Genomic DNA, 144,179 nt, shown 5'->3' with positions numbered 1-144,179 from the left:
CCAGTGGCAGTAACGGGTCGGGTAGTATGCAGCTTACAATCCCTTCATCTTTCATGTCTTGTGAGGAATTCATTCTGCAAATAGTGTTCGTAACACGAGCAAACATATAAGACCAGCATGCCATCACCAGATGCCGAATATTAAATATGCGGAACTGTCATCGACAAATAGCGCTTTTCGGCGATCACCCTCTGCACAGAAATTTCTAGCGTAGTACGTCAGTTATAACGTAGTGGCCTACCGCAGAGAAAGTTAATTTTAAAATTGAGCTTTTGTAAAATGCACCAAAAAATGTTCTAGACGCTGAAACCACTTTGAGATTATCGAACTGACTCCCTCCTCCAAATTTTCAGAAAGTGTGGCTAACAGAGGCGTTTTATCGCTACGTGACTTTCGGCAGGTATCGTTATAACACCCATGTCGAGTTGTGCTAAATCGTTTAAGACGTCCAACTTAATGTTACTTTATTTAATATAGCAATAATACGACCCGTTACTGAGACAGTGCCTGAATTCCGAAAAAGAGCATTTTCTGCAACGCCACCTGATGCTAACAGCTGAAAATAAATTAAATACATGGACTCATGATTACTTTGCCTCGAAATTTGTACGTGTATGATGACCGAAATAAAATTGACCAGAAAAACGTTTTCGGTGGTTCGTGACATGAATCCCGAAAGTCGTCCATCCTCGGTAGCTGAGTGGTCAGCGCGACAGAATGTCAATCCTATGGGCCTGGGTTCGATTCCCGGCTGGGTCGGAGATTTTCTCCGCTCAGGGACTTGGTGAGGTGTTGTTCTAATTATCATCATTTCATCCCCATCGACGCGCGTCACCGAAGTGGCTTCAAATCAAAAGACTTGCACCCGGCGAATGGTGTACCCGACGGGAGGCCCTAGTCACACAACATTTACATTTATCCCAAAAGTCAAAAGGTCATTAGGATATCACCTAAAATGAAGATATTACTCAAGTGAAAAATGGTCTACGGAAAAATCCGACCATGTTGAAAAGCATGAAACAACCTCTGGGACACAATCTGCGTCTGTATGCACACAGATTTTATGCTGTTCAGGGGTTAAAGCTTCGGACAATCCTGTTTATGTCGTTCTTTTCTAAAGGAAGCAGTATCATGAGACGTGGACCGCCAGTGTTTCATTTATTCAGGTGTGGCCTCGTTCATCCGTCCGGGTGTACAGACTGCGTGCCATTGTGCATCAGATCAGAAAATCATTACAACTAAGGGGACCAACAGTTGTATAATATCAAAACCGGTGTTTGGTGCAAAATTTCTGGGACATTTATTTTGGCCACCCTGCGTTCGCTTACTGATACGCTCAACCAGTCAGGCCAAATATGAAATATAAGTAGTCTGGTTTGGGAAGCTATTATCACTACTCTCTCTCTCTCTCTCTCTCTCTCTCTCTCTCTCTCTCTCTCATATAGGTAAATTATTACGTCACTATTGTCATTGTTCGCTTACGGATCTGTCGTTTGTCTCTCTATGGCTATGTACCCTCAGTAAGAGACGTAAATAATCAGCACTGACTTAAACCTGTATATAATACATAAAATCATACGAGCCACTTTTTTACAATTAGACGAAAGGGGACGTTAAAAGAACGACGAAGAATACGTTAGCCAGACATGCTGCTGCTGCTTCCTTTCGTGAATCTCATTTCCACGATCAACTTTTAACACCATCTTCGGAAGTTAACAGTTCTTTATATGCCTTTAAGAGCCAAAGAAACAATAAATTACAAATTAAATGGCTTCTGAAGACATAAAACAGTCGTAATCTGCAGTACTTTCTGTTTTTAGGATATTGCTCGTTGTTGAGTCACCAAGATGTTTTCTTCTATTACTTCCATCAAACTTACATAATGTAACTTACACCCTAATGAAGTCGATAAAAACATGCGCAAACAGAATTATCGTGCCAAGAAACGAGTGTGACACTACAGTGAGATTTTACGTTCAGCATAAAACTTTGTGGCCGGAAGTTCCTGGACTGTAGATCCAGATCTTTCAGGCCATTCCAGTGGTTGGCTACTGGAAGAGACACATCGAAGACGATTGTGGATGCCACTGAGACGGAAATACGATGAGACGGATATTGAGTTTGCTATGACGAGGTACGGAACGAAAATCTTATTCGAGGACAGCGAGATGGAAATAATAAGGAACTATCTATTTCCAGCAACGGAGAAGCAATTCCTTGTCTCCCCGTCGTCCTACGTGGACGCTATCTTCTCAAGAGTAAATTCTTACGATGCTGGTTCCATTCAACTTTCCGGAACTATGTCAGTAGCACTGGAGCTTACGTCTCTCACATCGCTGTCACCGTTTTTTCCTCTCTCACGCTTTTCTAGCTACGTTAGAGCTTTGATATACTTCAGTCGAAACAACCGAAATGGTTTCAAAATTTGAGGCTGATGTAGGAAAACATGGGTATGAATAGTATAACGATTACAAATATGCGCAGTTCGGAAATGAAAGTGAAACAGCTAAACAAGTTCTAAAAGTAGGTAAAATACGTATTGTTGATTGAAGAAGAGTTCTTCCAGTTTAATCTCTCACTGCATTCGAAAGATTAAGATGGCAGTTTTAGCGGCATTTCATTAGTCCTGTCTGGAAAAGATGTCCGTCTAATCATATATAGTCGCTCATAACATGATTCTGTGAGGGTCTTTCGACTACCGTGTCATCAAAAGACAACAAAAACAAAAAAGTATTGTTTAGTGTGACCATCACAATTCGGCCTGCTACGATCACTAAGAAGATTTTTACCTGATGCCTTATTATTCAAAAAGTTGTGTCCTGATTATGGACAGAATAAAAGAGCGGTTTCCTTGTCTCCGTAGTATCAGTAGTTGAAAATAATCAGACCTCCCATTCTAAGCGAGAGTACACACCTGAGTGCTTTTGTGCTGTACCCTTCCAAACACCAGAGGTGTGCCACAGAATTAATCGCCCCCGATGTCTTGTTTTATTTATTTTTGACGACTTCCCCTCTTGAAGGGCTAGAGTTTTGACTATACGCGTTGGGAGCGTCTCGGTGCGCTAAGGGTTCACTGTTGTATTTCATCTTAGAATGCTGTTTTAATGCAGCGAAACCGGTTGCGACAATTAAGAAATCACTAATGAGAGCTACACTAAGTGACCAAAAGTATCCAGACACCTCCAAAAACACACGTTTTTCATATTAGATGCATTGAGCTGTCACCTACTGCCAGGTACTCCATATCAGCGACCTCAGTAATCATTTTATATCGTGAGAGGGCAGAATGGGGCGCTCCGCGGAACACACGGACTTCGAAAGTGGTCACGTGATTTCCACACTCCTAAACATCCCTAGCTCCACTGTTTCCGATGTGATAGTGAAATGGAAACGTGAAGGGTCACGTACAGTACAAAAGCGTACAGGCCGACCTCGTCTGTTGACTGACAGAGTCCGCCGACAGTTGAAGAGGGTCGTAAGGTGTATACAGACCATAACACAGGAATTCCAAACTGCACGAGTATCCACTCCAAGTATTATGACAGACGGGAGGTGAGAAAATTTCGATTTCATGCTCGAGCGGCTGCTCATCAGCCACACATGAAGCCCGTAAATGCCAAACGACAGCTCGCTTGGTGTAAGGAGCGAAAACATTGGACGATTGAACAGTGGAAAAACGTGGTGTGGAGTGACAAATCACGGTACACAATGTGGCGATCCGATGGCAGGGTGTGGGTACGGCGAATACCCTGTGAACGTCATCTGCCATAGTGTGTAGTGCCAAAATTCGGAGGCGGTGGTGTTATGGTGTGGTCATGTTTTTCATGGAGGGGGCTTGCACTCCTTGTTGCTTTCTGTGGCACAATCACAGCACAGGCCTACATTGATGTTTTAAGCACCTTCTTATTTCCCACTGTTGAACAGCAATTCCGGGATGGCGACTGCATCTTTCAACACGATCGAGCACCTATGGCGGAGTGGTTACACGACAATAACATCCCTGTAATTCACTGACCTGCACAGAATCCTGGCTTGAGTCCTATACAACACCTTTGGGATGTTTTGGAACGCCGACTTCGTGGCAGGCCTCATCGACCGACACCGATACCTCTCCTCAGTGCAGCGTGAACAATGGGCTACCAATCCCCAAGAAACCTTCCAGCACCTGATTGAACGTATGTCTGCCAGAGTGGAAGCTGTCATCAAGGTTAAGAGTGGGCCAGCACCATATCGAATTCCAGCATTACCTATGGAGAGCGACGCGAACGTATGAGTGATAATTTAACGGCTTTGGCTGCCCACATTACGATGTTCAGTGTGATTCTAAGCAACGTTATCGAAAGATTTGCCTTTGCGATGTCCGTGTTCATTTTAAAGAAATCATACCGGCATTTGTTGTATTTGATTTACTCAGGAGGGCGCCACAAATTCCCCCCTGTCCTCCAGAATTAGGCTTTCCCCAATTTCTCTAAATAGATTAAGGGGTGCGTCAGTGTAGTTCCTTTGAAAGGAAGCAGTTGTATTATGGTCAGAGTTCACGCTCCACCTAAAGTGATATCTTTGTCAACGGGGCATTACATTCTAATCCTCTTCCTACTTCTACTCATGCTGTTTCTAAGGGACCATCAGAAACATTTTCGTTACGGGCTAGTCAGCAGTTCGGAAAGCACTATTGGGACCAATGTATGTGTATTTTACAGTTTGTCTGATAACAGCAGAGACTTCCACTCTGTAACTTGTGTTTACTTTCTAATATAGGTTGGCACTCACGTTAAGATTTCAGGCCACTGGAGGAACATTTCAGTGGATGGTCTTTGAAACAAGAATTGCAGCAGATAAACAATTTATAGTAAATATCATCGAATTTTAAAATAATACTTCTGTTAAATATATTAATAAGAGAGGACGAGAATCTTTTAGGAAACAAATCGTGAAAAAAATGTTTTTGGGGAAGAAGTGGACGCGAACCTGCTACCTCAGGCTTCACGGCTCACGCCTCATGACGCTATCAGCTGCACTGCAGTTTCAACAGCGCTGCACAGTCGCCGTGAATGACATACAGTCCCAAAGATTCTATCTACACATATAGTTAGTTAACATTTAATATGCAAGTTGTACCAAAAATACGCATTTTTGATAGATCAGCATTGTGCCGCAGCACTGAAACGGTATACATTCGTCGCACATAAGTTATAACACTAAAAGCATTAACTACAGAGAGCCATTACCTAACGATACGTAGTTTCCCTTCATTTTATTACAGCAAAACCTGTCCAAAACGACGCGTTATCGAGACATCCTTAATTTTCCTTAATTTTCTGATGCTTTGAAACAGCTTATATTCGTACCATGTACTTACGAGAAAGAAAACCCACCCGATACTATGTTTACCACCATACAATATGGCGGCTGCTATGTTCTGCTTGTCACGTAAACATCTAACATGCCAGATCCTTTTTGGAAATTTGTGAGCCGGCCGCTGTGACCGAGCGATTCTAAGCGCTTCAGTCCGGAACCGCGGTGCAGCTACGGCCGCAGGTTCGAATCCTGCCTCGGGCATTGATGTGTGTGATATCCTTAGGTTAGTTAGGTTTAAGTAGTTCTAAGTTCTAGGGGACTTATGACCTCAGATGTTAAGTCTCATAGTGCTCAGAGCCATTTGAACCATCTTGAAATTTGTGGTAAGGTCTTATGCGACCAATCTTCTGAGGTCATCGGTCCCTAAGTTTACCCACTACTTAATCTAACTTCGTACGGGGAGGACAACACACACCCATGCCCGAGGGATGACTCGAACATCCGACGGGGGGAGCCGCCCGGACTGTAGTGGAACGCGTAAATTCCACCATGTGACATTTCCAACTCCTCGCCCACGTGCGTTTTCACATCCAGTGAGTGTAGGGCCTTAAAAAGTTTCCAAAAAGTTTCAATGTCCTAAGTTGGTTGGTTGGTTGATTTGGGGGATGGGACCAAATAGAGAGGTCATCGGTCCCATCGGGTTAGGGAAGGATGGGAAAGCAAGTCGGCCGTGCCCTTTCAAACGAACCATCCCAGCTTTTCCCTGAGTCGATTTAGGAAAATTACGGAAAACCTAATAAGGATGGCTGGACACAGGTTTGAACCATCGTCCTCCCGAATGCGAGTCCAGTGTGCTAACCACTGCACCTCCTCGCTAGGTGGCCTAACATGATTTTATTTTCGTGGGAGTCCTATCAATTAGCGAATGTTTAATTATAACCACCCTGTATTCCAAACGCCAGCCCAACCGAGACAGCAGCAGAAATGTTGCTACTGTCTCATGTCAGTTCTGATGAATTCTTTAGCCACCTAATCAACGTGGACGAGTGAAGAGTGTGTCAAATGGCTCTGAGCACTTTCGGACTTAATATCTGAGGTCATCAGTCCCCTCGAACTTAGAACAACTTAATCCTAACTAACCTAAGGACATCACACACGTCCATGCCCGAGGCAGGATTCGAACCTGCGACCTTAGCGGTCTCACGGTTCCAGATTGAAGCGCCTAGAACCACTCGGGCACACCGGTCAGCGACGTGTGTGTCACTATCACTGAGGAACAAGGCAAACAGTGGGAACATGAAGTTTCACCATGGCCGATGGACGCCAAGGCCCCACCATCATCGGGCATTGATGATGATGAGCTTTTTTTTAGAGTGTCATGAAGCGATGCTAACAGATTATGCTCATAAGAGTCAGACGGTGACATAGCGTACTACCGAAATTTTCTGACGAGTTTTACAGATACTTAAGATGAAGTGTCGTGGGAAGCCGTCCAAGAAGATGTCTCGTGCGATGGGACCCAGTGATTTCTTCTTTCTTTCGATGAAGAAACCATTGCATGCAAAGCATTTACAGAAGAACCTAGACGTGATTTCTGAGGTGAAATATTTCTCACATATACCAGAAATTTTTGACTCTTGTAACCAATGTCCCCGCCAAATCATCTACTGTAAAGGAAAATTTCCCGGTTTTTCTTTTTTGAGGTGTTAATTTTGTGACTGCCTCTTGTTATTCACACTCCTGTAAATGGAAAAAAGAACACATTGACACCGGTTTGTCAGACCCACCATACTTGCTCCGGACACTGCTAGAGGGCTGTACAAGCAATGATCACACGCACGGCACAGCGGACACACCAGGAACCGCGGTGTTGGCTGTCGAATGGCGCTAGCTGCGCAGCATTTGTGCACCGCCGCCGTCAGTGTCAGCCAGTTTGCCGTGGCATACGGAGCTCCATCGCAGTCTTTAACACTGGTAGCATGCCGCGACAGCGTGGACATGAACCGTATGTGCAGTTGACGGACATTGAGCGAGGGCGTATAGTGGGCATGCGGGAGGCCGGGTGGACGTACCGCCGAATTGCTCAACACGTGGGACGTGAGGTCTCCACAGTACATCGATGTTGTCGCCAGTGGTCGGCGGAAGGTGCACGTGCCCGTCGACCTGGGACCGGACCGCAGCGACGCACGGATGCACGCCAAGACCGTAGGATCCTACGCAGTGCCGTAGGGGACCGCACCGCCACTTCCCAGCAAATTAGGGACACTGTTGCTCCTGGGGTATCGGCGAGGACCATTCGCAACCGTCTCCATGAAGCTGGGCTACGGTCCCGCACACCGTTAGGCCGTCTTCCGCTCACCCCCCAACATCGTGCAGCCCGCCTCCAGTGGTGTCGCGACAGGCGTGAATGGAGGGACGAATGGAGACGTGTCGTCTTCAGCGATGAGAGTCGCTTCTGCCTTGGTGCCAATGATGGTCGTATGCGTGTTTGGCGCCGTGCAGGTGAGCGCCACAATCAGGACTGCATACGACCGAGGCACACAGGGCCAACACCCGGCATCATGGTGTGGGGAGCGATCTCCTACACTGGCCGTACACCACTGGTGATCGTCGAGGGGACACTGAATAGTGCACGGTACATCCAAACCGTCATCGAACCCATCGTTCTACCATTGCTAGACCGGCAAGGGAACTTGCTGTTCCAACAGGACAATGCACGTCCGCATGTATCCCGTGCCACCCAACGTGCTCTAGAAGGTGTAAGTCAACTACCCTGGCCAGCAAGATCTCCGGATCTGTCCCCCATTGAGCATGTTTGGGACTGGATGAAGCGTCGTCTCACGCGGTCTGCACGTCCAGCACGAACGCTGGTCCAACTGAGGCGCCAGGTGGAAATGGCATGGCAAGCCGTTCCACAGGACTACATCCAGCATCTCTACGATCGTCTCCATGGGAGAATAGCAGCCTGCATTGCTGCGAAAGGTGGATATACACTGTACTAGTGCCGACATTGTGCATGCTCTGTTGCCTGTGTCTATGTGCCTGTGGTTCTGTCAGTGTGATCATGTGATGTATCTGACCCCAGGAATGTGTCAATAAAGTTTCCCCTTCCTGGGACAATGAATTCACGGTGTTCTTATTTCAATTTCCAGGAGTGTAGGTGTGGACTATAATGCACAGTCAGACAATCAAGAACTGAACGCCAACACGTTTTCCTCCCTGGCAGGAATATCTCTTTTACCAACAGTACTATCATCGATTACACCGGCTCTACAGTAAACCGGCATGAGTAAGTTTTGTCGAGCTCGGCGACTTACTACTGAGCGTGAGTTATGCCGTCTTAAACAGAGAATTCTCGTTGTGCAGTTGCTCCGTGAAGCGGAGAACAAAACTGCTATTAAGGGGAGTTAATAGTATTTAAATTAATTCAATTCAACTAGTAGCGTTAAAAAGAGATAAGATGGCGCTCAGCGGTGAAGATGGACGAGCTTCTAATCCGCGAAGATGCGGCGCCTGGTGGCTACGTTAATGCGAGCTCGCAGCAGCTGTTGCTAATGAGGAACGAATAGTCGGCACACCGAAACTGTTCCCTGTATTCAGGATAGGGACTGTCTCAGCAGCTGTGTGCTGCAGATGCGTTGTAACTGAGAAGTGAATCCACCATCCTCGAAAGCGGATGCGACCAGCTGCTCTAGCTTTTGTAACGCAACAAATCAATTTACAGCTAAAAACCACTTTCGAAGCAAAAATCAGATATGGCAATCGATACTTGGAGCAGGGTTAAACAGGTAGGGTATGTTCCCCCATAACGCCGAAGTGTAATACTTTTATTCAACGTAGCCCTGTAGCCCCGTACTGGGCCAAGTTAGCGCAAATTAGATGTACACTTATTCGATTACTTTTCGGGCGCCCTACTCGGACCTTATCACTTTCTCTGCCGCTATTTCGGCTAAAAGCATTCCAGTTCTTCTCAAGTAAGGTTGTTGTCCGACATCTGAGTATTTTTCTTTTATTTCACTTTGTTGTTCATTTGTTTCCACCCCCACACCCCTCACCCATACATCGGGAGAATTTACAAAACGATAAGCTGTGGTACCCTGTGACGACAATAACAATCGGGAACAACTGTAATCAGTCGACTCAACAATTACCTGGGCGTAAAAATTTGTGAGTTTTTGGCGGTTAATCACGGCTTAGCCCCAGTCGCAGGTAAAGTAGGAAGTAGACTTGGATTCATTCAAAAATGGCTCTACGCACTATGTGACTAAATATCTGAGGTCATCAGTCCCCTAAACTTAGAACTACTTAAACTTAACTGACCTAAGGACATCACACACATCCATGCCCGAGGCAGGATTCGAATCTGCGACCACAGCAGCAGCCCGGTTCCGGACTGAAGCGCCTAGAACCACTCGACCACATGGGCCGACTTGGATTCATTGATAGGATATCCACAAAACGCACTCATATTACAGAAGAGACGGTTTTAAAAAAATCCCGCGTTAGCTAGAATGTTTCTGAAGTTCCTGGGACTCATACCTAATTGGACTAACAGGAGATACTGAACGTGTACAAAGAACACCATGACCCATCACAGATTTAGCTGATTATGTTACAGCCTTTTTACGTATCACTCGCCTAGGGACAAAGGAGGCAATATAAGGCTAATTACAGCACGCACAAAAGTATTAAGGCATTCATTCTTCCTGCTCTCCGTAGCTGTTGTTGTAATCTTGCGGCTGAAGACTGGATTGATGCAGTTCTTCAAGCTAGTACGCACGGTACATATTATTTTTGCAAAAGTACTCCACCTTACCCCACGCTACCTCACTCGGTCAACGAAGTATTTGCTCAAATGGCTCTGAGCACTATGGGACTTAACATCTGAGGTCATCAGTCGCCTAGAACGTAGAACTACTTAACCCTAACTAACCTACGGACATCACACACATCCATGCCCGAGGCAGGATTCGAACCTGCGAGCGCAGCCGTAGCGCGGTTCCAGACTGAAGCGCCTAGAACCGCTCGGCCACATGGCCGGCCAACGAAGTATTAATGCGATGTTTGGTATATAGGATGTTCTGAAATTCCCGCTATAAACTTCTAGGGCTTGTAGAGGGGAGACGTAGATAATATTTTGAATTTGAACCCATGTTCGGAAACGCATCGTTTCCATGCTACAGCTACTTCAAAACATGTCGGTAACATAATCAATCTTACAACTAACTGATCAGGCACCAGCCAGTACATCACTTGTTTTATAGATTCACTCATTAATAGCCAAAGAAACTGCTCATGTACTCGTTGACGGGCCGGCCGGGGTGGCCGAGCGGTTCTAGGAGCTACAGTCTGGAACCGCGCGACCGCTACGGTCGCAGGTTCGAATCCTGCCTCGGGCCTGGATGTGTGTGCTGTCCTTAGGTTACTTAGGTTTAAGTAGTTCTAAGTTCTAGGGGACTGATGACCTTAGAAGTTAAGTCCCATAGTGCTCAGAGCCATTTGAACCATTTTTTACTCGTTGACGGGTTTCCTTGGTTGTGAAGCAATACGGCCTCTTCCAACTCGGGTGTGCGGCATCTCCTTGCAGACCACAGTCACACTTGCCCGAGGTCATCGCGTAATTGTGGCGAAAAGGGTATGGTACAGAGTCAGACGTTGCTGATGACGATCTTGATAAAGGTGACGAGTGCATATTCCATTACCGCGAGTTTCTCCATTCAGAAGGCGTGTTCTCAATCTTATTGCTCTAACACTCACAGACGCGCGAATGAAGCTCGCTCCAGGTGAGAGAAGTACGACAGACGTCTAATGACATCTGCCAGTCAGACGTAACCACTCCCCACCATGACTAACCTGTATCATGCCTATCTATCAGACATGTTTTCAAACGGCTGTAGCACGGAAACGGTACGTTTCCGGACATCTACATCTACATCCCCCCCTCTGTTACATTCGCGAATCGCACGAGGAACAAACGATTGTCTGAACGCCTCAGTACGAGCTCTAGTTTCCCTTATCTTTGAATGGTGATTATTGCGCGAATTGAAAGTTTGTGTTAGTAATATGTGCCCTACATCCTCGCCGAAGACCGGATTTCGGAATTTAGTGAGCAGCCCCTTTCGTTTAGCGCGTCGTCTATCTGCAAGTGTGTCCCATTTCAAACTTTCGTTGAGATTTGTAACGCTGTTGCGATGGCTAAATGTACCAATCACGAATCTTGCCGCTCTTCTTTGGACCTTCTCAATCTCTTGAATCAGGCCCAAATGGTAAGGGTCCCATACAGACGAACAGTACTTTAATACTGGGCGAACTAACGTATTGTAAGCAATTTTCTTTGTTGAAGGACTGCATCGCTTCACGATTCTACCAATAAATCGCAGTGTAGATTTCGCCTTGCCCGTTACTTGTGTAATCCGATCACTCCATTTGAGATCATTTCGAATAGTCACACCCAGATACTTGACGGATGTTACTGCTTCCAAAGACCGGGCATTTATTTTGTACTCGTACATTAATTGGGGATTTTCGCCTTGTTATACGCAGTAGGTTAGACTTACTAATATTGGGAGATAACTGGCAGTCATTACACCACGCATTTATTTTCTGCAAATCCTCATTGATTCGTTCACAACTTCTGTGTGAATCTACTTTCCTGTAAATTACAGCATCATCGGCAAACAGTCTAATGGCGCTGTCAGTACCATTGGTGCCTATTCAAAATATTATTATGTACACACTCCCTTCCACAAGGCTTAGAAGTTTATAATGGGAATTTTCGAAAACACTATTTTTCTTTTGCTTCTTTTTTAAAAATTTCCCTCCTTTGAGGAAATTGCGTTTTTTAGTGGTATATGATAAATCTTAACGTTTTATTTTTAATACGACATCACTCTGATTCACGGAAAAATCAACAGCGTATTCGAATAAAACCTGAATTAAACACTGACATTTTGAATTTTGCTTTACATACTCGTGGCGACGGCCTTGCCGCAGTGGATACACCGGTTCCCATAAGATCACCGAAGCTAGGCATTGTCTGGAGTGGCGGGCACTTGGATGGGTAACCATCCAGGCCGCCATGCAGTGTTGCCATTTTTCGGAGTGCACTCAGCCTCGTAATGCTAAGTGAGGAGCTACTCGACCGAATAGTAACGGCTCCGGTCACAGAAAACCATCATAACAACCGGGAGGGCGGTTTGCAGACAACACGCCTCTCCTATCCACATCCCTAACTGAGGATGACACGGCGGTCGGATGGTCCCGATGGGCCACTTGTGGCCTGAAGACTGAGAGATTTTTTACATACTCGTTATTTTTAAGTAACAAACAGAAGGATAACTGTGCATAACAACTATGTCCCGTAGGTTTCACAACCGTTTTTATACCCTCACTCCGTTTCTAAATGGTTCACTGCTTCTAATTTCTTCGGGAATCTAGTCAGACCCTGATTGCATGCGTAAACAGTGCGATCGATATAAGGTAACACCCGATGGGTATGCAACACGCCTAACGAACAGCTAACGCGGGTAGGATCTCAACTGACGAAGTCTACAGGGGAAACTACCGTGGTCCACGCTTACTTAGCCTACGGTAGTTTACTCCCCTAGTGTAAATCCTTTCTGGACAGGTCATCAAATGGTTCAAATGGCTCTCAGCACTATGGGACATAACATCTGAGGTCATCAGGCCCCTAGACTTAGAACTACTTACACCTAACTAACCTAAGGACAACTCATACATCCATGCCCGAGGAAGGATTCGAACCTGCGACCGTAGCAGCAGCGCGGTTCCAGACTGAAGCGCCTATATCGGCTCGGCCACAGCGGCCGGCGACAAATCATCAGCAATTACTTAAGCCTGCACACACAGTACAGAGCAGTAGATAGGAGGAGTGTGCAGACAACCTGTGTGAGTCGGAGAGCATGGTCTCGTCTCGCAACAGGCGGGCCGCGTCCGGCCACGCCCGTCTCTCCAGTCTCCAGTTCCAGCGCCGCGGCTGCCGGGCCAGCGCTCAGCGGCCAGGCGCATGCATAATTCAGCGCGCGGAAATCAAAGTTGGCGAATGGAAATAACTTGCGATGGAATCGCGTACAAGTTCCCGTGATTTGCGCCGCCACCTCATGCATGTATGTAAATAAAGCGGCCGCCCCGCCGCCATTGTGGCCGCCGGGAGCGCTCATTACCCGGCACCCGACTGCGCCGCTCTTAAGCGGTTCGGCAACCAGTCGGTCTTGAAGCATTACGGTATTACTGGTGTCTACCCTGCCGTTAAGCCGACATCCATCCCCGTGGCGGCTAAAACACGGAACTGAATTGCAAAAATGAAAATTTGAAACGGAATACACGGAAATGAGGTGTTATTCGTTCACTATTTTAAGACGCATTCATAAACTTTCATATAGTTACGCGTCAGCCCCCGGTAGCTGAGTGATTGCCGGCACGGTAGCTCAGCGTGTTCTGTAATAAAGAAACTTAGTGGAAAGATCAAAAAACGAACTTTAATGGATGTCATGTGACGTCCGCAACGACCAAACACAACGAAAAAAAAAAAAGAAAGAAAGAAAAGGGTCAGCGCGACAGAATGTCAGTCCTAAGGGCCCGGGTTCGATTCCCGGCTGGGTCCGAGATTTTCTCCGCTCAGGGACAGGGTGTTGTGTTGTCCTAATCATCATCATTTCATCCCCATTGTCGAATCGAATGACTTCTACCCGGCGGTCTACCAGACGGGAGGCCCTAGTTACACGACATTCATATAGTTACGTCATTTCTTTTATTATTACAGTTTATTAGTATTACAGTTATATGTCTGAAAGAACTAACATCAACGATCGACTTATGCAGGCTTACATTCACAACTAAAGGGAAATTTGTACGATGTTGTGCACCACTTGTTATACACAACGGCAAGGAGAGGTTGGCTACATACTGTCGCAACCTGCGTCGAAGGAAACCTGGACAGGAGCCGAAATGATCTGAAAACATGTTAACGCAGTAAACGCAAGATTTACTTAACTATTATATCTCCATGTGTATGAATACTCATTAAAAACAATGCAGCAAGAAATAGATTACAGCTAATATAATAGCAAAAAGGATGAGGCTCTCTGAACTAAGCATGAACGATGGTGTTGGAGCCGCGACTAGGCTGCGTCAGCATATCGTCACACAGTGAAGTGGCTCTGAACACAAGTGGCTGTGCGGCTGCCGCCGGCCCTCCTAAATCATGGCGGCAGAGGCCGCTTGTGGTACAGAGCCGCTGCAGGCGTGGCTCAGCGGACTCGCACCATTGAATCCACCAGATCCTGTAAGATCGCTATTGGCGTCTGAATCTGCAATTACGTTGCTAACTTTGAGACGCCGGTACAGTGGTGTAAATATGTGATACTACATATCTCGTAGCTGCTTCAGCGCTGCAGTAGTCCAGCAACTGCACTTGAAAATTTGTGACCAGACCAGGACTCGAACCCGGATTCTGCGCTTCTTGCTTTGACTGCCTCGGCCATCCAGACACACTTCCAGTCTGACTGAAATTTTGAAGCGCTGCTAACTACTGATGTTGTGACACCACTCATTTTCCCTTTTATTCACAGCCTCACTGTATTCCTGCAATGAGATGAATGATGGTATGCATCTACTTTGAGAAAGTCATATGCCTATCAAGGCATATCTGTACAATTATGTATGGATGGTATTTGCTTTCAGACTATTTCGATGCAGATGCATGCCGTTCTTCATCCCCTTGCAGGAATTCATTGAGGCTGTGAGCAACAGGAAACATGAGTAGGGTCACAACATGCAAGAGGAGCAGCAGTTGGGAATATGAGTAGTATGGGAAGCATGTCCAGATGGCCGAGGTGGTCAAAGTGACTGTTCGCGAAAAGTGGAGAATCCAGGTTCGAGTCCTGGGCTGGTCACAAATTTTCAAGTGCAACTGTCCAATTGTTTCATCGCCCAAAGTATCTACGTCACTCAAATTTCCCTTCCGTCATCTGTATTTTAGCAGTAAGCTGCTCCATTTAGCTTCTCTAGTGACATGCTATGTTACACGCCGACGTCGATAACACTCCTTACTGTGGTTGTTATAGGGACGTAGTAGTCGATGTGAGTCCTCTTTGGAAAATAAATTTTCTCCGCCAGTATCCCTCACTAATGAGAATGAAACGTGTTGGCGTACGCTCCTAGATCATCATCGGAGTCTGCACTCAAAGTCCAAGGTTAAATTACGAGTACTAGTTACGAAGTTACAATAACAATCTCGAAAAAAGTTAAGCTGGGAGCACGAGATTTCGTGATTGTATTGATCATTCTTATCTGCTGTTGGCTGTGAATTTACTGAAGATAATTTTATACTTCGAAATTTATTATAAAGGCGGTCAATTATTTGTGGTTCAGTTCATAATTATTACCTACTGTTTTGATACTGTTGTGACTTGGCAACACAACCAAGCCACTCTGAGGAGGAAGCCGAAAAGGCACGCGTTTAAGCTCACGCAGGCTGGCGTGAGGTCTGGAACAGTTAAGGGAATTTATAGTAGCAAAGAACGTAAGTAACTACTGGAATGCTTAACTTTAATTCATAACTGGTGAATATCGGTCTGACGGTACATGCATCACAAGATAAATAGCAAATGATAATGGCGCCTTGCTAGGTCGTAGCAAATGACGTAGCTGAAGGCTATGCTAACTATCGTCTCGGCAAATGAGAGCGTAATTTGTCAGTGAACCATCTCTAGCAAAGTCGGCTGTACAACTGGGGCGAGTGCTAGGAAGTCTCTCTAGACCTGCCGTGTGGCGGCGCTCGGTCTGCAATCACTGATAGTAGCGACACGCGGGTCCGACGTATACTAGCGGACCGCGGCCGATTTAAAGGCTACCACCTAGCAAGTGTGGTGTCTGGCGGTGACACCACAGATACTACTGATTTCCTTCGCCTTGACATATGTAAACTGTAATACTGAATGTAAAGCGCATGTCTGAGGATGAAAGAAAAGTTAAGAATATTATGAACTATTTGTGTGCTGCAGTGATTTATTAAGTATGTTTGTGTTGTTCGCACTGCAGTAGTTTCTATGATGACATCAATCAGGACCAAAGAAAGACAAAGCGCCATCCACTGAAACATATCTAAATGTATATCTACTATTTCACCGTATGTTTAAGCAAATGAAGGCACATTACCGTGCACAATGGTACTAAATATTCAAACATTTTTGTGCAGCGCAGAAGCGGACGACATGCTTCCCACTAAAACTTCAATGTAATCAGAAACATTAGACAAAACAGGTTATGGCATTGAAATGAAGCTTTTTTAAGGTAGTTGCGGCTGCATGCGTTATTCACCGATTATCCTTAACGAACGTGGAGTTCATTTCAAACACCTTGGATAAAATAATGAAACCGGGGAACAAATTTCGTCTTACTGAAGGGAGCTGTACAAATTATTCGGAAAGACAAAGATTAGAATATATAGAACAAATAACTGAGGACGTTTCGTGTGAATGCTACTCTGAGAACAGGAGGATGGCAGATGTGAAGAAATCAAGGCAGGCAGCACCAGACCAGTCCAAAGACAAAAATTATCCTTCCCGCTCGCCCCTCTCCCTTCCCAAAAAACTGACAGTGTATCTATAATTTATAAATAAAAGATAATCAACTGCATGTATTTAGTTTTTCAGGTTTATACACTCCTGGAAATGGAAAAAAGAACACATTGACACCGGTGTGTCAGACCCACCATACTTGCTCCGGACACTGCGAGAGGGCTGTACAAGCAATGATCACACGCACGGCACAGCGGACACACCACGAACCGCGGTGTTGGCCGTCGAATGGCGCTAGCTGCGCAGCATTTGTGCACCGCCGCCGTCAGTGTCAGCCAGTTTGCCGTGGCATACGGAGCTCCATCGCAGTCTTTAACACTGGTAGCATGCCGCGACAGCGTGGACGTGAACCGTATGTGCAGTTGACGGACTTTGAGCGAGGGCGTATAGTGGGCCTGCGGGAGGCCGGGTGGACGTACCGCCGAATTGCTCAACACGTGGGGCGAGAGGTCTCCACAGTACATCGATGTTGTCGCCAGTGGTCGGCGGAAGGTGCACGTGCCCGTCGACCTGGGACCGGACCGCAGCGACGCACGGATGCACGCCAAGACCGTAGGATCCTACGCAGTGCCGTAGGGGACCGCACCGCCACTTCCCAGCAAATTAGGGACACTGTTGCTCCTGGGGTATCGGCGAGGACCATTCGCAACCGTCTCTATGAAGCTGGGCTACGGTCCCGCACACCGTTAGGCCGTCTTCCGCTCACGCCCCAACATCGTGCAGCCCACCTCCAGTGGTGTCGCGACAGGCGTGAATGGAGGGACGAATGGAGACGTGTCGTCTTCAGCGATGAGAGTCGCTTCTGCCTTGGTGCCAATGATGGTCGTATGCGTGTTTGGCGCCGTGCAGGTGAGCGCCACAATCAGGACTGCATACGACCGAGGCACACAGGGCCAACACCCGGCATCATGGTGTGGGGAGCGATCTCCTACACTGGCCGTACACCACTGGTGATCGTCGAGGGACACTGAATAGTGCACGGTACATCCAAACCGTCATCGAACCCATCGTTCTACCATTCCTAGACCGGCAAGGGAACTTGCTGTTCCAACAGGACAATGCACGTCCGCATGTATCCCGTGCCACCCAACGTGCTCTAGAAGGTGTAAGTCAACTACCCTGGCCAGCAAGATCTCCGGATCTGTCCCCCATTGAGCATGTTTGGGACTGGATGAAGCGTCGTCTCACGCGGTCTGCACGTCCAGCACGAACGCTGGTCCAACTGAGGCGCCAGGTGGAAATGGCATGGCAAGCCGTTCCACAAGACTACATCCAGCATCTCTACGATCGTCTCCATGGGAGAATAGCAGCCTGCATTGCTGCGAAAGGTGGATATACACTGTACTAGTGCCGACATTGTGCATGCTCTGTTGCCTGTGTCTATGTGCCTGTGGTTCTGTCAGTGTGATCATGTGATGTATCTGACCCCAGGAATGTGTCAATAAAGTTTCCCCTTCCTGGGACAATGAATTCACGGTGTTCTTATTTCAATTTCCAGGAGTGTATTTCAAATATGTGTCTGAGAGCGGGAATTCCATAACTAATTTTTGTTCAAAAAATTCATCTATATTTGTAGCGAATTTCACACCACAGTTTCATCTGAGTCCTCAGGAAACTTACGAATCTGCCTGGGTAAGAAGTGCCTAAAATGTCGCGGCAATGGTTCAGTGTATCAGGCGTAAAACTTAAACCAATATTTTTTACATTAATAACAGAGTAAGTATTTCCTTTGATTTCTTTATAGTCACTCACATTACTTCGCTTCTTAAATTTTTGTTTATCTCACCACTTTTCATTATCAATCTCACCTATAGGGCTGACGGTGTGTCTTAATGTCCTGGTATGGGCCAAGTACGGTAGAAACTGCTTCAACAGTTGCAGAGATATCCTACTGATATGTCACAGTCTTGACCCTCCCCGCCCAATCGTTAAGGGTGTAACGTCTTCAAGACTGACACCAATGGGCCTAGCTATCCCGGAAACTATGGACTTGATACCAATATTGCTAGTTATCGAATATTTTTACATGTGACAGTTTCTTACATCCAACGCCAATCCTGAGACTGGTATGGGAATATTGTCCCTACACTATTTTTATAGAAATAATTACAGATAGAAATAATGAGTTAAGGATATAAAAATTTGCTAGAAATTGCTCCAGACGTTTCCGAGTTATGCTTCTGTGTCACAGTGATAGTATGTGAAATGTCGTTAATTTTGGTTAAAATCCATAGAATGGTTTAAGAGGAGATGTTGGAGTGTACATACATGAGGGCTGGACAAAAATTTTCAAAGACCGTAAGAAATATATGCTCGAACGTAGACGCAGATGCTAGCCAAAGCTTCAGGTTTCGCTATTGTATTTCGCCACGAACGGCACCTGTGAAACGTCCTCAATACGGAGCACAATTTGCAATCGGCTTTGAAGTTCTCTGAGTGACTGTGCTAGTTACAGATGAGACACAAACACACACTGTATGTAAAGTGATGTTGGTAGTGTAGTAGGCTGATTATTCACTGCAGTTCACGGTTCGATGGTTCAAGTCTCGCCTATGTCATTTCTTCGTCGTTCAATTTGAAATACCCACATCTCGCAGTTGTAAAATTCATCATCATTTTTTATGAATAATGCATGTATTCTTGTTTCTAGTTACACACTGCAAGCGAAATTCCTGTTTTCATTTCAAATATAAATTCTTAAGTTCGATATTTTATGAAAGGCTGTTAATAAAGGTTGCTTAAATTACGAAAACATGACAATTCAATTGTTAAGGCAAAAATGAAAAATACTCTTTATTTGGACTATGTCCATTGATTTCTACCACGGATGTAGATAAGTATCGTAGAAATAAGGAAAACAATCATTTCCACAGCATCAGCACACCATACAAATGCTGCATTTTTACACTTGCCACTGTGCCTTTACAATATGAACCCAACAGAACTGATCTGGAGCCAATGTAAGCGATTTTGCGCGAGACATACAAGACTGTTAAGGTGCCAGATGTACTGGAACTAACGCATGCAGCTTTTTCACATGTCAGTGCCTAACGCTGGAGGGATACAGAATGGCACGCCATGGAAGAAGAGGAGAAAATGCGGCGCCTGGGTGGTTTCGTATATTCTGTTGTTGATCGACTCGTTATCAACATAGCGGATGACAGTTCCAGAATTGACATGTATTTCTCGGATTCGCATTAGGAAGGAGCTAAGAGGTTACCTGAGTGCTGACTGAAATTAATACCTTCATTGACTTCAGTATTCAACAGTACGGTAATAATCCTTTGAATCAAAGATAGCTCGTTCAAAAAAATTACCTTGTGTTTAAGTTAGGAATTTTCATTAGTCTTGTTTGTAATTAGAATACTATGTAAGGTGAAAACGAGACCATTTTATGCTTTCTGTCTGGTCAGCTAAGAAGCGCGCAGTAGTGCTGGAGTTTTGCCGAATATTACTTTATTCGTTCCAAAAATTAAATGACATTCGTAGCTATAGTGGTTCTTTGCTCGTCTGTTTTTACGTCTGAACTGCAACTTCTCACACGATTGTTGGACCGCTGGCTACCCAGTGCTGTCAAAGTTTAATGCGCTGGTCTCACGTTACCGCTCAGTCTATGTGGGTGTAACACAGCATAAAACGCATTCTTATAACCATACTTGACTGTAGTGGTCACGTCTTGGCTTCCGCTCCACATTAAACGAAATCCAATGAGATTCAAAATGGTTCAAAATGGCTCTGAGCACTATGCGACTTAACATCTGAGGTCATCAGTACTCTAGAACTTAGAACTACTTAAACCTAACTAACTAAAGGACATCACACACATCCATGCCCGAGACAGAATTCGAACCTGCGACCGTAGCGGTCGCGCGGTTCCAGACTGAAGCGCCTACAACCGCTCGGCCACCCCGGCCGGCTTATTAATAACCATTTGTAAAGATATATCGTTTTCAACAGTATTCACCACCGGAGGCGCTGCAACTCTCTTTGCGCCAGGGGGTAGCAGGAATGATTGAGCGCGTGCGCACTCTATCTAGCGCATGCGCTGTTGTACTTCCGATGCATATAAAGGTGCAGCCATTTGCGAATGGAAGCAGTTATGGGCGAGAGCAGCGTAGGTTTTCTCACCTGATGATGGCGGCCAGGTGGATCGCTGAAATATTGTGCTCAGATGACAGCTTGATCCGGCTGGAAACCCGACAAAAATATGATATACTAATGCGCCGGGAAAGTCTACATAGTCACTATGAGAGTGTAGTGTTTATAGCAGGACTTGTACTTCATCTGCAGTGAGACTAACGTAGACTATTACGGAAGAGCTTGTACCGCAACAACTTGCTTAAAGGTAAGCAGCTTCTTTTTGTTGTGAAGAAAGAACCCTCCTAATACATGTGTGCAATTGTATTGTAGAAAGGGGATACCACCCACCAAACAAATGTTCTCTGCTGCTTCCCCTGACATAAGACTCTACGATGGCAACGACGACACCAACATCTTCATCAGGTGCTGCCTCAGACAGTTTCAGGTAGCACCTGATGGAGATTACAAGTCATGTTCGAGTACAATGACTTTTCTGGAGACTAGAAATCTACTCTGTAGGAATCAGCATGGGTTTCGAAAAAGACGGTCGTGTGAAACCCAGCTCGCGCTATTCGTCCACGAGACTCAGAGGGCCATAGACACGGGTTCCCAGGTAGATGCCGTGTTTCTTGACTTCCGCAAGGCGTTCGATACAGTTCCCCACAGTCGTTTAATGAACAAAGTAAGAGCATATAGACTATCAGACCAATTGTGTGACACTGGACTCGCATTCGGGAGGACGACGGTTCAATCCCGCGTCCGGCCATCCTGATTTAGGTTTTCGGTGATTTCCCTAAATCACTCCAGGCAAATGCCGGGATGGTTCCTCTGAAAAGGCACGGCCGACTTCGTTCCCCATCCTTCCCTAATCCGATGAGACCGATGACCACGCTGTCTGGTCTCCTTCCCCAACCAACCAACCAACCAATTGTGTGATTGGATTGAAGAGTTCCTAGATAACAGAACGCAGCACGTCATTCTCAATGGAGAGAAGTCCTCCGAAGTAAGAGTGATTTCAGGTGTGCCGCAGGGGAGTGTCATAGGACCGTTGCTATTCACAATATACATAAATGACCTTGTGGATGACATCGGAAGTTCACTGAGGCTTTTTGCAGATGATGCTGTGGTATATCGAGAGGTTGTAACAATGGAAAATTGTACTGAAATGCAGGAGGATCTGCAACGCATTGACGCATGGTGGAGGAAATGGCAATTGAATCACAATGTAGACAAGTGGAATGTGCTGCGAACACACAGAAAGAAAGATCCCTTATCATTTAGCTACAAAATAGCAGGTCAGCAACTGGAAGCAGTTAATTCCATAAATTATCTCGGGGTACGCATTAGGAGTGATTTAAAATGGAATGATCATATAAAGTTGATCGTTGGTAAAGCAGATGCCAGACTGAGATTCATTGGAAGAATCCTAAGGAAATGCAATCCGAAAACAAAGGAAGTACGTTACAGTACGCTTGTTCGCCCACTGCTTGAATACTGCCAGCAGTGTGGGATCCGTACCAGATAGGGTTGATAGAAGAAATAGAGAAGTTCCAACGGAGAGCAGCACGCTTCGTTACAGGATCATTTAGTAATCTCAAAAGCGTTACGGAGATGATAGATAAACTCCAGTGGAAGACTCTGCAGGAGAGACGCTCAGTAGCTCGGTACGGGCTTTTGTTAAAGTTTCGAGAACATACCTTCACCGAAGAGTCAAGCAGTATATTCCTCCCTCCTACGTATATCTCGCGAAGAGACCATGAGGATAAAATCAGGGAGATTAGAGCCTACACAGAAGCATACCGACAATCCTTCTTTCCACGAAGAAAACGAGACTGGAATAGAAGGGAGAACCGATAGAGGTACTCAAGGTACCCTCCGCCACACACCGTCAGGTGGCTTGCGGAGTATGGATGTAGATGTAGATGTAGATAGAACATCGTACAAGGACGACGATGGTATCTAGCAGAATACCCCACACCTCCCGATGTCTACAGATTGCCGGGAAAGTCTGAAGACTTACATCTGTTGCGGTAGTTACGTGGAGTTCAAGAGGCTTCATCCGCATAGACGACATAGGTACGATTTAGTTTTGAAACAAAACTTGGCAGCATGCTGTTGTTAAACCAAAAATTTACAGGAGAAAGCACCAGGGAAGAAATTGCTAAGAACTGTAAATTAGGAACGCAGCGATGATAAATGGAAGTTAAGGATGACGTATCAAGAACTCCGAGAATTGACTCCGCAGGACGAACGTGCAAGAACGCGGCCACCGCGGAGTCACGGCGAGAAAAGTTAAACGCAAGACGGATGGGGTCCGGGAGACGCTTTGTCGCTGGCGGAAGAATCGCGGTTCGCTGCCGAGAGGGCCGGCCTCGGAAAAAGAGAGTGGCATAATCCAGTTTTGCAGCGGGCCGCGCCCTGAGGAAGACAAATCCCTGTCCCCCCTGGAGCGAGCGACCGCCCTCGACGATCAATCACGGCTGCACAAACAGGGCGACGCGGTCCGGAGCGTGTCCGAGTGGACGCGCGACAGCCGCCAGCCGCCAGCCAGCCTCTGATAACCGCGCGCTCCTCATGGTGGCTCTCGCTGCAGAAACGACGCCAAGTGCTCCTACCGCTGAGGTAGTCATCGTGTCGCACTTATCTTGAAATTACCACGATGGAGAACCTTCTTCACACTACGCCAGTGTTTTCGCCTAGCAGCGAGTTATACACGATGTAATTTTCTATTTAGTATTTACGAATTCATAAATGTTTCAAGTGCCACACTGGGACAGTGAAAGATAGGTATTTTACGAATCAAATTCCGTCACATTCTGTCTTTCGATTTCTGGGTTTTTGTTCATGAATAGTATTTCAAAGCGAAAGGCAGAGAAGAGAGAGAGAGAGAGAGAGAGAGAGAGAGAGAGAGAGAGAGAGAGAGAGAGCGAACGCGCGTTTGTCCAGGGGGTGCGGGGTGCACACAAATATTGAAAAAACACCACACATTATCATGCCTATACCCTGTTCATCATAAGAATAAACCTGATGTAAACATAACGCCATGTATTCTTCCGCCTTTGCTAAAGTCCCATACTGGTCACAGCCATTAGAACCATTAGATTATTCATAGACGGCCGATTCAGATGCCGTTGTTTCTTCATGTCTGATAAAACAGGATTCCACGTTCTGCTTAGCGAGTACCCATTATCACGATTAACGATATTATCCGCTAGTCTGATTTCAACAGATTCTTTTAAAACACAATCGCAGTACCGAGAAGCATTTGCAACTACTTGCGTCTCATTGTACACTCCTGGAAATTGAAATAAGAACACCGTGAATTCATTGTCCCAGGAAGGGGAAACTTTATTGACACATTCCTGGGGTCAGATACATCACATGATCACACTGACAGAACCACAGGCACATAGACACAGGCAACAGAGCATGCACAATGTCGGCACTAGTACAGTGTATATCCACCTTTCGCAGCAATGCAGGCTGCTATTCTCCCATGGAGACGATCGTAGAGATGCTGGATGTAGTCGTGTGGAACGGCTTGCCATGCCATTTCCACCTGGCGCCTCAGTTGGACCGGCGTTCGTGCTGGACGTGCAGACCGCGTGAGACGACGCTTCATCCAGTCCCAAACATGCTCAATGGGGGACAGATCCGGAGATCTTGCTGGCCAGGGTAGTTGACTTACACCTTCTAGAGCACGTTGGGTGGCACGGGATACATGCGGACGTGCATTGTCCTGTTGGAACAGCAAGTTCCCTTGCCGGTCTAGGAATGGTAGAACGATGGGTTCGATGACGGTTTGGATGTACCGTGCACTATTCAGTGTCCCCTCGACGATCACCAGTGGTGTACGGCCAGTGTAGGAGATCGCTCCCCACACCATGATGCCGGGTGTTGGCCCTGTGTGCCTCGGTCGTATGCAGTCCTGATTGTGGCGCTCACCTGCACGGCGCCAAACACGCATACGACCATCATTGGCACCAAGGCAGGAGCGACTCTCATCGCTGAAGACGACACGTCTCCATTCGTCCCTCCATTCACGCCTGTCGCGACACCACTGGAGGCGGGCTGCACGATGTTGGGGCGTGAGCGGAAGACGGCCTAACGGTGTGCGGGACCGTAGCCCAGCTTCATGGAGACGGTTGCGAATGGTCCTCGCCGATAGCCCAAGAGCAACAGTGTCCCTAATTTGCTGGGAAGTGGCGGTGCGGTCCCCTACGGCACTGCGTAGGATCCTACGGTCTTGGCGTGCATCCGTGCGTCGCTGCGGTCCGGTCCCAGGTCGACGGGCACGTGCACCTTCCGCCGACCACTGGCGACAGCATCGATGTACTGTGGAGACCTCACGCCCCACGTGTTGAGCAATTCGGCGGTACGTCCACCCGGCCTCCCGCATGCCCACTATACGCCCTCGCTCAAAGTCCGTCAACTGCACATACGGTTCACGTACACGCTGTCGCGGCATGCTACCAGTGTTAAAGACTGCGATGGAGCTCCGTATGCCACGGCAAACTGGCTGACACTGACGGCGGCGGTGCACAAATGCTGCGCAGCTAGCGCCATTCGACGGCCAACACCGCGGTTCCTGGTGTGTCCGCTGTGCCGTGCGTGTGATCAGTGCTTGTACAGCCCTCTCGCAGTGTCTGGAGCAAGTATGTTGGGTCTCACACACCGGTGTCAATGTGTTCTTTTTTCCATTTCCAGGAGTGTACATTCCTTATTAGTTGCCACTTCTGTAGCCACGAAGCCTTCGTCAGCTAAACAACGCGTCTTCGTTTACGACATCTTTGTTGCAACCGGACATTCCGTAGTGCAGACGACCGAGCGAGGTGGCGCAGTGGTTAGACACTGGACTGGCATTCGGGAGGACGACGGTTCAATCCCGCGTCCGGCCATCCTGATTTAGGTTTTCCGTGATTTCCCTAAAACACTCCAGGCAAATGCCGGGATGGTTCCTCTGAAAGGGCACGGCCGACTTGCTTCCCCATCCTCCCCTAATCCGATGAGACCGATGACCACGCTGTCTGGTCTCCTTCCCCAAACAACCAACCAACCAACCGTAGTGCAGACGCAGCGCAGATTTCGCAATCACTTCAGTGTTGGTCGACACACTGGTGTTCCATCTTGCCCAACAGTAATAACATGGATCAACAACTACAGAACGAGAAGAACGGTGAGACCTGGAACAGGTTTGGTACGAGATCGGACAGTTACAACGGCAGAAAACATCGAGAAAGTTCTACAATCTGTGGAGGCCAGCTCTTGTCGTTTAACGGGACGACATGCTCGCACTTTGGGCATTTCAGATAGGTTAATTCGCCACATTTTGCACTTTTACCTCCACATTCGTTATTTTAAAAGCATGGTAGTTCAACAACTGATGAAAAATTACTATGTACGGAGGCATATGTTTGCAGAAAGGATGCTGGAAAACTTGAAAAAAGACAGTATTCTGATAATGAGTGGTGTCGCTCATTTTCACTTATCGGGTGCTGTGAACAAACAAAATCGTCTCTACTGGTCGGAAAATAATCTACGGGAACTCCAGGAGAGACCTCTACATGGTGAGAAAGTAATCGTGTGGTGCGGCTTAGACCGATTTGACAGCATTAGAACCTTCTACTTTTTATTCGACAAAACGGACGCACTATGACCGCCAACTCACAGCGTTACCTCACGATGTTACGAGAAATTTTTATGCCAGAAAAGAGAAGGTATCAGATTGAACTCTATAATGTTTGGTGTCAACAGGTTGGGGGTACTTCAAAATGGTTCAAATGGCTCTGAGCACTATGGGACTTAACATCTACGGTCATCAGTCCCATAGAACTTAGAACTACTTAAACCTAACTAACCTAAGGACAGCACACAACACCCAGTCATCACGAGGCAGAGAAAATCCCTGACCCGCCGGGAATCGAACCCGAGAACCCGGGCGTGGGAAGCGAGAACGCTACCGCACGACACGAGCTGCGGACTGGGGGCACTTCCCATACCTCAACACCACCCATGGGTTTTCTACGGGAACATTTTCCAGGTCGACTCATTTCTTAGCGTGGGGATGTAGAGTGGCCTGCTCGATCTCCAAATCTTCCTCCGTGCGATATTTGTTACGGAGATACCTGAAATGTTAGGTTTAAACTGAAAAATCACATACTTTTGAAGCTCTTGAGAAATTCCCCTAGCTACGTTCGAAATGTGTACGGGCAATTTTTCCTCTCCCTGCAATAATGCCACTTGGATGATGTCATTTTTCGCACCTGGACTGCAACGCATCGTATTTGTAATCTCTGATAAATATAAAAACTGAAAGTTACTAAAACTTAAATATGTTAGAATGTTAGGAAAATATAAAACCTTCCTGCTGGGCACTGTATTTACTTCGCGAAGGGACCTACTGGATAGACAGGAAAAGAAACAAATGTAGTATCTCCAATTAAGATATTAGATATTAAAAAACGAAGTCTCTTGTGTACTTGGAACGAAAATTTATAGTGTGTATCGGTAGTTTTAACTTACCTGAGGTAAGAAACGGACTTTTTATGTAAGAACGTTCGAAAAGGTTAGTATTTCCTTAGGAAGCTATGGACAATCATAAGTATTATTAGAAGACACAGAAAAAGAGAACTACATCAGGAAACACACTGAAACAGGGGACAGTTATCACTGTTGTGAACATAAAGATGGGCAGGGGAGGTAAACAGACGAGAAGGTGGCAGGTGGACCGAATAAGATCTTTGCTGCATTGTGGATGACGAAATTTGTAAACATGCAGGAGCAGCATGGTATTAAATAACTGCAGACAAGAGCGTATCAAGTTGTAAGCTATGGAGGGGACGGCGGTGGGAGGGGGGGGGGGGGCGATCTCATGTTCATTTCACGGCGAATATTTCTCGACAAAATGTTGTTTTGTGTTGGGTTGGCACAAGAGCCAACACCGAGTTACTAGAGGAGGCCGAAATGCACGTGTTTTAGCTCACGCAGGCTGGCGTGAGGAGGGAAGAACTATACTGACGTGAAGTCTGGAACATGACAAGGAATTGGAATTCAGAAAGCGGACGTCATTAATTGATACTTAACTTTAATCCATTAATGATGAACGTCGCTCTTGACGGTACATGATTCACAATATTAATGTCAATAGTAACTGAATATGGCGCCTTGCTAGATCGTAGCAAATGACGTAGCTGAAGGCTATGATATACTGTCGTCTCAGCTAATGAGAACGTATGTAGTCACTGAACCATCGCTACCAAAGTCGGCTGTACAATTGGGGCGAGTGCTACGGAGTCTCTCTAGACTAGACCTGCCGTGTGGCGGCGCTCGGTCTGCAATCACTGATAGTGGCGACAAGCGGGTCCGACGTATACTAATGGACCGCGGCCGATTTAAAGGCTACCACCTAGCAAGTGTAGTGTCTGGCGGTGACACCACTTGCTATGGTCAGTATCCATTACATGTTCTGGTTTTGTTCAAACCGAAACTGAATTTATACGTCTGTGTGTTGGGCGGGGCAGGATTCTAGTACTGTCGGCAAAGATTCTTTTAGAGGGGGAGGAGCAGCTGCCCTTCCACACCTCTAGCTTGGTACGCCATTGGCATTGTCAGCTGTGGACTTTAACTGATATTCGCTCTTCCCTATATATCCAGGCAACACAGAAGAAGGAAACTCGCTTCTCTGCCTGTATTTCTCACCTGAGATGATGTCGAAGCTCTGAATCGCACTTACTTTGCAGTGTCTGGCGACCGTCTCACCACTCACCTGTAACAAAATAAACAACTGATGTAGCAAATGTAGAGGAAGATTCAGAAATATGAGAAGTTCTAATTTTACTTCATATTACTAACGTAAGAAGAACAAAAATAGCGCAAAAAATTGTGTCATGGCAGGGAAACAGGTTCCTACAAAGATCTTTTCTTCTTTCACATTCAGCATGAGTTGTGATATACTGCATGATACATAAGTATTTCTCGAATATCAAAATAATTTGTTTATTCACTGGGGCATAGTTTCAAGAACCGTCGTCTGTGGTGGACGTAAATGAGTATTTAGTGCAGTTAATAATTCCTTTGTGTATTTATCCCTATTGATTCCTCATTAGGCCCAAACGCAGCACAATGTCATTTTATTCAGACACAGTTGACCATTGTCTCTTCACGTAGATAATATTTCATTATTTAATCAAATGGTACTGTTAATAACAATACACTGGTAGAAATGGTAGCTCATTACTCAGTCACATTCCGTCTAATTCACATCGTGTCCTCACAAAATAGAAGAGAATTAATGCATTGTTCTATTTATCGATGCATAGTCCGTAATTTATTCTGACAATATAGCATTCACTATTACCGATATTCTTCACAATTCAGTCCTGTGTTTCCTTTTACAAGCCAGGCTGCATCCAAAGTCAGAAACAAACAAATAATGCACTTCCATTGTTATTTCAACAGTTCTAAAAATTATAACATATCAAATGGAGACGCAATGCAAAATCTGTTGTCTTTAACTTTGTGTTTTCATTTGATTTAATATGTTCTGCTGTTTTCACGGTACCCTTAACTTCATCACGGGTCGTTATTGGTATTTGCTCACAGAATGTGACACTTCCTTCGAGTCTTTTATGAAATGGTTGTAACTCATATTTTAATATTGAGAACGTGAGTTTAGTTGTTTGTTGAACAAACGTGTCACTATTGCTCATTGATAGTAACAGCATTAATAAATTTAGTGCTGAGCTCAAATAATATTTTCAAAACAGGCAAAAAACAGTTCCAAAGTAATCAATAGCGAATAGATCAGAAATTTTATATTGTATAACAAATTCTTAAAATTGTTCACATAACAAATAATAGCTGCTACTTGAAACCTATGCCAATAAAGGGCCTAACAAAACCAACTAAGCGATCTTTGAGATACACGTAATGTGACGAAGCTAATTCGGGCTTCTCTTTAGGCTTCTATAGCTGGCACACTTCTGGTAAGAAATTTTGGCTTACACTCGTGTAGAAGAACATCAGACACGCTCAGTAATAATCTCACCTTCCAACTGAGTGCGCGTCGCATGCAATTCATAGCAGCCATCACAGTCTTCGATGCACTCAACGATAACCTTACGTTTTTGCTCTACGGGGCGCCGCTATCCCGATAAAATGCGAAACATACAAAGAAGGAAAGAAATCACAACACCAAGAAGGAGTTGTGCGACATAAATGAAAGTTGGCAGTCGTGTTTCTACATCTGACACATGATGTCTATTCAAATTTTGCAACAGTCACGTAAGATTGGTACTAGTAGGTTCATTAGGAGGATGCAAATCAGGTTTGCTTTAAATACATGCTGTAACGATCGTGGATGTTAGTTATCTTTCAGGCTGTATGTGGTGAGTTGAAGTTAAGCAAGACTGCCTTTAAGGTGACAAAGATGTCATTATCAACACGTCACGTAGTTTGAGCGAGGTCGTGTAATAGGTCTACAAGAAGCTGTATGTTCCTTCGCGGAACTACAGAGAGACTTCGTAGACATTTAGCAGTAGTGACCACGGGGATGTAAGGTCGCAAGAAGACTGGCCTCCGAATGGCCATGTGCACTACCTGGAGGGAAAACCAACGTAATCGGCATGCGGCTCTGGTGCATCGTGCCACATGTGCAGCATCAATTTGGGCAGCAGGTGGCACCACAGTGGCACAACGAACTGTAATAAATCGGTTGCTCCGAGCTAGATCTCCCTGTGATGGGCATTCCACTGACCCCAAACCACCACAACCACCACCATTTGCGACTTCTGTGGTGTTATGTGAGAGCTCATTGAGGGCAGGGCGGAGGTCTGATTTGTTTTCTGATGAAAGATGGTACTCCATCGGTGCCGCTGATGGCCGGGTGTTGGTTAGAAGGAGGCCTGGGGAGGACCTACAACCAACCTATCCGTATGCTAGACACGCATGACGTACACCTTCAGTTGTGGACTGCGGTGGAATTTTGTATGACCGCACGAGCACTCTCATGGTTATTGAACGCATTCTTAATGCTAATTTGTACGTAATTCTGTTGATTCGACCTGTTGTGTTGCCATTCGTGAACAGCATTTCAGGAAGTGTTTTCCAACAGGATAACAATTGCCCATGTACCGCTTTGTAAGGGAACATGCTCTGCAGCGTATCAACCTGTCACCTTGGACCGCTCGATTACCAGATCTCCACAACCAACATTAATCATCCTGTACTGACCGACCAAATAGAACTCCATCCCACAAACTGACATACAACACAGTGCACAAACGCTTGTATGCTTGCGTTCAATATTCTGGCGGTTGCGCCGGTTATTAATGTACCAGCATTTCAAATTTGCAATGGCTTACGTAATGATTACATTAACCTATGATCTTGCAATATTAATCACTAGCCGGCCGTTGCGGCCGAGCGGTTCTAGGCGCTTCAGTCTGGAACCGGGCTGCTGCTAAGATGGCATGTTCGAATTCTGCCTCGGGTATGGCTGTGTGTGTTGTTCTTAGGTTAGTTAGGTTTAAGTAGTTTTAAGTCTAGGGGACTGATGAACTCATATCCTAAGTCCCATAGTTGTTAGAGCCATTTGAAGCACTTTTTTGTTGCTAGAATGAAATTTTCACTCTACAGCGGAGTGTGCGCTGATATGAAACTTCCTGGCAGATTAAAACTGTGTGCCGGACCGAGACTCGAACTCGGACCTTTGCCTTTCGCGGGCAAGTGCTCTACCATCTGAGCTACCCAAGCACGACTCACGCCCCGTCCTCACAGCCTTACTTCCGCCAGGGTAGCTCAGTTGGTAGAGCACTTGCCCGCGAAAGGCAAAGGTCCCTAGTTCGAGTCTCGGTCCGGCACACAGTTTTAATCTGCCAGGAAGTTTCATTTTTTTTTGTTAATCACTTAAATATGTTATCTAGACAAATAAATTCCACTCTACAGTAATTATTTTTTGGTACCGCGATTTTTTCCTTCTGTCAGTTTGTTTAATCACGATTACTGCCTGTATCGGACTATGCGGACGCAGCGTGCAGTAAGCGAGCACACTGTCGAAAGTTAGTGTGAACTGAGAAGTACAGTTACGTATACATACGATCTGTAATATTGTCAACAATGTCACGCGGCAGGAACACTTGTATATATTGTGCTGCGTCTTTCTCCGGAGAGGAAGCGACGACCGCTACGGCAAAAGTTGTGCGCGCGCAGAAATTGAACTCCAGATACGGGGAACAACGGCGCCGTTGCAACAATAACAACAATAAACGGCCTGCCATGAAATTCCGCGCCGCCACCGCGCTCCGAATTCAATTAGGCGGGAATTATCTTGCACCGCGCCACAAAGGGCAGGTTGGGGCGCACGCGCGCTGCGGCCTGGCTGCCAAGTTTTACCGCCCGGGCGGTGGTTCCGCGGGAGCGAGGCTGCATTGCGCACCTTGTTAGTCTGGCTTTGTTCAATTATCTCTGGAGCTTCCATGCAGAGAGATACTGAGCACGCGACACTCGCTTTGTGCAGGTACACCCCGCTGTCCTAAATAATTCCGCCACAGCAGCAATGTATCAACAAGACTGCTATTCGAAACCTGTAAAAGCTGCGCTGTTTAATTTGGGTTAAGGAAAGAGATCACTCCCTGCGTCAGATACGAGAGTGGACTAGATGCCACTCTCATCACCATTTTCATCTGTCGGTTCAGTTTCCTGGAACAACTTGGAGGGTGGTTCTTCTCAGCAAACGTTTACTTTCCTCACATTCGTTTGCAACTTTTGCTGATATTACACTTCCTCCTTCAAGGGGGGTAGGACGTCAAACGGTGCCACAGGACATTTTATTTTCTACTATTTATACTTTTACAAATAAATTCATAAAACTTTGTCAGCACGACCAGGAAGAATTCAGGATTCACACTCATAGCAGTGGAAGTGCAAAAGCATAACAAAAAAAATTTTTAGATGCGAAATTTCATCATTTTTTCACTTACTGTTGGCTGAATTTGTTGCTATAGGTAGATTTTTCTTCACAAGTAAGAGAGATCCTTTGATGAATCTTGCACAGCACACAAACCATACTTATAGGTGTATGAGACTTCTCCAAATATATTAAAAACCCGGGTAAAAATTGAGATAATTAACTACAAAATTTGATTATTTTCTTAACATAAAGTTTAAAACGTAACAGCTCATTCATTTTTTCATAAATTAAATAGATTCTAGAGTTTCAGACACCTGTAAGTATGGTTTGTATGCTGTGCAAAATTCATCGAACAGTCTCTCTTACTTATGAAGAAAAGTGCACCTATAGCAACAAATGCAGCCAAAATTAAGTGAAAAAATGATGAAATTTCGCATGTAAAAAAATTATTTTGTTATATTTTTGAACTTCCGCTGCTACGAGTATGAACCTGAATCCTTCCTGGTCATGCTGACAAAGTCTTATGAATTTACTTGTAAAAGTATAGACAGTGGAAATTAAAATGTGCTGTGGTACCTTTCCTGCTCCACGTCGGCCCGTTTGACCTCCTACCCCCCTTAACTATAAGATTACACAAAACGTGTCAGTGACCATTTTTGATCCAGCAGATATACGAGGGTTGCCCAGGAAGTAATGCATCGCATTTCTTTTTTTTTTTTTTTTTTGTTCCTCAGCGGAAAACAATCTTACGAATGCGAAACGTTACGTATGTATTATCAGAAGTCTCCTGAGTGAGTGCACCAAGTTTCCGTCACTTCCGACAGATAGCGTAGCTGCAGGACAGTTTCAAAATGGCGTTTGTGGGTCTTGTGCTTTACAAGCAACGTGCCGTTATTGAATTTCTCACTGCTGAGAAAGAAACTTTGGGGGATATTCACAAACGCTTGTGCAAAGTCTACGGAGCATCTGCTGTCAACAGAAGTACAATTATTCGCTGAGCACGGAGGGTGAGGTCATCAGAAGGGAGTTCGGCGAAGCTCCACGATTTGCAGCAGTCAGGGAGACCATCCACTGCTAGCCCTGACCTAGACCCCGCGGACTTCCATTTCTTTGGTCCATGCAAGGATGCCTTCGTGGGAGACATTTTGAAGCACTGGCACCGCCGCCAGGACAAAGATTGGACGGGGCATACACGCACTTGCTTCGTCATTGAGAATGGGATGGAGATTACGTGAAAAAACAGGGTGTGTAGATAAAAAAACCATTATTTTGTGTGTACTTCTTATAATATTCAATAAAAAATTGTTGAAAACATGCAGTGCTTACTTTCTAGACAACCCTCGTATGTTTATTTTATTTTATTTTTATTCCGTTGGATTTTGGTGTACAGATCATGAAATTATTAGGAACTATTTACAATAGAATATTAAGATTCTCGCGAAAAGACCATGAAGGTAAAATATAAGAGATTCGAGTGCATACGGAGGTCTACCAACAATGATTGTTCTTGTGGACCATTAAAAACTGGAACAGGAAAAGGAAGGATTTGGGGGGGGGGGGGAGGGTGCCAGTAACATAAAGCACACTCCGCCACACGATAAGATAAAAAACGTCAGAAGTAACATAACTGTGAACTATGAGGTATCAGAATGAATGTAATAATAGTACAAAACTTCAATATGTTTAACAAATTTAATTGTGGCTATGAAAACTTAAATACTTCGGTAACAGCTCGTTAGTGGGAAACCATCCCAACAGTCGTCTTCAATTATTTGGGAAAATCTGTAAACTATGGACTATGAGGTACCAAAATGAATACAACAACTGCATAAAGCATAATAATTTACTAAATTCAGCAGTTTCATTTTTGGAAATAAGTACTTAATTGACTAAGATCACATAATCCGCATCAGGTTTCCGACTTCCGAACAATGTTATTATGAAATGATTTCTACTGCTTCAGTCATTTTTTACTAATATTTAATTAGTAAGACATGTTTCGGAGCATTCAGTCATCGTCAGGTGCATACCAGTTACATATACACTCCTGGAAATTGAAATAAGAACACCGTGAATTCATTGTCCCAGGAAGGGGAAACTTTATTGACACATTCCTGGGGTCAGATACATCACAAGATCACACTGACTGAACCACAGGCACATAGACACAGGCAACAGAGCATGCACAATGTCGGCACTAGTACAGTGTATATCCACCTTTTGCAGCAATGCAGACTGCTATTCTCCCATGGAGACGATCGTAGAGGTGCTGGATGTAGTCCTGTGGAACGGCTTGCCATGCCATTTCCACCTGGAGCCTCAGTTGGACCAGCGTTCGTGCTGGACGTGCAGACCGCGTGAGACGATGCTTCACCCAGTCCCAAACATGCTCAATGGGAGACAGATCCGGAGATCTTGCTGGCCAGGGTAGTTGACTTACACCTCCTAGAGCACGTTGGGTGGCACGGGATACATGCGGACGTGCATTGTCCTGTTGGAACAGCAAGTTCCCTTGCCGGTCTAGGAATGGTAGAACGATGGGTTCGATGACAGTTTGGATGTACCGTGCACTATTCAGTGTCCCCTCGACGATCACCAGTGGTGTACGGCCAGTGTAGGAGATCGCTCCCCACACCATGATGCCGGGTGTTGGCCCTGTGTGCCTCGGTCGTATGCAGTCCTGATTGTGGTGCTCACCTGCACAGCGCCAAACACGCATACGACCATCATTGGCACCAAGGCAGAAGCGACTCTCATCGCTGAAGACGACACGTCTCCATTCGTCCCTCCATTCACGCCTGTCGCGACACCACTGGAGGCGGGCTGCACGATGTTGGGGTGTGAGCGGAAGACGGCCTAACGGTGTGCGGGACCGTAGCCCAGCTTCATGGAGACGGTTGCGAATGGTCCTCGCCGATACACCAGGAGCAACAGTGTCCCTAATTTGCTGGGAAGTGGCGGTGCGGTCCCCTACGGCACTGCGTAGGATCCTACGGTCTTGGCGTGCATCCGTGCGTCGCTGCGGTCCGGTCCCAGGTCGACTGGCACGTGCACCTTCCGCCGACCACTGGCGACAACATCGATGTACTGTGGAGACCTCACGCCCCACATGTTGAGCAATTCGGCGGTACGTCCACCCGGCCTCCCGCATGCCCACTATACGCCCTCGCTCAAAGTCCGTCAACTGCACATACGGTTCACGTCCACGCTGTTGCGGCATGCTACCAGTGTTAAAGACTGCGATGGAGCTCCGTATGCCACGGCAAACTGGCTGACACTGACGGCAGCGGTGCACAAATGCTGCGCAGCTAGCGCCATTCGACGGCCAACACCGCGGTTCCTGGTGTGTCCGCTGTGCCGTGCGTGTGATCATTGCTTGTACAGCCCTCTCGCAGTGTCCGGAGCAAGTATGGTGGGTCTGACACACCGGTGTCAATGTGTTCTTTTTTCCATTTCCAGGAGTGTACATTAAATTACTCTGAAATGTGACTACTTCCATTTTCAGTGAGGTTATATGTTGAAATACAATTCTTTAGAGAATTGTACATATATTCTAGTGTCTACGTTAAGTGATTTGCGCGTTTAGATCATTTCGTTAGTGTATTTAGTTACATTTTTGTTGGAAATTTAAATTTTCTCATCCACACAGCACAGAGCAGCCATACAACCAACAAATTAAAAATAAAAAATTCAGAACAAAAGTAATAACACCATATATACACATACATTTTAGAGCAGAGTTATCAGTCAGGCAGATATCACATTCACAGAGAGAGAAATGGTTAAATGGCTCTGAGCACTATGAGACTTAACATCTGTGGTCATCAGTCCCGTAGAACTTGGAACTACTTAAACCTAACTAACCTAAGGACATCACACACAGCCATGCACGAGACAGGATTCAAAACTGCACCCGTAGCAACAGCGCGGTTCCAGACTGAAGTACCTAGAAACGCTCAGGCATAGCGGCCGGCTCAGACAGAGAAAACAGGCCACTAACAAAGGTCTTAAATACCATGTACAACCAGATCTCAAACACAAAATTGTAAAAAACATTACCGTTTCAACAAAAAATGACGCAGATATAGCAAAGTTACGCAATAACGAAAAGACAGTTATAGCTGGCAAGGGTATGAAAGCCATAAACAAAGACCTAACAAACAAGAAGCAAGCTATAATGCCCACGAAGACAACAAAGGAACACTCGAAGATCTAAACAAAAGGCGAAGTACCCACGAAGCCATAATCACCAAGGTGGACAAGGGGAACACTTTATGTACAATGAAAGAAGAAGAATAAATAAGAAAAACATTTGTATTATTCAGTGATAACAGAATTACTTAAATATGAAAGGATTCCTTACAAAACTCAGATCACAGCTAAAAAGAGATTCTTGCTAACTTAGTGTGAGAAGAAGTATAGCACAATTATGCATCCTCAAGCTACAAAGCTAAGACTGCAACCAAAAATACACACAGAATATTGCCTGATTCACCTTATCGTCATTTCAAGAAACTGTCCAGGATATAAAATTGCAAACGAGCTTAACAAGATGCTAGCTAAGACTTACACAGATTCCGAATCCTCTTCAGTAAGAAACAATTAACAGCTAATAGAATAAATTAAAAAGATCATCATCCCCCAATCAGCACAACAAATATCGTGTGGCATTACAGACCTATACACAAACATACCCATCCCAGAAACACTCAAAATTATCAGGTCAAACCTCATAAAAATAAAAAAAACTATCACTGCCTGAAATTTTTGAATTTACAGAGGTTTTTAAATTAGTACACATCTGCAAATATTTTTCATTTAATAATAAAAGTTACATGCAGCACAAAGTCTAGTAGCTGGTTCAGGTACAGCAGATGTAATTGCTAATACATAAACTAACATCCCGAGCAAAAAGCTCTTGGAATATAACAGAACTCTATGGTTGAAATTATCTACTATAAACGTTATGCTGATGATGCAGTACATTGCTCCTAAGGATGGTGACACAAATAATATTAACAGTAACCACACAGAAATATAAGACTCATTGTTGAATGTGAAAGCAATGGTACCATCAACTTCCTAGAACAAAACATCAGTAAAGGAAACAATTCACACATCTTCAAAGTCCACAGAAAAACAATAACAACAGACACCACCAAACAGAGATCATTTTGCAACCCCAAGACACACGAACATGCTTCATACAGAGGACTAGTTAATATGACAATGGATAAAAATGTGAGCCTTGATGAATTCAGCAAAATCAAACAAATAGTTGCAGCAAATGGCTATGATTAGTCACTTATTGATAATACCACTCACAAAAGCGAAAAACAATAACGAACGAAACAATCTGCTGCAAGGAAAATACCGAGCTCAGAGGCGTGTTTCTCTGTGTGCAGGCCGTTTGAACCACAAAACGCATTCTAGTCTTGTTTGGGTCACCAGACAATTGTTTTGGATCTGCTATGGACAAGTAATGTATCAAATGTGTGGTTGTATTTCGGCTTGCACCGCACAGCTTGGCATGAAATGGTTTGTAGCATTAACGTGTATTTATGTTCAGAGTTGCGCCCGTTATTCAGTGGTGGAGGATCTTGGTATAAAACCGTGATTTCATCAATCCATTCTAATAACAGGGTTGTTGAATTAATCATATTCTCTTCAGTTAAATGTTTCCTGCATTTTTCTAAGCATATTGAATTTTTTGTTGTGGAGCAATACGATACGTGCTTTAAATATGGACTACTGTATGCATTTTTGTATAAATGATTATATTTTAGTCGAAATAATTACCAGTTGAATTACCAGTCAGTGTTTTATCCATATTCCCTTCTCACTGATAAATTCACATTTAAGGATACCGTTACTTCCGTGGCATTGTGTGCATATTATAATCTGCATTTAACTGCACCATCAGCCAGTAAGTCCTCTCTGCCTTTCAGCAGGAAGCCAGTCAAGGGCAGGCAATACTGGAATCAGCATACATATTTTAAGAACTGTAATTAGCAGAATGATTTTGTCACTGTTTGCATGATTTTAAAGTCAGAAGCTAAGTGACAGTGTGTAGATTCCAAGAGAGTAGGACCTGTATCACGTTATGTTCGACGTGACTGCTATGCCTCTTCAAGGACCATATTTCCAGATAGAAAGTATTAGGTTAATACACTGAGCCACATACGCTCATTTCAAATACGTCGACTATCAGGCGGGTTATCTTCAAGTTTTTGAAATCAGATTATGAACATGTTGGAAGTGAGGGTGATCATGAAATTCGGTACTCACTACCGAATTTCATGATCATGTGCCTGCTAAGCTTTCCGTTCCGGAAAGTAAGCAGTAATCACCCTCCAGTATTTTCCTTCTTTCTGTAATACATTAAGACTAAGTTATAAAGTCATTCTTTGGTTCTACACTTTACAGGAGAAGGACATTTATTTAGGACAGGTTTCTGAAGGCATAACTGCATGTATTCTGATAAGAAGCGTAGATTAGTTAGCTTACACTATTAGGTTCTGTGGAAGTGACTTTCGGAAAATATCATCCACGCAGCTCTGAAAACAGAAAGAGGCAAGTGCAAGAATTATCGCACCATCAGATTAACATCTCATGCATCCAAGATGCTGACAAGAATAATATACAGAAGAATGGGGAAGAAAATCGAGGATCTATTAGATGATGATGATGATGATGATGATGATGATGATGTGTTTGGCTTTAGGAGAGTTAAAGGCGCCAGAGAGGGAGTTTTGGGTTGATAATGGAAGCAAGACTGAAGGAAAGACACGTTCATAGGATTTGTCGGCCTGGAAAAAGCATTTGACAATGTCACAAGATGCAAGATGTTCAAGACTCGGAGAAAAATAGGGATAAGCTAAACGCAAAGGCGGCTAATGTACAGAATATACAAGAACCGAGAGGCAACAATAAGACTGGAAGATCAAGAACGAAGTGCTCGGATTAAAAATGGTGTAAGACAGAAATGTGGACCGTCGCCTCTACTGTCGAATCTGTACATCGAAGAAGCAATAAGGGGAAGAAAAGAAAGGTTCAAGATAGGATTAAAATTCAGGAGGAGGAGGAGGAGACTAGTGTTTAACGTCCCGTCGACAACGAGGTCATTAGAGACGGAGCGCAAGCTCGGGAGAGGGACGGATGGGGAAGGAAATCAGCCGTGCCCTTTCAAAGGAACCATCCCGGCATTTCCCTGAAGCGATTTGGGGAAATCAAGGAAAACCTAAATCAAGACGGCCGGAGACGGGATTGAACCGTCGTCCTCCCGAATGCGAGTCCGGTGTGCTAACCACTGCGCCACCTCGCTCGGTTTAAAATTTAGGATGAAGTGATATCGATGATGAAATTCTCTGATAACATTGCTGTCCTCAGTGAAAGTGAAGAAAAATGACAACAGTTTTTGAATTGAATGAGCAGTCCAATGAGTAGAGAATATCGATTGGGAGTAAATTTAAAAAAGACGAAGAAAATGAGAAGTAGCAGAATAGAAAACAGAGAGAAGCTTAATATCAGAATTTGGGATCACGAAGTAAACGAAGCTGTGGAAGTCTGCCACCTGGGCAAGATGAACAGAGCAAGCAGGACATAAAAAGCAGATTAGCGCTGGGAAAATGGGCTACCCTAATGAAGAGTAGTCAGCTAGTAGCAAACATAGACCTTAATTTGAGGAAGAAATTTCTGACAATCTACTTTTGGAGCACAATATCGTGTAGCAGTGAGACGTGGACTATGGGAAAACCGTAAATGAAAAGAATCGAAGCATCTGAGATGTGGTGTAACAGAAGAAATTTGAAAAAATTGGTGGACTGATAAAGTAAGGAAAGAAGAGTTTCTCCGCAGAATAGGAGAGGAGAGGAGTATATGGAAAACATTGACAAGAAGCAAAGACAGGATAATGGGGCATCTGTTTAAGATATCAGGGAATGACTTCTATGGTACTAGACGGAGCTGCAGAGGGTAAAAACTGTAGAGGACAACAGAGAATGGAATACATCTAACAAATAATTGAGAACATGCGTTGAAAGTCCTACTCTGAGATTAAGAGGTTGATACAGGAGAGGAATTCGTAGCAGGCCAAATCAAAACATTCAGAAAACTGAAAACTGCCGATATACAACACAACATGCAGAACAAAGCCCACGACTATTTCTTACTGTATTCCAGTCATGTCTAAATAAAACTAGTAGAGATTGTGAACTGCCTGAATGCCTTAACGTTTCTTTTATTTGGTGTGCTTGGTGTAAGGGATTTTTTTTTCATCGAGTACACGTTTCGCATTTTTGTGAGGAGTACAGGGAATAAACTAATAAAGGTTGCATTGTTAGTAAAATACGTGTTATTGAAAAATTATCAGATCTGTGCTACAGAAATTGTTATAAAATATGTAATGCTAGAAAATTAAAGTCCCATTTAATGGAAGTCGTCTGTAATGTAACATCATAAAATTGCTTGATTTTCTTTCGTTTGATAGTCACTTGTGTAATAGATACATCTGGAAACATCTGCAGCAGTTTAGTTGACGATATGAACTGCAAGTTGTTCATAAAATTAATAACGTGAGACATTTTTGGTAGGGATTTGGTTTTGCTACGGTTTGAAATTCGCGTGTGTAGGCTTTGGACTTCGCGCTACTGAGCACTACATTCTCTCTTGCCGCCGGCCGCGGTGGTCTCGCAGTTCTAGGCGCGCAGTCCGGAACCGCGCGACTGCTACGGTCGCAGGTTCGAATCCTGCCTCGGGCATGGATGTGTGTGATGTCCTTAGGTTAGTTAGGTTTAAGTAGTTCTAAGTCCTAGGGGACAGATGACCACAGCTGTTAAGTCCCATAGTGCTCAGAGCCATTTGAACCATTTTTTTCTCTCTTGCCACCACTGCTGTCTGTTTATTCGCCGACTCACGCACTGGGCAGGCAGGGCTGTACAAACCGCCGATATACACTGTTTTTCGTGCGAAAAAACTGAGCAAATCCAACATGTTTTTAAAATTCTTACTGTGCACCTTAGCAGCTAAAATTTTGAGGGTGCATTTCTTTATACGTATTGTTGTCATGTCAAAACCTTCAGGATAGGTATAGACATATCGGACCGGACTATTCCCTTGTCAGTTTAGAGATGTGTTGACATACACTAAAGCGCCAAGGAACTGGTATAGGCATGCGTATTCAAATACAGAGACATTTGGACAGGCAGAATACTGCACTGCGGTCGGCAACGCTTAAATAGGGGTCTCGCGGTTCTAGGCGCGCAGTCTGCAACCGCGCGACTGCTACGGTCGCAGGTTCGAATCCTGCCTCGGGCATGGATGTGTGTGATGTCCTTAGGTTAGTTAGGTTTAAGTAGTTCTAAGTTCTAGGGGACTGATGACCACAGCTGTTAAGTCCCATAGTGCTCAGAGCCATTTGAACCATTTGCTTGAATAGGACAACAGGTGTCTGGCGCAGTTGTTAGATCGGTTACTGTTGCTACAATAGCATGTTATCAAGTTTTTAAGTGAGACTGAACGTGGAGTTATGGTCCTCGCACGAGCGAAGGGATCACAGCATCTCCGAGGTAGCGATGAAGTGGGGATTTTCACGTATTATCATTTCATGAGTGTACCTTGAATATGAGGAATCCGGTAAAAGGCCGGCCGGAGTGGCCATGCGGTTCTAGGCGCTACAGTCTGGAACCGAGCGACCGCTACGGTCACAGGTTCGAATCCTGCCTCGGGCATGGATGTGTGTGATGTCCTTAGGTTAGTTCGGTTTAATTAGTTCTGCGTTCTAGGCGACTGATGACCTCAGAAGTTAAGTCGCATAGTGCTCAGAGCCATTTGAATCCGGTAAAACATCCAATCTCCGACATTGCTGCGGTCGGAAAAAGATCTTGCAAGAATGGAACCAACAGCGACTGAAGAGAATTGTTCAACGTGACAGAAGTGCAACCTTTCGGCAGATTGCTGCAGATTTCAGTGCCGGTTCAACAGAAAGTGTCAGCGTTTGAAGCATTCAACGATATATCATCGATATGGGCTTTAGGAACAGAAGGCCCACTCGTGTATCCTTGACGACTACACGACGTCAAGCTTTACACCTCGCCTGGGCCAACACCGACATTGGACTGTTAATGACTGGAAACATGTTGCGTGGTCGGACGAGTCACGTTTCAAATTGTATCGAGGGGATGGACGTGTACGAGTATGGAGACAACCTCATGAATCATTGGGCCCTGCATGTCAGCAGCTGACTGTTCAAAAAATGGTTCTGAGCACTATGCGACTTAACTTCTGAGGTCATCAGTCGCCTAGAACTTAGAACTAATTATACCTAACTAACCTAAGGACATCACACACATCCACGCCCGAGGCAGGATTCCAACCGGCGACCGTAGCGGTCACGCGGTTCCAGACTGAAGCGTCTAAACCGCACGGCCACACCGGCCGACCTGACTGTTCAAGCTGGTGGAGGCTCTGTAATGGTGCGGGGCTTGTGGAGTTGGAGCGATATCGGACCCTTGATACCTCTAGGTACGACTCTGACAGGTGACACGTACGTGGGCATCCAGTCTGATCACGTGAAGCCATTCATGTCCATTGTGCATTCCGACGGACTTGGGCAATTCCAGCAGGACAATGTGACATCCTAGACGCCCAGAATTCCTACAGAGTCGCTCCAGGAATACTCTTCTGAGTTTACAAACTTCAGCTGGCCACCAAACCCCTCAGACACGAACATTATTGAGCATATCTGGGATGCCTTGCAACGTGCTGTTCAGAAGAGATTTCCACCGCCGGCTCGCCGGCCGGAGTAGCCGAGCGGTTGTAGGCGCTTCAGTCTGGAACCGCGCGACCGCTACGATCGCAGGTTCGAATCCTGCCTCGGGCATGGATGTGCGTGATGTCCTTAGGTTAGTTAGGTTTAAGTACTTCTAAGTTCTAAGGGACTGATGACCTCAGATGTTAAGTCCCATAGTGCTCAGAGCCATTTAAACCAGATCTCCACCCCTTTCGTGTTCTTACGGATTTGTGGACAGCCCTGAAGGACTCATGGTGTCGATGCCCTGCAGCACTACTTCAGACATCAGTCCAGTCCATACTACGTCGTGTTGCGGCACTTCTGCGTGTTCGCGAGGGCCCTACACGATATTTGGCGGGTGTATCAGTTTCTTTGGGTCTTCGGTGTATTGTTCCGAAACCTTCAAGAAATACCTGTTTTGCTCTGAGGCCGGCGTCTTATTAAGTTTAAGATTTCCTGATCACCTGCTCCGGGTGTTCTGGTGCGTGATGCGCAGCGCGGACGCACGGTGTGGGCGGACAGCGGCCGCCCCGCGTGCGCAGAGACGCCACCTGGTGGCCCCCGCAGTCGGCCGCCTTATTGGCACTGTTGCTCTTAAAACCCGTTATTAGCAATAAACGCGGGGCAGCGGCGGCCCTAAAAGCCGGCGGACGCGCCGTTAATCGCCTGCCGTAGACGCAAATAATTCACGACGTCCTCGAAGCGGCGCGCTCCCAGCCTCCACAGCCTTGTTAACGCGCCTGCAACTGACGGCTCGGTACGGCCACTACGCGTTCCTCGTCGTACTGAACTCGAGTAGGAAGTTCCTGTTACTGTTCGTAGTGACTGGGATACGACTGCAGGCTAGGGCCGTCGTCTGAAGTGGCGCTCCGCATTTTATGACGGTGTGAAGTAGTGTCCGATAGCACTTTTGAGCAACTACGTACCCCTGGGCAAACGGCACGGCGTTCAACTTGAGAGTGGGTTCTTACATCGCAACTTTCAACATTTTATTTATCTCTTTAACAAAAAAAAAAAATGTCTCCGTCTTCAGGCCGTGAGTGGCCTACCGGGACCATCCGACCTCCGTGTCATCCTCAAATGAGGATGCGGATAGGAGGGGCGTGTGGTCAGCACACCGCTCTCCCAGTCGTTAAGATGGTTTTCTTTGACCGGAGCCGTTACTATTCGGCCGAGTAGCTCCTCAGTTGGCATCACGAGGCTGAGTGCACCCCGAAAAATGGCAACAGCGCATTGCAGCCTGGATGGTCACCCATCCAAGTGCCGACCACGCTCGACAGCTCTTAACTTCGGTGATCTCGCGGGAACCGGTGTATCCACTGCGGCAAGGCCGTTGCCATTTTTCTCTTTTACACTTCAATCATTTTCGCGTGGTACTCTCCGCAATGCAATTAAAAGGTAGCTTTTTTTCGAAATCTCGTAATTGTCTTCCATTGCGACACATAGTTACAAATTTGGCTCGAAGGTGCTTAAGTAAAAGCGTGGCGTCCTGCGACCTCACCCTGGGCTAGGCGAAGCTATAGACAGCAAAGTGTTGACACATGCTTAAAAAGGCCCAAGGTCAGAAGTTCATGTGAGGTGGAAGGCGGGTTAGTGATGCAAAATTAGCACAATTCTTTCCAACACCACCGTGGATGTGTCACACGATTGGAAATCGTCACACCCTCAATTACCCACATTCCACCCCACACCAGCCCCAATACCGACGCGAAAATGCCTCGTCGCATGAAGTTCGCCAATGGAACCATGACTTCCCTTGGGCCGTTGATTCTCACAAATTTTAGTATCGAAAACAAAAGTTCGCATTGCGATGTCCAACGAGACGACAATCTTGACATTCGTTGACGCTACTCTCTCTAGCCCCCTCCACACCCCCCCCCCCCCCGCCCCTTCCCCATTCTCCCCGAGAATTCAGCTCTTTCCATAGGACATGATAACAACCCTTTGGAGCATAGCGCGATTGCATTTTTTGCGTGTACAGTCATGCTCATAAATTAAGGATAATTGCGGGATGTAGTGCCACACAACGTGGCACTACACAAAACTGGCGCTAATAGCATAGGCACATAGGGAACACACACGACACAGATCTGTAAGTAAACGGTATTGGTGATAAGTTGAGAAAACCGTCCCGAAACACATGTGCTACAAAACGCCACTACTTCCTGCGCGTGTACCCCGACATCAAATGGCTGGTTCAAATGTCTCTGAGCACTATGGAACTTAACTTCTGAGGTCATCAGTCCCCCAGTACTTAGAACTACTTAAACCTAACTAACCTAAGGACATCACACACATTCATGCCCGAGGCAGGATTCGAACATGCGACCGTTACAGTCGCGCGGTTTCAGACTGTAGACCCGACATCAATATGGGATATGGTCACCATGCACACGTACACAGGCTACACAACGGGTTGACATACTCTGAATCAGGTGGTCGAGCAGCTGCTGGGTATAGCCTCCCATTCTTGCACCAGTATCTGTCGGAGCTCCTGAAGAGTCTTAGGGGTTTGATGACGTGCAGCGATACGTCGACCGAGAGCATCCCAGATGTGCTCGATGGGGTTTAGGTCTGGAGAACAGGCAGGCCACTCCATTCGCCTGATATCTTCTGTCTCAAGGTACCCCTCCACGATGGCAGCTCGTTGGGGCCGTGCGTTATCATCCATCAGGAGGAAGGTGGGACCCACTGCACCCATGAAAAGGCGAACATACTGGTGCAAAATGATGTCCCGATAGACCTGACCTGTTACAGTTCCTCTGTCAAAGACATGCAGGGGTGTACGTGCACCAATCATAATCCCACCCCACACCATCAAACCACGATCTCCATACAGGTCACTTTCAAGGGCATTAAAATGTTGGTATTTGGTTCCTGGTTCACACCAGTTAAAAAGCCGGCGAGAATCACTGTTCGGACTATACCTGGACTCGTCCGTGAACACAATGTGGGACCACTGTTCCAATGACCATGTACTGTGTTCTTGACACAAGGCTTTTACGGGCTCTTCTGTGACCAGGTGGAATGCACCTTGCAGGTCTCCGGGCGAATAGACCATGCCTGTTCAGCCGTCTGTAGACTGTTCGTCTGAAGACAACTGTTCCAGTGGTTTCAGTAAGGTCCCGATCGAGGCTACCTGCAGTATTCCGTGGCCGTCTGCAGGCACTGATAGTGAGATATCGGTCTTCTTGTGGTATTGTACACTGTGGACGTCCCATACTGTAGCGCCTGGACACGTTTCCTGTCTGCTGGAGTCATTGCCATAATCTTGAGATCACACTTTGTGGCACATGGAGGGTCCGTGCTACGACCTGCTGTGTTTGACCAGCCTCCAGTCGCCCTAGTATTCTACCAATATGTGTTCATTGAGCCATTTTCAACACAGTCGCCATTAGCGCGTCTGAAAACGCCTGCCCACTTACTCGCTGCACCGTACTCTGACATGCACCAACACACCTCTGCGTATGTGGACTGCTGCCAGGGCCACCGTGCAACTACCGCAGGTCAAATGCACCGCATTATAATACCCCGAGGTGATTTAAACCGGCAAACCGCCCATCGGAGCGTTGTTTCACCATGTATCAGAATTATCCTTAATTTATGAGCATGAATGTAGATACCTCTGAGCCGAGTGGCACAATGTCGCTGAACTAGCATCAAGTGACCGCATTCGAAATCTAATTGGTGTCGAAAGGACTGCCTGTCACGCCAGCCCCTGATAATCAGTATTTGGCGGTCTCTGCGCAGGTACGTTTTTCAAGTGCTCAACAAAAATGTGCGGTTAGCACGAAGCGTGTTGCCGAACTGTCGTGTCTAAGATGGACCCTTTGCCGTTTTATTCATGTATGTGTCCCCCCACAGGCCAACCGAAATAGCATAAACACCTTTGCTGCTTCGGACCAGGTTTTGAACAGTCCCTAGTGCTTCCACCCTTCATACCAAAGCAAACAATTGCGGTCCCGCTACACTCCAAAGGAGCGCTATCACGTTAAACAGAGTTGCAGTGCACAGTGTCCATATAGATGAGTTGAAATGTCCCTTGGGTGTCAGTAGTGCCAAAGATTCTCAAGAACGTCCTTCTGTGGCTCGTCGCACTGCGAACTGTCAAATGGTTCAAATGGCTCTGAGCACTATGCGACTTAACTTCTGAGGTCATCAGTCGCCTAGAACTTAGAACTAATTAAACCTAACCAACCTAAGGACATCACACACATCCATGCCCGAGGCAGGATTCGAACCTGTAGCGGTCTCTCCGCTCCAGACTGTAGCGCCTAGAACCGCACGACCACTCCGGCCGGCTGCGAAATGTCGTTTAGAGTACAAAACGTATGGGCCCAAAACGCCAAGGGAAGAGGTGGCTCAATTGACGCTCTTTATTTCACCTCTTGAGGCAGATTCGTGTTAGTACTGAGCGGCGGTGTGTCTGAAATGTTTTCCTCGGCCACGCATAACAAAAAGTGCATGATTCCAATGCTGGGCATTGCGGTTGTGTCCTCCTTTTTTCGTCTGGCCACATGGGCGTGATGCTCTCTACAGATTTTTCGACCACTTCAACTGTCTTCACCCTAGCATTAAATCTACCACAGAGGCCGACGAAAGTGAGGGGAAGCTTCCATTCCTGGACGTTACGCTTTGCAAAAATCAGTTGTTACCTTGGGACATAGTGTTCACAGATAGCCGACGCACACTTATCGGTACCTGTATGGTAAGAGTTGTCACCCACCATACCAACGCAGTGACGTCCTTAGGACCCTGGTACGCAGAGTATATGCCATTTCCGACGCGGACATTTTAACCAAAGAACTTGCACATTTGAAGGCTGTTTTTAAGGAAAATGGATGCTCTGAGAAGCAGATTCGTCGGGCTATGGAGTTTGGGCCATCACCGGTGGTGCATGAAGATAAGCATAGTTCGGTGGCCTTTGTTCCTTATGCTGGGGGCATATCGTTTAAGACTGGGAGAATTTTAAGGAGTTTTAACATTAAAAGTGTATTCCGTCCACCTTCTAAGAATAGGGCATTACTCGGCTCTGCGAAAGATGATTTGGAGCTGTGCACTCCATTAAAAAAATGGACAAATCATACAATGTTTACGTAATCCCAACAACATATTACCTTTTAGTGTGTCCCTCTCGTACTCTGTTACTTCTCCTGGAGTCTCACTTCCCTACATTCGAGTTATGTCCGGTAACTTTGCCACAGAAGATAGATTCATTGAGGCAGTCGCTGTTTTCGTCCGTACGATCCAACTTTTCAACAGCATAATCACATCGTCTGCGGTTATCTTTGTGCTCCATGTGATGGAAAACTGGAGTTTGTATGCACGCAAAGGAGACGTCTGTGTACAATATCGTCCACTATAAAATGGCGACGGCTAGTTTCGTACTAGCCTAACTAATGGATTTACGGCGACTTCTAGCGAATGCTGCCGCGCACACGTTCCACAGGCTCTTCATTCATATGCGTTTCAGGATGTCTTCCAGCATTTTATATCAAACTTCTAGTTGCTCGAAGAGTTCTGTCCAATTGATACGTGTGGGAGTATTCAAGCACCATTCTCAACTTGCACGCCGCTTAACACGTGTTACATATTTTAAGTGCACCTTTCGTTGTGGCGTCCACGTTCTGAACTTCAGGTGTACGTCCGCCTGCCGCACAGTAAATATTTGTGCGCATGCGCCATACGATTCAGCGCTGTTCATGAAATGTTGACGATCACATCTTGGACAGTGTCTCTACTATCGGCTGCGTATTTACCCAACAACATAAAATGTCAAGTGAAATAATAATTACATCAAGACCCTACCTAAGCTGCCGACAGGCGTTGATACACATCAATGTGGACAGTTGAAAATGTGTGCCCCGACCGGGACTCGAACCCGGGATCTCCTGCTTACATTGCAGACGCTCTATCCATCTTTTTTTCTGCATTTTGTTCGTTGTTGTTCGTTGTGTTCGGTCGTTGCGGATGTCACATGACATCCGTTCAAGTTCGTTGTTGATCCTTTCACTCAGTTTTTTATTACAGAGACCAACCAGCTCTCTGACCGAACACGCTGAGCTACGGTGCCGGCAGATTAAAAAGTGGTGACCATCTGAGCCACCGAGGTCTCACAGGATAGTGCGACTGCAGGGATTTATCCCTTGCACACTACCCGTGAGACCCACATTCCCAACATAATGTCCACACACTACATTCGTAAGTGCCCCTGCCCATTACACTCATTACTCGTGACAGACAATCTTACCGAGTCCCATAAGATTTCGGGCAATGCGTGTGAATCCAGCAGAGAAGGAGGAGGTCAATGGCCGGTTATCCTTAACTATATGAAAATGGTATCTGTTCTTTCGGATATGCCCTCTAGTATTATGGGTAACTCTAAAATATTTCTGTTTGCTGATGACACTAGCTTGGTACTAAAGGATGTTGTGTGCAACGCTGACTCGGTTTCAACTAGTGCAGTACATGACCTCAGTTCATGGCTTGTAGAAAATAAACTAACATTAAGTTACAGTAAGATTCAGTTTTTACAGTTTCTAACATACAATTCAACAATACCTGACGTTTTAATCTCCAGAACGGGCATATGATTAGTGAAACTGAACAGTTCAAATTTCTAGGCGTTCAGATAGATAGTAAGCTGTCGTGGAAAGCCCACGTTCAGGATCTTGTTCAAAGACTTAATACAGCCATTTTCACTATTCGAACGGTATCAAAAGTGAGTGAGACATCGACACGCAAATTAGTCTACTTTGCTTATTTTCTTTCACTTATGTCGCATGGGATTATGTAACTCTCCCCATTCTAGAAGGATATTTTTGGCTCAGAAACGGGCGGTTCGGGCAATAAGTGATGTGAGTTTCACGAACCTCTTGTCGACCTCTGTTCACGAGTCTGGGTATTTTCACATTGGTCTCTCAATATGTATATTCCTTGTTATCGTTTCTTGTTACCAATATTAGTTTATTTCCAAGAATAAGCAACTTTCACTCGGTTAATACTCGGCAGAAATCAAACCTCCATTTGGATCGGACTTCCTTAACTCTTGTGCAAAAAGGTGTGCAGGATACTGCTGCATCCATTTTCAATAAGCTGCCACTCGAATTAAAAAATCTTAGCAGTACTCCACGCGCTTTCTAATCGAAACTGAAGAGTTTCCTCACGGGTCACTCCATCTATTCTGTCGAGGAGTTCCTTGAAAAATTAAGCTGATTCTTATTTATTGCTGATAGCGTTTACTTAAACTTATGGACTGACTTCTTTTCAGGTTCATGAACATTTATTTTCATCTTTTATTACTTTTATGTTGTAACTTCATGTACTGACACGTTCCATGACCTTGGAGATTTGTTCCTCAATTTGGTCCTACGAAACTTGACGTGTAAATAAATAAAATAAATAAAACAGATACCATCCTCGTACAAAATATCGAGTTCTTTCGTTATAAGCATTTGTTTGTGTACACCTATAGCCCAGACACCCTGTATTTTAATACGTTGTGACATTGTTTTTATTATTACGCTACACGCATATTACACGAAATCATATCACACGACATACACTCGACACGGCGGCTCGGCCGCCTACGCAGCCACTGGACTGATTCACGCCTGCCTACATCACGGCAGTCCGGCCCAATTTGTCGTCGTTCCGGTGTCATACGTATCGATGGCAATCGACGGACGGCGGCGCGCTGTAAAACACAGTCGTTACAAGGATAAATGCTCCATGTCGCTGATTCATCTCCGTTATTGTATAGCCGCGGCCGTTAGCGTGCGCCCAGCCCGTTACGGCACAAGCTAAAAGCCCTCACCGGCCGTCCGCTGCAGATGTTCCTTTTGTGCGTATGAATATTTATGGTCACGAGTGTCCATTACGGCCATCTCAGCTCCTGGCGGAGCACGCGATTAGCTCGCAGCGCTTTCTTTGGCAGCTCTGGGCGGTAATCCCCGCCCGCGTTCCCTGCCAACGACTGCCGCACAGTGCAGTTCCCACACAGGCCTCTAGACCAAGAGTGCAGCACTTACCACACAAGCACCCTTTGGCAAAACATACGCACAGTGCAGGTCGAGTGAAGAAATGGTCTGACTATTTAGGCTGGACAGCACCACCACTTTTAAAAACATGTTGTTAAAAGTGGTTCAAAATGGTTCAAATGGCTCATGGGACTTAACATCTGAGGTCATCAGTTCCCTAGACTTAGAACTACGTAAACCTAACTAACCTAAGGACATCTCACACATCCATGCCTGAGGCAGGATTCGAACCTGCGACCGTAGCAGCAGCGCGGTTCCGGATGTTAAAAGTGGTGAAAAGATTTATATGTCTACAAATCTAAAATTGAGCACTTGACAAAACACATAAACGTAGTATCTTATAAACCACAAAGTCATTCGAGACGCGTTTCTTGTATTAAATGCTCTTCCTGCCTGAACTGTGCGTCGCCCCTGATGGCGACCACTACACCGATGCACCGAGAACATTACTAATAGAATCCTATGGTTACCAGGTGAGCAAGATGTATAAACAGGCGAAATACCCTCAGACTTCAAGAATAATATAATAATTCCAATCCCAGAGAAAGCAGGTGTTGACAGATGTGAAAATCACCGAACTATCAGTTTAATAAGTCACAGTTGCAAAATACTAACGCGAATTCTTTGCAGACGAATGGAAAAATTGGTAGAAGCCGACCTCGGGGAAGATCAGTTTGGATTCTGTAGAAATATTGGAACACGTGAGGCAATACTGACCTTACGACTTATCTTAGAAAATAGATTAAGGAAAGGCAAACCTACGTTTCTAGCATTTGTAGACTTAGAGAAAGCTTTTGACAATGTTGACTCGAATTCTCTCTTTCAAATTCAGAAGGTGGTATGGGTAAAATACAGACAGTGAAAGGCTATTTACAATTTATACAGAAACCAGATGGCAGTTATAAGAGTCGAGGGACATGAAAGGGAAGCAGAGGTTGGGAAGGGAGTGAGACAGGGTTGTAGCCTCTCCCCGATGTTATTCAATCTGTATATTGAGCGAGCAGTAAAGGAAACAAAAGAAAAATTAGGAGTAGGTACTAAAATCCATGGAGAAGAAATAACAACCTTGAGGTTCGCCGATGACATTGTAATTCTGTCAAAGAAAGCAAAGGACTTGGAAGAGCAGTTGAACGGAAAGGACAGTGTCTTGAAAGGAGGATATAAGATGAACATCAACAAAAGCAAAACGAGGATAATGGAATGTAGTCGAATTAAATTGGGCGATGCTGCGGGAATTAGATTAGGAAATGAAACACTTGAAGTAGTAAAGGAGTTTTGCTATTTGGGAAGCAAAATAACTGATGATGGTCGAAGTAGAGAAGATATAAAATGTAGACTGGCAATCGAAAGTAAAGCGTTTCTGAACAAGAGAAATTTGTTAACATCGAGTATAGATGTAAGTGTCAGGAAGTCGTTTCTGAAAGTATTTGTATGGAGTGTAGCCATGTATAGAAGTGAAACGTGGACGATAAATAGCTTATACAAGAAGAGAATAGAAGCTTTCGAAATGTGGTGCTACAGAAGAATGCTGAAGATTAGATGGGTAGATCACATAACTAATGAGGATATATTGAATAGAATTGGGGAGAAGAGAAATTTGTGGCACAACTTGACTAGAAGAAGGGATCGGTTGGTAGAACATATTCTGAGACATCAAGGGATCACCAATTTAGTATTGGAGGGCAGCGTGGAGGGTAAAAATCGTAGAGGGAGACCAAGAGATGAATACACTAAGCAGATTCAGAAGGATGTAGGTTGCATTAGGTACTGGGAGATGAAGAAGCTTGCACAGGATAGAGTAGCATGGAGAGCTGCATCAAACCAGTCTCAGGACTGAAGACCACAACAACAACAACAACAACAACAACAACAACAATGATTACCAGTGGGCCAAAATTAGAATTAACTTGCACAAATACCTGGATATACGACTTCTCATTTTTTTTTTTTTTTTAAAGAGAGGTGGATCGATGTATGCTTGGTTGAAGGTGAAGCAGATAGAAAACTTTGTTCATATGTAGCATACTTGGAAAATGCAAAGCGGCTGCTTAAGGCGGGACGCACGAGAAAATACACAGGTACACATAAGCAAATGTAATTTCTGCTGTAGGAGAGATAACTGAACCAAATTTGAACATGTTGTCATTGTGTTATTGGCTATAATCTGGACTTTTCTTTCAATTCTTTGTCGAATAATATGATCAGGACGTTTCCGGACACTTTCAGGAGGAGGAGGGGATTATCGTTTAATGTTCCGTCGACAACGAGATCATTAGAGACGGAGAACAAGCTCGGATTAGGGAAGGATACGAAAGGAAATGTACCGTGCCGTTTCAAAGGAACCATCCCGACATTTGCCTGAGGGTTTTCGGGAAATAACAAAAAACCTAAATGAGGATTGCTGGACGCGAGTTTGAATCGTCGTTCTCCGAATGACAGTCCAGTGCGCTAACCACTGCGCCACCTTGCTCGGTGGATACTTTCAGAACACGTACTATCACATGAGCAACATTTTCTCAAATGTTCCTGACTTGTCAGTTTAAAAATTTGATAAGTTATAGTAATTAGATACACAAATCTGTGTTCAGAATTTTAATATCATCTTAGAACACTTCAAAATTTTTTTAAATTTACGTGTATGGTACATAACAATTTTTAAATCGCCAAAATTTAAATAAATTCTGCAGTAATACACTTTGAAAGACTTTGTGTCACAGGGAATTATGTTAATAGTATTTATAAAGTCCGTAACAAATTTCGCCTTTTTACCTTCATGGTTCAACAGAAAATGTTCCTTATACGCTGAAAAATGACAGTTCCAGGAAATGCGAGGAAAACATTTTATTAGCATTTATGCCAGAAACAGGTACCTTAATGCTCGCCATAACCATACATTTGGTATTTTCGGTCTTCATGTAGCTCTTTCCTTCTAGAGTGATCCTTCTGACGTGCCCTATTGGCAATATCCTTCATTGACATCTCAGAATTAGGAATATGCACATCATCAGTCTTCTTCAATAGTTTTTCAGTGAAGCAACTAGCATCAATCATAGTCTTATAAGAGTTCTGATTCTTCCAGTGGTACCATCGCTCAACACGAGTCAAGCATCATATGAAGATATTTTAACAGCAATACATGAGTAAAGTACTGTCTTCAGACATCTCTTCTAAATGAGTATATTAAAGCTTTCGTTCCGGTGTTGCGTTCCACCATTGCGCATTTCTTCAATAACTCGTAATTAATCGCATCGTAAATGGGCTCTCAGACTCGTATAGTCAACATGTGTCTTCTCTGATGGTAGGAAACAATAAAATAAAGCAAACAAAGGCAGAGACGTGAAGAATAGGAGCATAACACTGCTCACTGGCTGAAACAAGATAGCTCTTACATCATTCGTTGCAAGAATTCAACTCTGAAAACTAAAGACAAAACGTGTGAGATGCTACATTTTTGAGCAATTTCACTAATTGTTTACACCGGACTCATGCCTCTTTTGCTTGACGGCGACGCCGAACGAAGCTTTGAACCCTTAACGTGCTGCCACCAGGGCAATGAATATTTAAAGATAGTCTCATTGAAGTCCGATACTACTAAAAAAGAAATTAATACGCGACTGGTGAAGGTTAAGCTATACATCAATTCTTAACGGGGACTGTATCCCCTGCAGGCGATGCTCGGTCGTGCTAAGAGGAGTTTTGCGAAAACTCTCAAATAAACAGAACTACAATAGATTCTCTTGTTTGCGAGAAATTGTGCTCCGACATCAGTCATAATCAAACACAGCGAGTGAACTAGGCGTAACAATTTGAGTATCACGCCAATTTTTGCTGAGTATGATCTGAAAAACAGACGCATTCGTCTGATTAAAGGAAAGGTGGAATATGCTTTTGCTGTAAAATAAAAGTTTTTAAATAAATTAGTCAACGTCATTTCAGTTTGGTACCGAGGGACTTGAGAAAGTAAGTTATACTTGTCGCCCCCCACGCTAAGACCGTTGTGTAAAAATACTGCGCACTGTTAGAAACGAGAAAGACGTTCAAAGTTTCTCGCAGACGCAATTCTGCTGCGAAACGGATAACTAGTGCGTCGCAATGAGCTACAAGTCTCAGCTAATTTCCCAGGACTACTAGTCCATTTAAGTGAAACTAAAAAGGATAATGTAATATTATGTGTGAAAACTACCCGTCAGAACAATCTCCAGGTAGTAGGAGAACTGATTCACAGTATCGCAGATTTTCTGATGATGACGAATTCGATGCAGCGGTCCTCGTTGGTTCCGTGAGCAAGGAGCCCCTAGGAACTGAACGACTGGTAGAAATTTTGCGACCGTTGTTGTCAGAGATGTGATGACTATATTGAAAAACAGTGTTATGCATGTGAGTCATTTTGGAGTGTAGTGTAGCATTCAAAAAACGTTACTTGGCCTGCCATAATAATATGTAACTCACTTCTTTAAGTGCCCTCGTGCATATTCCGGTTACCTATAAGAACTGTGATCGTAATGAAGCATTTCAAATAATATTTTCACTACTTCACCGAAATAAAAACTGTTTATAGGGCTACGAAGTTCCAGTTTTGATGTACATAGGAAATACAAATAAAACATCTTAAAAGTGGAAATTAGTGATTTATTCTTTGGGAGAAATAAGGTTTTATTTTGTGAAGTGATGACGTTCGTTTTCACCGTTGGGGAAAAAGCTCAAAAATGGATTTTTGTAGAACTGGAAAGAATATGATGGGTTACGTTAACTGTTTTGAGGCCGCCGAATTCAATTAGCACTGCAGTACAATGTAAAAAAGCATGTAGCCAGTTTTACAACTACATACAAAAATTTTCAGTTCATAAGAATATCAGAAAGTGTAGTAAATATTTTGGAAAATTGGGGTTGACAAAAATTTCTTACAATTATGTCAAATTAATAAAATCTTATAAATCACCTGAGGGAGCAGTAATGACTTTTAGTCAAATCAGATGGGAGCCAAGTCCATAAAGCTTGGGAACTTGTGTCCTAGATGGAAATTCCAACGAAAACTCTCCGGCGGTCACTGTAATTTGTCATTTTTTACTGATACGTGGTCACATAACATGTATCAAACAATATTGCAACTTATGAAAGGTATTACAAGCGCTGATGACATTTCTGATGCTCCATTTCGCCATCGTTCTACCACTTTTCTTGGTGTTTCTTGCAATCTGTCCTTTCAGTGTAGAGTTGCCCCCTCAAAGCTTCGCAAAATGTTTAGTTTCTTGTCCTTTCATCAATTCATTAGCATTATTTTTAAGACCTTGCTGATATTAGTGGTTGCTGTGTTTTTAGTATAATTTGTCTTTCTTATCCTTACGTTATCATTTGAAAGATGCACACCATATTGACTTTAGTATCAACCACAAAGAGTTAAAATTCGATGGTCACGTTTCCATGGAAAGCCTATGTTGAAGGTACTGTTCGAGCTTCCTCAAAGAATATTTGGGCTTAAATACATATTATAAAGATTCTCAACATGTTGTCCATTATCAATTATGTGACTACATTCATTTCCCTATCGTTGACTCAAACGAGAAGACATTAAGGTGTATTGTGTATTAAACCGGGGACCTAGAAACGACGGAGAGGCTTCACCCCGCCGTGGCTCTCAGTGGTACACAACAGGCCAAGGAAGTCCACCAAAACCCAGGGTTATTGTGTGGTTTGGCCCAGAGTGGACCCCCCCCCTTCCCCCCCCCCCCTCCCGGGAACGTCTCATATCAGACGAGTGTAGCTAATAAGGGGAACCAGCGTGCATTCGCCGAGGTAGATGGAAAACCGCCTTAAAAACCATGCACAGGCTGGCCGGCACACCGGACCTCGATAGTAATCCGGCACGCCTTCCCGCTAGGGAATCAGCGAGTTACACCGCTCGGCTAGCCGGGCAGGATTAGATATTAAGTTTTTTTCCCAGCATGCCAATCATCTTTTCTTTTCATCTTTGTTACACTTTGTTACCTTTTTGGATAACATATTTTTTATTTTTTTGTATTACATGGAGGTGCAGCCGAAAACTTCGTTCCTGCTCCCTCTAACGGCCTGTAAAATATCAGGCAGAAAAGCGGTAGTGCAAAAGCAGAGCTGCGGCATCTTCCTCATACAAGCAGTAGCGACAGGTGGTTGCAGAAAGAGGGAAAAATTCTTTGAAGTCACCACAAGCTGGACACAGTAGCACTGCAGCCATCGCGTTTTCGATTATCCGGGGACAGTGTTTGCAGGGGTGCGGCTCTGCCAAAGGCCCGGACGCCGCGGAGGCGACGGCGGCAGCGGCAGCGGAGGCCCACTCAGCGGTTGCCATGGCGATGAATGAGCCATTGTCGTGCCGGCCGGCTGGCTCGATCTAATTACTTACCGGCGCGTGTAGGTCTCCGGATTACAGCCAGGCGATCCACTGCGCTCTCCTGCGATTTCCGACCGGCTCAGGCTTTGTGTCGGCCAGATTCGTCCCGCCCTCGTATACACACACACACACACACACACACACACACACACACACACACACACACTTTCAACGGGTGCTCTCAGGGTGACGTTGAGCAAAGGTCGAGCCGAAATCCCTTTAGTGTTCCCGCCGCCCTGTTAGAGGAAACCTCCACAAGGCAGCGTCGGAATTTCGGTATAGAAGTGTCACATATTTCCACAGGAGGTAGTATTGGCCAAATCTAGAAGAAAAGTTCCTATAGTGATCTGTCCGGAAACCAGTACCTGATGAGATATTGGAGCACACCATCCTCTCATCCGTTTGTTCCACAAAAGTAGGTACTACAGGCAGCGCTGCATGTGGCTAACAGGCCTCCTTACGCACTCTTCAGCCCTTCTTCGCAGTGGACCACGCAGTCTTTCAACATACCTTGCTTCAATCGGTTTGCGTCTCATGCATTGATCACGAAGTCTCACAAGAACGCCTGCACTTTGTCGAGGGGCCGGCCGGGGTGGCCGAGCGGTTCTAGGCGCTACAGTCTGGAACCGCGCGACCGCGTCTTTGGGTTAGTTATGTTTAATTAGTTCTAAGTTACTTTTGACTGATGACCTTAGAAGTTAAGTCCCATAGTGCTCAGAGCCATTTGAACCATTTGTCAAGGGGCGGGGGCTATACACCAATGCCTTTAAATGTCTTCAGAGCCAGAAATTCTAACGGATACAGGTTCGGTGCACGGGGAGACCACGCTACTGGACTTCCTCCACCACCCCGTTCAGTGACAGCGAGCGAGGTGGCGCAGTGGTTAGCACACTGGACTCGCATTCGGGAGGACGACGGCTCAAACCCGCGTCCAGCCATCCTCATTTAGATTTCCCGTGATTTCCCTAAATCGCTTCAGGCCTATGTGCAGGTGATTTCTTTGAAAGGCCACAGTCGACTTCCTTCCCCATCCTTCCATAATCCTCTGGGACCGATGACCTCGCTGTTTGGTCCCCTCCCCCAAATCAACCAAGCATTCATTGCCCACGAAACATCGTGGAATTGGGGTGCAGACACGTGACGCGTAGAAAATGGTGTGGTGCCCTCCCGCGTATAAGCCACAGTCGTTGTCTATCTGCCAGGGTACCGTTCTCCAATAGCGCTGGCAATTCATGGCGCTGATATTGGTAGTTCATAGCACCTGTTAATCTGTTAGGCAAATTCTATGGACCTATGAATCTGCCATCGACAGTTACTACATATACAGTGATAATGAATCGATCGTGATGCCTCACCATCATTACTCCTCGAGCACTTCATTCTGCCCACACGTGCATGTCGTGGCAGTTTACAATGCCATCTCTTGCGAACCCTACCTCATCTATAAATAAAATGCAGGCTGTGAACTGCGCGTCTTCAAAGGCAAATACCTCAACAGATACTTGTTTCTGAACATATCAGCCACCTGTAATATGTGACACTTCAGAAACGCTCTGTGTTTCATTGACAGACCTGAAGAGTTCTACGGGTGAGAGCTTTATACGATTATGATTTGTGAGACTGCACCGAAAATGCACTATGATTTGTGAAAATTGATGCACGACTGTATACGCCTGTGACCAAATTAAATAAAGACGATCAAGTGGACATAGATTGTAGCACATATGCAGGCATCAATTTTGGCGCACCCTCCATCTACAGCTATTATAACTACATCTATACTCCTCAAGCGACCTTACGGTGTGTGGGGGAGGGTACCTGGTGTACCACTATCACTTCCCTCCTTTCCTGTTCCAGTTCGCGAATGGTTCGCGGGAAGAACGACTGCCGGTAACCCCTCATGTGGGCTCGAATATCCCGATTTTTATCCGCTCTTTATGGAAGATATACATAGGAGGAAGCGTAATATTTGCTGACTCGTCAGGAAACGTACTTTCTCGGAAATTTAATAATAAACTGAGGTAACAAAGATCATGGGATACATCCTAACATGGTGTCGGACCGCCTTTTGCCCGGCGCAGTGCAACACCCTGACGTTGCAAGGGCTCCTCAAAATGGCTCTGAGCACTATGGGACTTAACTTCTGAGATCATCAGTCTCCTAGAACTTAGAACTACTTAAACCTAACTAACCTAAGGACATCACACACATCCATGCCCGAGGCAGGATTTGCAAGGGCTCTACAAGTCGTTAAGTCCCCTGCAGAAATATTCAGCCACGCTGCCTCTGTAGCCCTCCATAACTGCGAAAGTATTGTCGGTGCAGGATTTAATGCATGAACTGACCCCTCATTCACGTCCCATAAATGCTGGACTGGATTCATGTTGGGCGATCTGGGCGGCCAAACCATTTGCTCGAATTGTTCAGAATGTTCTTCAAAAGAATCACGAACATTTGTGGCTTGGTTATATGGCACATTGTTATCCATAAAAATTCCAGCGTTGTTTGGGAACATGAAGTCTATGAATGGCTGCAAATGGTCTCCAAGTAGCTGAAAATAATCGTTTCCAGTCAATGATCGGTTCAGTTGGGCCACATGACCCAGTCCATTCCATGTAAACACAGCCCACACCATTACGGAGCCATCACCATCACCGGCTTGCAAACAGTGCTTTGTTGACAACTTGGTTTCATGGCTTAGTGGGGTCTACACCAAACTCTAACCTTACCATCAGCTCTTACCAACTGAAATCGGGACTCGTCTGACTAGAAGTTTCCCAGTAGTCTCCGGTCCAGCCGATATGGTCACGAGCCCAGGAGAGGCGCTGCAGGCGATGTCGTGCTGCCAGCAAAGGCACTCACCTCGGCCGTCTGCTGCCATAGCCCAATAATGCCAAATTTCGCCGCTCTTACCTAACGCATACGTTCGTCGCATGTCCGACATTAACTTCAGCGATAATTTGACTTAGTGTTGCTTGTCATTTGGCACTGACACCTCTACGCAAACACCACAGGTCCCGGTCGTTAAGTGAAGGCCGCGTGCCGCTGAGTTGTCCGTGGTGAGAGGTAGTGCCTGAAATTTAGTTTTCTCGGCACACTTTGGATCCCGCAATATTGAATTACTTAAGGATTTCCGAAGCAGAATGTCCCATGCGTTCAAAGGTTGTTAATTCCCGTCGTGCGGCCATAATAACGTCGGAAAGCTTTTCACATGAATCACCGGAGTACAAGCGACAGCTTCGCCAATGCACTGACCTTTTACATCTTTAAGCGACACTGCTGCCATCTGTATATGTGCTTATCGCTATCCCATGACTTTTGTCACCTCAGTGTAAACCAAAGCGTGAAGTAGGGCGCCAGCAAGGGCAACACAGATATTGCTCTGACTATGCAATCCTTTCGTAAATAGCTCCGTGACGGGACAATACAGACAAACATAGAATACAAGAATTTGAAAAGTGGTCCTACCGTCGACAGCTGAAGATAGATTAGATCGGATAACCAATGACAGCAAGAATGAAGATTAGGGATTAACGTCCAGTCGACACTGAGAAGGAGATCAATTGTGCCTTTCTCAAAGTTACTATCCCGACTTTTGAATAGAGAGATTTAGGGAACCCACGGAAACCCATAATCTGAGTGTCCGGCCCCTCCCGAATGGGTAACCAGTGAAGAGGTATTCAATTAAATCGGGGAGAAATTAAATTTGTGACGCAACTTGTCTCAAAGAAGGGATCGATTAATAAGGCAGATTCTAAGGCGTCAAATAATAGTTATCTGGGAATGGACGAATGTGTGAGGGATAAAAATTGTATCGGGAGGGCAAGGTTTGAGTTCTCTAGACAGGCGCTTGTGGATGTAGGCTGCAGTAGTTGTGCAAAGATGAACAGACTTGCATAGGATAGACTTGTGCGGGGACTTGCCTTGGACTGAAGACCACAACAACAACAGCAGCAGCAAAGCTACAGCAGTCGTATCTGAGGACCTGGGCGACTGAGCTTACGGTTCACCATCACCAGTCTATTTTCTCCACAATGTTGCAGCGGTTGTGAATTACAATAAAATGCTGGTATGTCATTGTGTTGGGGCCACATCTCTTCACCAATGTTCGGTGGTTCATCATCAGGCGTATTACACAGGAAAAATACATAATAAAAGTCAATATAAGCATGAACTCAACACAAGTGAGCCGATCTTGTTTGTCTTGTAATTTGGAAATGATCTTTTTTCCGAGATATGTACCCCGTAAAGCATTTCTTCCCAGCAGCAGTTTGTACGTCAAAGAAACCAATATTCTCCAAAGCTTAGATTTAAAAAAATTCATTCCTATGTTGTGTGAAATGAGTAGACGCCACTGTGTAATCCCTAGAATCACTTTTCCGGTCTGCCTCTTGGTGTATGATATCATCTACTGCGTGATCATTGACATCCTGAAGAGAGTACAGTTTAATTGCATCTCGGAGAGAAAAATCGTGGCTGCTACTGCCTGACCGTCTAAGGAACACTTACAGCAATTAGTTGCCAAGACGGCACTGCTGCAGGTTACTATGTCACAGAGAACATTACGCTCCACTGCCATAATTAAAACTCGCAGCCGGCCGGGGTGGCCGAGCGGTTCTAGGCGCTACAGTCTGGAACCGCGCGACCGCTACGGTCGCAGGTTCGAATCCTGCCTCGGGCATGGATGTGTGTGATGTCCTTAGGTTAGTTAAATTTAAGTAGTTTTAAGTTCTAGGGGACTGATGTCCTCAGAAGTTAAGTTCCCATAGTGCTCAGAGCCATTTGAGTCATTAAAACTGGTAGTTCACAGTGACTGTTAATTTTCCTTTTAGGAGATACCAGAAACTTTGTTTTGGAAACTACTTAATTTTATTCTACGCGCTCCACGCTATTCTTTTCTGATTACTTTTTTTTTCACAGTCCATCCAGTAATTGTCTTCAGCTGCCGTTAATATAATAGCTTATCAATAATTTTTATGTCTTTATTGTGAATTTGTGCTATTTTCTTTCACAGCAGTAGATTATACACTGTTTTAGTCTTGTTATAAACGACGATTTTTATGAATACGCCAGTGACAGAATGGAAGTTCACCTATTGACTGTACTGAGGCAACCTAAGTCAGCAGGGAACTTAACAATAAAATGTCTGTTATATACCTGAAGCTATTCCTCTAAGGTTTCATGTTGAGTAGTGCTGTCTCTTCCTCATTTCTTATCAGGTTTAGTTCCCACTTCCTACGGATTTGCCGTTATTTATTTTTAACCATTTTGGCAATTAACATAATTCTGGAAAATAGTTATTGTCGTGATAAAAAAGAGGAAAAGAAGCTAATGAGAAAACCAATAAAACGAAACGACATCATCTTCCATCTGCCATTAAAGCCAATAACAGATACGAGTTAAGTATTCTTATCCATAATAGTGGAGAATTCGGTGTGTATCAGCTGTTGTAGTCAAACTCAGTAATATGAATACCGAAAAAATCAGACACTAATATTCCTTTCTAGTTTCTTATCCCTGTGCCCTGCGTACCACACATCCTATCACGCGATTGTATCACACTCGTACACCCACTACTACGGCTACCAATGCCACCTTTCAGACCCTCTCGTTACTCCTACCACCCTACATTCCCCAACCAACAGAAAAAAATTGCCCAGAGGCTGTAACTTTCTTTTTTCGCGCGGGTTTCGCAGTAACACCGTGCCAAGCTGATAAACGTCCGCACATATTTCACGCAAAATATGTTCACGTGTCACCTCGGAGCGAAAAACCCTATAACAAATGTAGTTAAATCTTTGGTGTCAAGTGAAACAGCCGTCATTAATACTGCGTATCCTTCTTCTCTCGCAGATATAGTCTGGAAAAATAGAATAAAGTACCGGCGGAACTGGGTGCTCGCTACGACTGAAAAGCGTCGGTTACGTTAATTAACTACCTCACGGTTATCTACCTTTACATGTTTTCATGTGTGACAGAATGCATGCGTTATATTTTTGATTAGTTATCTTGTGAAAACTATTACGTTAACTATATGAAATATGAACCACATAACAAGCAGATTTTCTTGTCTTAGATTAATATTACTTTATCGTACACCTTAGAAAAACGAAATCGCAGTAATGGAAACCACCTCAGCTGCTATAAGTGTCTTGCATTATTTAAAAAGAGAATCTGTCACTGCCAATCTGCAACATCATTTTCTAGCGCTCCCGTCAGAGTCCACAAACAAAATATGTATCAAATTTTTGCGATGTAACAGACGTTGTTAACACGTGTCTCACACGACATAGTAAATAAAATACGACAAACAGGTCAAAGATGGCTTCCAGTTGAGTCTCGCACATGAATCGTTATTATCTACGCACGATGTCTTACCAACATTATTTTTGATGTTAATTTCAAACTGTTGAATATCATAAATACCACAATAAAAACAACACATATAATATTTATCGAGATGTAGATTATGTAGCATACTTATGATAGATTTATGGCACGTATTTCGTATCGAAAGCAATTATTATCGCTCGTATTACAGAAGAAAGTTTCGACAAAATGGGCAAATATAATGAGTATTGCACTCTGTAGCGAAGTGTGTGACGTTTTGAAACTTCCTAGCTGACTAAAACTGTTTGACGGGCCGGGATTCTGACCCGGAGACTGTCTTTCGGTGCAGTGCTCTTACCAATTCAGCTATCGGGGCACAACCCATGACTCACCTTCACAGGTTTATTTCAGCAGTAGCTCTTCCTTGCCTTCCAAACTTCACAGAAGTTCTCCTGTGAACCACGCTGCACTGGCAGTTCTGGAAGAACGGAGTACTACTCCCACAGGATATGCAGGAGAACGTCAGAGAAGTTTGGAAAATAGGCGAGGTCTACTAGACAAATAAACCTGTGTGATGTTGTGGATTCCACAAATACCTTATAAAACTTAGCTCGCTTTTTCTGATACAGAGGTCGACAGATAAGTGTCCGGTTTGTTTACGTGGTGCTTCAGTTTTGGGACGTACTCGACGCAGATACACTACGTCGCCTTGCGAAATAACAAGCTCACGGGATAATGGAACAGTTTTGAGATTTGTTTCAGGACTTCCAAGCACACAGAATTCAACACGTTGTTCTTAACTGGGAGATGTCATTATTTTTTATATACAGGGTGGTCAGAAACAGCAAATCAGGTCGTCGCGAGCACAAATTTAAGTGGACCTCAGATGCAATTAGTGTCAGTCGTTCTCATGGCGTAGATGACAACGCACGAGGCTGCTCAGACTTTGGCTTCGATTCAGTCCTCACTAGCGTCCCCTATCCAATTTCTGTGTCGTTCTTAGTTCGGTTTAATGAAACAGGACGGAGATCACATTTGGCGACATCATCTCTGGTGGGCGTCTTGAATTTGCGCGTGCAGTGATGTGACAGGCTAACGTCAGTACCTCAACGTATCGAATTTTTTCCTTAACGCTTATTTCTCAGCACAACCTGCCCTCCAACACCCTTACAAGCTTTCCGGCCTGCTCCTGACCACCACGCTTATAGTTTAGGAAAAATAAACCGCTCCGGAAAATACACTTTCTTTCTTCTTTCTTTCGCTTACGCCATAGTCCCGCAGCGATCGCAGGGTCGGCGTGGTTACAACGGATTTGGCAGTGTTAGGGATGACCGGACGCCCTTCCTGCCGCCACCCCATTCTGGGCCAGGACGGAATCAGTGTACCCCAACCGTCTGCGTCAAGTGTAAATCGTGAATTAGTGCGGACGTGTTTCAAACATGTGTGACGCGTGTAACGGAGGCGGAACGTGGGGAACAGCCCGGTATTCACCTAGCGGGATGTGGAAAACCGCCTAAAAACCACATCCAGGCTGGCCAGCACACCGGCCCTCGTCGTTAATTCGCCGGGCGGATTCGATCCGGGGCTGGCGCGCCTACCCGAGTCCAGGAAGCACCGAATTAGCGCGCTCGGCTACCCTGGCGGGTCTACTCCGGAAAATACACTCTAAGGAAGAAAAAAAAAAAAAACGCACCACGACAGAATTATCCGAGTGGGACGAAAACGGTAGATATGATGTACGTGTATATCATTTACAATATTTGTACAAGGAAAAGAGCTTCACAAACTGAGCAAGTCAATAACGCTTTGGTCTACCTCTTGCCCTTATGCAAGCAGCTACTCGGCCTGACATTGGTTGATAGTTGTCTCCTGTCCTCCTGACCGATATCTTGCCAAATTCTGTACAACTGATGCGCTAGATCATCAAAATTCCGAGCTGATTGGATGGCCCTGCCCATAATGTTCCAAACTTCCCAGTTGGGGAGAGATTCGGCGATCTTTCTAGCCAAGGTAGGGTTTGGAAAGCACGGAGACAAGCACTAGAAAATCTCGCCGTGTGCAGACGGGGATTATCTTGTTGAAATGTATCCACTGGAAGCTTGCCATGAAGACTAACAAAACGGGACGTGCTGTAAGGGAGCCGCAGATAACAAACAAAGGGGTGCTGCTACGAAAAATAATGGCACCCTACAGGATCGGACCTGGTTGTCGGTATATGGCTGGGACCGATGACCGTAGCAGTCTGGTCCCTTTAATCCCCACAAACCAACCAACCAACCCAGCGGTATATGGCTGGCGAAAATCAGGTTATTATCTCACCGCTGTCCGAAGCGTCTTCAGACTTGTCTTCCCTGGTTATCGGGGCTCAATTCCAAGCGGGACTTATTAGTGAAGACAATTCTATTCCAGTCAGTCAGGTTCCAGGCCAAAGATGTGTCTGGAGTCGCCCCGTGTCTATCTCCTGTGTAGATTCACTACATATTCCCAGTAAACTATTACGAACCGAGGTCTATCACCTATTTCATCCGCGACTGAAATTATGTGATAATAGCGTTTCATGCACCATGAATATTGTTAAGACTAGGTATTTTCAAGTGCTGATTGATTCCAACTAAGACCTAATGTAATCACAGGATACACATAATATGTGGTGCACACTCACGATAATCTTGTAGGCGTCTGTTTAAGGAATTATGCACCTTGATTATCGCTTCACAGTACATTTATTCCCTCATTAAACTTCTATAAATACTTGACTGCAGTTGAAAAGGAACATTGATGTACTACTCAACCACGATATTGTTGCTGTTGGGCGTTATAGGAAACACGTGGCTGTTGCTGTAAACAAGTATAGTGGTGACAAGAAAGGCATCACACTGCCGATGCCTTCAGGTCTGTTGTGCATATGTTACCAAATGGTTCAAATGGCTCTGAGCGCTATGGGACTTAACATCTGAGGTCATCAGTCCCCTAGAAAAAATGTTCAAATGTGTGTAAAATCTTATGGGACTTAACTGCTAAGGTCATCAGTCCCTAAGCTTACACACTACTTAACCTAAATTATCCTAAGGACAAAACACACACCCATGCCCGAGGAAGGACTCGAACCTCCGCCGCGACCAGCCGCACAGTCCATGACTGCACCGCCATACACCGCTCGGCTAATCCTGCGCGGCTCCCCTAGAACTTTGAAGTACTTGAACCTAAGTAACCTAAGGACATCACACACATCCATGCCCGAGACAGGATTCGAACCTGCGACCGTAACGGTCGCGCCGTTCCAGACAGAAGCGCCTAGAACCGCTCGGCCACAACGCCCAGGGTATATGGTATCAATCACGATTACGCACCGACTCATGATAAACAGAACCAACCGTCCTCACTTCCGGGTGCAATAATATTGTGGTCGACTAAAACACAATTACAATATCAGACGAAAAAATGATATCCATTACTCCACATTAGGATTGTCTTCGGCACTAAAAGGGGTTCGGTAAGCTGTAGCCAAAATTTTTGATCACTTACCCAGTGATATAAAATGTCTCACCGACAGCATAGAAAATACGAAAACAAACCGAAAAAGTTCTTCCTTGGCACCTCCTTCTATTACGTAGAAGAAGTTCTCTTAAAAGCGTAAAAGGTGGTGGGTATGAATTACTGGTTCACCTTTGTAAATTAAAGAAAAAGAAAGTAAACTTGTAAAATGTCAGCATGTAGCCACATTTATAAATTAATTTGTGATGTAAATTATCGTGCAAATGATGCATGGACTAAGATACTAAATAACTAATTCCTTTTTTGTGTTTTTTCTGAACAATACAAGCAAGTTGCCAGTCTTTACGCCACATTGAATACCGTACCTGATTACAGATAATGAAGTTCTTTTCGTCTATCATTCGCGAATGTAACAGACAAAGGGTGATATAAAATGTCTCACCGACAGCATAGAAAATACGAAAACAAACCGAAAAAGTTCTTCCTTGGCACCGCCTTCTATTACGTAGAAGAAGTTCTCTTAAAAGCGTAAAAGGGGTCGTATGGGAATTAGATTCCTACACAACTCTATGGTAAGTACCGCAGCTTCGGTTTAGATTCATGAGCAACATCGACGTTAACATCTTTTTTTTTTGTTCCTGTCTATACCCAGTTTGCGCATAGGTAAATCCAAAACTTCATTTCTCCCTTAAGGAAGTATAAACATTCATTAGGGGCCAGTTTTCCTCGTATTACTTCCTGCAAACTGTGATAAACTGATTTCAGGCGGTCCTGCGTGGCAACCACTGCCATTGCTATCCCCCGGAGTCGTGACAGCACAACACGTACACGACGAAACATCGGCTGCGTAACGCTCGGGGACAACATTTGAACAGCGCGAAGTGCGCCATTATTGCATTCCGCATCCCTAATACAATAAAGAAACTAATAATCGTTTCAGCAGACCATCGGAATTCATGAAGGAGGAGGGAGAGGCCGGGTGTGGGGAAATTGAAGGCAGTGGAAGGGAGGGGAATACACAGCAGTGTTTGCCCCCGATTTAATTAAACTGTTTGGATGACAAAATTATACACAGCGCCAGAATAGAGGGCCTGGGGCGTTCGATTTCGCAGAAATGGACGCAGTTTCATTACTGTTAGCAGTACCAAGTGAAACCGACCACACTCTTGGCAGTTTTTCTCTCACAGCGACTGCAGCTGTAACACAGCCAATTGCACTTACACGGTACAGCTCTCCGTCCAACTGAGAGATTTTCGTGCTGTATTATAATTAGTTAACTAAATACGCACGCAAGTATGATAGTGACAGAAGCTTTTTACAGTCATTGCAGAACGTTGTTCAGTGGAAGTGTCTGTTCAATATATCTAGCAACATGTTTGCAGTGATACCAATGGGCTTCAATCACCAAGTTACAGTCCGCCCCCGGTAGCTGAGTGATAGCCGGCACGGTTGCTCAGCGTGTTCGGTCAGAGTGCTGGTTGGCCTCTGTAATAAAAAAATCTGAGTGGAATGATCAACAAAACGAACTTTAACGGATGCCATGTGACGTTCGCAACGACCAAACACACCGATCAACAACGAACAAAATGGAAAAAAAAGTGGTCACCGCGACAGACTGTAAATCCTAAGGGCCCGGGTTCGATTCCCGGCTGGGTCGGAGATTTTCTCCACTCAGGGATTGGGTAATGTGTTGTCCTAATCATCATCATTTCATCCCCATCGACGCGCAAGTGGCCGAAGTGGCGTCAAATCGAAAGACTTGCACCCGGCGAGCTGTCTACCCGACGGGAGGACCTCGTCACACGACATTTAAAAAAAAAGACACACTACACACTATTTTTGCAGACCAAATAATTTTTATAAAACACTGCATTACACTTTAGAGCGATACAGACACATGAGACTATTTGTCAACATAGTCACAAAATCTCTTTAAACAATGACTAGAACATTCTAGCAGTCATTCAGTTTCTCGACAATAGAGATAAACTCCTAGGTCATGGAGCGATTCGAGAACCGCAGTTTGAAAGTCCTCACTATTGGGAAATCTCTTTCCCCCTATTGTTGGTCTTTCAACTTGCCTATTGCCTGGACAATGTAGCCTGTGGTATATGTCGAGGGCCTTCCTTCCTGGTCAGCATCACATACGTCTGCGCTGCTTTGGTCGGCACCACAGCACTCCCTTGGACTCCACATTCCATTTGCGCCATATGCCGGCAGAATTCCACGGCGCATCTGTATGCAATTTTGATATTTTTCCCGCAAAAATTGTGCTGTCCCACGTACTTCAACTTTGGAGTACACTTGCAGTTGCCGCTGTATTTCAGTCGCACACTGTCAGCCATATGTTACCTGTACCGCTGCGTAACTTCGCCTGCAGCACACCTGGAGTGTGCATTCTTTTTTGACAATGGGAACTCTTGTTGCGCCATGGTCCTAGCGAGTGACGACGTGTATATCTTCTTTTCTGAAGTCACTACATACTTTACGAAAGAAAGCTAGGAGAGTGCTTTCACAAGTCTTCTCAATATTGACGAAATAAAGAAGCGGTTTCCAACCTTTCTTAAACCATGCCGCTGAGTGCAATCAGATATTAGATACTACCCCTGCCTCCCTCTCCCCTCTCCATCCGTTACTCCCCCCGCAACCCCTCCCACACATCATCGCCAACTTTACCACGTAATTAAATCATAGAATGAAAGACTCATATTCTTAAAATGCTACATACAGCTCCTTCTCAGAAAAGAAAGCTAACTATCTATAGTGAGGGTAAACATTTGCTACAAACATGCTTCCCCTGCATTATTGGCTCTGAACACTATGGGACTTAACTTCTGAGCTCATCAGTCCCCTAGAACTTAGAACTACTTAAACCTAACTAACCGAAGTACATCACACACATCCATGCCCGAGGCTGGATTCGAACCTGCGACCGTAGCGGTAGCGTGGTTCCAGACTGTACCGCCTAGAACCGCTCGGCCACCCGGCCGGCGCCCCTACATTATTCTTCTCCATTGCAGTACTTGCTTGACCTGCACACTACAACCCTATTTTCGCCTATTTACGATGGCTGTTCGGAAAGTAAGGTCCGATCGGACGCGAAATGAAAATCACGGTGAAAATCAAAAAATTTTTATTCGCAAAAGTTAGCCAGCTACCTCTCTAAATAGTCGCCGCTCCGTCTTAGACATTTGTCGTGACGTTGTATAAACTTTGCAGAACCCTCGTCACATATAGCAGCCGCCTGTGCTTTCCGCTGATTCTCTACGTTAGTCTGCCTTTCGTTGTATGTGCCAAAATGTTATCTTCGTAGCCAGCGGTTCATGTGAGCACAGGCGAACAACGGAGAGAGTCAATTAAGGGCCGTATTGTGGATGATCAAACACTTCCGATTGAAAATGCTGCAGGAGCGTCTTCATTGCTCCTGCAGAATGCGGCTAAAAAGAAACGCATGACATTTATGTTATGTAGGCTGCATAGCTTCAGGCGAAATCTCTCACCAGATCCAGACGCTGTTGTTTTAGGCATTTCTACGTGATCAATTTACGCTATGAACCGAAAAGAGCGATGTGAAGCGATCGACTGGTACACTAAAGACACCGCCCAAACAAAGTTCTATCGGATTTTCACAGTGGTTTCCATTTCGCGCCTAATTAGACATTACTTTACGAATAGTCCTCATGCAATCAAACAAGTTAAAAAAAATGGCTCTGAGCACTATGGGACTTAACATCTATGGTCATTAGTCCCCTAGAACTTAGAACTACTTAAACCTAACTAACCTAAGGACAGCACACAACACCCAGTCATCACGAGGCAGAGAAAATCCCTGACCGCCGGGAATCGAACCCGGGAACCCGGGCGCGGGAAGCGAGAACGCTACCGCACGACCACGAGCTGCGGACAACAAGTTCAGATATGTGCACTATACCTACTGCTCGTGTATCACATCATTAGTGCGCTCCTTAATTCTGAACTGCCAGAAATTGGACGAATTCAGGCCGTTAATGCATTGTGTCTAACCATGCTAATAATAATAATAATAATAATAATAATAAAACTGTGTACAGCACTATAGCAGGCCTTGTGTAGTTACTACTGTATTGTGCTCTGAATTAATTCATTTGTCTGTTTCGAAGCGACTAACGAAGCAATTTCTGGACTACTGCAGGTACTATCTACAACATGGAGAAGACATTTTCCTGAGATATTTAGCATTTGTTACGTTTGTGTGTCACTTTGATCAACAGGGATGTACAGGGCAAAGCACAGCATACGTGGGTAGTGGGTAGACTATGTGGGGAACTTGTAACCTAGAACGTATTAATGCTACTAATTGAGAAAATGTAATTACTGATAACTTATATAATCATTGTTAGAGTCTTACAAAATTGTGGTAATAGTAATGGTCTTTAGAAAATAATTTAGTTTCGTGACTGAAACAGAATCGAACAGTTTAGTTTTTACCCCTTATACAATTTTATTTTGCCGCTCAGGAGGTAGTTATCCCCATGTTGAGTACCACTGAAATAGAGGGAAATACTGTTAACTCCATCGGCGCCAAACCATATGTTCTACGAACCAGCGTATTTTGCTGATTAAAGAGCGCCGCGCGTGGTTTTCACACCTCTGACTATCGATATACGATGTTTATGCTGTTATTTATTAGTTGCACCGATAATTAACGTGAATGTGCGTCTTGTTTTCGCAGTATTTAATTCGTTACGTGTCACAATTCTCGCCTGTGGATAGAGCACATTATTGGTATTCTGTGTCAGAGAAATGGCACGCCGTGGTTTATCTGGAAAAAAAAATTGCCGATTTTCTGAATTTTGGAGACATTGTCGACGCTCTAGATGGTGAAGATGATATGGACGACACATCTGTCTTTGAAGGCGACTGCATCACGAAGTGTTCAGGCACAGACCTGTGTAATGGTGGCAGTATCTGTATTTTCGTTTGCTCTTTCTAGGAGTATCGAATGCATTTTGGTTACACAGATCATTTTAGAGCAAGGAAATGACGATAACTAATTTAATTACACGTCTTGCCAACAGCTCCAAATAACCAATACGGGCCTGTAGGTTGACTGACACAGAGACATTTCCTGCAATATTTACCACCCACACCCGTTGATGCTATGTTTGTTCTTCAAAATCAAAGAAGGAAAGAAAGATATAAAGTGGAAAAGCATCTCGCAAGGAGACACGTTGTCAGTGCGAACAATGTGTACGGCGTTGTGTATGGAACCCTGTTTTAAAATGTTTCATACGGAAATGCAATATAAATCCATGTAGAAAGTATTATTGTATTTAAATATGATATTCACCTCTGACCATTATGCATTTATGAACTCATTTACTCTACCTATACGAATGTATGATTTTCTAATTTTACGAAAGCGATGTTATGTATAGCAATATAATTCGTTCATGTTTTATCAGACACAATTTTGTTCATAGTCGCATATTAAAGAAGACAAAATGGGCTTAAAGTAATGTTAATTTTGTATTTATATGTCCGATGTTTTGCAAGATATAAATTTTTGAATACAGCTAAAATTTCCTGGATTCTGCGGTCATGGGCAAGTATTGGCCCGGTACTGAGAGTGTTAAACGACTACACTGGTGGTAAGTTTAAATCTTATACCAGGCTTCCTGAATCTTCTAAACCTCAAAATAAGAAGGAGTAAAAAAAAACATTGGTTAACCATCTTCATAGAGACCTTCACTCTAGTGCTAAGTAATACAACAAATGTAAACTCTAGACGGTGAGATCAAACTTGAATATTCCAGTGCTTTACGTCTGCAACATTCTAGCTAACTCTTTCTACCTGTTATGTGCTTGCCCTTATGACCTAGCAAGACCTCTCTACCTTTCTGCTTACACTACAACAATTTGCAAAACTGCTGCACCAGACAATATCTACTGCCTGCTCTTATAAAAACTAATATTCGCTCCCTGCAGTCACGCACAAGAAGTTAAGAGATAGGACAAGGATATGCGAATGACTCAGGCGCCCAATTACCAATAATACAAAGGGCGATCAAAAACCTGTTTACATACCTTCCTGCAGCGTATATGTACCCCAGCACGACTCCGATATGGAAATACAACAACCGACATCCAGACAAGGAGTTAGTGCGGCCTTCGAACAGAAAAATTTTGATCGGACTTTTTATAACGAAAAACAGAATCGGCCACATCCTTTCGAGAGGCTAGTGTCACAGAAACACGCTAGAAACAAGAAAATTTGCAGAAATGATGCGATGTGTGTGAGAAAAGTAAGGAGACTGATTTTTATCTACAAAAGTTTTTTATTTTTGTCAAGTAGTTCAAAATGGTTCAAATGGTTCTGACCACTATGGGACTTAACTTCTGAGGTCATCAGTCGCCTAGAACTTAGAACTACTTAAACCTAACTAACCTAATGACATCACATACATCCATGCCCGAGGCAGGATTCGAACCTAATACCGTAGCGGTCGCGCGGTTCCAGACTGTAGTGCCTAGAACCGCTCGGCCACTTCGGCCGGCCAAAGTAGTTCCATTCGGCAGCTGTACACCATCGGAGTCATTGTTTCCAGTGTTGGTAGCAGAGCTGCTAGACGTCAACTGGTACGGCCTTTCACATGCAGGTCATATTCTTTTGAATGTTCTCCAAAGTTCATAAATTTAGACGTCTATGGAGTGCAACGATCTGGTGCAGTATTTAGGTTACAATCAACAGTCGATAACGCAATAATATTTGTTTATTCACCGGTTTCGGCTTATGTTAAAGCCATCTGCAGAATTTTTGGCCCCCTATAGTTGGTATGGTTGGTGCTGGCGGCTCGTTGGTTGTCTCGTGATACCAGCGTACGATCCTGGTATCAAGAGAAAACCGACGAGCCGCCAGTACCAGCCATAGGGGGCCAAAAGTTCTGAAGACAAGTTTAGCATAAGCCGAAAATGGTAAGAAAACAAATATTATTGCGATCTCGACTGTTGATTGTAACCTAAGTTCTCTAAAGTCTCAAAATGTCGTCCTTTTAAGACATTTTCAAATTCGGGGAAAGAAAAAACTCACAAAGACTCAGATCAGGTGAATAGGGGGGCTGTGGAGCACCAGGAATTCATTTTGAGGTCAAAAATTCCATGATGGAAGTGGCTGTGCGATATGAGGCGTTGTCATGATGCAGCATTCACTTGTCTGCAATGTCCAATCTCATTCTATTCACACCATTCCTGAGCGTTTCAAGGAAATCTTTGTAAAACTCTTAGTTAACAGTTTATCCTGGAGGAACAAACTCTTTATGCATAATACCCCTACTATCAAAAAAGCAAGTCAGGATTATGTGGATCTATGATTTGCTCATTCGAGCTTCTTTCGATCGAGGAGATGTCTCAGTGTGCCTCTCCTCACTTTGCCGCTTTGTCTCAGGATCGTATTCAGAAATCCAGGACGGATCACGTGTGATCACACAACTGAACCATTCGTGAGCACTGGCAATCCTCCCAAGAAAATCAATGCACACGTTTCTTCGCTTGCCCTTCTGCTCAATTGTGCGGTTTTTCGGCACCATTTTGGCACAAACCTTTCGTATGTGCAAAGCTTAGGCCAAAATTTGATGGATGGTGAAAGTATTTGACAGGTGGCTCACCATCCTTGATGGTAAATGTCGGTCTGATCACACAAGAGCACGCATACGTTGGACGTTGTCGTCGGTTTTGAAGTAGAAGGTCTCCCTGAGCGAGGATCATCTTCAACGTGCTATAGACCTTCCAAATATGATTTGTGCCAGCGATAAAAATTTGCCATTGATAAGGAATGTTCCCGAAAGGCCTGTTTTAACTTTTCAAACGTTGCACTCGCGAATTCCCAAAGTTTGACACAAAACTTGATTGCACAACGTTGCTCTGAATTCCGCTGTTCCATTTTCGTAACACAACTTCAATGATGGTGTTCTAAAAAATCACGTGAAGGCTGTTCTAAGTTAAAACTCGACCTGAGCATCTAGAAGGAATGAACACAGCGGTCTACATAAGCAGAACAACACAGATCTCTCGCAGTGCTGTCATTCTCATTACTTTACTGTCAAACCTCGTACATGAGATGGGTCTGATGGATCCCCCTCATCGTCGAGGCTGCTCAAAGCCCCCACCTCCGTATATCCGACACAGGCTCTGGCGTCCACAGAAGCCAAAGAGCAAGCCGACAGGCGCAGCAAGAAGTGATACCTTACAAGCTAAAGATCGCTGAAATGTTGTGTGTAGCTGAGCTTACTATCATCTTATTTACTGACATTTTAGTCACATCAAATACTGTGTCGTCTGCTACCTCAAGACGATTGCTTTAGTTGTGGTCTTCAGTCCAGAGAGTGGTTTGATGCAGCTCTCCATGCTACTCTATCCTGTGCAAGCTTCTTCGTCTGCCAGTACCTACTGCAGACTACATCCTTCTGAATCTGCTTAGTGTATTCATCTCTTGGTCTCCCTCTACGATTTTTACCCTCCACGGTGCCCTCCAATGCCAAATTTGTGATCCCTTGATGCCTGAGAACATGTCCTACCAACCGGTCCCTTCTTCTTGTCAAGTTGTGCCACAAACTCCTCTTCTCCCCAATTCTATGCAATGCCTCCTCATTAGTTATGTGATATACCCATCTAATCTTCAGCATTCTTCTGTAGCACCACATTTCGAAAGCTTCTATTCTCTTCTTGTCCAAACTATTTATCGTCCATGTTTCACTTCCATACATGGCTACACTCCATACAAATACTTTAAGAAACGACTTCCTGACACTTAAATCTATACTCGATGTTAACAAATTTCTCTTGTTCAGAAACGCTTTCCTTTCCATTGCCAGTCTACATTTTATATCCTCTCTACTTCGACCATCATAAGTTATTTTGCTCCCCAAATAGCAAAACTGCTTTACTACTTTAAGTGTCTCATTTCCTAATCTAATTCCCTCAGCATCACCCGATATAATTTCACTACATTCCATTATCATCGTTTTGCTTTTGTTGATGTTCATCTTACATCCTCCTTTCAAGACACTTTCCAATCCGTTCAACTGCTCTTCCAAGTCCCTTGCTGTGTCTGACAGAATTTACAATGTCATCGGCGAATCTCAAAGTTTTTATTTCTTCTCCATGGATTTTAATTCCTACACCGAATTTTTCTTTTGTTTCCTTTACTGCTTGCTCAATATACAGATTGAATAACATCGGGGATAGGCTACAACCCTGTCTCACTCCCTTCCCAACCACTGCTTCCCTTTCATACCCCTCGACTCTTATAACTGCCATCTGGTTTCTGTACAATTTGGAAATAGCCTTTCGCTCCCTGTATTTTACCCCTGCCACATTCAGAATTTGGAAGAGAGTATTCGAGTCAACATTATTGTATTCTTCTTTAAGACTGAGGGTATTTCGCCTGCCTCGTACATCTTGCTCACCAGATTGTAGAGTTTTGTCAGGGCTGGCTCTCCCAAGGCTATCAGTAGTTCTAATGGAATGTTGCCTACTCCCGGGGCCTTGTTCCAACTTAGTTCTTTCATTGCTCTGTCAATCTCTTCACGCAGTATCATATCTCCCATTTCATCTTCATCCTCTTTCATTTGTATAATATTGCCACCTTTCTGTTCAAAAATGGCTCTGAGCACTATGGGACTTAACATCTATGGTCATCAGTCCCCTAGAACTTAGAACTACTTAAACCTAACTAACCTAAGGACAGCACACAACACCCAGCCATCACGAGGCAGAGAAAATCCCTGACCCCGCCGGGAATCGAACCCGGGAACCCGGGCGTGGGAAGCGAGAACGCTACCGCACGACCACGAGATGCGGGCGCCACCTTTCTGCTTTCCCTTCTTTGCTTAGAACTGGGTTTCCATATGAGCTCTAGACATTCCTGCAAGTGGTTCTCTTTTCTAAAGACGATAGTGAACAGAAAGGATTCGATACTGGTATCCCGATATCCGTCGATTGAGCTACTGCACTAATCCTCCTCCATTACCGCGTGTGTAATATGTCGCTAGGCTGGACTATTTAACTTTTCCTCTTAAGAGACAGGTCCGACGCTAGTGAAAACAACACAAAAATTTTTGGGTCATGTAACATCGAAATAGCCTCTGAAGCGATAGAGGAACCGTAAAGCAACGTTCGAAACGAAAGGGGTGAGAGAATTATAGTTAGTCAGATGCTGAGAAGAACCGAGGTGCACCACGTGTGTGGAGGGGTCTTTAAATACTTTCAGAGCTGAGACTGCAGCGGGAGAGTTTGTACGGAGTGTTTAATGCAGCAGCCTGCTCGCCCTGGTCGATACCTTATTCATAAGTGCGGCAGCAGCCGCCGCTACATACGCTTTAATATTTGAAACACGGCACGCTCCGACCGCCACTAGCTGACGTGCGCACAACCAAAATATGACGGCGTCAGCTTCAGAGCCACGGTGTCTGACACAACTCACGTCTGGCAGACTAGTGATGCCTCGTAGCGTGAACATTTCCCCTGTAATTACGTTGTTATAATTGAATGAAACTAGAACGAACTCTATTAAAAAAACTAAAAACCCGCCTCGATTGCGAAAAAAGCACCTAGTGTTAAGTTTTAACCCAGGTTTCGGCGTAGATAACTACACTTTCTTCAGAACAACAATAAAACCCACAAGTGCCTAAGAAGACCTTTGTCAGTGATTAAAAGAACACCATAGCTATACATTTATGAACGAAAAAGAAAAGGGAAACACAAACAGTTGATATGTACAAAGTATAGCTTTTAATCATTCAAATGGCTCTGAGCACTATGGGACTTAACATCTTAGGTCATCAGTCCCCTAGAACTTAGAACTACTTAAACCTAACTAACCTAAGGACATCACATACATCGATGCCCGAGGCAGGATTCGAACCTGCGACCGTAGCAGTCCCGCGGTTCCGGACTGCTACGGTCGCAGGTTCGAATCCTACCTCGGGCATGGATGTGTGTGATGTCCTTAGGTTAGTTAGGTTTAAATAGTTCTAAGTTCTAGGGGACTGATGACCATAGATGTTAAGTCCCATAGTGCTCAGAGCCATTTTTAATCATTGACAAAGGTCTTCTTAAAAAAAAATGGCTCTGAGCACTATGGGACTCAACTGCTGTGGTCATTAGTCCCCTAGAACTTAGAACTACTTAAACCTAACTAACCTAAGGACAGCACACAACACCCAGCCATCACGAGGCAGAGAAAATCCCTGACCCCGCCGGGAATCGAACCCGGGAACCCGGGCGTGGGAAGCGAGAACGCTACCGCACGACCACGAGATGCGGGCTAAGGTCTTATTAGGCACTTGTGGGTTTTATTGTTGTTCTGAAGAAGGTGTAGCTATCTACGCCGACACCTGTGTTAACAATTAACATTAGGTGCTTTTTTCGCAGTCGAGGCGGGTTTATAGTTTTTTAATATATTAACCAACGATTGCTGACGCGCTGCGATGTTGAAGGTTCTTAGAACGAAATCATTGCACGTCGAATCAAATTCTCACGTATGTGACACCATAGGCTTAGCTGCATAATAAAGGGCAGTTATACTTAAACTTCGGCTCCTTGAGAGCCCCCCCCCCCTCCCCCGAAAACGGAATGATCATAGAACAATGGAACTTTGGGGAAATATCTGTAGGTCATGCGGACGGAAAATAACGAATAAACCAGTGAACGAAACAAGTTTTTATCAAAACTAGACGTAATTTCCTTACTGGGATAGCCGCGATCGTTCTTTGAATAAAAATATGACATTTCAGTATTTGATCGCTATTTTTTTTTATTTTCAATAACCGGTTTCAGGCTAGCTGCCCATTTTCGGATCTGGTAGATAAAGTAAAAAATATAATTAACAAGAGATATTAATGTAGTTACTGATGGAACTATCTTAATATACAATAAATTTGTGGAATAAACTGAAATGAAAACATACCATATCTTGCAGTTACAGAGTAACTTGTCAGTACAGAACTATTGGTTCGCTGTCACAACTAAAATAATTTTTAATCTGTTAAAACCTTATATCGCAGTTTGGAGAAACCTGATTTGTAAAAGTAAAAAGTGCCCTCTATCTGTAAGAATTGTGCATATGAACTAAGATGTTATTTCATCACCATACATATTACTTTTTAATAATAAGAAATTTTTAAAGAAATAACATGTACATAATCTTTTTTGAGTGGACCATGAACTGAAATAGTTTACAATAATTTAAAAAAATTTAAAGAAAAATTAAAAATATAATTAAAACATTTGTATAATCTTTCGATAACGTGCGTTTCCTCTTCTTTGTATTAACTGGTGGTGGAGAGGATTTCTCTACGTTAGAACGTACACAGCGCCACGCCAGGTCTTCTTCCGCCGAGCCCAATTCACATCGCCGCCAGTACCGTAGGGTCGTTCCGCTGCAGCTGGTTTATCTAACAGATCTGAAGATGGACAGCTAGCCTGAAACCGGTTATTGAAAATTAAAAAATAGCGATCAAAGACTGAAACGCCATATATTTACTGAAACAAGTTTTATTTTCCACGTGAGAGGGTAACATTTGTTACCTGCGAACCATATTTACGTTCCATGTTGCGAAGCCGGCCGCTGTGGCCGAGCCGTTCTAGGCGCTTCAGTCCGGAACCGCGCTGCTGCTACGGTCACAGGTTCGAATCCTGCCTCGGGCATGGATTTCTGTGATGTCCTTAGGTTAGTTAGGTTTAAGTAGTTCTAAGTCTAGGGGACTGATGAAAAAAAAATGGTTCAAATGGCTCTGAGCACTATGGGACTCAACATCTGAGGTCATAAGCCCCCTAGAACTTAGAACTACTTAAACCTAACTAACCTAAGCACATCACACACATCCATGCCCGAGGCAGGATTCGAACCTGCGACCGTAGCGGTCACGCGGTTCCAGACTGACGCGCCTAGAACCGCACGGCCACACTGGCCGGCCGGGGCTGATGACCTCAAATGTTAAGCCCCATAGTGCTTATAGCCATTTGAACCATTTGAACCATGCTGCGAATGTTGCTCATTGTGACGACCACCTGCATCCACGACAGCCTGGATACGCACGAGAGATTGCTCTACTACTGTTAGAAACAACGGTGGACCATCGAATGTTCAACTGCTGGCGCACATAAGAGTAAGGTATCATCTTGTTGGAGCAGGCTACTGCATTAAACACTCCATAAAAAACTCGTGCACCGCTTAGAGATCGCCTATTGCGTCCAGAATTTACAGCCATGGCAGCACTAAATTCTTCAACAATTTGTGGCGCAATTGGCCGTAAGCCTCTCACAGGGGCAATTCCTAAATCGCTAGTTAGTTCGAACTTGTGAATCATGTTCTTCAAACCCGATGCAGAAAAGAGGACCTGTCCGTATTCCTTTACCGTACCAATAATCGCGAAGAGCGGCAGCACAGTTGCTGTTGTTTTAATAAAACAGATTTTAGATAAAGCCCTGCTCACCTTGGTAACACCCACGTAGAGTGACTGTATGCTGATTCTTGTGTTTCAAATGGTTAAAATGGCTCTATGGGCCTTAAAATCTGAGGTCATCAGTCCCCTAGAACTTAGAACTACTTAAACCTAACTAATCTAAGGACATCACACACATCCATGCCCGAGGCAGGATTCGAACCTGCGACCGTAGCGGTCTCTCGGTTCCAGACTGTAGCGCCCAGAACCGCTCGGCCACAGCGGCCGGCCGCTTGTGTTTCATCCCTACGCTGGCGTATCAGTACCGCCGTCGGACGGCAACTCATGGCAGTATAATAACAGCGCACATTCTGAAAATCATTCCTATAAATGTCGGTACCCATGCGGTAAATAATTTTCCGTCTACACTGATGATCACAACGTTATGTCCACCTACGTAATAGCTTGTTTGTCCATCTTTGGAACGAAATACATGACTGATTCAGCATATCAGGGATCTGACAGCTCGTTGATAGGTATGTGTCATTAGATGTCTAGACACAGGTCATGTAACTTGTGTAAATAACGGGCCGGTGATTTGCGTACATCTACATCTACATTTACACTCCGCAAGCCACCGAGCGGTGTGTGGCGGAGGGTACTTTACGTGGCACTGTCATTACGTCCCTTTCCTGTTCCAGTCGCGTATGGTTCGGGGGAAGAACGACTGCGCTAATTTTACATTCGTAATCTCCTCGGGAGGTATAAGTAGCAGCAAGCAACATATTCGATACCTCATCCAGAAACGCACACTCTCGAAAACTGGATAGCAAGCTACACTGCGATGCAGAGCGCCTCTCTTGCAGAGTCTGCCACTTGAGTTTGCTAAACATCTCCGTAACGCTATCACGCTTACCAAATAACCATGTGATGAAACGCGGCGCTCTTCTTTGGATCTTCTCTATCTCCTCTGTCAACCCGACCTGATATGGATCCCACACTGATGAGCAATACTCAAGTATGGGTCGAACGAGTGTTTTGCAAGCCGCCTCCTTTGTTGATGGCGACTCAAATGGGTTTCATAGGATTTACATCAGGCGAATTTGGTTGCCGAGACATCCCCGCAAGTTCACTATATGCTCCTCAAGCCACTGTAGCACGGTTCTGGCTCCGAGACACGGACAATTATAGATGAATCGCCGTCGGGGAAGACCTCAAGCATGCAAAGATGCAGGTAGTTCGCAGCTGACAGCGTGTCTTCGATTACTGCCGCAGGTTCCCTGAAAGCGCAGGAGAATTTCTCATAGCATTCACTGTTCTCACCAGCTTGCATCCGTGACGTGTTGCACGTTTCCAGCTGACGTTCACCTCGTTGACGGAGTTTGTGGAGACGACCAGCGAGCGACCTAGTGCAGCAAAAATGTGATTCACCCGAAGGGCCGACACCTTTTTATTGATCGACGGTCGAATCCCGATCGTCCCGGCGCCAACTGTAGTCGTAATTGATGATGTCGTTGGATGAACATGGTTTACTGTGGAGCTCCATGTTCAACAATATACGTTGAACAGTGTTCTCCGATACACTTATGCATGCACCAGCATTGCGCTCGTTCAGCAGGGATGCCACAGATCGCAAATTTTTCTACTTTACAGAGGAGACAAGTCTCTGAACCCCACGTTCTGTGAACAACTGTGGACGTCCAACCATTTAGCGCCTACTAGGAGCTTCAGTGTCCTTCTACCTCTTTTCGTAGATGCTCAAGACAGTAGCACGCGAACATTCGACTAGCTTCGCTCTACCCTTTTCGAGATCCTCTTTCACATGCTTTGCGTAATAATAATCTGCACTCTCTCAGAGTCGCTTGTCTCAATGGATTATCCCATTTTCAGCCCTTATCTTCACCAATTTGCTTCTCCGTCCGTGTCTGCTCCGCTTACATACTTCTTCGCGTCACGTACCCACACTGCCACCAGGCGGCATCCAAAGTCGCCGAGGGGGGGAGGAGGGGGTGGTCATAATGTCTTGGCTTGACAGTGTGCATTAGCTGAAGCTGCCAAAGTTTAACTATGACCACATCGTATACTGTAATAACATCTACCTGTTCTTTGTACGAACTTGCAACTGACGAAGCAAAAACCGACCATGGCAAATGATTTTTAATCTGTGGGGTACTACGCATACGAAAACAATAGAATGTATTCACAGCATTCGCCTTCGCTGGTATTTGCAATTTGCGGATGCGACTGTAACAGTAGACAAATCTTTCAGTTACAGGTGCGAATAATTTCTATCTCAATTCGTTCATTTCTTTCTTCTTTCTTTTGCTACTGCATTTAACCCGTATTGTGCGCAGGGTCGGCAGGGTTAAGTACGGAATTGGCATAGTTAATTTGTTTTAAGGGTGGCCGGATGCCCTTCCTGCCGCCACCCCATACCCCCCGGGACGGAATTAGCGTATACCAGCTGTCTGGTCTAGTGTAAATTGAGAAATAGTGTAAATGTGTTACAAATGTCTGCGAGTCGTGTAACTGAGGCGGGACGTGGGGACCAGCCCGGTATTCACCTAGTAGGATGTGGAAAACCGTCTAAAAACCACATCCAGGCTGTCCGGCGCACCGGCCGTCGTTGTAAATCCGCCGGGTGGATTAGATCCGGGGTTGGCGCGCCTACCCGAGTCCAGGAAGCAGCGCGTTAGCGCTCTCCGCTATCCTGGCGGGTAATTTCTCTCTCAATTCATGATAGGCAATTATTTAGTATGTAGTGGGCCTGCACACACCTTTTTTTGTAATTATTTAACATCTTTATCTGGAACATGTCTGATCTGATCATACGGCGTAAAGTGCAGCACGATAGCTGGAGAACTATAGACCCGGACCAAATCGGTATTGAATTCGCGTGCCGGCCGCGGTGGTCTAGCCGTTCTAGGCGCTCAGTCCGGAACCGCGGGACTGCTACGGTCGCAGGTTCGAATCCTGCCTCGGGCATAGATGTGTGTGATGTCCTTAGGTTAGTTAGGTTTAAGTAGTTCTACGTTCTAGGGGACTGATGACCTCAGCTGTTAAGTCCCATAGTGCTCAGAACCATTTGAACCATTTTTTTTTAATTCGCGTGGCGCATTAACGACCGTGTGTACATACCCCATCCAACCTGAGTGTGCTCTTTAGGCGGTTTCCACCGCTCGTTGAGGCAAATACTGGCCTGGTCCCCAACTTTTGTCTGAGAGAATAAGGTACAAAAGCATTTAACATTCGGTGACACAGAGAATAAAGTTCACGCATTTCGTGTGCGGAGGGCGCAGACTACTTTCCTCATTAAGGTTACCTTGGCGACTGTGACGTCAGAATGAGCAACCGGCCACAAAATTTAATAAAAAATACCAGCCGGCCGGTGTGGCCGAGCGGTTCTGGGCGCTACAGTCTGGAACTATGCGACCGCTACGGTCGCAGGTTCGAATCCTGCCTCGGGTATGGATGTGTGTGATGTCCTTGGTTAGTGAGGTTTTAGTAGTTCTAAGTTCTAGGGGACTGATGACCTCAGAAGTTAAGTCCCATAGTGCTCAGAGCTCTCTGAACCAAAAAATCCGAATCTCGAACAACCGAACCCCGTACTAGATGAGATAAACGCTAGGGAAAAGAAGAGAGTAAATATTTGCAACGAGTCTGAACTACCTTCGTATCTGTACTGTTTTCCACTAGTGCAGATAACATTCGACACCGAACGGAAGAACTTAATAGAGCAAGTCTGAAAGCAGATCTTAAAACAATGTGCCATCGACACCTCTTCCTTTTGATGACGTTATCCTGTGCCTCCACAGGGACAGAATTTTACTTTGGGACTAATCGTGTTTGTTGGTAGCGAGTGGCGGGATGCCGTTTCTGATGTCACCACTTCACCCCAGGACGGAATTTGTGTATCACGTCCGTCAATGTCGAAGGTTACTTTGCAACCTAACCGCATTCTTCGGAAAGTTAAAGACACCTGTAGTTAATGGTCTGACTTCCAAAGAGTTTGTACCAGCAGAATGCAGCTAAGTGTACAAGGTCATCGACACACGTCGACCTAATAACGATAAAAGAAAGTGTAATTGCGTTAGTTTAGTTAATAAGAACGTTATTAATTATGAATTAGAAATTTAACAAAATAGTGCCTCTGTGAGCTATGAATCTGTTCAGAGCATTAACGTCGATTACGGTTTTAACATGAATGGGTAAACTCTATAGCACTATTTGTATAGAGTGACGACGGTTTTTTTTATAGTACGCTATGAAAACAGTGTATTATTCATGGTTTTATCATTTGACGAAAAGGATTTTACATTTCTCCTGACGTTATGCTGTGAAGACTTGCATGAGCCTCGTGATGGTCAGATGACTGAAAGTAATTGCATAAATAAAGTATTTTATCAGCAACTCGAGGCGGTTATATGGCGTTTTTCAAATACACTCCTGGAAATGGAAAAAAGAACACATTGACACCGGTGTGTCAGACCCACCATACTTGCTCCGGACACTGCGAGAGGGCTGTACAAGCAATGATCACACGCACGGCACAGCGGACACACCAGGAACCGCGGTGTTGGCCGTCGAATGGCGCTAGCTGCGCAGCATTTGTGCACCGCCGCCGTCAGTGTCAGCCAGTTTGCCGTGGCATACGGAGCTCCATCGCAGTCTTTAACACTGGTAGCATGCCGCGACAACGTGGACGTGAACCGTATGTGCAGTTGACGGACTTTGAGCGAGGGCGTATAGTGGGCATGCGGGAGGCCGGGTGGACGTACCGCCGAATTGCTCAACACGTGGGGCGTGAGGTCTCCACAGTACATCGATGTTGTCGCCAGTGGTCGGCGGAAGGTGCACGTGCCCGTCGACCTGGGACCGGACCGCAGCGACGCACGGATGCACGCCAAGACCGTAGGATCCTACGCAGTGCCGTAGGGGACCGCACCGCCACTTCCCAGCAAATTAGGGACACTGTTGCTCCTGGGGTATCGGCGAGGACCATTCGCAACCGTCTCCATGAAGCTGGGCTACGGTCCCGCACACCGTTAGGCCGTCTTCCGCTCACGCCCCAACATCGTGCAGCCCGCCTCCAGTGGTGTCGCGACAGGCGTGAATGGAGGGACGAATGGAGACGTGTCGTCTTCAGCGATGAGAGTGGCTTCTGCCTTGGTGCCAATGATGGTCGTATGCGTGTTTGGCGCCGTGCAGGTGAGCGCCACAATCAGGACTGCATACGACCGAGGCACACAGGGCCAACACCCGGCATCATGGTGTGGGGAGCGATCTCCTACACTGGCCGTACACCACTGGTGATCGTCGAGGGTGTGGGGCGGCGAGTGGTTAAGCAAATTGCTTGTGAAATAAAGTTTGTTATTTAAATGTGGGAAAAGCACTGCACTTCCCTGCTTTTGGAATGTTGTATAATGCTGTCTTTCGCCGTTCTCAACACTGGCTCTCTCTTTGCTTTTTGGCACCCAGAAAGTGATTTAACGAAACGTGGAGCCTGTAATGAGAGTTCCTAGTGCCCACTTAACCTGAGAATATTATTATAGCTGCAGCTTATAGCTCTGAAGAAGTAGGAGATTGTTCGGGATTTCTAATCAAAAACAATTTTCCAAAATAGTTGAGTATATTCTGAAATTCACTGATAACATCACAATTATCCCAACAGCCTAACAAACAGAGCAGTACAGAGTCTAATTCGCTGATGCAACTATAAATGTCCGAATTGAATGTCAAAAGAATGCTCGCCAAAATTTGATGAGAAAATCTCATCAAACGCCACGCTAAAATGATTGGTAGAATGTCTGTCCCGCGACGGCACGTGAAAATACAACAACACGCAAACTGAAGCTAGACAATGAAAATCATTCCAAAATAATCCTTCATTTGAAATGTTTTCACAGTTACGCGTATACATCGTAACTCAATACGGCACCCGAGGCAGTTTGTAGCAGCGCTACCGTAGCGAAGCGACTCCCGACACAGCTGACGTGCTATTCAGCGTCTGGAGAGAACTGGGGCCTTCCTTACTCGCGCAGTGCTCTTATATATATATCCTCGGTGCGGACGGCTAAGAGAACGCCGGCTCTAACTTGGCTCTCACGACTGGCCGCTGGGCTAGTAACGCACCACTTCAAGTTACATAATAATTTATAGCTTCTTTTGCTGATGGCTTATGAAGCTGTTAATTTAATCGTGCATTTAGCACGCAGGTAAGTATTTATAATAAAATTATGACGTGGCTAAGTTAAATATCTTGGGCGAGAGAAATAATTAAGTTACGCTGCACGCAGCAAATGAGCTCTGAACTGGTCCTTTTGAGATCCGCTATCGCTATAATTTTATAGGTATTCAAAAGAAACTTTTCACATCTTCATAGTCATAGCGGACCTCCAACCTATTTAAATCTAAACATCCTAGTCTTATTCATTAGCCTACTTAATCTATCTTGCTTCCTTCAGTTTTGAGATGAAAACCAGAAAATCATGAATTTCCACTAAGGTCTTAACCTGTGAAATCCAAAGTACTGTTTTTATTAAATCATTATGAAAGATGAGTCTAAATATAAATTTTGAAGTCTCTAGCTCCTTTCTGTTGCGCCAATTATTTTTTTAGAAAAACGTCCAAATTACAAAAATGGCTGAAGTTATCGAACTGATATTTAATACACATTAATTTAGTATTATTCCTTACATGCTGGAAAAGTTTCAGATCATTTGCTTGAATTTTAAGGTATTGCGCAACATTTATGACGTCAGAGCTAGTTACAGCAGACTGGCTGGCACACAATGGAAACTGATGTGAATTTACTACAGCGCATTAGGCTGCTTCCCTACATCACCCTCTACTTAAATTTTTTGTTTATGAATTTTAATGAATGAGAAAAAAAAATTTAATTACAAAAAGGGAAGCAAGAGTACAATTTAACTCCCTATAAAAATCAAAATTGAAATATAAACATGTAGAAACATTAAAGAAAACTGATTATCTACATTAATTATTTAAATTGTGGGCATGTTCACTGCCTTTTAAACAATGTCATTACTCAAAATTTTAAGCAAAGTCAATGAAATATTTTGGCATACATATTGCCTTAGACAAACAAACACATACGAATTGAAAATTTATGAAAATCTTAGACCCATTAAATACATTAAATACACTTTTACATACACAAATTCAAAGAAAATAACATGATACATAAACAGATGATTATCTCTTAGCAGTCTTTTCTAAACCTGAAAGAAAGTTCACAAATAATTTTTACACACGTGGTTGTAGCCGCTTTGGCTGGCGTCCTACACTTCCATTCACAAGGGTAGAGGAGGGGAAGTTGCTATGGTGTGCGTCCTTCACGTTCTCTCTAACTTACATGGGGGAAAGGGGAGGGTCACTGTGAGTTGTGTCCAAGTCACTCCACGCTTTCACGCAGCTACCAGGCTGCCATTATCTGGTTTGTCCTGTAGAACAAACAAAAGAGTGCCTCAGACTCTGTTCACTTAATATCTAAGGGTGGGTCACAATGAAATGGGGATATATACATTTTAACTTCCAATATATTACTGGAACAAAGTTAACAGAACTTTTTTTTCAACATTACTCTTGCGGTTACTTAAATGTCATAAAATCGGTAAATAAATGGCTCAAAACGCCGTTAGTCACGTACTAGAGAAAATCTATGCTCATGGCATACAATCATGAATCCTATTTAACGTCAATTTATTATTTCTGGGCCGGAACACTGAACCAATGATCGGTACATTCCTGACATTTGTATATTAAGCACTTAACTGAATCATCTTTGATTATCTTATTCTTAGAGATAGTATGAGTATGATTAGTGGTTGTTTTCTCAGCTTCTTTGTATATGTGAGTAACTTTTGGTAATAGTACAGTCCTGAGTGTTCAAAACACACTACGTTTAGTTGCCTACAAAATCCACTTATTGGTCCTCTGCTGTTGTCAGTTCCACATCTGCAATTAGGGTCTTACTTACTTTGAAGTGTATTTATGCTGAGCTAAAATTACTGTTTCACGTCTGCTATTATGTTTCTTATTTATATTGCTAGTGTATGTACTTATTTACCACTCACTCTATTAATATTTAAAGCATAGGATAGCACATTTATTTCATATTCATAGTGTATTGCGGCTGATTAGTTTGCTCACGTGGCAATCCATTTCCACTCGATCGGATGCTGAAACCTCAGGTAGTCTCTCTCGGACCTACCACTAAAGTGCATCAAATAATTATGGACGAGCGTAATGCTAAATTCCTTAAACCTATAGGACACCATGAGCTGCTCTGTCTCATCTAACATAAGGGTACCTATGGTCGCATTCACGCTTCCAACTCACAACCTCAATACACGTAGGTGTATCCTGTCACACACTACACTAAAATAATGGCCAGCTCCAACCTTATAAATACTTCAGGGACGTGTCCTTCACGACTCAACCACAAACACTGCTCACTTCTATTACATTGCCTTTCCTTGCTACATCAGGTGAGTTTAAACTTACAACTTATCTGCATATTTTTCATAACACTTAGCAATCTCTTTCTTATTATTTATTAGTTAGCTCTAATGTATCCACTAGGTTTCATTACCACTTCAGATTCTGCTTGTACACGAATTCATACATCTTTTTAAATTACTGTTGATGGACCATTTCCAACCAAACAACACTTTGTACTTACTATATTACCAGGGTACTACACATAATTGTTACTCAAATACATTTGTATCTTAATTACGTCATACATCTCTATTGTTTGTCACTATTCAGTTTATCACATTAGGTATCTTTCTTCACTGATCGGTAGATAGAATGGTAACATAACTCATGGCCTGATAGTCATGACAGAAAATTTCATGTCTGAAAGAAGAGATCTAAATTTTGGTGGATAGGAAAGATGAAGAATGAGTGAGACCTGAAAGGGAAAGAAGATCTCACACAGCTGGGACTGCACAGCTGCCACACTGTGTAGAGGTTACAGAACAACCTCCTCCCTACAGCATTCATTGGCTGAATGCTGTCTTAATAGACGTATTGGAAAATTTAATGTATGAAAGAAGAGGTCGAAATTATTGTGGATAGGAAAGATGAAGAATGAGTGAGACCTGAAAGGGAAAGAAGATCTCACACAGCTGGGACTGCACAGCTGCCACACTGTGTAGAGGTTACAGAACAACCTCCTCCCTACAGCACTCATTGGCTGCCTATGAATTTCTTTAGGTCAATCACGTTCCTTAGACCTAATGGCTTCTTACTTTTAGGGTACTCTAGCCTATATGCATTGGCATGTGGTTTTCCTATGATCCTGAAAGGTCCTTGGTATACGAACATGAATTTCTTTGTTTCTGCATTTACCTTCTTGGATTTTTCTTTGGTTTTAACCAGGACTAATTGACCTATTTCAAAGCTAGTAGGTACAGCTTTTGCGTCATGCCGCTTCTTCCTTTCCAACGCTCTTTTTCTCATATTAGCCCTAGCCTTTAGTTTCTTTTCGTCTGTGGATATTTGCGTTAGAATAGGGAATTCTACCATATCTGCTATCACATTGTGAGGTTCTTGGCCAAACATCAATTCGCAAGGTGCAAAACCAGTTGCATCATGTCTTAGGTTGTTAATTACATTCTCGAAATACTTAATGTGCTCTGCCCAACTTGAGTGTTTTCGAGCACAATAAGTTCTGCAAAGCCTATTCAATTCCCTCATAATACGTTCACTCATATTTCCTTGGGGAAAATACACAGATATTTTCAGATGTTTCACTCCGGCCTTATCTAGACATTCCTTAAATCTATCAGAAGTAAATTGAGGCCCATTGTCTGACAGCAAATTCTTCGGAACGCCAACGTTCACGAAGAAGTCTTTTTCCAACTTTTCAACTAATGTTTTTGCATTCGCTCTTTTAATTGGGTATAGCTTAACATATTTACTGAATCCATCCACAACAACAAAAACATGGGTACAACCACCTCTCGAAACAGGAAGAGGGCCAAACAAATCACAAGCCAGTAATTCTAGGGTTTCAGTGGGCTCTACTGAATGCATATCCCCTTGTATTCTGCTGTTAGCAGCACGGACCTTCTGGCACACTACGCAAGATGCTAGACGCTTGGCCACACGGCGGTACATGTTGTCAAACACAACCTTCTCTTTTAATTTTGCAATGCACTTCTTTGCACCGTAGTGCCCATACCTCAGGTGTACATAGTCGATTAGTAAGTCTACATGTTGTGAGGGAAAGCACAGCTTCCACTCAGAAACACCTATCTTTTTCCTCCTAAACAGAATACCTTTATGCAAACAATAGTATTGTGAAACCTTAGGATAGTTCGCATTTCCTAAATAGCTCTTCACTAATTTCAGTTGGTCATCTGCATTCTGCTCACGTCTCAAGTTCTTAATCACTCTCTTTAATGCACCTTCTTCCTTTACTTCGTGCAATGCAAACATTCGAACTTCATTTAGGTCTGTTGCTGTAATCCCCGCGTCATCACAGAGCTCCGCACTTCTAGATAACCCATCAGCTACCAGATTGTCTTTCCCTTGAATATATCTAACCTCAAGGTCAAACTGCTGGAGATACAATGACCATCTTACCAAACGAGAATTCCTCAACTTACAGGTTTTTAAGAAGGTCAACGCTTTATGGTCACTGTAAACAATTATCTTGTGCCCTAATAAATACTGCTCAAACTTTTGTACTCCAAATACAATGGCTAATGCTTCCAGTTCGGAGATGCCATAATTTCTCTCTGCTGCCTGTAAAGATCGACTTGCGAAAGCTATAGTCTTGTGCACTTCTTGCTCGTTCTCTATTTCTACCTGGAATATTTCCACAGCTATACCATAGCCACTAGCATCAACAGACATACAGAATGGCTTTTCAAAATCAGGATGATGTAAAATTGGACTATTAATTAAAGATTGTTTAAGCACCTCAAACGCCTGTTGACATTCTGCTGTCCAAACCCAAGGGGTATTCTTTTTCAGCAGGAGGTGAAGACAGGGAGCATTAAAAGCCTGGTCACTAACAAAACGCCTATAGAAGCCGAAAAGACCGAACATTGATCTCAACTGCTTCTTGTTTCTGGGAGCCTCAAATTTTTCAATGACTGCTAGCTTGCCTGGGTCAGGCAGAATACCTTTTCCACTTATCCTATATCCCAAGAAACCTATTTCCTCTTTAACGCATTCTGTCTTTTCAATCTTTAGTTTCATGCCACCTCTCTCAATAGCCTCTAACACTTCCTCTAATAAAGCTATGTGTTCTTCCCAGGTAGGAGTTGCTATTAACAGATCATCTACGTAGACTGTTATTTTATTACTTAAAGCTGGTCCTAAAACATGGCACATCACACGTACGAAAGCACAAACAGAGATATTAAGTCCGAAAGGTACCACACGGTATTGGTAACAAACTCCTTCGTACAAGAAAGCTGTGTACTTCCTTGAACTCTCCGCCAGTGGCAAGTTCCAATATCCACACGTGATGTCCATAGAAGTTAAGAATTTTACTCCCCGGAATTTTTGCAATAATTCGTCCATATTCTGCGGTCTATCACTTTCCCTAACCACTATTTCATTTAACCAACGAGCGTCCAAGACCAATCTGACACTCCCGTCTCTTTTTGGTACAACAACAAGAGGATTATTGTACTCACTGACCGCTTTCTCAATCACACCCCACTCCAGCATTCTCTGTATCTCTTTTCGAACCGCCTCCTTCCTAGCTACATGTATTTGGTATGGCTTCCTGAAAAACACTTGGCCGGGTTTCACCTTTAATTGACACTCATAACCTTTGACTATGCCAGGTCGATCTGAAAATACCTTATGATGCCTTTTTAGAACCTGTCTCAGTTCTTCCTTCTGATTGTCTGAAATCTTATCTATTTCCTGCAATTTAGCTTCTATTTTGTCCAAAATAATTGCTTCTTCTTCTTCTGTGTTCAGCTTATTGTTACTAAGATTAACACCTTCGTCCCAATACCTCCTATTTTTCAAAATTCTTATAGGCAACTCCCAAGTTTCATGATCAGTTACTACATGTTTATCACAAAAAGGTACTATAATTACTCCAGTTATTGGTAAGACCATTTTTAACTGGCTTCTTTCAAAGTCAACAACACTCTGATATTTTGACAAGAAATCTATGCCAATTAAAACCTCAATACTGAGATTGTTTACAATTAAACATGGATGATCTATTAAATTACCATTAATGTTAAAGGGTAGTAAAGCTTCTTGCTTTACCGTTTTTGAAACCTTGCCAGTAGCACCAATTATTCTTAGTCCTGATACTCTCATTACTGTAAGCTTATCTTTACCAGGTAATGCATCAAAGAAGGACTGAGATATTGCACTTACCTCACTTCCACTGTCTAAGAGACAACGTACATTGATACCTAACATATTTACTATTATTATAGGGTGGCTTATTCTAGGTTGTACAGGTGGTTCCTCAAATTCATCTAGTAGTTCCTTTTGGATTTGTCTCCAACTAAAGTGATTGACATCTGTCTTCATTACATTTAGGTCACAGTGTGTAGGGGTTTCCTGAATTACATTTTCAGCTGCCTTTTCCAGTCGGTCTATTAATTTTAAATCGAAACACTGCACAACTTCATTACATTTAGTTTGCTGAACATAACCCAAATTACTGTAGTCTGAGCGATTCTGCGTCTCCAGACCGGGCATAACACTAGTTACAGCTAAACCACTTTTACCATTATCGTCAGTTTCCTTCTCAAGTGACAACTGGTCACAACTACTGGGTTCATCGACCCTCAACAGCCTACCCTCTACATTCTCACTTATCTCCTGTCCTAAGTCTATTAGTACATTATCAACATCCTGCACAGGCACTTTAGATAAGAGCACATCATCCTCATCGTAAATATAAGCATGAATTTCTTCTGCTTCTTCACCTGTCAATTCAATATTTTGTAGCTCTTCCCTATTGTTACACTGCTGCGCCTTCTCTTTCTCTTCCCACTTAGAAAGCGTTTCTAACACGGTATCTATCAAATACTGTGAGTGATCTAATATTTCTGTTGTATCTTTAGATGCTACCGACTCTTCATCCACATGTTCAGTTTGAGTATTCTGATCTGTCTTACCAATTCCCTTAACTACTGGCTTAGGAAAAGTAACCGCCTGGTGAGCGCCAGTGTCCTCATAGACGGGAACTAGTTTTCCTGCCTCGGCCTATTGCTGTTTCCTTTAGTTTCATTATAATTGACTGGCACCGCATTACTTTCCGTACTGTTGTTTACGTGCATATTTCTGTTTGGAACAAAATTATTATCCCTTGGACGCCATTGTTGGTTCTGATAATTATTTCCCCGATTCCTACCTCTCTTGGGATGGCGAACACCTACTGTTCTGATATTTACATTACCATTTTGCTCATTCCTAAAATTACTATTATTGTTAGTGGCATTTCTGTTATTACATGCCTGCTCCTCATTGGCAGCAACACGTTCTACACGTTCCAAATATTCAATGAAACGATCAAGATTGTCTGTAGGGGCCGATATAATTCTGGTTTGCCAATACCATGGCAGTTTGGCTTCAAGACCTAATATAATCATTTCTGGCTTTAGCTTTTCCACCAAATGTGACAAACGTGAAATCCATGACCTAGCAAATTCTTTAATTGATTCCTTGCCTGCACTGAAGCGTTTTCCACTCCAAAATTCTCTTAACACTTCATTTTGCTTATTACTAGACCAATATTCATTAATGAAAGCTGTTTTAAACTCCGCTAAAGTTTTACACTTCAACATAACATCAGCGGACCAACGCAAGGCGTCACCTGCTAAATGGCTTTTAATAAATGAGATTTTCTCTCGTTCCGACCAATTTGGTGGAATTACATCTTCAAAATCGTTCCAGAAATCTAGCGGGTGGATATTTTTATCTGGATCAAACCGCAAGAACTGCCGACACCCGATAAATGCGGCGTTTGCAGCTACAACTTGTTGTACACTACCATTACCAGAAGTTACTGAAGCTACTTTACTCTCAATGTTAGCAATGTTAGTACTGATATTTTCTACTCTCAATTCAACATTATCTATTCTTTGTACAATATGAGTAGTATCACTTTTGATTGCATCTACGTCTGCTTGACATATGTTTACTTTAATATTAACATCTTTAAATCTATCTGAGCACAGTTCAGATTCCGACTCGATCTTTTCTGTTAATTTGTGCTCCAGCTTCGCATCTTCCATTTGGAAGTCTTTGCGAACCTCAGCAACTTCAGATTTAACTGTTTTATACATTTCAGAAAATTGTTGAGCAACCTTTTTCTTAATATCCTCATGGTTGTAATCAATTTTATAATTCAAACTGTCTAGATCCTCTTTCAACTTATTGCAACCAGCCTTGAAGGTATCGTCCATTACCTCCAATCTTTTATTAAAATTTGTTTGACTGGCCATAATCTCATACTTTAATTCAGCATTACTGTTTTTGACCTCAGTTATTTCAGACTTTAATTCAGCGGTCATTTTAGCACTACTGGCTGACATTTTTGCATTACTGGCAGCTATTGCTTGTAATATAATATTTAAATCAACAGCCCCAGCATCTATGGGTTGCTCACTAGCTGGCTTTTTATCACACTCAGGTGACGAAAAACTAGCTCCAACACCAGAATCATCAAAACTAAATGAAACTTCTGATTGATCAGTCATATCTAACTTCTCCTGTTTAAACTCTACCATCTCTGAAGACTGTTTCATTTTTAATTCATCAGAGAAACTATCATCCAATAAATTTACAATTTCTACTTTCTGCTTTACTACAGGGGTCTCTATTATTGAATCATTACCCCTTCCCACACTACTGTCAGGAGATAATACTTCATATTTTACTTTAACATTACCACTTTTATGCATATTTACACTTGAACCGTTGTCTGGATTTACAGTTCGTTCAACAGACATAGGTTCTGATTTAAGCTTAACCTCAGTTTCTTTTGGCGGTTCCATCGCAGACAGTCTTTTAGTGCAGGTTAGTAAAATTTTTAACAGCTTTTCACTTAACTTAATTCCTTCTGCCCGACGTTGTCGGCGCGGCGTACCAGGATTACTGATGCGACGTGGCACGTTGAACTGCAGACGGCTCTCCGACGGCTGTTGTGTGTTCGCGTGGCCCGCAACTGCAGGCGCGGCCCCGGCTGCTGTGGCGGACGACTGCGGTACGGCGAAACTGGCTTCTCGCGATGCCGGCAGCACCGCTAGACTCAGTGCCAGCTCCGTCAATCAAGATGCGTGGTTAATTCAATTGCGTCGTCCACATGCCCACGTAACACTTTCACTATTCTATTACTCAGCTGCGTGTCGCATTCCACTCGCGAATCCGAATAGTTAAAATCACTTTCACTTAGTTGATTTCCCGGCCGATGCACCATATGTGGGGCGGCGAGTGGTTAAGCAAATTGCTTGTGAAATAAAGTTTGTTATTTAAATGTGGGAAAAACACTGCACTTCCCTGCTTTTGGAATGTTGTATAATGCTGTCTTTCGCCGTTCTCAACACTGGCTCTCTCTTTGCTTTTTGGCACCCAGAAAGTGATTTAACGAAACGTGGAGCCTGTAATGAGAGTTCCTAGTGCCCACTTAACCTGAGAATATTATTATAGCTGCAGCTTATAGCTCTGAAGAAGTAGGAGATTGTTCGGGATTTCTAATCAAAAACAATTTTCCAAAATAGTTGAGTATATTCTGAAATTCACTGATAACATCACAATTATCCCAACAGCCTAACAAACAGAGCAGTTCAGAGTCTAATTCGCTGATGCAACTATAAATGTCCGAATTGAATGTCAAAAGAATGCTCGCCAAAATTTGATGAGAAAATCTCATCAAACGCCACGCTAAAATGATTGGTAGAATGTCTGTCCCGCGACGGCACGTGAAAATACAACAACACGCAAACTGAAGCTAGACAATGAAAATCATTCCAAAATAATCCTTCATTTGAAATGTTTTCACAGTTACGCGTATACATCGTAACTCAATACGGCACCCGAGGCAGTTTGTAGCAGCGCTACCGTAGCGAAGCGACTCCCGACACAGCTGACGTGCTATTCAGCGTCTGGAGAGAACTGGGGCCTTCCTTACTCGCGCAGTGCTCTTATATATATATCCTCGGTGCGGACGGCTAAGAGAACGCCGGCTCTAACTTGGCTCTCACGACTGGCCGCTGGGCTAGTAACGCACCACTTCAAGTTACATAATAATTTATAGCTTCTTTTGCTGATGGCTTATGAAGCTGTTAATTTAATCGTGCATTTAGCACGCAGGTAAGTATTTATAATAAAATTATGACGTGGCTAAGTTAAATATCTTGGGCGAGAGAAATAATTAAGTTACGCTGCACGCAGCAAATGAGCTCTGAACTGGTCCTTTTGAGATCCGCTATCGCTATAATTTTATAGGTATTCAAAAGAAACTTTTCACATCTTCATAGTCATAGCGGACCTCCAACCTATTTAAATCTAAACATCCTAGTCTTATTCATTAGCCTACTTAATCTATCTTGCTTCCTTCAGTTTTGAGATGAAAACCAGAAAATCATGAATTTCCACTAAGGTCTTAACCTGTGAAATCCAAAGTACTGTTTTTATTAAATCATTATGAAAGATGAGTCTAAATATAAATTTTGAAGTCTCTAGCTCCTTTCTGTTGCGCTAATTATTTTTTTAGAAAAACGTCCAAATTACAAAAATGGCTGAAGTTATCGAACTGATATTTAACACATTAATTTAGTATTATTCCTTACATGCTGGAAAAGTTTCAGATCATTTGCTTGAATTTTAAGGTATTGCGCAACATTTATGACGTCAGAGCTAGTTACAGCAGACTGGCTGGCACACAATGGAAACTGATGTGAATTTACTACAGCGTGATTAGGCTGCTTCCCTACAAGGGGACACTGAATAGTGCACGGTACATCCAAACCGTCATCGAACCCATCGTTCTACCATTCCTAGACCGGCAAGGGAACATGCTGTTCCAACAGGACAATGCACGTCCGCATGTATCCTGTGCCACCCAACGTGCTCTAGAAGGTGTAAGTCAACTACCCTGGCCAGCAAGATCTCCGGATCTGTCCCCCATAGAGCATGTTTGGGACTGGATGAAGCGTCGTCTCACGCGGTCTGCACGTCCAGCACGAACGCTGGTCCAACTGAGGCGCCAGGTGGAAATGGCATGGCAAGCCGTTCCACAGGACTACATCCAGCATCTCTACGATCGTCTCCATGGGAGAATAGCAGCCTGCATTGCTGCGAAAGGTGGATATACACTGTACTAGTGCCGACATTGTGCATGCTCTGTTGCCTGTGTCTATGTGCCTGTGGTTCTGTCAGTGTGATCATGTGATGTATCTGACCCCAGGAATGTGTCAACAAAGTTTCCCCTTCCTGGGACAATGAATTCACGGTGTTCTTATTTCAATTTCCAGGAGTGTATATAAGAGCTGTGGGCACCACCTCCTGAAAAAATTTCCCAAATAATTGTTCTGTAGTGACCCATATCATTTCTCGTTAACTTCACACTGCCTTGTCTACCATTTTACCCCCACGTAGTTTACACATTAAGTTTTGCGCTCACTTTTACGGGTACTTCCGTCCGATCTCACTCACTGTCAACTTGCTCTCGCGTACCAACGATCTATTACTTGTGTATGTGTGTGATATTAAATTATTATCAAAAAGAAAAAGAAAGATTGTGAAAATTGTGAAGTACTGTGTTGTAGAGTTATTATCTCACGTGCAAGTATGAGAGCGTTTTCTATATGTATACGAATTGTGCAACTGAGGCGGGACGCAGTGACCAGGCTGGCACTCGCGCTGTCGAATGTGGGAAACCGCCTAAAAATGCGTCCGGTCTGGATTTGATGCGTGGTCGGGACGCCTCTCCTTCGTCCGCAAGCGGGAGATTTAATGCGCTCGACTCTCCGGTAGGATCAATGTGTTATCAACATATTTAATAGAAAACTGCACCAAATAGCACTGAAGTCGTCGAACAAGTAATGAGCTTCTGTATTTAGGGCAGCTGAAAACAAGAACAGATGATCTAAAATATCCTACAGTTCGTATCTTCAACAAAATAGAGTTTGCGAATCGGAGCACTGAAGACGTCTTAGAGGGAAGATTCAGTTTAGTGTGTTTAGCTCGTTTTTACCCATGGCAGTGAAACACAGATTTTCAAATTGAAAACTATCCAAACACTGATAGGTGTTCTGCGAGCAGTGAAGGGATGCCTCTTGTGATTTACTACGTGAGAGGGGGAAACAGAGATGGGAAACCAATGGATCTGGTAACAGACTGGAGTGGAAGCCTTGTAAGTTACGCCTTTTGTGAAAATGAAATGGATGTGGGAGGGACGCGTAGCCGGCGAATCAGTGCTAGAAGGGGAAATTTGTTTCTGTCCGCCTCACACTGTCATCATCACTACAATCACCGTGTCACAAATGGCCACGATTTTAATAACAATGTTGACAATAAAATAAGTTACATAAAAAATTTAATAATAACAATAGCAATAGCATTGTTATTTGAAGATGTACTACAATGAATAGCCGAGGAAAGAAGTTTAATGAGACTAACAAGAAGAAGGGAGAGGTTAGTGATACATCTCCTTTGCAATCCAAGAATGTTAGAGCTTCGGGCTGGAAGAAGCGGTAGAGAAGAAAAATGGTAGGAGCAGACAAAAACCAAGGTAAGCAAAACAGATAATGGAGAATGTTCGGTGTACCAGCAGTGTAGAGTGTCGCCGAGCGGTTCTAGGCGCTACAGTCTGGAACCACGCGACCGCTACGATCGCAGGTTCAGGACCGAATCCTCCCTCGGGCATGGATGTGTGATGTCCTTAGGTTAGTTAGGTTTACGTACTTCTAAGTTCTAGGGGACTGATGACCTTAGAAGTTAAGTCCCATAGTGCTCAGAGCCATTTGAACTTTACTACTCCAAATGGCAAAACTGTCTCCCTATGGAATCAAACCTGATGTAATAGCATGATAATGTATTTACTCTCGTCATATGGATCCCCACTGGCACTTTCTATTTCCGGGTACCATCGCCTGTAAACATATTGAAAAGAGTAGGCGATAAAGTACACCCTCATCTCACACCTTGGTTTATTAAAAACATTTCCTCTGTGCAACTGGGGACGTCAAGTATAAGTTTTAATAGACAGACTCTTGATTCAGTTTATTAATTGGTTTGAGTATCCACGTTTTGCCATAATTTACCATAGGACACTTCTATACACCCTTTCAAGTTAATTTTCAAAACCTAAGAAACCAACGTAGGTTGAAAAATCCACTGTAGCAGAGCATAATCTTCAGTTAGGAAATCATGAAGTGAAGGTTTTCAAAACCAAAACTTTATCTACTATGACAAACTATTATCACGGCTATAAAAAGAAACCATCGGTATATGTAAAAATAGTGATATGTTAACAGAAAAGAAGAAGCCATTAAACTCAGTGACATATGGACAGTGGTTCTGAGGAACCGATATATAACTTTTTGTCCTTGGCAGGCGACAAGCGATAGTGAAGTTTTATCTCTGACAAAGATTAGCTCTGCCGATCACGTGTAAACTCGACCATGCCCATTTTACGCAGTATTTGTGTAGCTCACCGACGTCAGATTCATGACTTGGGAGGACTCAGCGACGCCAGGAGTACCTGCGAAGACATCCAGTGTAGCTCTGGACAAAACGTCAGGAACAGACAGGTTTCTTCGACCGCAGCCATACAACCCGGAACACTCGTCTGCAACTATGACATCCGGCCGTGAAAGCCTTCATTGTATGATAGGCTGATAAATTAAATTACCTTCGTTTCCTTATTATTTGTCGCACAGTCAATACGCTATCGCTACATGATCTTCGATCTCGAAAACAAGTGAGAGAACACAGAATGAGAAGTATCGAATCGACCGAGGCAGCCCCTGACAATGGGATATGTTCATAGAGCACAAAAGTACCAGATTATTAATTTGTGGACGACAGAGTTGAGTCACGGGCGGCGAGTTCCGATTTTTTGCCAATTTCCTTTGGGTGCGCTGTGAAACCTCATTTTACGACGGGCCCTGTAAAAGCGGATTGTCGGCCGGTCGGGCAGGCGGCTGGAGAACCGCCCCCCTCCCACCTTCACCTCGTTCCCGGCTGACCGAGCGGGGAAATTAATATCTGGCACGGGGCAGCGGGGGTGGGGACGGGCGCGCGCGCGCACAGTTGGCATTAGCGGGATTGCCAATTTGTGTTGCAAGGTTGGCGGCTCTGCGTGGCCGTCTCATTAATCTCCGGAGCAGCGACAGGCGTCAGTCTGTCCGCCACGGCCCCTCTACCTGTTACTGGACGGCGGCTGGCGCAGGTAGCAAGCCGCACCACGATCAAGTGTCTACTCTGCCGCCGGGCTTCGCTTCGTCTTCACTTCTTTCGGTACGTCCGACTGGTTTCGTTGGTAGTTGGTGGTTGCAGAGACAACATCGCTTTTACGGTATTCTACGGAAGCCAGTTCATAGTGTTGGCCACTGACGGGGTCGAATAAACCATTGGATTTCATCCCCTCAGTGCCAGTTAAGGAGTGAAGATGGTGTATTGAGTCACAGTAACTGGTTGCAATATAATATCATCAAAACCACTACGTTCGCAGGTTCAAATCCTGCCTCGGGCATGGGTGTGTGTGATGTCCTTAGGTTAGTTAGGTTTAAGTGGTTCAAAGATCTAGGGGACTGATAACCTCAGAAGTTAAGTCCCATAATGCTCAGAGCCATTTGAACCATTTTCATCACCAAAACAATAGCTGTAGGTGTTACATTTTATTACGTAAGTGAACGATGGAAGTCCCGTAGATCCTTAGTCACAAGGACGGACATTTAAAAACTTGGTTTCGTAAAGGCGATATGGTGTAAGTTCCATACATCTCGGATCAACGAATGAAAACTGAATTCCGACTCCCGAACTGGAAAGTGAGTTCGTGCAGAAAGACTGGAACAAGTGTTCACCGTTTCCCGTGCATTTGCAAACACCGAGTGAGGCGGCACAGTGGTTGTCACTCTAGACTCTCATTCGGGAGGACGACGGTTCAAACCCGCGTCCGGCCATTCTGATTTATATTTTCCGTGATTTCCCTAAATCGCTCCAGGCGAATGCCAAGATGGTTTCTTTAAAAGGGCACCGCCGATTTCCTTACCCATCCTTGACACAATCCGAGCTTGTGCTCCGTCTCCAATGACTTCGATGTCGAAGGGATGTTCAGCTCCATCTTCATTCCTTCCATTGCCGAACGCATTATCCTTGGCCGTGCAGACTCCAGTCACGGCATGGTACACTACCTAACGAGACGTAGACCATAGCTAGTTCACCCGTACATGTTCAACAGAAACCACAACGACATCTCTCAGTGCGGTCACACGGAAACACTCGACCATATTATCATTAAATGCGACGCCTATAATGGAATTACAAAACCTATAGAAACCAACCAACTACTCCACAATCTTTTAAGAAATTACAAATGTTGGACAATGATAGACTACGTAACTAACAGCAGTTCCTGGTTTTAAAAAGAACGTTTGCTAGGGTACGGCAGTTACAAACTCTCTCCCATGCCGCACAATATCGCCATAGAAACGTGAATGCAAATAACGAAGTGGTAGCGAGTGCATCTAGTGTTGTGAAACATTTGAGTGCGAGTGTTGCGTCACAGAATGTGTGCGTGCAACGAAGATCGCAGCGCCACACGAGGCAGAACCCATAGCACCGCATCAGTCCCACGTCTGTGCGACATCCAGATCCATCTTGGCGGTGGTGACGAGAGGATACGCATTGGGAGGAAGTATATGAGGTCTAATACATAGTGTTGCGTACAGTCACGATTTTCAGAGACTGTTTTAAAACTAAGTACTACTCACTCTAACTTTTTCTCTCTGCCCATAGCCCTCTTTTTCAGAACGAAGTGTCAAATGTCTGCTAAAATTAAATACTATCTGTCTAGCATTCATTCTTCTTTATGAACTTCCATGTAATCTACTTCTAATCATTATCTATGTATATATTCTCTCATCTAATATTGTTACTGGTTCATAATATCTTATCTTTGCGTAACTATTACTACTACTACAGCTGCTACTACTATTAATATTATCATTCTCTTTCTTAACATTCAAACTGAGCAACTATGGACTACTGGTTAACAATAAATATCATTTTCCACTTTTAGCTCTTGCCCTTCTGCCAACTTTGAAGTCCTGCCAGTATCCCATGAGACCAAAACTCAGTGCCTTCTACCAGTTTTCAGGCAAAGGCACCCTTCGTCTTTTGAGTTCTTCTCACTGCTTAAAGCCCCGTTAGTTTTTCAGCATTTGTTGAAACTGATTCCAGTCTATGACTTTGTCCTCTGGGCTACCGATACCTTTATCATATTCGTGGAACCGTCAAAAACTTTTTGGCCTTCCCCTTACGAACCTCCACCTTTTCTTTGTTACACGATCATCGACCAAAATGAAGATGTGCCCAAAGAACAAAAACTGTTTTCTTTTTAATCTATGATGTTACTGGCTCAATCTTTCTGTACAGTTCCTTATTTTATCTCAAATATATGTGCCCATTAATCCACTTCTCATTTAAAAGCACCCTTCATATCCTGCGTTCTCTTATGACCAATGTATCAATTAGTCCCCTTCTGTTCACAGTCAGAGTAGCCAAAGCATATAATCCTTCCTGTTCGATAAGCGTACCGTAGTGTCTTAACTAGGCTCCAATGCTCAGAGACTTCTTACTACGGAAGTTATTATTATTACTAATATGCTGAGGCGCAACATTGTAATCAATTGCAACATCCAACGAAGCATTAAATAAATAAAGGTACATTCCACAGTACTAGTACCATTAGTGCACAGATCCAATTGCGTAAGCATTTTCAAATGATTGTATAGTATAACCCACAAGTGCGCATACTTGACTCTAACCCTGTAACACAGTGATCCTCAAACTGTGGCCCGAATCAAGTGTTCGAATTCTCCACGGTTCTAAGCCGTATTCCAGTAACATGTATCTAGCAACTAACAGCCGAATCCAAAAGCGTTAACTACCGTTAACACCGTATTAAGAGCGTAATTTTCCTGCTCCGTAAGAAAAATAACTACTTAAAGACACAGTTTTAAACATGGCTGTTTCTCAGCAACCGTATTCAATTTTCAAACATGGGAATTATACAGCCAAATACAGCCAATCGGTTGCAAATAACTGTTTGGTACAGTGACCTAGATTTCGACACCTACTAAGGGCCTCATCAGAATGAAATTTTGAGAAACCGTAAAATTACATTGCGAGAAAAAATGGCCAGAATTTAGAGCAGGTGTGCTCTGTCTTGAGCATAGCTGAACAAAATTCTGACCTTTGCTTCCTCAAGACCTTTGGTTTCTCAAGATTACATTCTGATGAAGACACCCTTAGTAGGTGTCGAAACCAAGCTCACTGTACCAAACACTTGTTTGCAACCGGTTGGCTGTATATTTCCTATGTCTGAAGAAAAACATGACTCACAGAGACACTAATATTTTGAGATGTGCTTCGCTTACTGTGGCTTTAGTGGATTTGACCGTGAGTTAAGTAAAGTTAGACGCTTATTTCAGGGCCAGAGAGAGAAGTAGTATAGCCACTGCTGGGTTAGAGGATGTGAAAGAGGTATTGTTTGTCCTCCACTCCTGACAACTCATCATCATGCACGACTCTCACAGATCGACTGCTGTGTTACAAATTTTGACACGGAAGTAACACGGATTTGTGAATGCGCACTGCAGAGATGCTCATCTTCAAACGAAGTACTTATTTGTAGCAGTAACATTAAATTAATGAAAGCTGTTGTAGTACATCGCAGTGAGTAGAAAAAAAACTTACATAATTTATCAAACTCTCGTATTCAATAGCGCATTTTAATATAATCAGAAAAATTATTATTAATCAAAGTCAATCGCACACCTAGTACAACCACAAACAACGTACCACGCAAACTACGGTGTTGCAAATATTAGATCGCTTAGGTTGGCAGCATTCTGAAACAGACCACAATCAACACGACGTATTACGAATGGTGCCGACTTTTAACGATCGTTACTTACAGGCTGGCGACCGACTTTACGTACCTTACTACACCTAGTCTATAGGGGATTCATAAAACACTAATTCATGTAGGTTACTAATTAATAAATTCGGTAAACAGGCGAAATACCCTCAGACTTCAAGAAGAATGTAATAATTACAATTCCAAAGAAAGCAGATGCTGACAGGTATGAATATTACCGAATTATCAGTTTAATAAGTCATTGTTGCAAACCACTGAAACGAATTCATTATAGAAGAATGGAAAAACTGGTATCAGGGGACATCGGGATGATCAGTTTGGATTTCGGAGAAATGTAGGAACACGCGAGTCAATACTGACACTTAAACTTATCTTGGAAGATAGATTAAGGAAGGGAAATCTACATTTATAGCATTTGTAGACCTCGCGAAAGCTTTTGACAATGTTGACTGGAATACTCTCTTTGAAATTATGAAGGCATCACGGATAAAATACAGGGAGCGAAATGAAATTTACAACTTGTATAGAAGCCAGACTGCAGTTACAAGAGTCGAGGGGCTTGAAACGGAATCAGTGGCTGAGAAGGGTGTGAGGCAGGGTTTTAGCGTATTCCTGATATCATTCACTGTGTGCATTGGACAAGCAGCCCAATGAAAGCCAATAAGCGAATGAAAAAATGGAAAAGGGGATTAGAAGTTCAGGCAGAAGACACAAAACTTCGAAATTTTCTGAGGACATTCTGTCAGAAGCAGCAAGGGGGAAGAGTAGTTGAAAAAATGGGTATTGTCTTGGAAAGAGGTTATAAGCTTTATGGATGGTCGTGTTAGTGAACAATGCAGAAAATTATGTGGGTGCGTCGAGTAACTAATGAGGAGATACTAATTAGTATTGGGTAGACAAGAAATTTGTGGCACTACTTGACTAAAAGAAGGGATTGGTTGGTAGCACACATTCTGACACATCAAGCAATCACCAATTTAGTACTGGAGGGAGATAGGGGAGCGCTAAAAACCATAATACAGTAATGAATACACTAACCATAATCAGAAGGATGTAGGTTGCAGGAGTTATTCGGAGATGAAGAGGCTTGCACGGGATAGAGTAGCATGGAGAGTTGCATCAAACCAGTCTTCGGATTGAAGACAGCAACAACAACAACAACAACATATGCGACCCGAGGTGCCGCCCCAGAGTCTCAGAACTGACTCTTGAGTAAAAATGTTTCGCGGCCACTGCTGTAACTTGTATCATTGGTGGCCGCATCGGTGGACTGTTTCTTTGACTATAGTGACAGCCAGAGGAGGTGATCGGTAAGTATTCCCATAATCTTACATAGGTTTCTGTCAGGGCCAACTAGCATCGTTTAAGGGCCAGAACATTTCCCATGACGGCGGACGTCTTCCATCACATGTTAGAAATAAACTTTGGAAAAGTCTGGTCAGGATGCTACATTTATCCGAGGAACGCTATTAACGGGAGCAGTAAATGACTAATAAAAACACCTGCATTCTGCGCTTTATTCTGAGTGCCCCAAAGGTCTGCACGCAAAAGGAATTTTCGTAGAGCTCGTGAAATCGAGAACTCGGCTGGCAGCCATAGATGTTGCAGGATACAAGTTGTGGGCACTGTAGGGCAGAGGTATTATTTTAAGAGTGCCGAGTTTTGCAAACTTGGGGTTTAATGATCCTCAGCGATCGATGAAGTTGTTCAGGCAGTACGGAGGGCGACTCTGAAAGAGTTCGCAAGAGCGTTCGCTTGCGAAGGTGTTGGAATTCTGCTTATTCACCCGGTTTTTCTCGCCGAGTGTTGGCGGCGCTCGCTAGGAAGGGGCCTCGCGGCAGTGCGTGGAGTCATTAGCTGCCTGGAGGTACTGTTTAGTAAAGCGACGGACTTAGCGGAAGTCCGTAACTATCACGGAAACTTTATATATGGTGTTTTCCTGTGACTTCCTCCTATTGACCGAACTGTTGCCATATTTTTGTTTCTGGAGGGATTACTGGCGGAAGTTTCTCAGGAGCCAGCTGTAGGCGATATGTGAACTGTTACTAATGTACATTCTCCAGGTCAGTGGTCGAATCTTCCCATTAATCTGAAAGTAGTTGCATTGCTAGAGAGGATTTCTTACAAGGTAACACCGCCATATATTTTAAGGTGAAAAAGCTCTCTTGCAAGATATCAACCGTAGTAATCGATCCCGCGCGAAAATTTGGACCGTAATTCTGATAGTACGCAGTTACGACGCTCAGCAAGTACGGCTTATAAACTTTCGCGGGCACCGGTTGTCTGTCAGTTTCTCTGCCCTACTGTGATCGCCAAATACTCGAACGGGAAGCGCTGTACAGTGACAAAAAAATGGTTCAAATGGCTCTGAGCACTATGGGACTTAGCATCTGAGATCATTAGTCCCCTAGACTTAGAACTGCTTAAAACTAACTAACCTAAGGACATCACACACATCCATGCCCGAGGCAGGATTCGAACCTGCGACCGTAGCAGCAGCGCGCTTCCGTACTGAAGCGCCTGGAACCGCTCGGCCGAGCGGCCTGCTGAGTGACATTGACATCTTGTTTTCCGAGGCTTGTTGAAGGCAAGGGTAGAGGAGCTTGGAGGTGGTGGACACATGTGCCCAAAACGTATTGAAGTCTTGGTCAAGCACAAATGTTGTTCTAAGCAAAAAAATAGCAAGCAATTTGGATTCTTACTGTCAGCTTGCTGTTGACAACGTTCAATATTATTGTACCAGTATTCTCGTACTGATGTCCGCCTCCTTAGCTGAGAGTTCAGCACGTTTGCCTACCACTCAGGGGACCTGTATTCGATTCCCGTCAGGGATGAAGATTTTCCCTGCTCGGGGACTGGGTGTTGTGTGTTCTTCTCATCATCATTTCGTCATCATCGACCCGCAACTCACCCAAAGTGGCGTCAAATGAGAGAGACTTGCAACTCCGCTGTCGAATTTCCCCAGGCGGGCACTCCCGGCCATTAATGTCGTAAGATCATTTCAGTTCATTTCACTTCTAGTACTGACATTCTGCAGCTATGTATATGCTTCAAAATCAAAATTAAAAAGCCTAAGTAACCTAAGAATTATTATGGAACGAAGTTAATGATTTTCGATTTACAGTTTAATTATATCTATCACTTTGAAGACCAGTGAATCTCCGGAAAAATTTACTTCTCTTCAACACTGCCAGATATGAAAACTACAGAAAATAATGTACAACAGTAATGAACCGCAACATAAGAATGTCAAAGCGAACAGATTTAGGGCACCAACTGAGGGTCCGAAACCGCGCCCTTTGACACAATGAACAAAGCATGTTACCAGCGTCAAAACAATATTACACAAACCCCTCATTTACTCCACCGTACAGTACTTCGTGGAACCTGCGACCGTAGCGGTCCCACGGTTCCAGACTGAAGAGCCTAGAACCGCTCGGCCACACCGGCCGGCAAAAGTTGAAAAGCTGTACGTTCAGAAGGTCATGACTACGTACTATCAGAATTATGGCCCAAATGTTCGCGGGGGGTCGATACCTGGGACTGATATCTTGCAAGTGCGTTTTACTTTCTTTTCTTTTTTTCACTTTAAATATGAGGTCAACTTTGTGATGTTTCCCTGTTAGTGACATACGAGTAGCGAGAAGTATCTCGCTCCCAAGGGAGGCTGACACATTTATTTAGTCTAATTGAATAGCATAGCAGTGCAGACCATTAATTCGAGACCGGCAATACACATTTACCCGCTTCCGTGGCCGCGGTCGCTACTGCACGCGTGTGTGGTGGAGCGTGACTAGGAAGCAAGCCGATCCCAATCCTGCTAGCAGAAAGTTTTCGCTGTCGCTATTAGACCGACAAGGGGAGCAGACATACGACAATGCCGTGCCTGTGTTATTCCGAATTACGATGCAAAGTTCCTTCGGGCATGAATGCATGTCCGAAGGAACAGACACTGCTGCACTACATCCCTTATGAAATAGATGGAATGTATTCCCAGTTGCGAAATCGAACTACCATCGGCTGTATAATGGATTGACGACAGTGAAAATTTGTGCCGGACTAGGACTCGAACCTGGATTTCTCGCTTATCGCGAGCGGTCGCCTTACCATTTGGCTATCCAAGCACGACTCACGACCAGACACAAACTTCCATATGTCAACTATGTGTCTACAACCTGTACTCGTACGTCCATCATGTATATTCCTGTGCACGGGACACATTACTTGAAAGTCGCTCTCCCGGTGTCGGCGGATAAATACGATATTGTAGTGTCTGCGTTATTCCGAATTACGATGCAATGTTTCTTCGGATATGCGTGCATATATTATATCGCATTTAGTGAGGGCGTATGACTCTGTTAAAGCTGATCCATCCGTCGAATTGAAACTTTCAGCTCGGTGTCCACCTTGGTGCTCTTTGAGAGGAACAGACTGTTCGCTAGCACCGGGTTTCACACTCTCCCTTCCCTTCATCCAAACTTCACTGTACACACACTTATCACCGTCATTTACGCGACACAGGTACAACATGACACTTCACAACGAATCGGAGGAGGGCAATGGCAAAGCACCTCCACTAGGACCTTGCCAAGAAGGGCGATGCAAGATTCGCACGTCTGCTCCCCTGCGCTCGTTCCCTGGGTATGGGACTACTAAGACTAGAAAAAACGTTTCCGACTAGACCTGCGGAATTTGCCTTGCGCGCCGCACATCGTTAAGGCTGCAGGAGCTGGAGAAAGCGCGACACCACAAAATCTACGAGGAGGAGGCAGGCGGTAAACTTCAATCGAGATATTCCGACCTAAGGGAATGATTCAACCTGAGTACGTTCTGAGAATGTGCGTCTGAAGCATATTATTCTATAGAAGAGAAGCATGGAGCTAAATCTACAATACTACTCTGCAATTCACATTTAAGTGCCTGGCAGAGGGTTCATCGAACCACCTTCAATCTCTTTCTCTACCGTTCCAATCTCTACGAGTGAGCGAGTAAAACGAGCACTTAAATGTTTGCATGCCAGCTCTGATTTCTCTTATTTTATTACAGTGATCAAATGTTTCTGTGAAGGTGGGCGTCAACAAAATATTTTCACATTCGGAGGAGAAAGTCATTGACTGAATTTTTCTGAAGAGATCTCGCTGCAACGACAAGCGCCTTCGACTTGATGGTCACCCAAACACCCCAACCAGCGTATCATATTCTCCCCTACTTCGCGGTAATACAAAACGAGATGCCCTTCTTTGAAATTTTTCGATATCCACGTCAGTCTTATATGGTAAGAATTGCATATCGCGCAGAAATACTCCAGAAGAGGACCGGACAAGCGTAGTGTATGAACTCTCTTTAGTACATCTATTGCTTCTTCTAAGTGTTCTCACAATAAAATGCTATCTTTCGTAAAACTTTTCCACGGCATTTTCTAGATGATCAATCCAGTTCAAATTGTTCGTCATTGTAATCCATTTATTTTTGTATGGTTTATCGTGTAACCGAAATTTAATGCATAACTTTTACTACTCATGTGGATGACCTCACACTTTTCATTATTTAGAGTCAATTACGAATACAGATATCAAAAACATTTGGCAATTGATTTTGATCTTCTTATGGCTTTACTAGGTTCTAATTGACAGCATCAACTCCAAACAATCTGAGAGGACTGCTCATATTATCCCCTAAACGATCTATATTGACCCTTCCTTGGGGATCGCCAGATATTAATTGTTTTACTCGATGACTTTTTGTCAGTTACTATGAACTGTGACTTTTCCGACAGGAAGTCACGAATCATGCCGCACAACTGGGACTATACTGCATAGGCACGCAGTTTTGTTAGAAGCCCCTCGTGAGGAACGGTATTAAAAGTCTTCTGGAAATCCAGGGATATGAAATCAATTTGACGTCCCCTGTCGACAGCACTCATTACTTCGTGAGATTACAGAGGTAGTTGTGACTGACAAGAACAATATTTCCTGAATCTGTGTCGGCTCTTTGTCAATAAATCGTTTCCACTGAGGTAATTCATAATGTTCGAATACAGTATACGTTCCAAAACTGAAAATTTAAGTCAGTGATATGGGTATGTAATTCAGTGGATTACTCCTATTTCCTCTCTTGTTTACTGGTGTGACCTATGGAACTTTGCAGTGGTTAGGTACGGATCTTTATCGAGCGACTATTTTTATTTGATTGCTAGGTAAGGAGCTACTGTATTAGCATACGCCGAAAGAAATCTAACTGATATACCTTCTGGACCGGAAGACTTGCCATTATTAAAGGATTTAAGCTGCTTCGCTACGCCAGGGATATCTGCTTCTAAGCTACTCATATTAGCAGCTGTTCTTGAATCGAATTCTGGAATACTCGCTTCGTCTTCTTATTATGGGAAAACTGGAAAAGATGAGAATCAGGGCTTTTGAAATGTTACATATAAGGATTTGAAAATTAGTGGGACTGAGAAAAAATGAGAAGGTTCTATACAGAATCGGCTAGGAAATGTACATGTGGAAAACACTGACAAGACGGGGGGGGGGGCGGGAGGGGGGGGGGACTGAATGATAGGACGCTGGGGAATAAATTCAGTGGTACTAGAGGAACCTAAGGAAGGTAAAGCTTATGGTGGAAGACACGGAGTGGAATACATGTTGTAAGTAGGCTGTTTACGTTTTTATGTTGGTAACGCCACGTAGCGCTCTGTATGAAAATCACTGACTCTGCTGTGTGCAGCCTGTGGCTGGTTTGCATTGTTGGAATATTTGCTATTGTAGTGCTGGGCAGTTGGATGTGAACAGCACGTAGCGTTGCACAGTTGGAAGTGAGCCGCCAGCAGTGGTGGATGTGGGAAGAGATATGGTAGAATTTTGAGAGCGGACGATCTGGACGTGTGTCCGTCAGAAAAACGAAATTTGTAAGACTGGATGTCATGAACTAATATATATATATATTACGACTTTTGAACACTATTAAGGTAAATACATTGTTTGTTCTCTATCAAAATCTTTCATTTGCTAACTATGCCTACCAGTAGTTAGTTCCTTCAGTAGTTAGAATCTTTTATTTAGCTGGCAGTATTGGCGCTCGCTGCATTGCAGTAGTTCGAGTAACGAAGATTTTAGTGAGGTAAGTGATTCATGAAAGGTATAGGTTATTGTTAGTCAGGGACATTCTTTTGTAGGGATTATTGAAAGTCAGACTGCGCTGCGCTAAAAATATTGTGTGTCAGTTTAGTGATGATCAGAATAAGTAAAGAGAGAAATGTCTGAGTACGTTCAGTTTTGCTCAGCTGTTTGAAAATCAAATTACGTAAGAGGCTTACCAGCACAGTAATTGACAAATTTTTCTAAGGGGACGTTTCAATGTAAAAAATAATTAGATGTGTGCAAGTGGTACTCTGGGATGATGAAGTTAGCCCCGGAGAGGATGGCGTGGCAGTCCGCATAAAGACAGTGAGAAGACTGACGCTCTCTGTGGTGTGCGTACTGTGAGACCTTCGGTACACACACCATCAGATTATTTGACTTGTCGCTCTAATGAAGTAGGCGAGTGTCAGCAATATATCTCGTGGTCTTATCGTGGCGTTTTTATCTTCTGCCGTTAGGTCAGACGATAGAAATGCCACTTGCATGCTTAGAGTAGCACATTGACAGTGACCAACTTTAAAGAGAACTTGATTAATTTTCACACACATTTATTAAAATAATAAAAAGCATAGACATTATGTAACTTGATTCTGGATGCTGTTTACAATTGACAATCTGAAGTTCCTTTGGTCTTTGTACATTAAACTTATTCTCACATATCTCTGATACTTGACAAAGTGTCTATTCATTTATCTTCATGGTTATGTACAGGAATATGATACTCGTATTAGACGCAGACTGAAACTTGACTATAGACTGGTACAGACTAATGCAGACTGGTACAGACGGGTGCAGACAAATGCTGCAGACTGACTAATCGGAGGTCTGTACACTCGTTATAATACCTCGCGCATTCATGTATCACTGCGAGACTGCGATCTGCGAGGAGAAAAGGTTCTACGTTAGCAGCAATCTCATTGGCTGCGTTACATATTAATACACGGGTTGGCGGAAGCAGAATTTGGTCCGTCTCTAAGGCAGCGCCATCTCGTAGTGCGGAAACCGACGAGCGCTGCGCCTACGCTGTTGTGCTTAGCGGGGCGCGCTCTAGTGGGAAAGTTGTGTACGCGCTGACTACACGGAACTATGTACACAACACTCTCCCTCCTCAACATAAAGAGACAATAAAATAATTTGGAAATAGCTGCACAGCCGAAGCTGCGGGGAGTAATCAATGAAAAATAAAAGGATATTTTAAAGCCACCAATGACAGCCACTGCAGAAGGCTATTATCGACAGTATATAGTGGTTTAGCATCCTGCTGCAACTACAATATGGGACATAGCGGCACTCGTAACATGACAATTTCAAAGAAAAGATGCGATTTTTGGTGGTAAAGGAGAAAGGAGCAAAGTTGGGCGGCTGTCGTCCAGGGTCGCTGAGCCGGCGGCTTGTTAAGGCTTCAAGCACACGCACGTTCACACGCACACGAACGAGATACCGCCCTCCCGCACAGGACACGCGGGGTGGGTCAGAGCACCCGCTCTCGAGATAGGCGCCGCACGTGACGATTGTTCTGCGCAGGCGCAGAGCGGCGCGCTGTGGCAACGTCACCGGAAATTGAATCGCGATTACTCTGGGCTGGCAGGGAGCTGACGCAGCCGGGCCCGTCACCGCCACAGACGTCCTGTCCTCGCTTTTTGTCACTCGCCCGTGCACGCCTGTCGGGGGAGCGAACTCCGCGCTGAAGTAGCAGCCCGACCTACCGTGGTCGAAGGGAAGGGCCACACACGGGAATTGGAATTCAGCTCGTCAGGCGTCTAAAAAAACACGGTTGTGCTTCCAGGGAGGGGCAAAATTAATGGAAATAAAAATGTGTATAGGTAACTAGCTACAGCTGTGAGATATTTATAGAAAAGCATTTTTATTTGCTATCAGCTGTATATGTTAGCCTACATTTATTCTTGGCCGGTTTCAGTTGTTGCATCCATCATTAACAGGAAGAAAAAATTATTTGTTGCTACACATTTTAAAACCAAAAATTGCTAAACTTTTTTCTTCCAATTAATAACGCTTGAAACAACCGAAACCGGTAAAGAATAAATATAATACATACATGAAAAATTTCATATTACCGCATTGTGCTGCTCGTAAAATACTTTGGTTATATAAGTAGTTACGGTCGTCTGACCATCATCAGATTCATAAAAGTACTCACAGAATCATATTGGGCGAAGTACAAAATCTTGCCGCCAGTTGAAAAAACCATGAATAATGCACTGTTATCATATCGTAATATAAATTACGTCGTTAGTCTATAGAAGCTGTGTTACGGGGTGTACGCATTCATTTTAACACTGTAATCGGCGTCAACACACCCGCTAGCGCACTTTTTATATACTGACGACGTAATTTGTACTACTGGGACCGATGATCTCAGCAGTTTGGTCCCTTAGCAATTCACACACGTATTACAAAAAGATAAAAGTGTATTATTCATGGCCGGCCGGTGAGGCTGAGCGGTTCTAGCCGCTTCAGTCTGGAACCGTGCGGCCGCTACGGTCGCAGGTTCGAATCCTGCCTCGGGCATGGATGTGTGTGATGTCCTTAGGTTAGTTAGGTTTAAGTAGTTCTAAGTTCTAGGGGACTGATGACCTCAGATGTTAAGTCCCATAGTGCTCAGAGCAATTTTTGTATTATTCATGGTTTTATCACTTGACGGTAATGATATTATATGTCACCTAACATGATGCTGTGAATATTTTTCTGTACATGATGATGGTTCAGACGACTGAAATGGTTTGTATAAATAAAGTATATTACCAGCTGCTCAAGGCGGTAATGTGACATTTTTCAAATATATAAGAGCTTCTAAAAATGTAATACATTTAGCTGATGGCAAATCAACGGAAATAGCCTATTGCCACCCAGTATCATTTATTTTTACGAATCAGTTATTAGTAGTATATCTGCCTTAAGCTTACTGCAGTTAAAGAGTATTTTTCATCGAAAGCGTTTCACTTTCATTTATAACGCATTTTCTGTGGCCATTTTGGAAATATGGGTACAAAATATGTGACTACATTTTGGAATTTATTGAATAAAACAGGATTTCCACAAAATTTGGTGTACATTTTATTTAAGTCGTTTCTCCCTTTTGTTTACACACTCTGCAAACAATTGCCTCTTCCTTCATTGTTAGCGGGGGCTGAGGTCGCAAGGAACCAGATTGCACAATCCCCTTCGAAACTTCCTGCTTTTTTGTAATGCACGTTTTCTTACGCTGCGCTGCTATTATTTCCACTTCACCTCTCTTTTATAAGGCGTCACAAGATAAACAAAACTGTAGTGTCACATGTTCCGCATTGAGCAGAATGTTAAAAAAAATGCTTGAGAATGTATTTACAGCATGACAACACTCACCATTCACACAGAAAACAAATTAATAAACGTAAATATCTCAGACAGTTCCATTATTTATAATAATACGTATCATGTTGCTGTGGATCCTAATTGCAGCTAAGAAGGTAGGTGTTAAGGACAGTCGCTGATTCCAGAGAAGAGGGGCTGATACTGTCAACTATAACTGTTCATATTCCATAAGACAAACCATATAAAGTACTGTATCGATGTGTCTGGTATAACTTGGCAACTGATACATACTAAAATATTTCCAACCGCAACATCATTCAACCGTCTTCAAGTCGTATTTGAATGTTGTGATTACAGTAAGGCGCCATTATCCCGATTGCACAGTGATCACTACCATTCTTAGCGATGTGGACAGGTTTCTGCGACTGATTTTCATGTTAACCGATCTGCAGTTTTCTCCACTACGCCTGCCTTTTTCTATGTTGAGCGATTTATGTAAGCGTGAGCTGCGCCTTTAACTTTCTTTTAATTATTGAAGTCAATTAGCGTTCATTAATTGATTATGTTGATCATTAACTTGTTAATAAGAAGGCATAGTTTCACTATTTAGGATCTTGATGTCTCTGCAAACACTAGGACCTCAATTACAAAAGGAGTAATAATGCAGTAATGCATCTCTTCCCTTATTTACACACAGTACGTTTCATTTATTTACTTCCAGGGTCAATTGCCAGTCGTTGTAGCAATCACCGACACTCTGCAAGTCTTTCTTCATTTTGCTACAGTCTTCTGCGTGCTGTAACCTCCCAATAACAACAGTAACATTTACGAAAGACTTCACAGAACTTCCGATGTTATCCATTAGACCACGGAAATGGTCCTATTACACTCCTCTGAGGTATCTAGAAATTACCTTTACATCTGTCGATTTAATCCCCTTAGGAATAACGTATGGAGACTGCCAAAATACAGGGTGTTACAAAAAGGTACGGCCAAACATTCAGGAAACATTCCTCACACACAAATAAAGAAAATATGTTATGTGGACATGTGTCCGGAAACGCTTACTTTCCATGTTAGAGCTCATTTTATTACTTCTCTTCAAATCACAGTAATCATGGAATGGAAACACACAGCAACAGAACGTACCAGCGTGACTTCAAACACTTTGTAACAGGAAATGTTCAAAATATCCTCCGTTAGCGAGGATACATGCATCCACCCTCCATCGCATGGAATCCCTGATGCGCTGATGCAGCCCTGGACAATGGCGTATTGTATCACAGCCGTCCACAATACGAGCACGAAGAGTCTCTACATTTGGTACCGGGATTGAGTAGACAAGAGATTTCAAATGCCCCCATAAATGAAAGTCAAGAGGGTTGAGGTCAGGAGAGCGTGGAGGCCATGGAATTGGTCCGCCTCCACCAATCCATCGGTCACCGAATCTGTTGTTAAGAAGCGTACGAACACTTCGATTGAAATGTGCAGGAGCTCCATCGTGCATGAACCACATGTTGTGCCGTACTTGTAAAGGCACATGTTTTAGCAGCACAGGTAAAGTATCCCGTATGAAATCATGATAACGTGCTCCATTGAGAGTAGGTGGAAGAAACTAAAATGAGCTCTAACATGGAAATTAAGCATTTCCGGACACATGTCCACATAACATCTTTTCTTTATTTGTGTGTGAGGAATGTTTCCTGAAAGTTTGGCCGTACCTTTTTGTAACACCCTGTATATATGTACCAGTAACATCCGCCAAATTTCTTAAAGAATCGTACACCCACGTACAAAACAACTGCCTCAAGACAAATACAAAGTCCATAACTTTAGTACACGAATTATTGTGTTGAACTTTTAAAGTACGACTGTATCTTACAATGAGTAGATCATGAGAGCGTCAGACTATCGTTGCCCCTGAAAGCCGTGAGGTAGGCAGCCTGCAACTCGACATTGGCAACCGTTTTTCATCCGTTTAGGGAAAAACAACTTTCGATCGGTCGCGAAATGGAAACCACATCGAAAATCAAAATTATTTAAATTTGCAACAGTTAATAACACCTACCATCTAATACTCCACATATGTGCAGCGTGGTACAAACTTTCCAATACAGTCATCACAAAAGGCAGTGGCTTGCAACTGTTGTCTATACCAAAATGCTCTCCTCAAAGCCAGCTTTTCATGTGAGCAAAAAGATCAATATAAGAGGAAACCAAGTCTGGACTGTATGGTGGGTGATCAAACTCTTTTCATCGATAACACTGCGGGGGCGTCTTCGTTGCAGCTGCAGTGTGCGGCCGAGAATTGTCATGAAGAGGGACGATGCCTGATAACATTCATCTTGGCTTGTTCGGAATTTTCCTCCGTAGATGATTTTCTCGAATCGTCGACCCATTCGTCGGATAGGATTCTGCACCATGAACGCCTCGCATCATTCCTGCATCACGAATGTCTGGATGTCCTACTTTCAAATTCCTGCAACGTTGCCTCTCTTTGCTGTCACTCACGACGGTTAACGTTATTTGCGCTATCCGGCGGAACGTCTCAGAATCAAGAAATCGAATGACAGAATGCACTTCACATTATTGCTCTAGGCATCTTTACATATTCACTGTGCGTTCATAACTGAAAAGTGCGACGGGACGATATCGGTGGGCGTTCTTGCGTAGCCGCGTAACACATCTGTACAAACTTTCATCAGCGTCTGACTCTGGTTTCAATTTCGCGGCCGATGAGACCTTCAAAACTAAGTAGTCCCCGTTTTTAAATGTGTTCCTCTAATTAATAATTTGGATAGGGTGCACTTTCGCGATCTTCTCTCAAGTACGAAATTCATATGCGTCCGTTTTGAGGTAGATGCGTACCACTTTGTTGGAAAACACGTCTCCATCACATTCGACTCCCTAACACCCTCTGTCGCCCTCGTTTCTGTCAGTGGCGACGGTAGACGATTGGGCGAGATACTGTCGGGGTGAAAGAAGTTACAGGATAGCGATATGCATATATACAGACGGCAGTAGTATCACGTACACAAAATATAAAAGTGCAGTGCATTGCTAGAGTCGACATTTGTACTCAGGTAGTTCATACGAAATGGTTAAGGAAGTGATTATGGCCGCGCGACGGGAATTAACAGACTTTGAACGTGGAATGGAAGTTGGAGCCAGATGCATGGAACATCCCATTTCGTAAATCGTTGAGGAATTTAATACTCCGAGATTCACCGTGTCAACAGTGTGGCGAGAATACCACATTTCAGGGATAACCTCTCACCAAGGATAATGAAGAAGCCGGCGGCGTTCATTTAACAACCGAGAGCAGCAGTCAGTGCTAACAGACAAGCACCACTTCTTGAAATAACCGTAGAGATCATTGTAGGACACACGAAGGACGAATTCAGTAGTACAGTGCGATGAAATCTGGCGCTAAAGGGCTATGGCAGCAGACGACCGATGACAGTGCCCTTGCTGACAGTACGACATGGACTCTCCTGGACTCGTGACCACATAGGTTCGACCCTAGACGACAGGAAAAGTGTGGCCTGGACAGTTGGGTGCCGATTTCAGTTGTTAAGAGTTGATGGTAGGGACTGAGTGTGGCGCAGGCCCCACGAAGTCACGGACCCAAATTGTCAACAAGGCACTGTCCACGCTGGTGGTGGTTCCTTAGTGATGTGGGCTGAGTTTACATGGAATGGACTTGGGCCCTCGGGTCCAAATGAACCGATCATTGACTGGAATTGGTTATATTCGGCTACTTGGAGACCATTTGCATCCATCCATAGACTTCCTGTTCCCGAACAATGATGGAATTTATATGGCTGGCAATGCACTACTTCACCGGCCACAAATGTTGGCAATTGGTTTGGAGAGCATTCAAGAACATTCGAGCGAATGGTTTCGCCACTCGGATTGCCCAACATGAAAGCTATCAAATATTTATAGGACGTAATCGTGCACAAAATCCTGTATCGCCAACACTTCCGCAATTACGGACGTCTATAGAGGCAGGTAGGCTCAGTAAATCCGCAGGGGACTTACAACGGCTGTTGAGTATATGCTACGTCGAGGTGCTGTACTGAGCCGCGCAAAAGGAGGTCTGACCCGATATTAGGAAGTATCCCATGATTTTTGTCACCACAGTGTATTTTTTACAGTAATAAAAAAAAAGAAAAACTGTCGTTAAATGACTTGTCGCCTCCTGCGGCCACTTCTTCTGACGTTTCTAGAAGTTCGCAGTGTTCAGTATGATGTTATATTCTTCTATATCTAAACCATTTCAAATAGTATTTGGAAAGGAAGAAGGTGGCCCATTGAGGGTTCATCCCGGCGGTGTGAGGCGCGAGATGGCGGCCATAAATATTTGAGCTCCGCCCGTCTGCGCGGGCGGCCATTCCTCAGCGCTGGCCAGCGTTTACCCCAGTGCCGCCCTGGCCTTTTATTTGCCTACCACTCCCAACGCCCAGCGCCTTCGGTAAATAAGGACCGTCGAGGTAAATCCTGGTCGGCCATTTGGCCCGTCCGGGAAGGAAGTGCAAGGTGGGCGTGTGTGGGCCGTCCCGCTAGAGTGGAGAGGGGTGGGTGGTGGGGGAAAGGTCCAGCGTGGGGTGGGTGGAGGGGAGAGGCACTTCTGCTGAGCCCGGAGCAACTGCCGGGGCAGCTTCCAGGGGGCACCCCAGTCAGGCCACGAGGAAGTGTGGCTGACCTCGCGCCGACACCTCACGTTCCCTCTACAGAGCAGCCATTAACACCTGTCTGCAAGGTTGGGGGGGGGGGTACTTACCTCTTCCTGGGATCCATGGTAGAGGCTGTTAATTCATTGCAGACTTCTCACTAACTTCTAGATTTCTCATGGTACTGGGCACCGAGAGTTAAATATTATCTGTGGTGAGGTGTTCAAATGATCTTTGTCACTCTGTAAACACTGTTTCTCTCGTAAATATCAATACGCATAACAGACACAGAGCAAAACTGTGTAGATCAGTAATCTTTGACTTTTGCTACAATATCTTTGTGTTGATACATCACCCCTGTCTGAGAGCACTAGAAAAAGTTACACGTATTCTAAGTTGACCAGTGTTGAGTAGCAGACGTATTTTGAAGAATGGTCAGGATATTTTCTTTTTAAGTGTGATTGGTGGAATTGGAGTACGAATATTTTTTATACATTTATGGGGAGAAAATCTAGCGAGATTATTTGTGAGGTTTTACGGAATATTGACAGGTTTGAAGAAAGCACACAAGCACGTAGCATTGTTTCGTGTTATTGAGACTGTACTAACGAAGCTCTGATAGTTGGACTGATATATGGATTGCCTTGATATGAAGATTAGAGTCTCCTTGCTTGAAATAATTTCTTAATGTTACGTTATGTAAACACTATTATGAAAATTCAGTTGATTTCTCAAGAATTACTTTTTAATGCAGAGTTTTGTCAGAAATTATTACGTACCAGCTAAAATACCCACCCTACATTCAGTTTATTAAATACATATGCACATTGCAGACATGTGGCACGAGATATTCAGTAGTAATTTTTAATGCTGCTTTGGTTGTCTATGCTGTGTGCCGCTTTCAAGAAATCTGCAAAAATCGTAGTCGAAACGCTAGGTAAGTGAAAATATAGCTTAGCGCAAGAAATTTTTTTTTATGCTTAGTTGCACTTTTATTTCAGATGTAAGGTTACCATTTTTATTTCAGATGTAAGGTTACCATTTTTATTTCAGATGTAAGGTTACATTCAGGGTAACATTGCATTCTTATGGAAACAGTCAGCTTCAGTTTGTAGACAGTGTTGAGGAAATTATATTAAGTCTTCGTACACTCATCAAATAAAGTTTTGCATCACCCCGCTTCCCAGAACTCCTGAAGGATGACTTTGACTGTGAATATTGTATGACAGACACATTCCCTTTGACTGTTCAGAGATGTCACTAAACCCGCCGAAAGATGTAAACAACCAAGCATTGAGCAGCACCTATTAGACGGAGGGGGTCCGACAGCCGATCAGTTCCAGTCATTCCACCAGGAAGGAGGTACACAGCTCATGTTGCCTGTAGTTCAACCATGCCTAGACGGTCAGTACCGCGGTTCGATAGCGTCCGCATTGTTACTTTGTGCCAGGAAGGATTCTCAACAGAGAAGTGTCCAGGCGCCTCGTAGTTAACCAAAGCGATGTTGTTCGGACAAGCAGGAGATACAGGGAGACGGGAACTCTCGATGACATGCCTCACTCAGGCCGCCCATGGGCTACTACTACAATAGATGACCTCGATCTACGGATTATGGCTGGGAGGAACCCTGACAGCAACGCCACCATGTTAAATAACGCTTTTCGTGCAGGCACAGGACGTCGTGTTACGACTCAAACTGTGTGCAATAGGCTGCACGACGCGCAACTTCACTCCCGACGTCCATGGCGAGGTCCACTTTTGCAACCATGACAGCATGAAGCGCCGTACAGATGGACCCAACAATATCCCGAATGGACCGCTCAGGATTGGCATCACGTTCTCTTCACCGACGAGTTTTGCATATGCCTTCGACCAGACAATCGTCGGAGATGTGTTTGGAGGCAACCCTGTCAGGTTGAACACCTTACACACACCCCAGCGATTGCAGCAAGATGGAGGTTCCCTGCTGTTTTGGGGTGACATGATGGTTCAAATGGTTCAAATGGCTCTGAGCGCTATGGGACTTAACATCTGTGGTCATCAGTCCCCTAGAACTTAGAACTACTTAAACCTAACTAACGTAAGGACTTCACACACATTCATGCCCGAGACAGGATTCGAACCTGCGACCGTAGCAGCAGCGCGGTTCCGGACTGAAGCGCGTAGAACCGCTCGGCCACAGCGGCCGGCTACCTGTCACAAATGCTATCGTTGATCTCTCAGCGATACGCATGTTTTAGTGCATTTTAGTATACCATTATTATGAAAGCACTGGCGTTCCATGAAACACGGAATGTATTTATACATTGTTTAAATGCAGAGTTGAGTCATTCTTTTTCACAGTAGATAAAAAAGCAATTAAGTGTTAAGTCATAGTTATATGCCGGTAGCTCCTTAAGAGAGCAATACTGTTAAATAAACATATTTGCTTTCTTTCACCTCTTTGCGCGTATATCTCCCGAAAGATATCTATGCTTAAGATGGACTGAGTAAACAATTGAATGAACCGCAGTTACAGGAAGAATATGCTAGTGAATGTAATCTGTTTCCATATCGGAATCACTTAGTATTATTGTATCCGATTATGAGAGCGTTCTTTTCCTTGTGATATCTTGACAGGCGCAAACACCTACCTGTTATCTTACAAACAGGAAAATGTGCAGTATTTCAGATGCGACACGCAACGAGAAGTATTTAAAGCAGATTCATCTCTGTCCATAAAAGTATTATGCTAATATTGTGTTTTAGGCGCTGGAGGAAATACCTGAAAAAGAAAACTCATTTTCTTCTTGAATTACTGCGGTAGCGATAGCCACAAGAGAGTTATTTACTTCAAAAAATGGAGTATAAACATAATTTGTAGCGTGAAATGAGAGTAAACAGTAATTACATAACAAACAGAAATCCCCTCCTGTTGGAAGGCTCTGCGAGGAATTATTAAAGAGTGTGTGACGTAGCGGCATAGCGGAAAGGACAACAGCTTCCACGTGTGGCGTTCGGCAAGCTTTCTAGTTTCCATCGATCTTCCTATCATTGTCTTAGAGAGTATTCTGCGCACCACGAACTGAAGAGCGTCTAGAGTCTATAGAGCTGTAATGGAAGCGTTTAAAAAAATAACTAACCAAACCCAGACTCACAGTGTGAGTGATGGTGCTATAGGAATTATGTGACTTCAGTGTTTCGTAGCTTAAGTTATTTGTTGTGCTCTTCTAGTGCTACTGTGAATGACTGCAATGCAGATTCCAAACTGGAGACATTTGTGCTACTAGTGTGTTGGGACCCTTGCTGTTCATGTTGTACTGTATATTAATAACTTTGCAGGAAATACGATCATCACGTACCACCTGAAAAAACCTGCACAAATAATAAGACTGATCTTGACAGGCTTTCGAAGTAGTGCAAAGGTAAGCAACTTGTTTAAATTTTCAGAAATGTGATGTGCATTTCACAACATTTCACCTCATTCTCCATTCGATCGTATTTTAGATAATAACCACAGATGTGGCATCAAGTCACTGTCTTGATCTACGGGTTTCAAGGACGTCATATAAGAAAACTGCGAGATGAGGCTTAGACAGTCGATGTTTCTGGAATCCATGCTAGATGTCACGGAGGAGGTCATTCTGTTCGAATTTCTTCATTACGTCTGAGCTTATAACTTGTCCTAAGATTCTACAACAAATAAATGTCTATAATGTTGGACTATATTTTTTTGCGGATCACTTCGGCTATCTTTTTTGTAGACAAATGTGACCTGTGCTTTCGTCCCACTACTGTGTGCGAATTAAGGATGTCTGTTATCACTGAAACAACCGTTTTCCCGTTATGTCGGTTTTCTTCCACGCCAGTTTAACCTGACTGTCAAAACCGCTCAAATAACCGGTTTCTGAAGTAACCGATTTTCAATTTTTTATTTCTATTTTTTCTGTAATAAACGTGGAAATCGAGCAAATACTGAAAAATTTTGACGCTTTCTGTTTGAAGTTACACTGAATTAAAGTATTAAATTAAGTAAGCAAATAAAAGAAAACTTAGTCCTTCCAATGTTCGCCGCTTTCCTCGAAAAGTCGTAAGGCGACTTGAAAACAAAACAAAAAAACCAGTATTCTCCTACTGATTCTAATTTTTCGAAATTCTGCTCTAAAATCATGTTGTAATTGGGCGATCGTAGCATTATTTGGGCTTTACGAATGAGCAGCGATAACAGGTGAAAACTGAGATTGAAAGACTCTATTTCATGATAATTTATCCGTTTTCAAAGGCTAAACGCAGATAAAGCCATACTATGTAGACACAAGGCAACAGATACTTCTATGTTTACTGTATAGCATAAATGAATTTTTATTTATTATTGTTACCATTATTTCCTTCTTCTTTTACTGTTTCATAGAAATGGCAGACAAAACCTTAGCTTTTTAAAGCAAATGAAGCATTGTACTTCATTGCTACGTCACTTCAAATGGTTCAAATGGCTCTAAGCACTATGGGACTTAACATCTGAGGTCATCAGGCCCCTAGACTTAGAACTACTTAAACCTAACTAACCTAAGGACATCACACACATCCATGCCCGAGGCAGGATTCGAACCTGCGACCGTAGCAGCCGCGTGGTTTTGGACTGAAGCGCCTAGAACCGCTCTACCATAGTATGTCACTTCGTAAAAATATTTCCAGACTAGGGTTGGTGCCATTCTGCAGTACATCAGCGACAACAGCGAGAAACTAACGTACAGACCAGGTGGGGACAAAGACACTGCACGTACACGTTTGCTTAAACAACGATACTCGGCAGCAGGGACGTGATTGTCTCATCAATTCTGTACGAATTTTTATTCCATGTGTTTGTTGCTCGTTTCTGTGGGCCTTGTTATTAAAATAGCAGATCGCTTTTCCCATTTACTATAATAACGCAGTGTTTCAAACCAATGAAAATATTACGAATAAAGGTTTATTTAAAAACGAAAACATTTTAGCATTACTGCTACTGCTAATTGCTATTTCGATATTTTTACTCGGTTATCAGTAGAAAATAAAAAAAAACACCAGCTATAGCCGAGACCAAATAAATACCGAAAAATGCCGGTTATTCGGAACTAAAATTCCGGTATCGGTTTTATCCGGTCGGTTTTTTCCCTCCCTAATACTAATCCTACTGTAGGCTTTAGAGGTTGGTTTCTTAACCGACAAATTGGTGAAATTTGGTGTTGCTTTAAGTAGTTTTTGGTAATTGTTTTGGAGTTCAGGGTAAAAACATGTCTACAGAATGTGTGTGCCCGGGAAAATAATACGATTTGATCCAGATGTCCGGCGATTTCAAGTTTTTATGTGGGGTCAGCAATTTAAGTGTTGGTAGGCATACCCGGCACATTTAGCTTTCTCTCCCCGATGTTATTCGATCTGTATATTGAGCAAGAAGTGAAGGAAACAAAAAAACAAAAAAAATTCGGAGTAGGTATTAAAATCCATGGAGAAGAAATAAAAACTTTGAGGTTCGCCGACGACATTGTAATTCAGTCAGAGACAGCAAAGGACTTGGAAGAGCAGTTGAACGGAATGGACAGTGTCTTGAAAGGAGGGTACAAGATGAACATCAAGAAAAGCAAAACGAGGATAATGGAATATAGTCGAATTAAGTAGGGAGATGCTGAGGGAGTTAGATTAGGAAATGAGACACTTAAACTAGTAAAAGAGTTTTGCTATTTGGGGAGCAAAATAACTGATGATGGTCTAAGTAGAGAGGATGCAAAATGTAGACTGGCAATGGTAAGGAAAGCCTTTCTGAAGAAGAGGAATTTGTTAACATCAAGTATAGATTTAAGTGTCTGGAAGACGTTTCTGAAAGTTTTTGTATGGAGTGTAGCCATGTATGGAAGTGAAACGTGGACGATAATCAGAAGGGATTGATTGATAGGACATGTTCTGAGGTATCAAGGGATCACCAATTTAGTATTGGAGGGCAGCGTGGAGGGTAAAAATCGTAGTGGGAGACCAAGAGATGAATACACCAAGCAGATTCAGAAGGATGTAGGTTGCAGTAGGTACTGGGAGATGAAGAAGCTTGCACAGGACAGAGTAGCATCGAGAGCTGCATCAAACCAATCTCAGGACTGAAGACCAGAACAACAACAACGATTATTGTAAGTGTTAATGTACATTAATATACATCAAATGTATATTAATAAATAATAAGACGCCCATTTTAAGTTAAATGATATTTATTGGTTTACATAGTAAGCTATTTGCCGTTCTTATTCTCTCATTAACATGTGTCTGAAACACACTGCAGCCTATATTGCTACATAATTATATAAAAAAAAGACTGAATCCGTTGATGTAATATATTTGCTGATTTCTGAAGCCATTTTATCCTGTGTAATATGATACTCCATGGAGGGGGGGGGGAGGGGGGCTATAGCCCCCATAGCTTCCCCCCTGCCACCTCCGCTGATCTCCTCCATCCATACGTGTAATATTCTGTCGTTAGCGAACATCTGTCGATGACCAGCAGACCCCAACGCTAGAACGCGTCTAAGATGTGAGTGAGCAAGAAGCGGGCGTGGTCCTTTACGGCCGGGCTGGAAGACGGCCGGCCGTTCCGGCGACAAAGCGGTTAAAATTCTGCGGCTGCGGGGACCGCAACCAGCATTGTTCGGTCCGCGGCAATAATTCACGCGCAGGAGCGGCCGGCGCCGCCATATTTCGCGCGCTAGTCGCCGAAAGTGCGGGGGCGTGTATAATTCAGTGCGCCACTCGTCTTGCCGGAATACATTACGAGCACCGCGGTCACAGCTGCATTAACGTCTTATCCCTCTACCTCCCCCCCCCCCCGAACGGCCGACCCACCCCTCCCCTCCCCTCCTGGTTTTTCGTCGCAGCAGATGACCCCGCCATCTTAATATTTCACACCCCGGAAAGGACAAGCGGGTATGAATATTGAGGAGGACAGTCCGGTTTCTGAGAAATTGCTCCTAGTATAATTCTTAGTACAACTGAGTAAGGTATCTCTTACGTAAAAGTCTACATATGTCAACCAAAATACTGACGATTCGTCGCCTCATCTTTCCTTGTACTTAAACGCCACACCGACTGCGACGCCATTAAGATGCAAGAATTTGTCAGGGAAATAGGTGTAGTACGCATTTAGCAAGAGCATTGGCAATAGTACAGCTGGAAGGACCATCCAATAACACTGAAGAAAAAACCCGCAACCCCGAGAAGGAGTTGTGTGACATAAACGAAAGTCGGTAGGAGTGTTTCTTCTACTTCTGAAAGATGATGTCTACTCTATTTCCGTTCCAGTCACATAGGACTACCGCTTGTAGCATGAATGTGTGTGATGTCCTTAGGTTAGTTAGGTTTAATTAGTTCTAAGTTCTAGGGGACCGATGACCTCAGTTGTTAAGTCCCATAGGCTCAGAGCCATTTGAACCATTTTGCAAATCATGTTTGCTTTAAATAAACGCTGTAACTGCAGTGAGCGTTAGTTATGTAGTGAGTTGATGTAGTGAGTTGATGTTAGTCAAGAGTGCCTTCAAGGCGACAAAGACGCCTTTCTCAACATCTCACTGAGTTCGAACGTCATGTGATAGGGCTACAAGAAACTGGATGTGCTGTCTGCGATATTGCAGAAAGACTTGTCAGTAATGTAGCCGTTGTACATGATTGCTTGCAGCCGAGGTCACGTGAATGTTGTTGTTGTTGTTGTTGTTGTTGTGGTCTTCAGTCAAGAGACTGGTTTGATGCAGCTCTCCATGCTACTCTATCCTGTGCAAGCTTCTTCATCTTCCAGTACTTAATGCAACCTACAGCCTTCTGAATCTGCTTAGTGTATTTATCTCCTGATCGCCCTCTACGATTTCAACCCTCCACGCTGCCCTCCAATACTAAATTGGTGATCCTGCCACCGAACTTCACTAATTCTACTATATCTAACTTTAACCTATCGATTTCCCTTTATAAATTTTCTAACCTACCTGCCCGATTAAGGGATCTGACATTCCACGCTCCGATACGGACAACGCAAGTTTTTTTTTCTCCTGATAACGACGTCCTCCTGAGTAGCTCCCGCCCGGAGATCCGAATGGGGGACTATTTTACCTCCGGAATATTTTACCCAAGAGGACGCCATCATCAATTAACCATACAGTGAAGCTGCATGCCCTCGGGAACAATTACGGCTGTAGTTTCCCCTTGCTTTCAGCCGTTCGCATTACCAGCACAGCAAGGCCGTTTTGGTTAATGTTACAAGGCCAGATCAGTCAATAATCCAGACTGTCGCTCCTGCTGCTGCTGAAAAGGCTGCTACCTCTCTTCAGGAACCACAAGTGAGTGTACGGTCGCTGAAAGACCGGCACCGGACGGTCACGTGCCACTACGGAGAGGGAAGACCACGGCGTTCGGCGTATTTCTCTATCGAATCGTAATGCATCTGCAGCAGCAATTTGAGCACCAGTTGGCACCTCAGTGACACACCGAGCTGTTACAAACCAGTTGCTTCAAGGATAGCACTGATTCAGGCGCCCTGCAGTGTGCATTCTACTAACGGCGGCCACTTACCATTTCAATGGTCTCAATCGAAAGCTCATGCGAGGGCAGGGTAGAGGTCTGTTGTGTTTTCTGGTGAGAGCTTGTTTTGCATAGGTGCCAGTGATGGCCGTGAGTTCGTTAAAGGCCAGTTGAGGGCATGCAACCAACCTGTCTACGTGCTACGACCCTCTGGACCTACATCTGGATTTACCGTCTGGGATGCGATTTCGTATGACGGGAGGAAGACTCTACATCTACAGGGAGGAAGACTCTACATCTACATCTACATCTATACTCCGCGAGCCACCTTACGGTGTGTGGCGGAGGGTACTTATTGTACCACTATCTGATCCCCCCATCCCTGTTCCATTCACGAATTGTGCGTGGGAAGAACGACTGCTTGTAAGTCTCCGTATTTGCTCTAATTTCTCGGATCTTTTCGTTGTGATCATTACGCGAGATATATGTGGGCGGTAGTAATATGTTGCCCATCTCTTCCCGGAATGTGCTCTCTCGTAATTTCGATAATAAACCTCTCCGTATTGCGTAACGCCTTTCTTGAAGTGTCCGCCACTGGAGCTTGTTCAGCATCTCCGTAACGCTCTCGCGCTGACTAAATGTCCCCACGACGAATCGCGCTGCTTTTCGCTGGATCATGTCTATCTCTTCTATTAATCCAACCTGGTAAGGGTCCCATACTGATGAGCAATACTCAAGAATCGGACGAACAAGCGTTTTGTAAGCTACTTCTTTCGTCGATGAGTCACATTTTCTTAGAATTCTTCCTATGAATCTCAACCTGGCGCCTGCTTTTCCCACTATTTGTTTTATGTGATCATTCCACTTCAGATCGCTCCGGATAGTAACTCCTAAGTATTTTACGGTCGTTACCGCTTCCAATGATTTACCACCTATGGCATAATCGTACTGGAATGGATTTCTGCCCCTATGTATGCGCATTATATTACATTTATCTACGTTTAGGGAAAGCTGCCAGCTGTCGCACCATGCATTAATCCTCTGCAGGTCTTCCTGGAGTACGTACGAGTCTTCTGATGTTGCTACTTTCTTGTAGACAACCGTGTCATCTGCAAGTAGCCTCACGGAGCTACCGATGTTGTCAACTAAGTCATTTATGTATATTGTAAACAATGAAGGTCCTATCACGCTTCCTTGCGGTACTCCCGAAATTACCTCTACATCTGCAGATTTTGAACCGTTAAGAATGACATGTTGTGTTCTTTCTTCTAAGAAATCCTGAATCCATATACCAGTTGTGCTGGCATTCATGAACAGCATTACGGAAGATGTTTCCCAACTGGATAACGCTCACCAACCTACAGCTGTTGTAATCCAACACGCTCTACAGAGTGTCGACGTGTTTCCTTGCCCTACTCGATCACCAATCGGCAGACAACGCCAGTGTCATCCACAGCCAGCACTAATCGTCCATGTGTTGATCGAGCAAGTGCAACAGGCATCGAACTCCATACCAGTAGCCGACATGCGACACCGGTGCAGTACAATGCATGCACATTTACATGGTTGCACTCAACATTCTGGAGGGGAATACTGGTTATTACTTTCACATTTGCATTGCCTTATCTCGCGCTTACATTAACCTGCGATTTTGCAATCTCAATCATTAAATATGTTACAGAGACAAATTTATTCCCGAAATTTCGTTACTCTACATTAATTGTTGTTTGCAGTTGCGATTTTTTTTTTCTGACAGTATATGAACATCAGATGATGAAAATGATTTTCGAAAACGACATCGATTATACCTGGTTGTTGTTTAAATAGCAGTTTGTTAAGTTTCCCTCATTCTGAAGTTCATCTACATACATAATGTCTCGCCAAAATTAAATGGTAGTCAATTCATAAAGGTCTCTACGACTGTAACGAAGGTATTGTTTCTTTCAAAAACAGTCTTATTATTTACAACAGATGTCGAGACGTCATCCTCACAAGTTATTCGAGGGCTCTTGTTTTTCAACCTCCAATAGGCTGCGAAAAGGAATCCACGGAGGAAAACAAAAATGTTTTATTTGCAATATTTAGTTACAAAAATGGTCCAAACGGCTCTGAGCACTATAGGACTTATCATCTGAGTTCATCAGTCCCCTAGAACTACTTAAACCTATCTAACCTAATGACATCACACACATCCCTGCAGTATTCCAACCTGCGGCCGTAGCGGTCGTGCGGTTCCAAACTGAAGCACCTAGAACAGCTCGGTCACAACGGCCGGCATTTAGCTACACCTTCAAGCCACTTCTCTACACAGCCGTCGCTCCGACTTACACATCTGTGGTCAGGGGTACCAACTTTCCGATACCGTCCTCTCGGAGGGCAACCGCTTGTTGTTTACGCCAATTCCCTATAATGGTTCGCAGCTAGCTGTCTGGACCAAAATTCTGTTCTCATAGCCACTAGCGGATCATGGGAGCGAAGAGATGAAAATCAGAGCGAGCAAGTCCGGGCTGTAATGATGGGTGATCAAACACTTCCCAGCGAAAACGCTGCAGCGTGTGGCCGACCACTGTCATGAATAAGAGATCACGTGACGGTTACGTTATGTGGGATATATAAAGTCAGCTGGAACCCCCTCAGCAGGCGCTGCACACTTGGTGGGAAACTCTGTTCTGCTAGGCATCTTTAACTGTTCACTGTGCACCCAGAACTGAGAAGAGCGATGTTACGCGATCGACGGTCGTACTAGAGAGACTGTGCAATACATCTGTGCCAAGGTTCATGAATTTTCGCTGTGGTTTTAATTTAGTGGCCGATCGGAAGAAAAATAGCCCTCGTACAAAGCAAAACGCACAGTTCATGCTTAGCATATCCAGTAGAGTACACAACCTAAAACGTGCATGGTGTAACAAAAAATGTTCAAATGTGTGTGTGAAATCTTATGGGACTTAACTGCTAAGGTCATCAGTCCCTAAGCTTACACATTACTTAACCTAAATCATCCTAAGGACAAACACACACATCCATGCCCGTGGGAGGACTCGAACCTCCGCCGGGGCCAGCCGCACAGTCCATGACTGTAGCGCCTGAGGCCGCTCGGCTAATCCCGCACGGCATGATGTAACAGTAAGTACACTCCTGGAAATGGAAAAAAGAACACATTGACACCGGTGTGTTAGACCCACCATACTTGCTCCGGACACTGCGAGAGGGCTGTGCAAGCAATGATCACACGCACGGCACAGCGGACACACCAGGAACCGCGGTGTTGGCCGTCGAATGGCGCTAGCTGCGCAGCATTTGTGCACCGCCGCCGTCAGTGTCAGCCAGTTTGCCGTGGCATACGGAGCTCCATCGCAGTCTTTAACGCTGGTAGCATGCCGCGACAGCGTGGACGTGAACCGTATGTGCAGTTGACGGACTTTGAGCGAGGGCGTATAGTGGGCATGCGGGAGGCCGGGTGGACGTACCGCCGAATTGCTCAACACGTGGGGCGTGAGGTCTCCACAGTACATCGATGTTGTCGCCAGTGGTCGGCGGAAGGTGCACGTGCCCGTCGACCTGGGACCGGACCGCAGCGACGCACGGATGCACGCCAAGACCGAAGGATCCTACGCAGTGCCGTAGGGGACCGCACCGCCACCTCCCAGCAAATTAGGGACACTGTTGCTCCTGGGGTATCGGCGAGGACCATTCGCAACCGTCTCCATGAAGCTGGGCTACGGTCCCGCACACCGTTAGGCCGTCTTCCGCTCACGCCCCAACATCGTGCAGCCCGCCTGCAGTGGTGTCGCGACAGGCGTAAATGGACGGACGAATGGAGACGTGTCGTCTTCAGCGATGAGAGTCGCTTCTGCCTTGGTGCCAATGATGGTCGTATGCGTGTTTGGCGCCGTGCAGGTGAGCGCCACAATCAGGACTGCATACGACCGAGGCACACAGGGCCAACACCCGGCGTCATGGTGTGGGGAGCGATCTCCTACACTGGCCGTACACCACTGGTGATCGTCGAGGGGTCACTGAATAGTGCACGGTACATCCAAACCGTCATCGAACCCATCGTTCTACCATTCCTAGACCGGCAAGGGAACTTGCTGTTCCAACAGGACAATGCACGTCCGCATGTATCCCGTGCCACCCAACGTGCTCTAGAAGGTGTAAGTCAACTACCCTGGCCAGCAAGATCTCCGGATCTGTCCCCCCTTGAGCATGTTTGGGACTGGATGAAGCGTCGTCTCACGCGGTCTGCACGTCCAGCACGAACGCTGGTCCAACTGAGGCGCCAGGTGGAAATGGCATGGCAAGCCGTTCCACAGGACTACATCCAGCATCTCTACGATCGTCTCCATGGGAGAATAGCAGCCTGCATTGTCGCGAAAGGTGGATATACACTGTACTAGTGCCGACATTGTGCATGCTCTGTTGCCTGTGTCTATGTGCCTGTGGTTCTGTCAGTGTGATCATGTGATGTATCTGACCCCAGGAATGTGTCAATAAAGTTTCCCCTTCCTGGGACAATGAATTCACGGTGTTCTTATTTCAATTTCCAGGAGTCTATAAGGAAGACAGTAACAAGACAGAAAAAAGCGACATACAGCTACAAACAACGCAAATACAAAGCTCGGAATAGCTATCCACCTAGAAGAAGCAAAGAATAAAAGCAAACAGCGGAAAATAAGACTTTGAAGTTCAGAGAGTGATTCGACCCCAGCACAAGCCACGTCAGAAGTATTAAGTCATCAAATTACATTACATTTTTGGGACGGTGCTGCTGTTCCCTTTACACGAACAAACACTCTAGTTACAAGGTCCATACGAATGAAGAGCTCGGAGCACCACACAAATTTCAGGCTGGCTGAGTTTAAGCAAAAAATGAGCAATGTGAAATACCGTAAGTCGGTGAATAAAACTCCTTTAAAAAATCCAGCCAGAGGTGAGCTACAATCATAGTCAAAATTCACTGCGCAGGTCGTCAACCAGTGGGCAGCCGCCGAATATGTGGTAATCATGTAGACTGAATACGATACTGGCTTATAACCGTTGTGTGGGAAGCTTCATCTCGCTCCCGAGACCACGTGATCATGTCGTGTAATGTGAAATGGAGGAGGAGGGCGTGTCTCTTACCAGTGGCGGTGAGAGTTACTGAACACAGAAATAATCTACGAGGGTTGACTGAAAAGTAATGCGTCCACTTTCGTAACTCTTCAACAGTTGGCAGCGCTGGTATGCGACAGGTATTGGTTTGTTCCGTAACCTCTTCTACAGAGCTCTAGTTGGCGGGAAGTCTTAGCATTGAATTGTTGTGTTGTTACAGTATGTAACCCTGCGCAGACGATCGGTCAATAGGATTTAAGCAACGTGCACTCATTGAATTCTTGACAGCAGAAGGTGTCACCCCTAAGGAGATTCAGCAGAGACTGAAAGCAGTTTATGGTGATTGTGTTGATGCCAGTACTGTGCGTCACTGGGCGAGTAAGTTCAAAGATGTTGAGGCGGGACCATCTGACATGCGTGACAAACAAAGAATTGGACATCCTGTGACAGCAGCCACCGAGTTCACAAGCAAAATGTTGACAGATTGATTCAGGACGACCGTCGTATCACTCAGAGAGAAACTGCAAGCACAATCGGCATTATTGCGTTTTGCTTGGCTATCGCAAGATCTGTGCACGATGGGTACCCCGGATGCTGACTCCTGAAATGAAAGCGCACAGACTTGAAATTTGCCAGGAACTCCTCTCGCGTTATGAAAGTGAAGGCGATGCCTTTCTCCACTCAATTGTGACAGGAGACAAACGTGGTTACACCATTACGACAGAGCTGTGAGACTGTGGTTGCAAAAACAGAGTGTCGAATTCTTCCGTGACAGCCTCAGAAAACTAGTTCATCGTTGCCAGAAATGTATCCAAATGGCTGGTGATTATGTGGAAAAGTGAATATTGATAATTAAAGATCACATTATAAGGATCATTTCTGCGTTTGATTCATTAAAATATACCCACCCAAACCCAATTAACGAAGGTGGAGGCACTACTCTTCATGGAGCTCTGGTAAATGTTAACATCACTGACGGTTTAGCCTTAGTCCTTTTCCGACTGGCCAACTGCAGCCTACAAGGCAGGACGAGGAGCGATCGGTGATTGTGGGACATGTGATTACCGTGCCTCCAGTTCTTCCGGCCGCTATTACCAGTAGATGGACCCTGGTGATGCCGTTGCTTCTTTATTCAGGAAAATCCTCGTGTGGCATCACGAGGCTGACTGGATCCAGTTCCACACCTCCATACCTCAGAAAAGACACTGAGGAGGTACCAGGGCCCGTCCGTATTGAAGGCAGTGACTCTAACCATTCGGCTACGGAGACGGCAATGAAAATGCAGGGTGTCCGGGCTAGAGGTATACACAAACAAATTCCTGTAACGAAAGTACTCGACATTTTACTTCGTTAGGTAAAAACGCAATCGACAGACACACTCTCCAAGATGTGATCCTGAGCGTTTCATGGACAGCACTGAGTCGCATGGTGTATGACCGTCAGTGACAGGGCACACCTACCTCGACGTATTGGCTCCTCAGATGTATGCCGACGTCATTTCCAGCAGAACATCCTGATGCCGCAACAATCCTGCCCACTAGGTTCTCCGGCGATGTAACACGTGTTTCATATACGTACAATGCTCTGCAGATAACCCCACAGGAAGAAATCCACCGCGACCAATCCAGAGGCTCGAAATGTTGTCCTCGCCTGTCTGCTGTAATGCACCTGGGCTCCGTCATGCTTAAATCGAATACGGAGACGAACACGCATGGGAACATCATTCAGAATCTCCGGAAGAACACCTCGAAGGAATACGGGATAAGTACACACTGCGTCTGTCTGCAAGAATGTATGGCCCAACTAAACCGTCTCCAACGATGCCAGCCCACATATTAAGGATAAATGGGCGTTGTGAGGCATGCATACGTGTAGCATGTTGGTTCACATCCGACCACGTCTGCAGATTGTGAACGTTCATCACAACCCCGAGTGAGAACACTGCCTCGTAGGCCAAGAGGACATGCACTGTATAGCTTCGGTCTCGTGATCATAGTGGTCAATCGTGGCTTTTGCCATTCGCGGTTCCTATATGATTACTGATCTTTGTTGGATTCGCGATGTGCCATGTCAGTTTGTAACCTTATTTTTTTTAAAAGAAACAAATCACCCTGTATAATGCACAATACAGGGCGAGTCACTAACTATTGCCGTCTAGAATAACTCCGAAAGGATGATAGTAGCTGAAAAGTTTGTGGGACAAATATTGCATAGGACCACGGGTGCCATTATATGACGCTGGTTTTTTTGTTGCTAGGTGAGGTTGCGTCAGAGATATGAAGGTCAACTTTTTTTTTTTTTAATGGGATGCTATAGTTTGGTACTTATTTGCTGAAAGCGGCTATCGAGACGAATACAATGATGTGTAACAGTAAGGTCTTTGAAGGTCAATGAAGGTCACAAAGGTGGCATGAACGTCCATTTACAGAAGGTGTTCGAAGTGATGACCATTGATACAAAGCAGTGCTGCAATCTTCTTCTCATGGATTGAATGGTATTCCTTATCACTTCGGCACTTATCGAAGCACATGCTCTGACAATTCTCTCTCGTATATCGTGAAAATAGTATATACTCGCCGAATACGGTGTATGCATCTAACTTGCCATTGACATGTAAACGCCACTCGACGGTTTCGCAATACACCACGGATAGGAACTGTAAGACTAGTATCGTCGAATCAAACGAATGTGAATGATGCATTCCTTAGAAGAACAAGTTGATATGCTTCTCATTTACGGAGAATGCCAAATCAGTGAGATTCAGAGACTTATACGCTGAAACATATCCTCAACGTAGTCACCCTACACGTCGTGTATGATAAACTGGTAACAACTGGATCTTTAAGGAATGGCAAACACATCCAGAAAAGGAAAGTTACTAATGAGGAAACGGAAATTAGTACTCTTGCCACTGTGGTTCGAGATCCTTGTGTTAGTTCGCGTCAAATTGCAAGGGAATCTGTCCTGAGCCAGAGTAGTGTTGTTTGTGTCCTGCATGGCCATAAATATCATCCTTACCATATCAGTCTCCACCAAGAATTAACTGCTCCGGATTGTATGCGTCGCACTGAATTCTGCCGATGCGCTCAACTTCAGATTCAGAGGGATGACAAATTTATTAATTTGATTTTATTTACTGAAGAGGTCTCATTCAAGAACCGTGGAAATGTTAATTTGCATAGCACCCATTATTGGGCAAGATGAACACCGAAAACCCTGGTCGGTGAATGTATGGTGTGAGATTCTGGAGGACAGAATTATACGCCCCTATTTCATCGAAGGAAATCTTAATGGTAGGAAGTAGACCACATCCCTGCAAGAAACATTAGGTCTGTTATTGGAAGAAATAAGCTTACGAACAAGAAACAGAATGTGGCGTCAACACGATGGGTGTCCGGCACATCTTTCGCTGATGGCTAGAAATGAGTTGCAGAGACAGTTCCCAAATCGTTGGATTGGACGCGGAGGAGGTGTGTCGTGGCCGGCTCGTTCGCCAGACTTGACGCCTCTCGATTCTTTCCTGTGGAGATTCGTAAAAGACATCGTTTATAAAAACGTTCCAACTACACCTGAAGATGTCTGATAGAGAACTGTCAGACCATGTTATTCGATAAGTGCTGATGTGATAAGGAATACCACTCAATTCATGATAAGAAGACTGCAACACTGCGTTGATACTAATGGTCATCACTTCGAACACCTTCTGTAAATGGACGTTCACGTCACCTTTTTGACCTTCAAAGACCTTACTGTTACATATCATTGAATTCGTCTCGATAGGCGCTATCAGAAAATAAGTACCAAACTATAGCATCTCATTAAAAAAAAAAGTTGACCTTCATATATCTGAAGCGAACTCACCCAGCAACAAAAAACCAACGTCATATTATGGCCCCCGTTGCTTCATGCAACTTCAGACCCACAAACTTTTCAGCTCCTATCACACTTTCGGAGTTATTTTTGGTGGCAACAGTTAGTGACTCACCCTGTATATTGATGAAACTGATCCCCAACAAAATATAAAAAATCATTCTTTTTTAACGCTGAAAAACGAACACACTGCGTTTTTATTCTACCGTGTGTAGCAAACCAAACGTTGGAAATAATGATATCATAAATACAGACAGAAGCTTTGGACATGAAATGAGGTGAGGAATGTCAGCTCGGGAGCCTATCGCTTGTGTTATGCAGCAGATATGTTAAATTACAGTGTTCATGATGGACAATATCAGATACAGTACATAACGAAAACATGAAATATTAAAATACACACTTTGTAGGAGCGTACTACTAAACGTTGAAGGATAACCAAAGCAGTGTGCATTCACAAGTGCGTTACAAGATTGTGGAATGAATATGATCATTCTGATTGAGATGAGAAAGTGTGTGGGTGGTTGAATGGCTCTTGTGAAGCTTAGGCTCCGAGGACACCCCAAGTCTTAAGCTTCACATGATCCAGACAGCCACACACAACCTTTAGAGCTACATTCTCTGTGTGTAGTACCAATTGCACATAGGCCAGCATGAGACCGAGAGGCGCTTGTTGGAAATTTCGAGGAAAGACATGGAAACAAAGACATGAAACACGGAAGTTACTGCAGTGTTGAAGAAGTAAGTATGATTACAAAGGAAATGAAATGGGGGTAGGCGAGACATGTATTCAGATGGACGGACGGTAAATGGACCAATAAAGTTCTTTGCTGCTCACACAGAAGAAAAATTCGGAATGACTACCCAGTGGAAGGTGGGTAGATGAGATTACAATAAAACCTGGAACTATACGGTTGCATATGGCTGAAAACGATAGTGCGTGGTGAAGTATAGAGGTGATCTTTAGCCATAAGTGTATGTCATATTGCGGATGATGTTAATGACGGTGATAATGAAGATGATGATGACGATGATGAAGAAATAAGAAGATGACGACGACGATGTAGGCTATGTTTTTAGGCTATCGGAGTCGGAGAGAGTTTCCGAAATTTTTTCTGGAGTCTAACGAACACGAGCTCCGCCACTATTGACATCTGTGGTCGACGTCGGTGACCTTTCTTCCTCACCAGCACCTTTCACGTAAGTGCGGCCTTGGTCAAATTGTTGGCACCATTTCACTACGACTGGACACGACAGTGAATTTGGTCCACCTTAAACGGCCAGAATATCACTGATTATCAGTGTGCAATTTACACATTATGTACACAGGAACCTTACGTTATCGTGCATTTTATTGGCAGTACTTCACCCCCATACTGTGGTGCACCTTTATCCGTGCCGCAGAAGAAATGTTTCAGCGAGCTTTTCACAATATATATAAATGACCTAGAAGATAGTGTCGGACATTCCATGCGGCTGTTCGCGGATGATGCTGTAGTATACAGAGAAGTTGCAGTATTAGAAAATTGCAGAGAAATGCAGGAAGATCTGCAGCGGATAGGCACTTGGTGCAGGGAGTGACAACTCCTTAACATAGACAAATGTAATGTATTGCGAATACATAGAAAGAAGGATCCTTTACTGTATGATTATATGACAGCGGAACAAACACTGGTAGCAATTACTTCTGTAAAATATCTGGGAGTATGCGTACGGAACGATTTGAAGTGGAATGACCACATAAAATTAATTGTTGGTAAGGCGGGTACCAGGTTGAGATTCATTGGGAGAGTCCTTAGAAAATGTAGTCCATCAACAAAGGAGGTGGGTTACAAAACACTCGTTCGACCTATACTTGAGTATTGCTCATCAGTGTGGGATCCATACCAGGTCGGGTTGACAGAGGAGATAGAGAAGATCCAAAGAAGAGCGGCGCGTTTCATCACAGGGTTATTTGGTAAGCGTGACAGCGTTACGGAGATGTTTAGCAAACTCAAGTGGCAGACTCTGCAAGAGAGGCGCTCTGCACCGCGCTGTAGCTTGCTCGCCAGGTTTTGAGAGGGTGCGTTTCTGGATGAGGTATCGAATATATTGCTTCCCCCTACTTATACCTCCAGAGGAGATCACGAATGTAAAATTAGAGTGTTTCGAGCGCACACGAAGGCTTTCCGACAGTCGTTCTTCCCGCGAACCATACGCGACTGGAACGGGAAAGGGAGGTAATGACAGTGGCACGTAAAGTGCCCTCCGCCACACAACGCTGGGTGGCTTGTGGAGTATAAATGTAGACGTGGTTGTAGATGAACTTTCACTCTTGTTCCAAAATGGTCTTAACGTGTAACGATATGCCTATTTACTCTCGGAAGCGCCTACATATCAAAAAGAAGACCAGTTTACATACCATGGTGAGAGCAGCAGTGACCAGATCACTAGTTCATCAATATAGACTACGACATGTTCTAGATGGGTAGATCGTGCAACCAGCGAGTAGGAACTGTTCGGGTGTGCGACCTACAATTAATTAATTACGTGTATTTGCTTCTAGATGTGACAATAAAAAGTTCGTGATTACCACTCGTGGTTGGCGAGAAGATGCAGTCTGCTGCTCACTCCAGCAGGCAAGGATAAGGTCAACTCCAAAATAAAATGACGCGTATTCCCGTTCCGCCACTGGTAAGCCCGTAATTTCATCAGAACGTGACGCGCCTCCATTAAAATGTCCAGAGGGAGTGGCATCTCCGGCCACTGAGTCAGCACGTCCAGCGACCTTGGGACGGAAGCCGTGTTCCTCTGGACAGCTCATATTCGTGCCCGGTAACAGCCTTCCGGTGTCCGCCGTCCACACTTAATTAGCTGTCGCGCCGAGTTTTTCCCCCTTAACAGCCGGAGCGTAGCGCTGGCCCACATCTCAGGTTCTCCATCCCCCCTGAACAGAATTTTGCCCAGCAGGGAGGGGTCGGTCCCCGGGTGTGCTGGCTGGCTGGGGCGGCGCTGATAAAACACAAGTTGTTCTCCGCAAGGCGGGAGTTTCTTCATCAGTGTTTTGCCAGCCGCCGCGATCGAAGAAGCTCCGGGGAGCGGTGTTAAGTCACGCGCATATCTTCCTTGTACCGGCTGAGGGCTGTTGCTCTTGGCTATGGAGGGGAGCTGCAGTTACCAGCCGTGGGGAAATTCTGCTCTTACCTGCCAGTGCTGCATCTTCATAGACATCTCCTTTTTTTCCAACCCGAAAAGACGTGCGGCCTATTCGAGTTCTGGGCCATTCTTAGAGAGACAGGTTCTTATTGAATCCCTGCGACTCAAGCTCCGACGCAGACATCGATACTGACACAGCACAATCGATCTCAACACGTCAGGTGGTGCCCGCAACTACTACGCACGGCCAACACAAGATATTTCAGAGGCTTTGCACCAAATGTCTGGGGTTGATAGACTACGCCATGGGAAACAACTTCTCTTAGGAACAAAATGTTCGCTGACACTTCGTGGCAACGTTAGACGTCCTTTTGTACTGATTATGCCCCTGAGAGGTGGTATCGTATAGGCAATCTGGACTGTGTGTTGACTAGAATCCATCCGTCTGCTCTCCGTGAAAGGCGGTAGGCCGAACTAATTAATGATCCTGATTCGCTTCTGATGTATCTTTCTCGCTTACAGACACTCATTTTAACACTTATGGTGCTTAACTCGTAGGTACCTCCCATTATTTGTGGATTGGTTAAAATATCTGGTTTTTTGAAGCTGTAATACCTTCGTATTTGGAATTTCAAAAGATTTTTAGGTTTATATACACAGACGTTGGTATGCACTCCGTCTTCACGCCACAAGTGGCCCGTCGGACCATCTGACCGCCGTATCATCCTCAGATGAGGATGCGGATAGGAGGTGCGCGTGGTCAGCACACTGCTCTCCCGGACGTTATGATGATTTTCGTTGACCGGAGCCGCTACTATTCGGCCGAGTAGCTCCTCAATTGGCATCACGAGGCTGAGTGCACGCCGAAAAACGGCAACAGCACATGGCGGCCCGTATGATCACCCATCTAAGTTCCGACCACGCTCGACACCGCTTAACTTCGGTGATCTGACAGGAACCGGTGTATCCTCTACGGCAAGGCCGTTGCCCAGATTTTAATATACCTACAGTTAAATCTTAAACCCACAGATGAAATTTCAAATTAACAGCAATCATCACACAAAATTGAAAAGGAATTCTAGCAGTCAACGTGTAAGCAAACGCATCATCTTTCTTTTAATATAGCTTTTACAGTCAATTTACATCTAAAGAAACACACAAGATCCAAGCAAACTTTAGTATTCATAATGGAGTAAAGTGTGATGGAAATGGAAACGTGGAAAGTCCAACATTCCTTTCACTACACTTTTACGTTCACATTCGTTTCCTGAAGCACCAGAAAGAGAATCATTAACAACAACACAATCTGTGACATACGTATGCAGCAACTCATCTTCAAGTATGGAAGTACTACAATTTGCAGATAATTTGTTATTTGAACTGTCATCAAATACTTCGTTTTCATCATTTATCGAGTCGTTAATGGCTTTGTAGATAATTTTCTCCATACGTTTCTGCTCATCACTGCACATTTTGAACACAAAATCAACGTAAAAGCACACAAAACCCACGAAGAATGGAGAACGCAAACGTTACCCGACGTCTACGAAGTAAGAGACAATGACAATGGGTTCAAAAATGAAGAATTGTTCACGTAATACTACTAATGCCATCTACGAAGCCTTCAGACCACACAGACGATTCAGGGAGCCATAAAAATACGTTCGAAACCGCGTAAGATTATCTTAACTGGCGTGAAATAACATTACGTCCACCACACATTCCTATATCCCATAATGTTGGTGTCCGCCGCTCGTGGTCTCGCGGTAGCGTTCTCGCTTCCCGAGCACGGGGTCCCGGGTTCGATTCCCGGCGGGGTCAGGGATTTTCACCTGCCTCGAGATGACTGGGTGTTTGTGTTGTCCTCATCATTTCATCATCATCCAGGAAAGTGGCGCAATTGGACTGAGCAAAGATTGGGTAATTGTACGGGCGCTGATAACCACGCAGTTGAGCGCCCCACAAACCAAACATCATCATCATCATCATCATCATAATGTTGGTAATATACGTCAGCAGCACACTAAGTAGTAAAAATGCGTGTTTTTTTTTTTTGTTGTTGTTGAAAATCAGTCTATTAATTTCTTGAGTAGGTAGCAGGCATTACACTTGGTTAGCAAATACTGTTACATCGAGAAATCTCGTCGTCCTAGGACAGGTGAACACTAAAAGACGCCTACGGTATCGATCACCGCCAGACGTTTGATACGTTAGATGCAAAGACTTTGAAACATTATGTATAACGACTTGTACAGGTCGTGCAAGAGCAAGTAGGATCTTCGAGCAGCTTGTGACAACACCTTAACTGATGGAGGGAACGTGCCGTTGGCTATGGGTCCAGATACGTACTGCATTACCGTATTGGAGGACCCTGCTAGTACGTGCTTCGACTTTGCTTTGGATCTCTGGAAATTCTGGTTTAACTATCCCTTTCTGTTTTGCGCTCTAGTAGACACAGACTCAACATGGACAGCTTACGAACCAGTTCACTTCTTGTACTGTGACTATTATTTCATTGTGTTGAATAAATAAGAGTATTCGTCAAGCTCAGTCTCGAAAATGTCAGTCATTTTCAGTCAGAAGTAAGTGGCAGAAGTAAACCTCACGAAAACCCAATTGCGAACATTTGCGAGGGGTTTCCAATACCGGCATTTACCCTTGGGTGACCACACTAGTAACTGAAAACTTGAGAGTCATGCATGTACAACCGACCGAGCGAGGTGGCGCAGTGGTTAGACACTGGACTCGCATTCGGGAGGACGACGGTTCAATCCCGCGTCCGGCCATCCTGATTTAGGTTTTCCGTGATTTCCCTCAATCGCTCCAGGCAAATGCCGGGATGGTTCCTGTTGTGGCGTAGCAAGACAGCCACGCCACTCGGAGGTAGCCGAAAGGCACGCTAACTAATGCAGACGGGCGTGAAGTCTGAAACAGGATAACTATTGAATGGTAGCAAGAAAAGTACGTAGCTGCTTTATACTTAACTTTTAT

The sequence above is a fragment of the Schistocerca cancellata genome, chromosome 3, assembly GCF_023864275.1.
Source record: "Schistocerca cancellata isolate TAMUIC-IGC-003103 chromosome 3, iqSchCanc2.1, whole genome shotgun sequence".
NCBI classification, from domain to species: domain Eukaryota; kingdom Metazoa; phylum Arthropoda; class Insecta; order Orthoptera; family Acrididae; genus Schistocerca; species Schistocerca cancellata.
Note: the sequence above shows the minus strand (reverse complement) of the source record.